Source organism: Drosophila elegans, unplaced genomic scaffold, assembly GCF_018152505.1.
Source record: "Drosophila elegans isolate 14027-0461.03 unplaced genomic scaffold, ASM1815250v1 contig_119, whole genome shotgun sequence".
In the NCBI taxonomy this organism is placed as follows: Eukaryota; Metazoa; Arthropoda; class Insecta; order Diptera; family Drosophilidae; genus Drosophila; species Drosophila elegans.
The window spans coordinates 464904-609082 of NW_024545483.1; the positions used below are offsets into that span (position 1 = coordinate 464904).

The 144179-nt window shown below is 33.8% G+C and overlaps 4 protein-coding genes and 1 long non-coding RNA gene across 19 annotated transcripts; 4 read left to right on the forward strand and 1 right to left on the reverse strand.

Moving 5' to 3' along the window:
* The first annotated feature begins 14162 nt into the window (after positions 1-14162).
* Positions 14163-15508, forward strand: LOC108150546. Of its 3 annotated transcripts, none has more exons than XR_001774680.2 (3): positions 14404-14418; positions 14470-14692; positions 15341-15508. It is a non-coding gene; the product is annotated as an uncharacterized LOC108150546 (long non-coding RNA). The 3 variants fall into 3 exon arrangements; XR_001774681.2 differs by having other exon boundaries at positions 14493-14692; XR_005977244.1 differs by having other exon boundaries at positions 14163-14692.
* Positions 15509-19798: 4290 nt separating this feature from the next.
* LOC108134985 (protein NipSnap) lies at positions 19799-29276 on the forward strand. 2 transcript variants are annotated; one of them, XM_041708146.1, is made up of 6 exons: positions 19799-19931; positions 20179-20282; positions 27854-28033; positions 28275-28568; positions 28624-28766; positions 28833-29276. In XM_041708146.1, the coding sequence occupies exons 2-6, from the start codon at positions 20227-20229 to the stop codon at positions 28979-28981; spliced, it is 822 nt and encodes a 273-aa protein (XP_041564080.1). In that variant the 5' UTR covers positions 19799-19931; positions 20179-20226; the 3' UTR covers positions 28982-29276. The 2 variants fall into 2 exon arrangements, with proteins under 2 accessions (XP_041564080.1, XP_041564089.1); XM_041708155.1 differs by lacking the exon at positions 19799-19931 and adding an exon at positions 20088-20106.
* A 259-nt stretch (positions 29277-29535) lies between these two features.
* On the reverse strand, positions 29536-105298 carry LOC108134983 (zwei Ig domain protein zig-8). 8 transcript variants are annotated; one of them, XM_041708071.1, is made up of 11 exons: positions 104986-105298; positions 103312-103604; positions 91370-91633; positions 91181-91306; positions 90941-91116; positions 85128-85499; positions 85000-85074; positions 38401-38614; positions 38011-38335; positions 30328-30452; positions 29536-30274 (listed from the first exon to the last, which is right to left on the reverse strand). In XM_041708071.1, the coding sequence occupies exons 2-11, from the start codon at positions 103457-103459 to the stop codon at positions 30147-30149; spliced, it is 1953 nt and encodes a 650-aa protein (XP_041564005.1). In that variant the 5' UTR covers positions 103460-103604; positions 104986-105298; the 3' UTR covers positions 29536-30146. The 8 variants fall into 8 exon arrangements, with proteins under 8 accessions (XP_041564005.1, XP_041563993.1, XP_041563984.1 ...); XM_041708059.1 differs by having other exon boundaries at positions 91184-91633; XM_041708050.1 differs by having other exon boundaries at positions 91181-91633.
* Positions 65544-69957, forward strand: LOC121467084. The gene is made up of 2 exons (XM_041708128.1): positions 65544-66948; positions 67026-69957. Exon 1 carries the CDS (start codon positions 65883-65885, stop codon positions 66942-66944), a length of 1062 nt encoding a protein of 353 aa, XP_041564062.1. The 5' UTR covers positions 65544-65882; the 3' UTR covers positions 66945-66948; positions 67026-69957.
* On the forward strand, positions 92030-108725 carry LOC108134806 (sperm flagellar protein 1). 5 transcript variants are annotated; one of them, XM_041708206.1, is made up of 4 exons: positions 101730-101931; positions 101997-102151; positions 107759-108214; positions 108289-108376. In XM_041708206.1, the coding sequence occupies exons 3-4, from the start codon at positions 107777-107779 to the stop codon at positions 108310-108312; spliced, it is 462 nt and encodes a 153-aa protein (XP_041564140.1). In that variant the 5' UTR covers positions 101730-101931; positions 101997-102151; positions 107759-107776; the 3' UTR covers positions 108313-108376. The 5 variants fall into 5 exon arrangements, with proteins under 5 accessions (XP_041564114.1, XP_041564140.1, XP_041564098.1 ...); XM_041708164.1 differs by having other exon boundaries at positions 107759-108725; XM_041708180.1 differs by lacking the exons at positions 101730-101931; positions 101997-102151 and adding an exon at positions 92030-92044 and having other exon boundaries at positions 107759-108725.
* The last annotated feature ends 35454 nt before the right edge of the window (positions 108726-144179 follow it).

Here is a 144179-nt window from a genome sequence, read left to right on the forward strand (position 1 = left end):
TAGAAAATTTAAGATATGTAAAATGTAGCCATAGGCACCTGTGTTTGCGACACATCACACGCAAGGCAAGGATAAGAGTAACAAACCCATAAGCAGCCAGAAATAATACCACAAATATATATAAATGGACAACTAGAATGTCTCAACTAACTGTTTTTACTTGTTATGCATATGGACATATATATATATATATATATATACATATAAATATATTTAATTATCCAACTATGGAGTAACTTTTACTTTAAGTTTTTAATTAGTTGTAAACCAAAGATAAGATCATTTTTGTAGATCAAGTTGCTTAAAAACCACATGCATATGTTTAAAAGTCAACGCTGTTGAATATAAATAGAGATGCAGTCCTGACCTGTGAAGAAAGTTTTTAACATCCAATTCTTTGTATTTTTATAAAATGTTATTTTGATTTTGTACTTATTTTAGAGCTACCTTTCAAACGAAAATTTCAAGCAATATTAACAACAATTTTTACTTTTACATACCGTCAAAAGGTGTTTCGAGCTCATCTGTCACTAAAATTTAAGTTTGCTCTAGTATAGGTACCGGTAGAAAGGAACTTTTATGAACATTAATAGTTTTATGATAAACATTCTGGTGAGTTATTAAAGCTGATTTTGTTGAATTTGCTTTTAAAACTTTAACAGAACAAAAACAAACAGAAACTTGTTTATTTCACTTTACTTTTTGTTTGTTTTACATTTCTGAAATTGATAGATTGAAAAGTTTAAGAAAACGATCGAAAAATCCCTTGTTTTTACTCAAACGATTAGACTGAATATGCAGTGTAGTCCTGTTATTGAAAGTAAACATCCAATTGCGTAACAGAAACCAAAACTTTGCCCCACACATGATCAAAATGAAATATTTCTAAAAATCAAGGACTAGCAAATAATGACTTTCCATTTTCTCAGTTTTGATTAATAACGTTAAAAATGTGACTTTGTCAAAACACTTTATAAAGAACAGTAGGCAAAAAAAAAAATTTTTTTGTCTGATATATAGGCATACACCTCTAGGTCTTAAGATATCCACTAATTTCGCCCTGCCCAAAACTTTATTTGTTCAATCACTTGACCTAATTGACAAGAACTCATGTACTAGGTAAATTGTAACAGGTATTTGTAATTCCTGTCTGATGGCTATTAATGTGTTATGATTTTAATGAAAGTGCCAAGGTTGTCGTGACACTGCTAGTGTTTTTACCCCTTGATACAAGTGTGCAAGCTGTAAAAAACTTTCGAGTAATCTAAACCCTAAAAAAATAACAATATTAAAGAAAATTTCTGTTTTCGTTGTCTGTTATATTGTATGTATTACCATTTGACTTTGTATGTTTTTGTATATATATATATATCTATTTTTATATAAACATTTGTAATTTTTATAAATCGAGTACAGTAAAAAAACATTTTATACTTTTTATATGGGCTTACGTAAAAATACCTTGCGCTATATGAATGCTTACTTTTATTAAAAAAATTAAACACAAGAAACCAAGAAAGCATTTTTGTTTCATTTATAACTAGTCCCCAATGTAACATATGACGTTAATGTAAATATGTAATTTTCTTTGTCCCAAAATGAATGCAAACACTTCCTAATATATGTTGGTTAATGGAAGTAATAAAAGAAAGAAAATAGGCGAAGCAACGGAATTCATTCTGTATTTGCCTTGTTAACAAACATTTGTAATGTGTGCAAACCTTTTATTTATTGCTTAGTAAAAAAATAAAACAATGTGAAAAATTTGAAGAAAAGAGAATTTTTCAGCTTTTTGAAAAATGTATTCGAATATGTACCTACACATCCTACAAATGATGTGTGTATCTAAACCTACCACTGAAAACAGAAATTTAATGAAACATTTAAGTACCTTAACGAAGCTTCTAATTACAGCTACTTTGACCACGAGCAAGAGCCGAATCAAGCCAAGCCAAAGGCAAAGGCAAAGGATGCGAAATACGGATTGATTGGGCCTCGCTTTTGTATTCTGATCATAGTGGCGCATAAGTATAAGTACCTACAGACATACATTCTACAGACACCATTTGACATGCACACATTAGGGATTAGGCACTTTTTTTCATAGATATATTAGAGCGTATTTAAATTACAAAAAGTTAAACGGAAAACAGAAAACAAGAATTTTGTACTTTTATATATATGATGAATATATATATATTCGTATACAAGTATACATGCCTCTTATGGGTCAACTCAACGGATTCTTAATGTATTTTTTGTATGTCTCAGAATAGCGTGCATGGAAATGAAACAAGCAAAAAACTTATATTCGTAATGTTAGAGTTGTATCACATATTTCTATAATTAAACATATGGCACAAAAGTAAAGCCCCAAAGCGAATGCGTCTTGGCCAACCTATTTTTACCTGAATCACGGAAGGAATGGAAAGATCAGTTCGGGGTGTTGTAGGAGAATACCGATTGTTTGCTTACAACCTATTCTAATGTGATTGTGATAACAATGTAAGGCACCGATACAGATACAGTACAGTAAGGATAGAGAAATCGTAGAAACCGATGCAGAAAATGAACATTTTCATATGTCTATGTACAGAAGTGGTAAATTCAAATAATATCTCCGCCTATCATCGATGTCCACCAAATTTAAATTTTAACTCGATCGAGATGAAATTGTATCCGACCGACCTAATTAGCAGAACGAACCATTATGGTAAATTCACAAATATACAAACAAATTATACAATATGCAGTAAATAAACCACACCAACCAACATTTTGGTACACACTTAAGTCGCTGATCCAAAGGGTTCCAGCCAGAACCCTTACGGAACACTTACTAAAGTAAAGAGCGATTTTGTCATGTATTTAGCTACGAGGAGGAAAACCAAAAATATAAATAATACAGCTTTTTATACCTCAGATATGTTTCTATATGTATGTTATGTCGAAAAGATATATCACGTAATGCGAACACGAAAACCAGAAAACCAAATTCGATTACATTAAGCCCACTTTTCGTCGATAAAGCTCATAAGTAAAGACATTTTGATAGGTAGTTAGACGAAAAACTCATTAACGAATGTAACTTTTATATATTTTTTAGGTAACTTGTTTATCTGATACACGATTTCCAACATAAATCTGAATGTGCATTACCAACCACCACGAGTGGCCCAGACTCTTGAATAGTATTTCGGTAACTTGGTTAGTGGACAACTCTGGATGTTAGAAAAATCCCATTGCATATACAATACAATATATATGTGTCGTAATATAACTGAAAAAGTATCAACATATAAGCACGAGTACTTTATATAATAAGTGTTACATTCTTCAAATTTTAAGATACAAGATATTATCTCATGTGGGTCTACATTTTTCATATGTATATATGTATGTACATATATGTATGTTTTGTGTTTCTAACTAACACCATAATGCGATATGAAATTTTATGTGAACTGGGTTCTACAGTTATGTATCTTCTGTTAAAAAAGGCATAAAAATGTACATCTGTGTGTATATAAAAACAACGTGAAATATACATAAGTGAAGGCTGAAGAGGCATATATAATACGTATTGTACATATTTTAATCTTAAATTTAAATAAGTTGTGGTACCGATCGATATATGTATGTGTGGCTTTCATTAACCATAAAATCAGAAAGAAAAAGTAATTAAATTAATGCATATCAGTGATTACAATAATGGTGTACATACATGCAAAACAATAGCAAATAATGTGTATGTATATCTATTTTAAGTACCGAAATATTCAATCAATTTAAAGCCCTTTACGTGTGGTCATAAGAATAGAGGTAAATAATATAAAATGTATGTACCATGTATAGTAACAAATATAACTTCCATATGAGTATTTTTCGTATTACCTTTAGTAGAATAAAGATTATCGTATGATTAAAACACATTGTTTGAACAACAAGTCAGTGATCAATTAAAGAATCTGCTCCGATCAGCGATTGCCCTTTTTAAGACAATTGGATATTAATACTAACGTTCGATGCTTTCTCCGCACTGTTGCATAAGTATTCAGCACTCTGAAAACAGATGACTCTTAAGAGATTTGTATTCACAGCAAATTGAAAGCTCAGGAGGGAAAATAGCTGACTTCTTTTACCTTACCTATGTAAAAAAAATAAACGAATATAGTTTACCTTCCCCAGGCACGAATTTTGATTGAAACTGCAAATACATTGCAATAGGTACTTGGGTACAAGAGTATCTTATGCCTGAATACCTTTAAACATATTAGAAAACTATTAATATTGTTTGGACTGCATTTTTATTTTTATTTCACAGAAATAGAAAACTTGTGACGAACCCAACACTGAAAAAGAATAAAAAAAAATAATGAACTACAATCTTTATAAATGCTTACATCTAAATCCTTGGACACTTTTGGCAAAATTAACACTAAAGTAATGCAGGCGACTTTTCTGTTTTTTTTTTAGTTTATCCGTCCATGATTTGTTCTGAGAAAATCCAGAGGCTGCTAAAAACGCTGTTGAATTGCTAAAGAGCCAGGGTAGTCGCTCTTCTTCTTAAACTGAGAAGGCAACACTGGTCCCTGCAAAGTAATCAAAAGATATACTCAAATAAAAAAGTTTGAACAGTCCATCGCTTGCTAATAAATCCAAAAGTTTGAGTTTTGGCTTTTTCTAGGAATTTTCCTCGAAGTAAAAGCTAAGACAAACAGTTCTATGAAAATTTAGGAACAGATTTAACGGCTATTTGATAAAAAAAAGCTAGCTTGACAGTTTAAGCACCAAAAATTTTGAGTCGTTCCCTCAATTGCAACTCAGAGCGTCACAATTATTATTATTTATTAATTTATTTTTTTTTATTTTTTAAAATACTGACGGAACATGTATAATACTTTTACATTACTGCGCTAATAATAAATTAAAATTTAATTAATTAAACCATAGATAAATATATAGGGATAACTTAATATTAACATTATTTAGATGACTTACTGTACTAAAAGTAATTTAAATTTATTTTTATTGAAACTGCTTTTAATTTGTATACCCTTGCAGAGGGTATTATAATTTCAGTCAGAAGTTTGCAACGCAGTGAAGGAGACATCTCCGACCCTATAAAGTATATATATTCTTGATCAGCATCACTAGGCGAGTCGATCTAGCCATGTCCGTCTGTCCGTCCGTCTGTCCGTCCGTTTATATGCAAACAAGTCACTCAGTTTTAAAGCTATCTGCATGAAACTTTCCCAAAAGATGTCTTTCTACTGCAGGTAGTATATAAGTCGGAACGAGTCGGATCGGACGACTATAGCATATAGCTCGCATAGGAACAATCGGAAAAATAAATGAAAAAAAATTATAACTTTGCTGTTTTTAAATTTTTTGTTTAGTTCTTCGACATTTAGTAATGGTTAAATATTTCCGATTTACGGTTTAAATTTCATCAAAATCGGACGACTATAGCATATAGCTCCCATAGGAACAATCGGAAAAATAAATGAAAAAAAATTATAACTTTGCTGTTTTTTAATTTTTTGTTTAGTTCTTCGACATTTAGTAATGGTTAAATATTTCAGAATTATGGTTTAAATTTTTTTAAAATCGGACGTCTATATCATAATAAACGTTAAGAAATAATAAAAATATATAAAATAACTATCAAATAATTGAGCTGCAAATCATCATAGCTTCAATGTTTTTAAACATATACGAAAGTAAATCATAATTTTAATGTTTTCAAAAATGTTTAATTCTTGCAATAGCTGCAAGGGTATATGAACTTCGGCTTGCCGAAGTTTGCTTTCTTTCTTGTTTTAGTTTAAGTTTGTTGTCGAATTGTAATGTGCCTCCAATTCATTTAATTTGGTCGGGTAAATGGTTCCAAAGTTTAGTGGCTTAAATGAATAACTATCTGTCAGAGCTTGCAAGTCTTGTACGTATACTAATATAATTTTATGAAGAAATATTAAGATTCCTAAATCGATCCTACCCTGGTATAACAACAGTTTTAGCATTTAAAATTTTAATAAACGTCGGAAGACAGAACGGTGTTGTGTATATTTGTCGTTACAACACATATGTTCGACCAGTTGTTATATTGACATGCTCACTCCAAGAAAGTGTCTCATTATAATAAAAGCCAAGATTACTAGCCTTTTTAACATATTCTTAATCTTTGTCACCTAATCGGAGCTTCTGTAGATAATCTGTTTGTATATTTTTCAGCTTGTGCAGACTACGAAACTAACTAAATAAATAAAAGTTAATTTTTTGTTAAAGTAAATGATAATCGTCACAATCAGAAGTTTTGTTTAAATTACAGTCTTGTTACTGCAAAGCTCCAAAACCTAGTCAAAATAAAAGAGAACCTCAATACCTCGATCATAAGTCATCCATGCATGACTTGGCTTTTGCAAAAACCAGAGCACACAGTTCTAACTTTTGATCTTAGCCGGCGTTCGCTGACATCGTTTGGGAGTATTCAGTATGAGGATTTTTGCCAATTAAGTATTATTCTCATCCTTTCAGAATAATTTCTCAAACTTAATTTTTTTAACTATTAACCGTAAGATTTAAAAATTACATCTCATAGAAAAGTATAGTATAGTATTAATTGTTGCGTCATCGGCTTTAAAAAGATTCCCTCTTATCATAAAATGGATGTATAATGACCTTGACCATGTTGAAATAGTGTACTTGATAAACTGTATCTTTTGTTTGCAATTCGAAGCTCATTATGTGAAGTGCTTTTTAAATAAAAGTTGGTTATTTTCATATAGGATTGATCGACTAAACAATTAGTGTCATTTTAAATTATACTTAATTATTTGGTGTGAAATTTCTTTCTTTCGAAATACAGTGGCGGACTAAAGTCTACAACAAAAACCAAAATGTCGTCTTTATTTAACAATAACTTTCGAAGCTAACAACAAATAACTGAAAAAAGGCACGGACAAAAGTGAACATACGATCTGTTACTAAGCGCTTCTAAGAAGTAATATTGATATTTATATTGAAATAAATATTTAGTTTGGCCACAACCTGCATCTATTACTGCTTGCAAGCGACTGGGCATTGAAAACGCTAAAATTTCCATCTCTGTTCCTGTTATTTTTTGCCACTCCTCTTGAAGTTTCTCTCGCATCATTGGAGCGCTACTTATAGGGTATTTTCGAATTTTTAGTCCGCCACTGTATATATTTTGGTAATGACATTCTCTGTTGTCTGACTAGGGGGTCTTTGGTTGCAGTTAGGGCATAGTTCCCTTGTTGGAAATAAGCATATTGTATGTGCTGGCAGCTTTTGAATGTATTTAATAACTTCGGAAAGACATATTTCAAATGTTTTTCCATTTAATTTAATTTCACTTTTCGATAATAACTGGTTTACAAATTTAAGTCGATGAAATCCTCCAGAGATCAAACCTTGATTTTTAGGTGCAAATGGACTCCCTGATTAAAAAAATGACTCTCAACATTTTTTGTATGGTACCATTTTTATTATAGTGTAAATAACTTTTTTCACCTGTTTTCATGTCAATTTTATTTTTTATCTCCAGTTCTAATTAACCGATTTCGATAGCTTATTTCACTAGAAATATATCGTTTTTAACTTTGCCTCACATTTTATAAGGATAGTTTTCCCAATTTATAAGCCAGAGCTCGACAAAGCACGACTGCTTCGGCGTTGTGGGAGGGCCGAGATACGCTACTGCTTACTTACAATGTGTCGGCGCTGCAGAGGACCGAGTTCTGCTTGATGCGGTAAGTCTGCGCTGTAGAAAGCCGAGCACCTCTTTCTTGTTGGCTATCGATATGTCCACCGCATTGGTGTGTCCAGGTGTTTTTTTGTGTTGGGCGGGCCTGTGAATAGTTGCGGGCTTGTTCTATTTTGTGGCGGCGGGGCCGTCACAGCATTCATATTTTCAGATCAAGATAAAAGAATTGCGAATATAGTATTCTCTTGATTATATAATAATTCTTAATTCTGTATTAGTTTATGAATGTATGTTTTCAAAAAGATGGTTCCTCTGGTACCGTGCTGCTTCCGGAAGAGAGATTACTGATTAAAGTCGCGTTTAGAACACCTCCTGCCTAATCCTTCATAATTTGCCTGACCAAGCTTATTACAAAGATAGCGGCGAAGCTGTTAATGTGTTATTATAAGAAATCTTTATACTCGTTACTCGTAGCGTAAAAGGGTGTATTGTAATTGTTCAAAAGTGTGTAACAGGTAGAAGAAAGCGTTTCCGACCCTATAAAGTATATATATCAGGATCAATTACCGAGTTGATCTAGCCATGTCTGTCTGTATGAGCGTGGAGATCTCGGACACTGACTGACATACTGACTATAGTCAGTTCCGAAGTTCATCACTGCTCAAAATCATCGGCAGAGCCGATCTCTCAGCTAACAATAGTAGCAAGCGCAGGAAAAAACCCCTATGGGAGCTATATGCTATAGTCGTCCGATCCGGCTCGTTCCGACTTATATACTACCTGCAATAGAAAAAAAACTTTTGGGAAAGTTTCATGCAGATAGCTTTAAAACTGAGTGACTAGTTTGCGTAGAAACGGACGGACGGACGGACAGACGGACATGGCTAGATCGACTCTCCTAGTGATGCTGATCAAGAATATATATACTTTATAGGGTCGGAGATGTCTCCTTCACTGCGTTGCAAACTTCTGACTAAAATTATAATACCCTCTGCAAGGGTATAAAAAAAAAATTAGAACTTTGCTGACCCTTAATTTTTTTATTAGTTCTTCGAGATATAGTAATGGTTAAATATTTCAGAATAACGGTTTAAATTTCATCAAAATCGGACGATTTCCGATTTTCCGATTTTGATGAAATTTTAACCATAATTCTGAAATATTTAACCATTGCTTTATGTCGAAGAACAAAACAAAAAATTAAATAACAGCAAAGTTATAATTTTTTTTCAATTATTTTTCCGATTGTTCCTATGGGAGCTATATGCTATAGTCGTCCGATTTTGATGAAATTTAAAACATAATTCTGAATTATTTAACCATTGCTATATGTCGAAGAACTAAACAAAAAATTAAAAAACAGCAAAATTATAATTTTTTTTCAATTATTTTTCCGATTGTTCCTATGGGAGCTATATGCTATAGTCGTCCGATCCGGCTTGTTCCGACTTATATACTACCTGCAATAGAAAGACAACTTTTGGGAAAGTTTCATGCAGATAGCTTTAAAACTGAGAGACTATTTTGCATATAAACGGACGGACAGACGGACGGACAGACGGACATGGCTAGATCGACTCTACTAGTGATGCTGATCAAGAATATATATACTTTATAGGGTCGGAAACGTCTCCTTCACTGCGTTGCAAACTTCTGACTGAAATTATAATACCCTCTGCAAGGGTATAAAAATTACTAATTAAAAAAGTTAAATTAAAATTTTTTTTTTTTTAATTTTTTTAATGTGACTGAAATTATAATACCCTCTGCAAGGGTATACAAATATACAAACAAAAAAATATACAAAATAAGCAAAAAACGCTTAAACAAAACTAAATAGTTATTCAACTCAAAAAAATCAATTATATAATTAAAAAAAATGCATAATTATTTTATAATAGTGTCACGCTAAAAAAGCTCAATGAGCGACGAACCAAATAAAGAGCGTCGAAGCTCAGCGATCAGAAGAGACGGGTACTTCTCGTATATATCAACTCGCGATAGCGAAGTGCAAAAAACGTCTACCAAGGGTATCTCGGCTCTACTCGACAGTCGATAGTCAAGATACAACCAGTTCAACCAGAACTAGGTCAAAAGATCCAACCGAAACCTAAGCCCCCACCAATTTACATTAGGGGGAAAATCTCGAACGCCCTGGTCAAGAAAATTTTTGCGCTGCTCGGGGACGGAAATTGTCATGTTGTTCCGCTTACTAAACCAAACTTCAGACCAAATCTGAATAACATTTCCGAGTTGTGTCCAAATTCCTTGAAAAAGCTAAGAAAAACTACTACACGTACCAACTTAAAAGCAGCAAGGGCTTGCAAGTTGTATTAAAAGGAATCGAGCCCGATGTAACCCCTAATGAAGTTATCGATGCCCTCAAACAAAACGGGTTTTCAGCAAAGAACGTTAGTAACATCATTAGCAAGAACAAAAAGTCGCAACCACTCTTCAAGCTAGAGCAAATGACTACTTTTTGTGACATTAATTAATAACTTAAAAACGAAGCAATTTTCACGGGGTTAATTTTTATAAAAAAAATGGGCGAGGTTAAGCCCTTTTTTTAGGTTTTTTTTTTGCTAAATACTAAACAAAAAAAATTTTTTTAATCAGAAGATAATGATAAAAAGAATACACGGTTGGGGGTGGTCTTACCTTTTTGTTAGGATATAACAGGTTTTTTCTTTTGGGAGAAGTTATTTTCAGAGCAAACGCAGTAATTGTATTGAAAAAAGTTTCAAAAACTCTGTAATAAAGAAATCTATAATTTCGTTTTAATAAAGCTTCATTTGCAGGTTGAATTAGTTATCTAGCATTGCCCGTCTGCAGGGATGCTATTTCTGTCGCTATGTTTCCTTAGCCAAGAAGAATGCCTTTGGCTGAAAAGATTTGAGTTTCTTTTGCACTTTGCACTCTTCTGTGTAACATTGTAGCAAAGACTTTGACTTTTTTTTTCAAACAAAATTGCCTCATCTTACTTGGAACAAGGGCAACGTTTTAACGCTTTAAAAAATTCGAAGATGGCAATCTCCTTTGCACTCTTTGTCGCCTCTGCTTTCCATATGTTAAAAAACTCGAAGTTTGCAAATTTGAGGTTAGAACCTTTAAAGTTTAATTTCAGAAAAAGTGCGCAAAAGTGTAATTTTATACTAACAGAATAGAAAAGTAGTTGAATAATCTATAATATGAAACAAGTAGCTGTATTCAAAAATAACTACACAATCGATAATTACAATTCGCGTTTACAAACACATATTACAAACCACTATTGTTGGACTGCATGCCAAAAAATTGCACTTGAATTGGTTTTTGCTTCTTATTTAGTGTTAAATTTGGAAGAAAAATTTACGACTTAACAGCGCTCCCTTCAAGTTGCACAAACAGCTGACTTTGACAGCTGATAGCTTAACTTAATGCGCTCTGTTAAAATTTTGTGCTTGCAACATTTAAGATTAGGATTATTTCTATCCATCGCGATTAAAAAAAAATATATTTAACGACTTTTAAAAAATGAGTTTTGGCCAAAAAATGTGGTGCGTCCTATCTCACAAGCAAATACAACCTCCAAATAAGAGGCTACACCTTCTACCGCACAGATCATTCAGATGGTAAAGCCCACGGCGGAACCGGCATCTTAATTAGGGAACGCATCAAGCACCATTTTCACCAAAGGTTTGAAACAAACTATCATAGTGCAGCCAGGTATCGGAAATCTTTTTATAGCCGCCGAATACTGCCCGCCTCGCTTTACAATCTCTGAAGGACAATTCATGGATTTTTACAACTTACTTGGATATCGATTCATAGCTGCAGGAGACTATAATGCTAAACATACGCACTGGGGATCACGACTCGTGACTCCCAAAGGAAGGCAATTGTATAATGCAATCATCAAACTGGCAACAAATTGGACTATGTTTCCCATATATATAGTCCCATATACTGGCCAGCAGACCCTAGAAAAGTCCCTGACTTAATTGATTTTGTGGTGACAAAGAACATTCCATGTAATATAATAAGCGCCAAAGAGTTTTCGGTCCTTTCATCTGACCATTCGCCAGTGCTAATAATTCTTCTTCAAAGTCCGGAAATCACAGACCACCCCCACAGGCTGACATCGCACAGAACCAAATGGCTCAAATATAAAAAGTTTGTAAGTTTGTAGAAGGGCTTATTCGAGCTCTCTTATAAAAAAAGAAAAAAAAATCCCAAAAAGTAGGCAGTGTAGCTTAGGTTTTATAGTCATAATGCTAGCCTGTACCAATTGCAACCCATCATGATCAGGTGGCGCCCTCTAACGCGGGAACCCGAACTCTGTCGTACTGGCAACGCAACAAATACAATCAGCTGAGTAGAAGTCAGTGGTCTGTGGTCAATATCAATTTTGACAGAGCTATATTTCCGTTTTGGGGTAATCTGCTAAACGCACGACTTTAGCTTATTCTTTTCGATTTCCACCGTCAACGATACCAGTTGTCAAGAATCAATTTTCTCCAATAAGCAGGCTGACCTCGTGGTTTGGCTACTTGGTTAAGAAATAAACTGGGAGTAACCACCATCCAAAAGAAAAAAAGCATTGAAAGCTTATTAGTGCTTCTATTTAATTTTTTTAAAGAAATTTATTCGTATAACGCAACACTCGTTCAACAGTGGCTGTATACAGTGAACTACCAGAGGCCAATTCGGATGCTGGCTTAGCACAACCATATTCCTCCTGAGACCGCTCCTAACCCTAACCGCACTGGCTTACAACACTACCTAGTGGCCATAACTAGTAGCGCTGCCTAACAGCCGTAGCACGATCAGCAGCTACACCGCAGCCTAAATAGGACCCAGCCAGTCCAGCAGAGCAGGTGCAGCAACACCAGGGCTACCCAGCAGCCCAAATAAGCCCCAATACCCAGTGAAAATAAAGCAGAGCAGGTACAGCAACCCCAAAGCTATCAAGCTGTCCATTGCAGAGCAGCAGCCGCAGCAGCATCAGCAGGAGCTGTTGCTACTGATCCTAACCCTACCTCATCATAAAACTAAAGCACGTTGTTGCTACATTTTTCTCAGTAATTTTATTAGAAAAAAAAGGTCTAAATAGTATAAATATAGATTTTCCATAAAAAAAATTAAATAATTATAATTAGAGTTCTTAATTTGCTGTGAATATAACAAAAATAAAAAAATTAAAACTTGGCGAAATGAATAATATGTGAATGTGCTAGTAAATGTGTAATCCCGTAGCTTAAACACGCAAATACAGTCAATAAATTTCATTCCTTAAATGTCAACGAGAAAACTTAACAATTTAGATACTTAAAATAAACCCGACGACCATATAACTAAATAAACATGTACAAGAAGTCGCCGCTGCCAAAGATTTTTCGCCGCCGGAGTTAATCGACTGTAAGTTATCTTTATCATACCTTGTTTCATTATTTCCTTTATTTAGTTATTTCGTCACTGTTCAAACCGCATAAAATTTACGATGTTTCTTTTTGTCTTGAATATATGTACATATTTGAGCTCTGTTTTAATTAAGGAGGGCCGATACAAAAGTTCCCTCAAGATTTACACGCGCAGTCACTTATAAATTTAAAAACTTGAAATCTTTAAAATGATCATATACTATTAACCTACATGATTTTTTTTTATAAATGTATATATATATAGCAATTATTATTTGTATATATATTAATCCCGTTCTCTTTCAGCAACTTTAAACTCTTTGCCATTTTCGACAAGGAAAAAAAATGAAATAAATTAGTTAGACAGTTTTTTTGTATGTATGCAAATAAACTGAAATTTTGTGAAGCTTTAATTTTCAAATTATTTTTTTGTAATACACCAGAATAAAGAAAAAAACATAAATAAATGATATAGAGCTTTTGCTAGAAATAAAATTGACCTATATTTAAAAATTCTTTATAGTATTGTTTAACAATTTAAAACCACAAATATGAAATTATATATGAATACCGTTTATTTTTCTAAAATTAAAATAATATAAAAATAAACAAATTTAATAGAGAATAAAACATAAAAAAAAAATATAAAACAACAACAAGAATATCACAGCCCATATGAAAGGGATAGTTCGTAATTATAATTTGTAATAAAAGAAATTAATTTTAACTAAGTTTCCCCTCATCCGGGGATCATGGAAGTCGAGTGTCATTTAAAAATGTGATTGGTAGTCACTCCAAGGGATCCTGGGGAGGTAATGCGAGACCATTAGGATCATAGTAAGGTGGGCCCTTCGCCTTCTTGGCGTAGTAAAAGGAGTGATGTTTTGGCAAGTGTATCTCTCTCGTTTTGTTTTGTTTTCGTATTCTTTCCTTTCTTCAACACTTTTTTCTAATTTTTGAAATGAATAGTACGCGAATTTTAATTTATTTCTACTAGCATACGAACCTTATAACCAGTGTTGGGGTGTATCTAGGTACTTGTACCTAGGTATGTACCTAGGTAATTTTTTCGGTATCTTTTACCTTACCTAGGTAAAAAAATATTTGGCTACCTTTTACCTTACCTAGGTACGAATTTTCGTTTACCTTAAGTTTTAGCTATGTAAGGTATTTAGGTACTTCCATACGTGTATGTAAATATTGCGCATATTAGAAATAGCCCTGCTTCACAGCAATGCAATCGAAAACTTAGAAATATGATAGTTCCACCACTTACTCACAGAGGTCTTTATGGTAAGAATGCAAAAATATTTTCCGTTGGAATTTGGTATAATGCTAAATTAGCAATGCCGTTGCTACCTAAACAGTGCACTTTTGTCGATGACATTGGTTCCTAGAAAACGTCACAACAAATCTTAAAATGAGCAAAGAAGACGCAGAAAAAAAGGAGCTACCATTAATTTTAAATGGTACTTTCTTTTTACCGGACGGGAAGTGCAAACTGTGTGTGAACAAAACTATCAAATTTGATGAAAAGTCAACCGGCAACTTGCATAAACATCTGAAGGTAAGTGAACTGTGAAGTGAATTGATAAATTAATTTTCGCGCGAAAAAATGCATGTGCGTAGACATGCACATGTGCTTTTAAACATATGTATATACATATGTGCTTATTCATACATTTATGTGGTGCAGTCATCAATGTGAATATGACCATATGTATGTATTTATGTATAGATTGTGCCTATTTCATTAAAACATTTAAACAACCATAGCATGAAGTAGCACGATTCCCGCAATTTTTTTAATGCACCTTCGAATTATTTGAGTATGTGAACAAGCACATATTTATGTATGCATCATATATGTATGAATATGTGCTTATTGGAGTGTATGTTTAAATGTAAATGTGCATATCTATGCACATGCATTTTTTCGCGCGAAAATTATTTTCCATAAGTTTAAATAATCTAAAAGTGCATTTTAATAAGAAATTGACGGATACATAAATACATACATATGGTCATAATTTTATGGACATTGATGGGGTGGTCATTCTTTATTTTTATTTTTTATTTTCCACCAAAAAATGTAAAACTATTTTTTTTTATTAAACCACATTTTTATAAATATATGTATGACTAAGCACATAATAATGTTTAAATTAAACAAGTATAATGAAGACATTAAAACATTATGAAACTTTTTTTTCAGAGGGTTCACCCGAACAGTTATTCTTCGTATGAAGCTTTGAAACCGAAAAATTCAAAAATAAAAGTGAAAATTTCCGGTGATCTCAAAAAAAGAAACCAATGTGACTTATGTTTATATCTTTGTATCTCAGAAAAAGAAACTGATAATAAAAATTTCAAATTTAAAAAATTTTTAAGTTGTATTTTTTACCTTTTACCTTTACCTAGGTACAGAAGAAATTGCATACCTTTTACCTTACCTAGGTACAAATATTTGCAACTACCTTTTACCTTACCTAGGTAAAAAAAATGGTACCTGTCTCAACACTGCTTATAACGTGGCGGTTTTCTTTTCTTTCGTTAGCCCACCCCATGCCGACAAGACATATGAAAAGCCTAGGATGTCGCGTACTCCGCAGCTCTTTCCACCAGCTCTTTCTTAATAGATCGTTATATGCTACAAGTTCCTACATTGAACTAAGCCCGCAGCTCCACATCGAAGCGGACATCGACTGTTCTACCTCGTGATAGATATACCTCGTCTAGATATACTCGTGGCAGAAGCCACTATTTCAACACCAAACGGGAAGGACGTGTAAACCAACCTTTCAAAACCAATCTACAATTGAACAGCTTGTACTGGAAAAGAGGCGACTGCGACGTGCTTGGCAAACCCACAGATAGAGAAGCCACACGCACACTAAACCGAGCCCTGAAGAAAGACGTTGAAGACGCACATCTAAGGTACTTCGAAAAAATTTCGCCAACCAATACAAAATATCCTCTGTGGAGGGCTCACCCAAACCTGAGCTCTCCAATCGAAACAGTCACTCCAATAATAAATTCATCAGGTAGCTGGGACCGCAGCGACGAAGATAGAGCCGAAACTGTTGCTTCACATCTCCGAAAAGTCTTTCAGCCGAACTCAGTCACTGATCCATTTGTGTTAACACAAACCGGATCTGAAACTAATTCCATACCAGCACTGTTTTTGCCAAAGGAGATCACGAAAGTCATAGGGGAACTGAAACCGAAAAAGGCCCCGGGCGGTGACCTTATAACCCCAAAACCATCGAGGTTATTTGTAAACTTTTCAATGGGATAATAAGTCTCGGCTACTATCCAAGAAAATGGAAAAAATCTACTATCATAATGATACCGAAACCCGGAAAAGACCACACAATTCCGTCGTCCTACAGTTCAGTTAGTTTATTATTGTGCCTGTCTAAACTGTTGGTAAAATGCATTTTAACACGCATATACCAAGCTAACAGAATAACATTAGAAATTCGCACAGCCCTCGAGCTTTGGGAATACTGCAGCGCAATATTCCTCGATGTATCTCATGCTTTCGATCGTGTCTGGCTCATACTTGCCTAAATACACTCACAACTACTTGAGTCGTATCTCTACAACAGTCTTCGCAATAAGGTGCAACACAACAAGATCTGACGACTACACTATCGAAGCTGGAGTCCCGCAAGGAATTTGACAATATCGACTTGTAGCTAATTTCTGTAGTGCAGCAAATACCCAATAAGTAAAATGGAATTTTAAATGAAAATTCACATCCTCCCGCCCTTGTTTACCAGCTCTTTCTGTTGTTATTTCCTGTCGTTAGTGGTAATAGTTCCCCACGATAGTATATCGATATGACAAATATCGAATAAACATCGGTTTAAATCAATATATCGCGTATTAAAACGCATTTAGCCTAATGCGCAGGGAATCCCATAAGGCTAGCTGCCGCATATAAAATAAATGCGATAAAGAATGGGATTAAAAATCATTCGTCCCGAACATTTTTAGAATTCATAACTGCTGGATCTCTGGCAGAAAAAACCTCCCACATATACAGGGATCCTTGTTGTTTATTAGAAACTGTGGTGGCCTCCTTTGCAAATCCGTCAAACAACACCATTAGCTCTCCTTCATCGTCATCCAAGTTGGCAAATGCCTTGGTCGCATTATCAATGACCTGCTGAACATTTTTCGTTTTGATTTGCGACAATTCAAAAGTAAACAAACCCAGATCAGCTGTTTGTGTTATTCACATGTCGGAGTAGCATTAGCTAAATGTTAAGCGCCAATGGAAGCAGGCACATTTAAAAAAATGGAAGGGTGATGGTGTCTATGTGGGAACACCAGTACACCATCCATTAAAAATCCCAACCGCTTGGATGGGCTCTGTGGGACTGGGTTATTAGCGACTAAAACGGAATGGTAGAATATGGAACACTGAAACGTTTTTATTTTTATATATTTTGGTTAATAGTAGGCCGATTTGAAAAAATATAATTGCAAGCATGTTAAGAAAAGTATAACTATTCAACCCATATTACTTCTTACAAGGTATAATACATTTTTTATTTAATTTATTTATTTACTATTGATTGATCACATTGAAATTTTGTTTGAGGACTTAAGATCTATATTATTCTAACATAATTGATATTATATTATATATATTTATTATTTATAGTTTATATTATTTCGCTGCCTTAATTTTTTTTATTTAACTTATTTTAATTTTTTATATATATAATTTAAAAATTTTGTTTGAAAACTTGGTCCACAACTTTTATCTCGTCTTGAACAACTTGTGCGCATAAACGCGTTTTACCACAAGATAGAGCCCTATTTCAAGACCAAAAACTTTAATAAAAAACCCTAAGTATTTGAGAAACGCCAACTTTTTTCTGAAAAATTACGTTTCCGTACTGGCGATTCTAGGCGGCCTGTGCTATCAATTTTCGTCGCAAATATTTTTTGAATTGTGCAACATATTGAGGTATCCAGCATTTAATTTTAGTAATTGTATGAAAAATAACCCTACGTTTATGAGAAAATCGCATATGGACTTATGACACTACATTGTTGGCCGCATTTATTGGTCTTTTTGTTTAACTACGATTTTACGAAAGTGCGAGCAAGACAAACGTATGACAATTCCAATGAGTAACGATTGAAGAAAATTTGCAGAACCCGATTTTGCGGGATCGAAATGCCAAAAACAATGTTAAAGCCTGATTCCATTGCCGCATTAGTGGACTTTTTAAATGTGCCTGATTGTATTGGTGCATTAGCATTTAGCTTATGCTACTCCGACATGTGAGTGGCAGCAACAGCTGATCTCGGTTTGTTTACTTTTGAATTTTGGTAAATCCAAAAGAAATTAATTAAAAATAATGAATATAAGTGAGTTTACTCGTCTCTTGAATGTTCAGCAGTACATCCATAATGCGACCGAGGCATTTGTCAACTTGGACGAAAAGGAAGAGAAGCTGATGGTGTTGTTTGACGGGTTTGCAATAAGGACCACCACAGTTTCTAAAAAGGCAAGGATACCCGTTTATGTGAGAGTTATTTTATGCCAGAGATCCAGCAATAATGCATTGTGGTGCCACGAGAAAAATTTGCAGCGGTACTTTTTATACAAAATATATATTATATTTAAAAGACATCAAAAATTGCGTCAGCCTTGCATATAGAAAACAGCTGTTGTAGTGGTGGCACGAACAGAATATCGTAAACCTCGGTATTTTCCGGTATTTTTTCTAAAAACTTTCGGGGCGAATGATTTTTTATCGCATTTAATTATCTCATTTATTTTAAATGCGGCATTTAACCTTATGGGATTTCCCTGTGTAAATAAATGCGCATTAGGCTAATTTCGTTTTAATGCGCCAATGGAATCAGGCTATTACATTCTCACATTTCTTTAAATTTTTTCGAAAAAAAGGAGTTAATTAAGGAATTGCGACAGAGATCAATCCACCTTCCACCATCCGGATGGTGAAGGGATGGTCCATAAGGTTTTGCCGTTCCAAAAACTTCCCAGTTAGTCCGCCGTTAAGATATGACGGACTTTGACGGACTAATTTATGCGATAGTTAGCCGATGTTTCTGCAGTGCATTCCTCTTTCCACGCAGTCCATCCCTGAAAAACCGTTGGGATTTTTGAAAAAAGTGAAACTCCGGTTTCCACAGAGCACATACACCTTCCACCTTCCGATTTCAGCTGAGCTGTAGCTGTAGCTCGTCAAAACATAAACAAAGATAGTTGACCCGTCGACTTTGTTTACGTTTTGACGAGGCACAGCTATTCAGATCAGTTGAAAACGAAGGGCATTACTCTACGAGTAACGGGTATAAAAATAGCTGAGTTTTGCCCATACCAATTCTTTTATAAGCGGGTCATATTAACAAAAATTAAATTAGACACTATTTTGGTCACAACCATTTGACGATCAACAAAGTTTGAATGTTTCCTCTTTCGAGAGAGCACTGTTTGTTTACATTTTCGCATCAATTCGGCTCTGTGTAAATAGGTCGCATCATGTACTTCACATCAACTCCGATTGCCGGCTGTGTTCAAAAGCTTTTAGGGAATACCCCTAATAAATTCTAAAATATGGTATCGATGTATCAAACACATGGATTTCAGAACATAAATATCGTGTACCATCAAGGCTGAGCAAAGTGTGTACTCGACATATCGATACTATCGTGAGTGGTTAACTTATTGGCCGCATTATTTTGTTTATTTTGCTGCGTTAACATTTCATTTATATTTCATTTTTGTTTTCCCAATTATCCGGAACAATTATAAAGTGAGTGCAAATGTGGACAACGTGTATCTGGGATTCCATTCGTTGTGTGAGGCAGTCATTTTGAAACGGGATGGGGACTGGTCGGAGTTGAAATGACAACCCTCTATTCTATTATCAATGCTAAATACAGTACCGGCGCACTTGTTAAAATGACTCTGACTTCACCTTGACTAAAGTACATTGCAATGGGAGACGGAGACTGGGAATGATAAGAGTAAAACCAACAAATGTCATTGATTTCTTCCAGTTTTTACCTTGAAGCGCCTGCATAGCATATCATCCACGTACATCGAAAATGTTAAAGCTACGTAACCTCTTGGCCGTCGGCAAAAACAACAACAACGCTGTCCGGTAAGACAAACAACATGCATATAGCAGATACAAATGCGGGCAGCTGGGTCTATATACATACATACACATGTACATATGTACGTATTCGCGAGTGCTGGGGAGTACCTAGGCTAATGTAACTTTGTGAAATGTGTTTCTACTTTTTGCCTAGATATTGATTTGTATTTATCTGAAAATATGCTGAACCAGACTTTTACCATTAAATACTGGAATATTTTAAAACACAATTAGTACATCAGAAATATTTTTTATATATAACAAATTGTTTTTAAGTATAGTATTTGGTTATTTAAGATGAAGATCTCTATAAATTTATTGGACATACATACATATGTAGATGATCAATGTTGTAGCCTACCATGAAACATTTTTACGTTAACTCATTTAAAGATCGTTTCGTTTTAAAATTAGTTACATCACAATTATATGAAAACAATTTTCGGCGTTGATTTTCGATGTGGACCCACGATTTTTATAGTATGTGTTGTCTCTGACGCTTTGTCTGTGTTAGTGTTTTTTGAACGCGCTCTTGCAAATCGAAATCCTAACATTATATCTTGTCGGCCGCCTCCTAGGTAGCATTGTGGTGTAGTGGTCAAAGTACACGTCTATTAGAAGGGACAGCGCCGTTTCGAATTTGGCTTCAAACAAGTTTTTGAATACTTATTTTCTATACTTACTTTTTTTGTTGCATTTTTTTTTGGTTTTATGTTTTTTTTGTGTGCTTTTCTTTTTATGATTTTGTTTGTTATACCCTTGCAGAGGATATTATAATTTTTCAGAAGTTTGCAACGCAGTGAAGGAGAAGTTTCCGACCGCATAAAGTATATTCTTGATCAGGATCAATAGGGGAGTCGATATAGCCATGTCCGTATGTCTGACCGTCTGCCGGTCTGTTTCAATACCGTTTGCCAGCTCAGTTAAAAAGTTAAAAGTCTGAAACTTTTACAGTCGCCCTTAATTATGTATGTGTATACAGATCAATTCTGACACGCGCCCCGATCGGACGTCTATATCCAGTAGCGTAGATAGGGGGGGGGATCAGGGGGATCAATCTCCCCCCTTGGGTCTGAGAATTATAAGATGATATAATCTCAAAATTGAAACACATTTTTACGCGATGGCTGTGCAGTACAGCATATTAAAGTTTCGAATGCCCGAGTTATGTTCAATACTGTTGACTTCTTGTCAACCGACAAATTCTTCCTGGAATATTTTAGCTTGCCAGCGGTCGCTGCGTTTCCCAGGATTTACGCAGTTTTGGCGTCTGCCTGCCGGTTTGTTGTTCATCAGGAGGGTTCGTGGAAAATATGATAACTCCAGCGCTTCTAACGGACCTCCAAGTGATACCTCAGTCAGTCACAGTGCCTCTCAGTTTACTGCGTGCTGCGGCGCTGCATCAGCTGCATATAATCACAGCAGATGAAGTCATTGATGAATTAGCAAAAAAATCTCGAAATCTTCGATAAGAGAATTTTTTTATAATGCAACTTATCAATGTGAAAAATGTGACCAATTTCTGTACACGACTGTGCAACGCGGATTATTATCGCAGTGTAAAATAAATCTTACAAAAAAACAGGATATTATTCTGAGTCATATCCCCCCCATATCAAAAAGCTATCTACGCCACTGTCTATATCCAATAGCTGACATAGGAACAATCGGATAGAACTTGCACGAATTGAAGATATTTCGCGCAGTGTAAAAGCTATTGACATGCATCTTTCCGAATCTTTTATGTATACCTTGATCAGGGAAAAAGCACGGGCCGATCGAACGTCTATATCCTATAGCTCCTATAGGAACACCCTAAATCTGTTAAAATTTTATGTTTTTAAGGATATTTCGCGCAGTATGTCTATATCCTATAGCTCTCTTAGAAACAATAGGGTGAGATCGCTTAAATTTGCATACGTTTCAGGATATTTCGCACAGTATGTAAGCTATTTCGGCAAAGTCTGCAAAGGTATAAAGACTTCGGTTTGCCGAAGTTAGCTCCCGTCCTCGCTTTTTATTTAATTTCTTTTTTAATTTAATTTTAATTTTTTTGTTCCTTTAATTTTTTGTTTTTCATTTTTTATTATTTTTTGTTACATGTATGTTTTTTTTGGTTATAATTAGCATATCTTAGCACAGAAAAATAACAATAATAATAACTTAAAAAATTAAATTAAAAAAAATATATCAAAAATAGTTAAATTTCGTTTATTTGTTGAAAACTAGAACATCTATTAATGACTATTATGAATTTAGGTTTATTTTTTTAAATACTTATAATAAATTATAACCAAAAACTATATACATATTTCTATTTTATGATCAACTAACAAAGCAAACTATAAAAAAAAACAAGAAAGGAAGCAAACTTCGGCAAGCCGAAGTTTATATTCCCTTGCAGCTATTGCAAAAATTAAATATTCTTGAAAACATTAAAATTATGATTTACTTGTGTATATGATTAAACAAATTAAAGCTATGATGATTAGCCGCTCAATTATTTGATAGTTCCTATGGCAGCTTTATGATACCGTTTTCCGTTTTTTAAAAAATTAAAAGCATAATTCTGAACTTTCAAATTATTAGGTAGTAAAAAAGAATTTCTAAAAAAAAATTACAAAATAAAAAAGTTAAATTTTTTTCTTTAATATTTTTATTGTTTCCATGGGAACTTCATGTTATAGTCGTCCGATTTCGATGAAATTTAAACCGTAATTCTGAAATATTTAACAATTACTATATGTCGAAGAATTAAAAAAAAATTAAAAACAGCAATGTTTTAATTTTTTTTCATTTACTTTTCCGATTGTTCCTATGGGAGCTATATGCTATAAACGTCCGATCCGTCTCGTTCCGACTTATATAATTCCTGCAATGCAAAGACAACTTTTGGGAAAGTTTCATGCAGATAGCTTTAAAACTGAGAGCTAGTTTGCGTAGAAACGGACGGACAGACGGACATGGCTAGATCGACTCGTCGAGTGATGCTGATCAAGAATATATATACTTTATATGGTCGGAGATGTCTCCTTCACTGCGTTGCAAACTTCTGACTGAAATTATAATACCCTCTGCAAGGGTATAAAAATATATATATGCAAATTGAAATATTGCATTCAAGCAGGATTCGCTCTCGGACCATTCTCGCCCAAGACCTATCCAACTTACGCCATGCGCTACTAACCGCTTGCATTTTATGTGCACAATGCGCCTCTTAGTTTAGTTCCTCTTTGTCAACATGATTCTTAAATCGAGTTGACAAAAATTAAAATCCAACAGGTAAATTGCCTTTCAAAAAACTCAAGCTCATCTGCAGGAATTTCTAAAAATAGAACCACTAACCATACAACATATAGACTGGTCATTTCATACTACGCATTTGGACACAAAAAAACGGACCGCGGAAGGTCCACCGTGCTCACAGCAGCAGGTCCATGCACTTCGTGTGCGTTCGGGTTTTTTGCTCTTTCATTCTTTTTCTCATTTTTATGCTCGCGCACTCATTGCTCGAGTTAAGTCGCAGAGAGGCGCTTTTTGAAGAAGGCTTCCCTGCGCTTGAATTCGTCTTTGTATGTATGCGTGATCATGCATTCTCATACACGGGAGCATGTGTGCGTTTATTTCATTTCGGCGCATCAAGAATATTTTGTCTTTTGCCATTTTTCAAACTTGGTACCCTAAGAATATAGTCGTATTTACTATTGGGTTATGATAAAAATATGAATATTATATGTTATAATATATTTATACCCTTGCAGAGGGTATTATAATTTCAGTCAGAAGTTTGTAACGCAGTGAAGGAGACGTCTCCGACCCTATAAAGTATATATATTCTTGATCAGCATCACTAGTAGAGTCGATCTAGCCATGTCCGTCTGTCCGTCCGTCTGTCCGTCTGTCAGTCTGTCCGTCTGTCAGTCTGTCCGTCTGTCAGTCCGTTTATATGCAAACTAGTCTCTCAGTTTTAAAGCTATCTGCATGAAACTTTCCCAAAAGTTGTCTTTCTATTGCAGGTAGTATATAAGTCGAAACGAGCCGGATCGGACGACTATAGCATATGGCTCCCATAGGAACAATCGGAAAAATAAATGAAAAAAAATTAAAACATTGCTGTTTTTAATTTTTTGTTTAGTTCTTCGACGTTTAGTAATGGTTAAATATTTCTGATTTACGGTTTAAATTTCATCAAAATCGGACGACTATAGCATAGCTCCCATAGGAACAATCGGAAAAATAAATGAAAAAAATTATAACTTTTTTGTTTTTTAATTTTTTGTTCAGTTCTTCGACATATAGCAATGGTTAAATATTTCAGAATTATGGTTTAGATTTTATCAAAATCGGACGTTCATATCATATAGCTCCCATAGAAATAATAAAAATATATAAAATAACTATCAAATAATTGAGTTGCTAATCATCATAGCTTCAATGTTTTTAAACATATACGCAAGTAAATCATAATTTTAATGTTTTTAAAAATTTAATTCTAGCAATAGCTGCAAGGGTATATGAACTTCGGCTTGCCGAAGTTTGCTTCCTTTCTGGTTTTGTTTTGCGTTACTCATCTTAGTGTCATATGTATATGTATGCATGCACATGTGTACATAGCAAGCAAAAACCTATGGAAAATCAAATGGAATCTGCGGTGCGAATTTTCGACACCCTTGATCAAACTATAAACATAAAAAAGTCACTTAACAAAAAATGTGTATTTCAAAAAGACATCAACTTTTGTTTGGATGTGTTTTTTGATGAAGGTCATATATTGACAGAAACGGCCAAAAAACAGAAATAACGGTTTTTACCGTTATTTTCCATGAAATCGATCTTGTCGCAAACTTTGACCTATTTTTTCGTTAACAGAACCCCAAATACATGGATCCTGAAAATTTGAAACTGAGCTGGCGTTTTGGCTTTTCGGAAGTTTATCCATATTTTTTTCAAAAGTTTCCTACAAACATTCTAAGCGACATTTTGTGTGGCATATAAATATGTATATACATACACTTTCTCACATAACTTTGCGTACACCATGAAATACAACAAAAAATATAGTTTTTCGTTTGAATTAAGGTACAGCAAGAGCTTGACGTTTTGTGCTGTATGCTTTGGAGCATTATCCTGTTAAAAACAAAACGACTCTTCAATGTCCAACTTTGTTATATTTTCCTATAGTCCATGTGGTTCATAGCACTGGGCAACACTTTTAAGGTCATCGATTTGGAACCAATTTTTAAAAATTGCTGCGTAAAGTACTTGATAAAACTAGAAATTCTGCGTTATAACTTTTGCCAAATATATTTGGTTTTGGATTTTATGCTATTATCCATGTAGTTGATTAAACTGACATTTGAAAGTCTTATTTGATATTTTGATACGGCTATATCTCGGGAACCGGGAGAAATATTTTTTTATTTCTTCAAAATGCAGAACTTACTCTTGCCAGAAAAAATAGCGATGTTCCAAATCACAATAAGCTTGTAAAGGTGCTGATAAGCAAACTCCATCAATTTCTTCCGATTTGCTTCCGATATGAAAGGGTTTTTACGTGCTACATTGCTTTGGCTTCCAACTGCAGCTCGTAGACAGTTGTACCAGGATTTTCTTAGACTAGTTGAACACATTTTTTTTATACCGTTGCAGAGTGTATTATAATTTCAGTCAGAAGTTTGCAACGCAGTGATGGAAACAACTCCGACCGTATAAAGTATAAAGTATATTCTTGATCAGCATCACTAGGAGAGTCGATCTAGCCATATCCGTCCGACTCTCCATTGTTAGCCATATACGTCCGTCGGTCCGCCCATTTCTACTGGTCTCTCAGTTCTAAAGCTATTTGCATAAAACTTTCTTAAAAGTTGTCTTTGTATCGCTATATAAGTCAGAACAATAAAAATATAAACAATCTAAAAAAAATTGAATAAAAGATACAACTTCTCCGTTTTTCAGTTTTTTTTGTTAAAGAAGTACGGTTTTAGTTTTGTTTAAATGGATAAACTATATCATATAGCACTGGTTAGAACTACCATGCAAATAAAAAATGAAAAAAAAATTGTTATTGAGATCAACAGGATTGTTTTATCTTCGTACAATGACAACAGCAGCCTCCTCTAAATTCGTTAGAAAACTGGAACAGGCTCGGCAGATTTTTAAAAGTGCAAAAGGTTAGAATAGAACCGATTCTAATATGCAACCACAAAATAAGTTTTATTAGGTCAAATATTTTTTTAAACCAAATTTGTAAAACAATAATGTTCTTAAAACATCAAAGAATAAGTTAAAAATTTAATCTGCACTTTAAATTATCGCTAAGTATTTTAAATCAGGTAATTTCTGTGCTTGCGGAATTGAATACGCCAGCCAATTGCTTGGCGGAAAGTTTCCGTGAATTTTTTTTCGCAAGGTAACAGAGAATTAACAGAGGAAATTTAGATTACGTGTGAATCTTTTGGAAGTGATTCTTTCGGAAGATTTTCGCACTTCGCAATTCTTTGTGTGCGTAATGTCGGCCTCTGCCGTTGTGCTGCTGCTTCTCTTCAGGTAAGACTTTCGCATATGGGCACGGAAGAGGAGCCGTGCCCAAAAAAATGATTAATTTGCCCATTAGAAAAAACGGGATATAAGAAAAAAATTATTACTTACAAGTCATAACTTTCAAAAAGTTATCGATTTTAAGGTCCCAGGAGCCAATGCTTTTTACACTTAAAAATGGGCGGGCCGTTAAAGGGGTTCTCTTAATGAGTCTGTTTTCATGTAAAATATTATTATTATTCGGCTTGCCAAAGTTTGCTTTCTCTCTTGTTAAGAGTATTAATCTTTTATTAAGATATAAATATATAAAATATCAATAATAAATTAAATGTTTATCCATCCGGTTTAAATTTCATCAAAATCACACGACTATGACTTAAAGCTTCCATAAAAACAATGAAAATATTTAAAAAAAAAATTCTATTTGAAATAATAATAAATAATGTGACAGTTCAGAATTACACTTTTAATTTTATTAAAATCGGAAAACGATATCATATAGTTGCCATATATAGTCATCATAGCTTCAATGTTTTTAAACATAAACGCAAGTTAATCATAATTTTAATGTTTTAAATAATATTTAATTTTTGCAATAACTGCAAGGGTATATGAACTTTGGCTTGCCGAAGTTTGCTTCCTTTCTTGTTTGATAATAATCCGATTATTATTAGGCAAATGATTTAAAAATCATAGTAAAAATTCCCCGCTCTGGTAACAAATTGAATGACTTCTGAGATGTTTTGAATATCTATACCCATTTTTAAAGGTTGCTTTTCAAAAAAACGTTAAAATTGGTGAATTCGTTATCTTATTTATCCCTATTTCCCAATAATTGGCTAAGGTAATTTGATAAGCAACCACCACACAGAAAACTTTATATCTTCGATCAGAATGAGACACTAATTAAAAACTTTATTGTTTATTATTTAGAGCTTGTCGTCTGCCTGGCTTTATATAAGGTTTTATCTTATTCAGTGCACATAGTGCAAACAAATAATTTAAGAAAATACAATTAAATAATTCTAAACTTTCAGCTCCCTATCCACCAGTGGAACCTCCCACGATTCAGAATCATGGATCTCAAAGCTGCTCGTTCGGAAAATAGAGCCTACCAAGGAGTCGCACAGTCGAATGCTTAGCGATAAGGAAATCATATATGCCTTACATACACACAACGTCAGACCCGATTCGATGAGCAATTACTTGAATAATTAGTGAGTGTCGATTAAGAAAACATAAATCATTTAAAGAAGTATCAAATGAGAATTCGCAGGTTTCTCAATGCAACAGTGGCCGTAAAGACCGAACACATGCCGTTTTTACTTACCAAGCCAATAAAATTTGAAATCAATAAGCGTATTTATTTATGCACTACCATCGACAAATCTTAGGAGAAAAACTCTACCGATGTTTCTTAAAATCACGTTTTGAAGAACTCCCTTACTTATTTTATAGCAAAACTACAGTGGCTTTGATTAATGACAAAAAGGCGAACCTTTCGTGCGATTTGGTGGCATCATGGACTGTGCAAGTGGGGGACATGGATCAATGTCTACACCTCTGGAAGTATACAGGAGGTTTTGAGAAAATAGACCAGGCTAAAGAAGACCTTTGGAACGATCCAGAGTACCTCAGCTTGATGCAAGAGCGTTCGAAGTTTTTGCGTTCCCGTCATCTTCAATATCTCTTGGCTTTCAGCTACTGGCCGCAGATTTCCAGTCGTACCGGCAAGAACATTTACGAAATGCGGTAAAATATGTCTTTTCTGTTTGAAGATGTGTCGATCATTATTTCGTGTCCTTAGCTCATACCGACTGACCCCTGGCACCATGATTGAGTGGGGAAACAACTGGGCCCGTGCCATCAACTATCGCAAGCATAACAACGAAGCCTTCGCCGGATTCTTTTCGCAGATCGGAAGACTGTACAACGTTCATCACATTTGGTGTAAGCATATAAACCGCACGCATCTTATGTCTTTTATATTTAGCTAATGTTTTCATCGTACAATAGGTTACAAATCCTTGCAGGACCGAAAAGAGACTAGGGAGGCGGCCTGGCGATCCCCCGGCTGGGATGAGTGTGTGGCCTACACGGTACCATTAATCCGAGATATGCACTGCCGCGTCCTTGCGCCAACTGAGTTCTCGCCCTCACAGTAATTAGCTGACGGCCCATGTTTTCGCGATCTGATAAAATGAAGCTTACCATCGCCTGATCAAAACTGCTGTGAAACTTCGAAAACTATACTTTGCCTCTTTTCCTGTTGAATAGTTATTGTAAAGTTATTGTAAATAATGCCAGCAATATGCAATCATTTTATTTTTTTTTTAGTTTAAGGTCAAAGTGAAAAGTTGTTCCCACATTTTTACAAGCCTCTATTTGTGTATCGCTTACGACCATTGAATTTAACAAAACCAATTATGTTTTTATAAAATAAAGCAATTATAAAACTGATGTGTTATTGTTCTTGAAACGAGATCGCGATCAGTTAGTTACATGAAAACATGTGTAATGCTTTAATAATCGTAGAAAGCATGATTATAGACTTTTTAAATTGTTGATCATTCGAAATGCTGTTAAGGCTTTTTTATTTAATTTTGTCGAAAATAAATCAATCTTACGGAAATAATTATTGTTAATTATTAATTTAAACTCCCCAAGTAAAACGTCAGAATATAAGAAGTGCCCAGGGCCAGAAATACAAACGGTTAAATAGGTGATGAAAAAGTAGTATACCGCAAAGGGTTTTAATCAGATAGTTTTCTTGAAAGATATTTTTATCCTGTGAATTAATGGAATAAAAAAGGAATAACGTATGGTACATTCAATTTTCCTGCAGAACTAAAAAAAAAATGTATGTAATGCATGTATGCAGATTTTAAACAGTTTTAAATAGTTGCGGAAGGGTAACTAAAATTTTTTCTTCTTAACTCTTTGAGAGGTATCATTAAAAACTAACAAGCTGTCAATATCATTACTAAATTAATCGGACTAAAAATTCTGCGAGTAATTTTAGGCCGTAGGTTTCTTTGAAATAATCTGGAATATTATTGATTCCGGTCTGTAGCTCGATTTTTATCAAGTACTAATTTTGAGTTTTAATTAAAAATATTTTTTTAAAACAAGGTTTAAGTATCCATTATTTATACAGCATAGGCACTATAACAAAAATATATATTAAAATACCTCTCTGATTCAAAACTTAAGAACTAAAATATAAAATAAGAACCAAAATAATGGGTTAACCTTAATATTATTGGTTAATTGTTTTTTGAAAATCGATTGGCTTCAGTTGCTGATGCCGACCACGGTATTGCCTCAGAATTATCGACGTTCAGTTTGCAGAAAATTGGAGAGAAAATGGAGTCCAATGAGAAGTGTCAAAGGAGCAAGAGAACATATATCATCGAGCCTTGATGCTATATTGTGCTGGACAGCCGCGGGTAGTTCCCCTTTAAAGATATGGGATCGGTGAATTAAAGAAAAAAATATGTTTAAGTCATACCTGTGAGCACTTGTACTTGGACAATTACGGTAAACAATCTGCCGAGGGAACAGGAATAGTTTCCACTATCGGAAAGCTTTGCTTCTCCAATCGAGATACGGCTCGTTAGCCACACATCGGAAACACTGAAAATTTTAGAGAATATGTAATATTATATTTTGTTATATTAGTGAATTTATACTATTATTTTTTTTGACGAATATATAAACCGTACAATGCCAAACAGATACAATTGTTGTACAATTGTTTACACGTAAAAGGGTATCTTGCATTCGTTGAAAGGTACGTAACAGGTGGAATGTGGCGTTGCCGAACCTATAAAGTGTATACATTCTTGATCAGATTTAATGGCCGAGTCAATCTAGCAATGTTCGTCTTTCTGTCCGTATAAACGTCGAGATCTCAGGTACTATAACAGCCAGATCGCTAAAGTCTGTTATGCCACTCTGAAACGTGGATGAAGCAATTTCTCAAGCTGTATATGCTATTTTGGTCAATATGAGCCGTTATTTTAGAAGTTATTTGATTAGACTCTGCAGTTCAGTTGGACGAGCCTTGCAGAGGGTATTATAACTTCAGTCAGAAGTTTGCAACGCAGTGAAGGAGACATTGGGTCGGACTATAAAGTATATATGTATGTATATTTAGCATCATTAGGAGAGTTGATCTAGCCATGTCCGTCTCTCCGTTTCACGCAAACTACTCCCTCAGTTTTAACGCTATCTGCGTGAACGAGCCGTATCGGACGACTATATCATATATGTACATACATAAAAAAAGGTATGTTTTAATATTGTTTTCTTTATTTCTTTCTTTCGACGGTACATGTAGTGACGATGCTCACCAAGAGCGTGTGCATAGGAGACTACTAGGTACATATGTGTTTAAAAAACTGCAGTCGAAGTAGCGGAAGTAGCAATATTTTTGCTTTTCACTGCTTCGACTGCTTCTGCTTCTGAAAAAACGGAGGCAGCACTCGAAGCAAAAGAAAAATGAAAAAGCGACCAAAATCAAACAGGAGCAACGGTCGTCGATTTTCGTTTTTTTTGCCTTCTGCTTTGCTGTGGCTTTCGATCGTGAGAGTAAATCGAAGCGCGGCAGCTACTGTCGGCATCCAAAAATCGATCAGCTCGACTTTTGGTTGTTTCTGATTTTTGTAGCTGTTGCTTTCAATCGTATATGTATGTATGTAAGTCGCTGGAAAAATTGGTTGCTTCTAATTTTTGTCGCTTTTGCTTTCGATCAGCAGGGTATTTCGCTGGCTGCAGATTCGTGGAAATCTGCTGTAATCGCAGTCTCCAAAAATTGTGTGTCGTTAGCTCCATTGCATTTTACTTTTAATGAGCTTGCCGATAGAGTCGCACGTATTCAGCTATGGCGCCAAGTGTAGTGTGTAAACATTTTGAAAACAACGCAACCGAAGGCATAGCCGTAAGCAATATAACATACATATGCCCAACTACTTTTAAAAATATTAGATTATCTAATTTAAAAACTCATTTGTTAAAGCAACATAACATTAACTAAAATGTATTAAGTCTGAGTAATATTGATTCGGCATCATCAAGTTCCTCGACTAAACCAATTCGGAAAAAGGAAATAAAGATTCAAGTGAACAAAAAACAGCTTATAAGGTCTTTTATCGGATTGGTTACAGAAGACAGTATTCCTTTTAATGTTTTTTATTCGCCAAATATGAGGAAAATTCTCGATCCAATTTGTGAAGGTCTCGAAACTGCAGATGGCAAAATAATGTCATTAAATGCATCATTAAAGCAAAAGCACATTAGAAAAAGTGGCAAATAATATTTGGGCTCACATAGCAGATGAAACGAACAATAAATGATTGTCTTTGAAAACTGACAGTGCAGCGCGAATGTTAAGAAACATTTTTGGAATTAGTGCACAATACAAAAGCGCGGTTGAAGTAAAATCCATAATTTTGGGAATGATCGAGCTTAAAGGCGCAGGATCAAGTGGAGCCTAAAATCTTGCCGCTGAAATGCTCAAAGTGCTGAAAAAATACCACATTAATATAAATCAAATCGTCTCCATAACGTCTGATAACAGTGCAAATATGCTTAAAGCAACCAAAATGTTATCGTTCGTTTCTGAGCAAAATATTGAAGAGGACGACGAAGAGTGCAGAAACAAAGATTATTTAAAGAAGATGGATGCAATAGAAAACGTGCCAAAGCTTTTAATAGGCAATATACAAGTGTGTCGTTGTGCTGCACATACAGCACAGCTGGTAGCCCTTGACGTATTTAAGTCACTGGACATACTCAAGTGCCTGTTCAATTGTCGAAATATGGCATAATATATAAGAAAATTCTCAAACGGCTATAGCCTAAGATATTTTAAATAAAATTGAATCTATTAAAAACAAATCCGACGAAGAAAATTTTGACATAGATTCCTCGTTTTGGGATTTAATTGAGATCTACTGCAATGTTTTCAACCCCTTCAAAAAACAATATAAAAATTTCAAGAGGAGGAATTGAACTACATCAATTTTTACGCCCGATGGCTTAAGCTTAAAATATCAAGAAAAATAATATGTAGTAATGAATTCAACTCAGCATCTGACAAAAACTATTGGTAATCAAATTTTAAACGCAATTGAAAACCGACAAAAATATTGTTAAATAACAAATTTGTAGTTTCGTGCCTGACATAGTAATGGAAAAACTTTTAGATAACACTTTGAAAAAACTAGGACAGAAACCTAGACTCCTAACAAAGTACGTTGATGATTTATTTCCAGTAGTAAAATAAGATAAATTACAAAACAGATTAAACGCTTTAAATTCTTTTAATAAAAATATTAAATTTACGCTGGAACAGGAAGACGATGGAAAGCCAGCATATTTGAACTCGATGGTTCACAGAACTTTAGTTTTAAAACTAAAGTGGCTTAAAAAGACAACAGCATCAGGACGAATAATTAATTTTAATTCAAGACACCCTAAATCAATGATCTTCAATACAGCAGTTAGTTGTATACAACGGATGCTAACCATTTCTGACCAAATAAATCATGAAGAAACAATGATTTTAAAAAACAATGACTTCCCAAATCACTTGACCAAAAAATTAATAAAAAGTCACAGTAACATTTAAGAAAAACAAAAATGTCGGAAGCCCACGCAATTTATGTCCGTAACGTATATACCAAGATTATCGGAATACCTAAAGAATTCAGAATTTTAAAACAAGGAAAAGGTAAAACCAGCACATAAACCTAACAACACCCTGCGACAAATGTTCAAGAAAACGAAATCCAAAATTCAAATGTCCGACTAAATCGATGTGATGTGACCGACTAAATCGATATGATATATAAAATACCATGAAATGGAGAGGAAAATGATAAATGTGAAAGCATATATGTAGGGACAACCAAATCTAAACTTATAACTCGATTATCACAACATAAATCGGATTTTAAAATGAGGCACCAAATCAGCATACACACAAAAAACCTTATGGCCCACTGAAGGACCAGCAGTCACTCACCAATTCTGGAGCAAGAAAGACATTACTGAAAACGCTTTAAAATATAAATGTTACATATAATAAACACGCCTACAAACTTGAGACTTAACTATAAAACAGACACTGAAGGTGCGCTTATATTTACAGACATCTTCTAAAAGAAAATTAGTATTAATCTCCAAGTCCCGCGGTGCAGTCGTGTAAATAATGTATGTTCTTATAATCAAAATCTAATGTTATTTCTCTATGTGTTTTCATGTGGTTATAGTTGTTCTGAAGACGGCTTCCGAAGTGCAGCCTAAATATATCGGAAACAATAAAAACATTTTGTTTTTAATTTTTCACCAAAAAACCCTAACCTCGAGCCGGCAAAACTTTAAATCAATGATTTTTATAGAATTTTTGGATTGGATAAGTCATTTGTCTACAAAAGCTCGACAAACACAAACTTTTTGAAAATTTTGTGGTGTTAAACAACTGTAAAACGGCTGCTATGCCCTTAAAAACTCGAGAAAAAAACCGTTGAAAAGTTGTTATAGGTCCTAACTTAATGTTGGTAGCCGACTGAATCGGACAAGCTAATCATTCCAGAAATTCATTTGAAATAAGATTTCTAGTGGGTTTTTAAAGTTAGGCGGCTTAGTTTTTTGCGGCCGTTAAGCACCAAATTTGAATTTAAAATTATCACCCATTTTCCAGTTTTCAATTCGGAAAAACCATGTTGGACTTACACCCGAAAGAACTTCTGTTAACTTTAAAAAAATCTCACAAAAATGTTTTGCATTTGGACTGGCCGAATCAGATCCGCAAATACATTATTTTTAAAGAAATACTTGTTACAGTTAAAATTAAAAATTTTTTTTTTCTTAGTGTACATTTATTTAAGAGTAAACACAGAAAATACATTTTTTAGTTCTTTTTTCTTTTTTACAGAGAAATATATTTTTTTACAAGCAAATTGTGGTCGAAATTGTGGGCGAAAATCCAATTTGTTTTTACGCAACCCCCATTTTGTCAAAAAAATGTATTTATTTTGCTTATTCCTTTGATTAATTACTAGGTTCAACATCAGTAAAAATAAAACTTATTTTTTGAGAGGATGTTCCTGTTCCATGTTCCTGGTTATTTTAGGAGCATTACTGCGTTAATCCAATTGAAAGAAAGAAGGAGCGACTAGACTATAATATACCCGTTACTCAGTTTATCGATTTCAAACACTATAAGCTAAGGGCGAGTAGCACCCCCACACACCGCTAACAGCCGCCCTATCTTATGCCACTAACCATACAACATATGTTGTATGGTTAGTGCTTAGCCAGAGCAGCGGCAGTCGGAACACAGACATTGAGAAGTTTCGTCTTGCAAATTACTCACACAAATGAAGTGCGATCAAGTCATAGCATGAGTGACAGTTGCTCTTCATGCACAAACTATGCAGTGACGACATAATAAAACATACATAATAAATAACATCCCAAATTTTAAATTGATTTGTGTCTGCCGATAGGTATGTATGGCGTGGTTCCCCTAACCCTGATCTCTCACACAACAACAAAAAACGTTGGACTCTCATGTCCTACGTTTCGCAATACTCTATGCTGCACCGTCATTTTTGAATTTAAATGTCAATTAACAAACAAACAAAAAAAAAATACACAAATATTAGTCTTTTTAAACCTACACACATTTGGCAATTCTCTGTGTTCCCCCTGCTGAACTGGAGGTCACCTGCTCAACCCTCCCGAGCATGAAGACTGCCTTGACCAACATACTTGCAGCTGCCCCAAATACATTTGTTTACCTTTATTTATTCCTTTTTCTTTTTTTTATTGCACCATTATATACCCCTTTTACTAATATCCCCCCCCCTCTCCCAGTAATTTATCTTCATGTTCATCTTTCTTATTTTCCTTTAATAATTCTTATTTACTAGTTTTTACAACATATTACCCTTTTGTGGACCCCAGTGTACGTTCTCGGGTTTCCCAAAATTTATATTCTCTCCTCGACCCTGACCTACCGTAAGAGCTCTTAAGGTTGTTTATTCTTTCTTTACCAGGGGGTAAAAAAAATGTAATTGTATACGCAAAGAAAATGAATTTATATTACTCCGGGCTCAAATCCTCACGCTCACTTGGGCCACTCATAGATTTATATAGATAAAAATATATAAAAAACAAGAAAGCAAGCAAACTTCGGCAAGCCGAAGTTCATATACCCTTGCAGCTATTTCAAAAACTAAATACTCTTAAAAACGTTAAAATTATGATTTACTTGCGTGTATGTTTAAAAACATTGAAGCTATAATCATTTGCAGCTTAATTATTCGATAGTTCCTATGGCGGCTATACGATTGTTCCTATGGGAGCTATATGATATAGTCGTCCGATTTTGATGAAATTTAAGCCGTAATTCTGAAATAGTTAACCATTACTATATCTCGAAGAACTAAAGAAAAAATTTAAAACACCAAAGTTATAATTTTTTTTATTTATTTTTTCGATTGTTCCTATGGTATAGTCGTCCGATCCGGCTCGTTCCGACTTATATACTACCTGCAATACAAAGACAACTTTTTGGAAAGTTTCATGCAGATAGCTTTAAAACTGAGAGGCTAGTTTGCGTAGAAACGGACAGACGGACATGGCTAGATGGACTCTCCTAGTGATGCTGATCAAGAATATATATACTTTATAGGGTCGGAGATGTCTCCTTCACTGCGTTGCAAACTTCTGACTGAAATTATAATACCCTCTGCAAGGGTATAAAAACATACAAATAAACCAAACAATTCGACAATATTTAAATATAAATAATATGGGTATAAGACGTTATTATACGTTTATGTGTAGATGTAAGTATAATGCATGTAGACAGTATGTATTCAAATGTAAATAAGAAAAATATTTGAAGAAGATGTAGATATTATGGCTTATGTGTAAATAAAAAAAAAAATTACCGAAAAAGATGTAAATAACCCTTATCATTAAATAAATAATCACACGAATTTACAACAAACACTACACGATAAAATAATTAATTATTCTTAAAATCTAATAACAATAATAATACAAAAAAATCTGACTGAAGTCGACTGGCTCCCGTTGCCGCTTCTTGGTAAGCGTACCGGTCCTCCACGCCGTAATAATTTTCTTCAAAAAAATCTCTGGCCGTCTTTCTTGTGCGGGCCTCACAAAAGGTGAAATCGCCAGGCAAACTTGGATGACCTGGCTGATTTTTTGTAAGTTTTTTCGCCGCTTCAGGCTTAGGCTTCCCAGTCCTGCTTTCCTTTACTTTAAGTTGTTGTTGCCTGTGGACACTGGCGCGCTGCTGCAGCTCAAAAAAAAATTATGTCGCACCAAGGTACCGGGATTATGTAATCCGCACGTGCACCACAAAAATAAACTTTACTTTGGCGAAGGGAGTGCAGCAGCCTTAACGCCTTGACCGTGACTTTTGTTATGGGCTCTCCTCTTCTGCTATCGCCTCTTCTGCTTCCGGCCCTCGTGTTTCAAATTTGCCGGGTCAACGGCCGTTTAACATTTGGGCTGACCATACAAACAACTTAGTATTCTTCAGTATAAAATCACCCCTGCGTCGACATTCGATATGGCTATCGATAGCCCGGCCACAACACCCCTTTTTCAAAGACAAATGTCGTTTTTGGTGAAATACCGCGTAATTTAATGTCAAAAAGTCCTGAGGAGTAATCATCTCTCATAAAAGACCTAGGACTATTCCATTCTGATTGGACATGGAATAAGCTGGACGTCAGGAACAAGGGCAGTGAGATCGGTACCCAGAATAAGAATTGAATATTAATTTCACCCAATTAGATGATGATTAAAAAACTGGTGGTGATTTGAAAGCTCAGACAAAGCAACGACCTTTGACAATTGGATGAAAGCTGTTTTATTTGGGAGTAAAAGTCTCAAAAGTCTTTCTTCCGATTAAAATTGTATATATGATCGGAACCGTCTTCTTTCCCACTTTGTAAACATTTGACTAAAATTAAAATACCCTCTGTTAATGTAAAAAATACCCAATACATTAAGGACATTTAGTATGTATAGTAAAAGGAAAATGCGTTCAATGTTAAAGAATCACCTTGGCCTGGTAAACATAAATATTATTAAACGGCTTTAAATGCAAGTTCCTTAAATATCTTCTATTTTATAGGCGTACCTTAGGCGCGTATTGGTCAATCCTTGGAGTGGTTCTTCATCCTTCGCCCAAGTAATAAACTTGAGGAAATATTTTTCCAGATCCTGTCCAGAGAATTTATGTTGGGTCCGACTTGTGTTCCCGATTAAATAAAGCTCGCTGGTCGTATCGTTAAATAGTTTCTGTAGAGAATCATTTACATAATCAGTTGACTTCAGAATCGTATGTCGTTCTTTTTGGAAGAAACTGCGTGATATTTGGCATTGCAGATCGACGGTGCTTCCAGACTTATAATAGCGGTCACCTACATCCCTCTCGTGTTCATCAATTATCCTTAGGGGGGGTTCTGAAAATCCAAAAGTTTTAAGAGAATTTTCGTCGTACGGCCTTTGAACGATATTTGAAAGCTACCCAAGATAGTGAGATTTGTAGTGAATACCCGGGGAGGATGTGTGGAAACCTGGCACATGTAAACTCCGGCATCTTCAGTCTGTGTTGGATTGATAAGCAACCGCCAATTATTCGGATACTGGAACTTTACCCGAATCCTCGGGTCTCCACTATAGGTGACGTTACCAACAGTCAGAAGTGATACCTTTTCTGCCGTTCGTCTGACCCACATGACCTGGAAGTAGGACGAATGAGATACATATGTCACTAGGTGTTAATATGGACGTTTGAAATTGATTTTGATTTTTTAAATAAAAGTTAATTATTGTGTTTTACACATTTGAACAAAAATTACGAGTAACTCCAATATCTGACTTTTTATACCCATGTAGAGGGTTTTATAATTATAATTAAAAGTTCACAACCTATTGCAAAAGACATTTCCGACCCTATAATGTATATATAGTTTTGATTACCATCACTAGAGTCGATCCGCCGGTCCGCCCGTCAGTTTTAACGCAACCTAATCTCTTAGTTTTAAAGCCTTCTGCATGAAACTTTCCCAAAAGATGTCTTTCTATTACAGGGAGTCTTAAGGTGAAACGAGCCGGATCAGACGACTATATCATCTAACTCCCATAGAAGCAATCGAAAAAATTACTGAAAAAAATGTAGTTCTGTTTTTAAATTTTTTTACTATTAGAGTCCTGCATTGTAAAAAATAGATTCGAGTATATCATGACAAAAATATTTTAGGTTAAGATGACTCAGCTCATTTTCAGTTTACATGATCTAAAATGGAAAAGCTCATGCGGCTCATGATTCCTATGACTCATGACTCATTTGGCTCATGACTCCAATGGCTCAAACAACAAATCAGCATTTACAATGTACCGAAGTGCAATGGACACGATTCACGCTAAAGTGACCAATATGTCCGGTTGGGATTAATGTCTATTTCGTAAGTCGAATCACAAACCGAAAATTCCTTAGAACGAGAGGATAACACTGTTTAGCGATGTAGCCCGAAATATTCTGTTCGACTAGTCTTTTCCGTTAAATCGCACCACAAATCGGGAATTCTAAAGAACAAGAGCATAACTTTATTTCGTGGTTAGAGCCCGAAGTATTCCGTTGCGACTAGTCTTTTCCGTTAATTTGAACCACAAAACGCCACTTTTTAAGAACAAGAGGCTAACATTACAATTTTTATTTTGACAATAAATCCCTTGAACCTCGGGTGAGTTGCACGTGTCACTTCATGAGCTACATAAGCTGTAATGACTTCTAAATAATCAAGTAGATCATGTTATAAGCTACGATTTATAGGAGTCATGAACACCATGAGCTATGACATGAAAAACATGAGTGGATCGAATGGCTCATGAAAACAAAGGGAACTATGACTCCAATTGTGCAGGGCTCTAGTATTAATGTTTTAATAATTCATAATTTCAGTTTAAATTTTATTAAAATTGGACGCCTTTAGGAACAATCTAAAAATAAAGCTTACTTTGGTAAGCCGAAGTTTATATATTATATTATATAATTAAGTATTCTTGAAACACTTAAATTTCGATTTATATGCGTATATCTCTAAAAACATTGAAGCTATGATGATTTTTAGCTCAAGTATTCAATCGTTCATATGACAGCTACATGATTAAATTAAAGTCGTAAATCTGAACTATTATATTATTACTATTTCCAAAAGAATTTTTGTGTCAATTTCAAAAATAAAGAAGTATAATTTAAAAAAATTTGTTTTTTTAATATTCCGATTGTATTTATGAAAGCTATATAATTAGTCGTCCGATTTAAATGAAGTTTAAACCATAATTCTGAAATACTTTAACCCTACTGCATTTTGAAGAACTAAAAAAATTAAAACACAGCAAAGTTATCCTTTTTATACCCTTGCAGAGGGTATTATAATTTCAGTAAGAAGTTTGCAACGCAGTGAAGGAGACATTTCCGACCCCATAAAGTCTATTTATTCTTGATCAGTATGACTAGGAGAGCCGATCTAGCCATGTCCGTCTGTCCGTCCGCTTCTACGCAAACTAGTCTTTCCCAAAAGCTGTTTTTCTATTGCAGGTAGTACCTTAGTCGGAACGAGTTGGATCGGACGACTAAAGCATATATGTAGCTCCCATAGGAACATACATAGGTACATATATAAAAGATATGTTAATTCATCTTTAAATCATAAGCCGTATACAACAAATGACTACAGTATAATAGCCGAATCCCTGTACGATTGAATTTGTAGGTAATCATTTTAAATAGTCTAAGCAATTCTTATCTAAACATAAAATCTTATTATATTATATGTACACTGATCATGTTAAATAATCTAGTCAATCGAACGACTTTTTCCTATAACTTCGATAAGCACGATCGGTTAAAACTTTGGTTCTTCTCAAGAAAGTTTTTACTATAGTTTTCACCAATGTCTTTATTTTCGTTGTTTTGTGTTCCTTGATACAGTATTTAAGCGACTCGTTTTTAAATTTAGCAGGAAACGACATGTCGGCGCGTCAAATTCTAGGGAATTTGGACGAGCGCAAAAGTTTGGCGTCGCAGATGGCTGTTTGAAAACGATTGCTCTCATTCAAGTCTCAAGTGATATGACACTATTGCTAGAATAAATGAAATGGATAAAGTTTCGCACTTGTTGCTCACACTGCCATCATCCTACAATGGAGTGATTACAGCTATTAACACATTGGCATTTGTGAAAAATAGATTGCTTGACCGTGAAATAAAAATTAAAAATGACGGCTTAGACACAAGTAGAAAAGTCATGAAAGCATTTGTTCCAAATAATAATAGTTATAATGCTAACTTTAAAAATAACTCATTTAAAAATATTGTGACTAAACCAAAAAAATATTTAAGGGAAAAGCTAAAAAATAAAATGTCATCACTGTCATAGGCAGGAACACATAAAAAAAGATTGTTATCATTATTTTTATTATTATTATTAAAGATAGAGAAGTTTACAAAACTAGACTAACTTAGTTGGTAAAGCGCTGGCAGCAAGGCCTTCGGCTTTTAAGGTTAACGATATTAGGTCTATTTAATTACATGTTGTTCGTTGCATTTAGGCTATTTAGTTGGTAAATTTTATTTATGTACATTTTGTGTATTTTTAAATTTTGTGGTATAGGTTTGAAGTTTTTAAGAAAATTAGGATTTTTTCTAAGTTATCAGGGTTGAGTTCGCTAAGGAGATTTAGTGGGTTTGCATTTTTGAAGATAGATAGTTTAGTAGGGAGGAGTGATGAGCATGAGTTTAATAGGTGGGGTATGGTATTGTCGCCTTGGCAGAAGGGGCAGGGTGAGGTTTGGTTTTGATTAAAGTAGTGCTCGTGTGTTAGTTTTGTGTGGCCTAGTCTAAGGCGTGTTATTTTAATTTGATCGAGTCTGCTCGATTTGGGATGGAAGGCTCTGCAATAATTGTCGATGTTTGACTTGTCTTTGTTAATGTTTTTGTACCATTGATTGCAGTGTTCTATGTTTAGTTTGTTTCTTGTTAGGAATTCTAGTTTTAGGTGTCTGTTTATGTCTGTTAAATTAATGTTTGGGGTGTAAATAAGGGGCATGTTGCTTGTCGATTTGGCTGTTTGGTCGGCTAGCTCGTTGCCTGCTATGCCTACATGACCAGGGATCCACAATATTTTAATTTTTGGGGCTAGTTTTGTAAGAATTGATCTGATTTTGTTGGAGTAAAAATTGTTGTTGTTTGGGTTTCTTATGGCGTCAATTGCTGAGAGAGAGTCAGAGCAGATCATGAACTTTCCCCTTGTGTTTTTGATTTGGTCGATTGCTACTAATATGGCTATTATTTCTGCGGAGAGTACTGATGAGTATGGGGGTAGGATACCATATTTAATAATATAAGTATCTGTTGTGATTGCATATGATATAGTGGAGTTCATTTTTGATCCGTCCGTAAATATGAATTTGTGTGTTTTATGGCTGTCTTTGGTGTGTTCGTATAGTTTCCTGTATGTATCTGGTGGTGTGGTTTGTTTCTTGTGCGCTCTAAATGTTGTGTCTATGAGGTTTGGGAGATCCCAAGGTGGCTGGTATTTGTGTAGTTTAACTGGTTCGTACGGTAGGTTTAGTGCTTGACAAAGGTTTATTGTGCGGTCTATGGTTGATGGGTTCTTTTTTGATTTTCTTTGTTTGACAAGTTTGTGTATTGGTGTATCTTTCGAGAAAATAAGGTTTTTGTAAGTTTGGCTGTTTGAAGGTCTCGTTTTTGCTCTAATGGGAGGATGTTGGCTTCGTATAGTAAGTTATTTATGGGCGTGGTTCGGTAGGCGCCAAGGGCTAGACGAATTGCAGTGTTAAAGGGTGTTTTTAATTTGTTTAGCACGCTTTTCGGAGCCTGTCCGTATAAGAACAGGCCATATTCCATTTTTGCTATGACTGTTGCTTTCGCGACGTGGAGTAGTGTTTGTGTGTTACAATTGAATTTGAGGTTGGAGAGGCATTTTATAATATTCAATTTTTGGTGTAGTGATGGAAGAAGTGATTTTATGTGTGTGTCCCATTTGTATTTACTGTTTATGGTTATCCCTAAGATTTTGAGTGCAGGTACTTGTTGTATTGGTGTGTTGCTACAGCTTATGGTGCTAGTGCAATTGTGTTTTTTGCAAATATGGAGGTGTTGGCATTTAGCTAAGGATAGAGATGCTCCTGAGTATGAGCACCAGCTGCTTATGTCATGTAATAAATTGTCTAGGTTGAAATTAAGGTTTTTGTTGTTTTTGAAATTTATTATCAGGAAAAAATCATCGGCGTATGCGCTAAATTTAATTTCTCTGTGTAAAGATATTACGTTTGAGAGCTTATTGTATGCGATGAGAAATAGGATTACCGATATAGGTGATCCTTGTGGGATACCATTGGATAATGGGAGTGAATTAGACATGTGCGGACCGACTCTGACAATTATTTTTCGTTTGAGCATGAAATTTTTTACATAATTGATTATTTTTGGGCCTGTTTTCCATTCCTGGAGTTGATCAATTATAGTGTGCACACCTACTCGATCAAAGGCTCTTGAAAAGTCCAGAGTGACGAGGGAGGTGTGCCTCTTCGACTTCGTTATAAGATGGTCTACGTATAGGAGACTATCCGAAGTCGATTTGCCTTTTTTAAAGCCGAATTGGTTTGTATTTAAAAGTTGGTTGTGGGTCACAAACCACCATAGTCTTTTCGCTATGATTTTGTCTAGTGTTTTTGCTAGACAGCAGTTGAGGGAAATGGGTCTGTATGACGAGATGTTCGTTTTGTCAGTTTTTGGTTTAAGAATCGGTATGACTAAGCTTATTTTGTAGGCTTGAGGTATGTGGCTGTCGAAAATTTGGTTAAAGAGGTTTTTTATTCTGTTTTTTGTGGTAAGCGAGCTGTTGCGAATCATTTCGTAAGAAATTCTGTTTAATCCTGGAGTGGATCCTCTAAGTGTTTGTAGTGCTGCAATTAGTTCAAGGTGAGTTATGTTTTCATCGATAGTTTTGGCTGTTGTGGTCGGTGTATAGTTGGTTGTGTTGATTTTATATTTGTTATTACGGAATTCGTCTGAGAAGTTTAGGTCGCTTGAGAGCTTTGAGAAGTGTTGCGAGAAGGAGTTGGCTATTTCGAGAGTATCTGTTGTTGTTATGTCGTTTTTGGGATTAAGTATGGCGTGTATTTGTTTGCTTGGGTTAAGACCGCAGAAGCGCCTTATGTTGCTCCATATTTTGGATGAAGGAGTTTCTGGTTGAATGGTGGATGTAAAGGAGATGGAAGCTTCGCTTTTTCTTTTTTAATTTCAAACCTGTACTTGGCGTTTAAGCGTCTGTAGTTTATAACATTTGTAAGGTTAATGTTGCGATTAAGTGCTTTCCAAGCTAATTGTTTTTCTTTTTTAAACTGTGCTAGTCTTTTGTTCCACCAGGGAACCTTGTAGGGCTTTGTGTTTACTGAGGTTTGTGGGATGGAAATGTTTGCGCTATGTAATATAATTTTGTTAAGTTGTGCGGCTTCTTTGTTGACGTTTAGTGAAGTGGGGAATAATTCGTTATTATTGTGTGTGAGAGTCTCGTATTGCTCCCAGTTGGCTTTTTTTAATATAAAAAATGGTTTTGAAAATTTGTTAATCGTGTTTGGAGGGAATATAGAGATAACTATCGGAAAATGGTCGCTGCCGTGGAGATCATGAAGTATTTCCCACTTGGCGTGTGGGGCAAGTGTTGCTGAGCAAAGAGAAAGGTCGAAATGCGTGTATGTGTTGTGTGTTGAGAAGTGTGTGGGGGATTTGTCATTTAGTAAGATTAGCTGTGTGTTGTCAATAAATTGTTGTATTGTTTTTCCTCGAGAATTAGTTTTCGGGGAACCCCAGGCAGGGTGCCATCCGTTAAAGTCTCCTAGAATTAGTGATGGTGTTTGGTTGTTGTACAAAGTGTCTTCAAGCATTTGGTTTGTGACGGTTCTGTTTGGGGCAATGTATGTTGTCTTTATGTGCATGTTCTTCTTAGATTTTATGTGTATTGCTAGAGCTTCAAGGTCGTTTGGAATGTTTACTATTGAATATTGAATTGACTTGTGTATTAATAGCGCTACGCCTCCAAATCTATTGGTGGCTATGTTTGTTAGTAGTGTGTAATTTATTGGAGTTGGAATATTTTTAGTGTATTGTATGTGTGTTTCTTGAAGTGTAATGATATGCGGGGAGTATTTTTTAATCAGGATTAGGAGATTATTATAGTTGTTTGAATATCCTTGGATATTCCATTGAATTAAAATTAGTGACATTCTAGTAGTGTAAGAAGTTCTAAGGTTGAACCTTAAAGTAGGGGAGATCTGTGGTTTTTAAACCGATTCGCTGTCGCTGTTAGTGGTATGTTTGTTTTTGTTAGAGGATTTGGCTTTTGATTTAGTTGGTTTAAAGTTAGTACATAGAGGGTTTGACTTATCTTTAGGGAAGAGTTTTAGTTTAAGGTCCTTTGTGAGTTGAGATCCGTATGCGGTTGTTATTTTGGTGGGGTTCATGTTGTCCGTTTCCATGTCTTCGGTGTCGTCTTGGTCGTGTTGGTTGTGGTTTTGGAGAGTTTTTTTCGGTGCCGGTGTTGTTTTGATTGATGCAGATGAGGTTGGTGTGTTTGCTTGGTTGTGATCGCAGGATGTGGATGTAGTTTGTGCATTTGAAGATGTTGATGTGAGTGTATTTGGGGATCGGGTTCCTATTGTGGTTGTGGTGTTTGTAAGTGTGTTTGCATAAGAGTTTCTTGTTTTGTATCCGTGTCGCTCAAAGTATATACCCAGAGCAGTTCTATGATCGACTTTTTCGGTGGTTTTTATGGCAGTGAGTTCTTGTTGTTTAAGGAATGTGGGGCATTTGCGGTCCAAAGGGCTGTGTTGTGAGTCAATTTCCGGATTGTTTGCGCAATTTAGGCATTTTTTGTCGTTTTTGCAAAGTTCTCCTTCGCTGGTGTGTTTTTCATCTGAGCAGTTTAAACATTTTTCGGTGCTCTTGCATATGGGTGCAGGGTGTCCGAAGCGGAGGCACTTTCTGCAACGCATTGGGAGAGGGATGTAGTTGCGTACGCGAACGGATTCATACCCGACTCGCAGTATTTCAGGGAGTTGATGGGTTTCAAACGTAATTATTATGAGTCCGGTTTCTGTTAGGTTGTTGTTGTTGTTGGTGTTGTTGTTGGTGTTGTTGTTGTTGTTGTTGGTGTTGCTGTAGTTGTTGGTGTTGGTGTTATTGTTGGTGTTTTGTCTCTTCATTATTTTTTTGACTTCAATTACTTTCTGTGGTTTTAGTTCGCGGATGATTGTTTCTTCGTCTATGTATCTAAGGTCATTACAGTAGATAACGCCTTTTGAAAAATTAAGTGTTTTGTGTTCGGTTGCTGTTATTTCCATATCTCCGATTTTGGTAAGTTTTAGTAGTTTTGTGGTTTGTGTGTTGTTTTTTGTTTTTATCAAAAGTCCGCCGTCTCTGGTTTTTTTCACAGAATCAACTCTTCCTCCGCAGGCAAAGTCCACAGATTTCTCAATGATGAAAGGTGAAACGGTTTTAAATGAGCATTCATTTTTACTTTTAATAACGATAAATTTGGGTTCTCCTAGTTGATACGATCTCGTAGTGTATTTTGCTATGTCTGGTGGCTCGTGCATGGTTGCTTGTAAAGGGCTTACGCCCGAGTGGTAAGAAATGGTGTGTTTTTTGTTTTTGTCTTTTTTTGTTTTGTTTTGTGCTTAATATTTGTTTTTCAAGTTTTGCTGATAAGCTCAATGGGTTTTTTGCAGACGCGGGATCGATGCTGTTCTAATACGACTTGTCTCTTCGGAGGTTGAAGTGGTACTGATTGTTATCATTATAAAAGTATTATAATTATATAATTATGTAAATAATAATGAAAATAAACAAGCTCAAGTCACCACGTCGCAGCTAGGTTAAAACAAATTCAAAAACGAATAAGTGTGGATTTATTCTCGATTTTGGAGAGCCTGAGCATCTGATAAACGATGAGTGCCTGTTTACTGACAGTGTGGATCTGGAGTATCCACTCAAGATCGCCAAACAAGGATCATTTATGTATCTACCCTACCAAGCGGGGAATTGTGGGCTTTTCAACGGACACGATATAACACTGGAAGATGTCATGTACTGCAAGGAGGCTGCAGGAAATCTTATATCTGTGAAGCGACTTTAAGAGGTACATATGTTAAAAAATATACCGATTATTGAGATTCAAGAATATACAGCAAATGTACAAAACAAAAACAGTTCTCGATTATGGCATGAGAGGATTGGACATATAAGCAATGGGAATTTATTGGAAACAAGAAGAAAGAAATTATTTTGTGACAGCAGTCTTATTAATAAACTTGAAATGTCCGATGAAATTTGTGAAGCCTGTTTAAATGGAAAACAAGCCAGGTTGCCATTTAACAAATTCTAAGATAAAGTCTATTAAAATGCCCCTTTTTTGTAGTTCATTCAGATGTTTGTCGTCCAATTACACCCTCAAAAATAAATGATAAAAATTACTATGTAATATTTGTAGACCAATTTATACATTATTGTGTATCCTTTTTAATCAAGCACAATTCAGATTAATATTATTATTAATATTTTCAACGATTTTGCAGCAAAATGGGGTTTCAGAACGAATGATAAGAACGCTTACTGAAAAAGCTCGTGTCCTGCTTAATGGGGCAAATTGAGATAAAAACTTCTGGGGTGAAGCTGTCCTAACTGCAACTTATCTATCCAATAGAATTCCAAATAGAGCCCTTAGTGAAAATGAAAAAACGACTTATGAAATGTGGCACAACAGAAAGCCTATTTTACTCTTAAAAGAAATTGGTTCAACTGTTTACGTACACAATAAAAATAGAAAAAGAAATTTCAATTAAAAATCTTACAAGAGCATTCTTGTTGGTTATGATCCAAATGGTTTTCAATAATGGGATTTTGATAATAAAAAATTTATTGTTGCACGATGTTGTTGATGAAACCAATATGTTTATTTTTAGAGCTGCTAAAGATGAAATTAAATTTCTGAAATATAGTAAGAAACATAAAGCATAAAGAATCCCCGAAAACAAGTAAGGAGTGTGATAAATTTCTCCTAACCCAGATGCAGCTACTGTCCTACATGTAGGACACCCGCGTCACGTCCGAAAATCCTAACCCACGCATGCCAACGCAGTAGACAAAAGTTATTTTTCGTTCAGTAACTAGTGCACAATGATGTGATTGAGCATTCATTCGGATTGTTGCATTCAAATAGTGTGTTTCCCCGCGTTGAATATTGTGAAATTCCGAAAATGCAAAATCAAGTGGTACGCTTCGAAAGGTAAGCAAATTCAATAGCCATAAAGTGCAAAAAACAATTCGTGTTTGTTTTTTAATTAAAGTTGAATGTGTCTTTTTCCAAATTAATATATTTATAATTATGATTTTTGTAAATTGTGGATAATTCAAGCGGGTGTAACTAGGTGTCCTACATATAGGACAACAGTAACTAACCTAACTACGATGTTTATTTTTTAAGAGGTTCAACGCTATTCTCGAAAAGAAGAGAAGATCGTGCAAGTTGAGCAACCACACCTTATTAACCTGTATAATGCAAATATGGGAGGCGTGGATAGATCGGACCAAAATATAAGCCTCTACAGATCGTCAGTCAGAGGAAAGAAAAGGTACTGCCCGCTTTTGGTACATTGTATTGACATGGCCCTTCAAAACAGTTGGCATTTACATCGGCAATGAGGAGGTAGTCTCGACCAGCTAGGTTTCAGGCCAGTCATAGCCACAATGCTTCCGCAACAAAACAAAAACTTTCAAAAAAGCCGTCCGGGACCTCTACAGGTACCTGATTTACGATATGATCGTATTGATCATCTTGTCATAGTTCAAGATCGGCAAACAAGATGTGCCGAATGTCATCAAAAAACCACTACACGATGGAAAAAATGCGATGTGGGACTACACACCAAGTGCTTTGTTGATTTTCACACTAAAGTGTACATTTTTATTATCATACCCTATGTACCCAGTGTCCTACATATAGGACGCCTTCAAAAGTCAACAATTTAATAATTTTTTTTGTTTTTGAGTTAAAGGATGTTTTTCTTACTTCATTTTAAGCTAAATAGACCACAAATTAAAATTATTTTTCCGCTGAGAGAGATATGGGTTTATCTGGGCTAAAGCACAGTAAGAAAAGAAAAAACAAAATATTCCCAAATGAATGTAAGGAATTTTCGAATGAAAGTAAGGAGTGTGAGAGTAAAACTTTCCCGAATGAAAGTACGGAGTTTAAAAATTCTAAGCAGCCTAGTACAATAATAATAATGGGATTAATCCAGTTATGATTGGTGATATTGATAACATCAGTAAGGATAGTGAAGATATAAATAGAAGAAGTGAGAGATTAAGGAGAAAGCAAAGATATCCTACAGTGAAGGCGATATAAATTTATGTAAAGTTTTTTTTCATAAAGTTTTTAATGAAAAGACCTTAAAATAAGAAGATATAATGAACTAGGAATTCCAATACAATATATAAAGAAAAACTTGTTACGCGATGGTTTACTTAAAGTGCAAAGTACCAAGTCGATTATGATGAAATATTTGCTTCTGTTGAAAGGATTTCAAGTTTAAGTTTTGTTAAACGTTATAAAATGTTGTTTTTGAGGGGGCGTGATGAATAGCCCTATTCTGTTGTCAAAAATAACATAAAACAACACTGAATTGAGTATTTGATCAGACCTATAATCTGGTCCCATATGTATCTGTCTCTTTCCGTTTCCAATATTCCTGTGCATGTGTAGTGTGTCGTTAAGAGATTATAAAATAATAATTCAAATCTAAAACTAATATTACTGTGTTTTTTGTCTTGGTGCTAAAGGATTAGAACATTTGTTAAATAGAAAACGCACCTAGCTTTTAGTGTTGGCTACGCAGTTTGACAGATGACGCCACCTAAACTTCGGAAATACTTAGGTTGGAGTTTGTTGGTTGAGTAACGGGAACTTGACTATAGCGTTCATTCTTGTTTGTCTTAGCTTCGAACTCTTTTACCACCTAAACTCGCCAGATCATATGACTACAAAGAGCTCGTTTGGGACAGTAATCTTGAAAGATGAAATGTCCCTAACGTATGAGTTGAACAGGTCAACAGGTCAACCTTCTTTGTTTTTTTTGATGAGTCACAGCTTTTCAGATTAAGCGAAATCGGAAAGTGGATGAGCTTAGTGAAAACCGAAGTTTCACTTTTTTCAGGTATGGACTGCGTAGAAAGAGGGTTGCACCGCAGAAACATCGCATAAATTAGTCCGCCAAAAGTCCGGCAAATTTCAACGGCGGACTAATTAGGAAATTTTTGAATGGCAAAACCTTATTGAAGGTCCATTCGTTCAACGAATAGTGAATGGATCTCTGTGGAAATAGGCTATAATGGTCTCCCCTTAGTTTAAATTTTTGGAATAGCAAAACCTTATGTACCTTCCGTTTAACGGATGGTGGATGGATCTCTGTGGAAATAGGTTTTAAGGGTCTCTCCTTAGTTTAAATTTTTGGAATGGCAAAATCTTATGGACCTTCCGTTCAACAGATGGTGGATGGATCTCTGTTGCAAACAGGGTCTCCCCTTAGTGTTAAATTTTTGAATTCTAGTAATAGTAGACAAAAACCATTTATCCATGACTAAAGATCCACCGCCGTTTCCTACACCACCACCTATAATTCAATTTAAGAACTATATACTACCTTAATACATATTGAGCTTCATTTAAAAAAAATATCGATGGTCGCCAAAAAACATCGATGCTCCCAAAATTTTTAAAAACATCGATGCATCGATGTTTTCATCGGTGTTTCTCCACCTCTAATCTAAGAAAGTTCCAAGTAAATATCGGTATAAAACAAGATTTTAGAGAATAAAGCACTTCGGCGCACTTTTTCCTCATCTCTATCTGCCTATACAAAACCTACGTAAAAAAGACTGCGTCTAGTCATAGACACAATGACGCAATGAAGCAACCCAAGTGTAACTAGGCCCTAAGAGAGCACATAAGAAGATGTGAAAGTCGAGAAACAAATTTTTCTTTCTTCAGTAGAAGAGCAGACCATAGAGTAGGAAACTATTACATTATTACTCTATGCAGAGAGAATTGTTGCCATTTTATCTTATTTCAAGCTAGATTTAGCATATTTTAAAATGAAATAGCTTGAAAAATACTTGAAATGCATATAGCTTAAAATCTGGCTTATTTCAAATTTCATTTAGCTTATTTCGGCTTAAAAAAATTTATAACAAAAAATTTTTTTTTTTTCGATTGTATTATAATTTTTGGTAGTTTTTATCGATAATTTGGACATTGAAGTACTAAAACAAATGGATATTTTCGCCGTTGGCAATATGCTACAAGCAAATATAACGCCAGATAAAATTATTTCGTTGTTGGAACATTTCAAATATGAAAATATTGATGAAATAGTATCCCAATTTGGAAAAATCCACCTTATTAATTGGGAAAAAAAGGAAATAACTATAGAGTTTTGGTCAGAAGTTTTGATGTATAAGGATGCTGGCCAAAACAAAGCTTTCGAGCAACTGGCGTTATTTGCTTTGCACATTCTTTCACTGCCATGGTCGAATGCTGCGGTTGAGAGGGTATTCAGCCAAATGAACATGGTCAAAACAAAGTTGCGCAACAAAATGAATTTAAAAAACTTGAACGCAATTTTAAGAATAAGGTTTGTTTTTGAAATTTTAAATTATTTAAAATATACAAAGTATTTTTTTTTTATGTTATAGATAGGGACTGCGACGTCATGGCAAATGTTGCCATGACTACATACTTCCAACGAAATACCTCGCTTTAGTCAGCTCATCCGCTAAATATATGGAATCGAATGATGAAGTCGATGAAATTATTTCTTTGCTCTAATAGCTATATAAATATAATATCAATAAAAGTAAAAAATCAACTATTTTAATGTTTTCCATGGTTAGCTTATTTTTAGCTTAATTTTTTTAATTTTTAGCTTATTTTAGCTTATTTTTTTCTTCAATCTAGCTTATTTTATCTCTCAAAATCTGGCAGCACTGGCAGAGAGGCGCTTTTTGAAGAAGGCTTCCCTGCGCTTGAATTCGTCTTTGTATGTATGCGTGATCATGCATTCTCATACACGGGAGCATGTGTGCGTTTATTTCATTTCGGCGCATCATAAATATTTTGTCTTTTGCCATTTTTCAAACTTGGTACCCTAAGAATATAGTCGTATTTACTATTGGGTTATGATAAAAATATGAATATTATATTTTATAATATATTATTTTAAAAATTCAGCATACATTTTATTTTTGTTTACAAATTCAAATCAGTGGTAGCAGTAAAATGTTTTACATATATGTATGTATTCGAATTTATAGAAATCAGTCCACTGAGATGGGAACAGGGCATATCGCAGTCGTGTCACTTGAAACACCGACTGCTCTTCAGTGGTTGAGAAAACTTCAAACTAAATCAGTTCTTGTCGATGTTTTGCGAGCGGTTGGTGCCTGCATACCCTACCGACGATTGCTTTTAAGGGGAGCGGGCTTTTAGGAAACTTGTTTTAAATGTTATGTTTAGTGATCTTTGGTTGATTTATTTTTTAATGGTTCGCAGTGTTATTTTAATTTTCTTTAACAATTGTAATTGTCTTTAAACAATTCGTTATAATCCAAGATATTGGTAAAATTAAAATTTAAAATTATTATACATAATTAAAATAACATTTAAACATAAAATGCGGATTTTTATATTTGTTCAATTTACCTTTACAAAAATATATAAAGTATTTTATTATTTATGACTTGTTTAAAATGTATGCTGAAATATTATAAAATATATTATAACACATAATATTCATATTTTTATCATAACCCAGTAAAGAACGAAAAACCCAAGAGGAAATTTGCTCTATTTAAGTATTTTCGCTTCTCACTTTTTCATTCTTGGAATTGAGAAGAAATTTTTTTAATTATTCGTGATTTTGTATTTTCAAAAAACATTTTGCTTATCTTTTCAAAATCCAGAAGAAATTAGTCTCAAAGTTAAAAAAAATTGAGTGAGATAAAAATTGGGAGAGTAGTATTCTTCGTACCTGCTAATTTCCTTTACCATTTTCTTCCGCGGCGCGAGGTTATGTTTTGTCTTTGATTGACGTTGTTGCAAGCATTTGCAGTTCGTAATTGAATAAGAATTAAAAAAAAACAAAAAAGAAAATTTTCGTTTTACTTAAGCACGAGTTAGAGAGTAAATTGAAATTTATTCATATATATATTTTTTTGTAGCAACGCTACGCTTCGCATAATTTTAGTCATATTTTATTGCTTATGAATATAAAATTTTTTAAAGTGTTTAATTATATTTTTTAGATGCCGGTGTTTATCTCGGCTGCCTTGAATTGCTGTTATGAAAGCTGATAATTACGAGTACTATTTCGTGAAAGACTGTTCTCTTGCAGAAAAACGCACAAGTGTAATTTAAAAAATTGATAAAAAACGATGAGGCTAAAATATAATTAAGTGATAACAATTGAAGTTAACTAACCAATGTAAAATGTGGTCAAAATAAAAAGAATGAACCATTCAAACAGTTTATGGGATCTGGTGTATTCACTGAGAAAAAAACCGTTCTCAGCAATCTTAATTTCAGTATTTCCGTGCTCAATATCAAGAAGAAATTTTGTCAGATCGAGAATGCTTTTTTGAGACTAAGCATTCTCAGTTTGAGAATATGTCTTCTCGGTTTCGAGAACAAGTAGGTTCTTGAATCAAAGCATGTTCTTTCGTTTCCAATTGAAAATTAGTTTTGATTTTAAGAAAGGGTTATTCTTGAAGCCGAGAAGACTTATTCTCAAATCGAGAATACTCTGTGTTAAATACAGCTTTCTCGATCTCAGAAAACTTTTCCTTGATTTTGTTAATTTCGCTCTCGGCCTACTATTGAGCACGGAAATACTGAAATCGAGACTGTTGAGAACAGTTTTTTTCTCAGTGGAGCTGCTGTTGTTTTGAAGCTGTGAAAGCTGCTGGTCTACTGTTGTATAATATTATAAATATTATTCCAGTTGCAATTATCGATAACGGTCATGAGCAAGTCATAGTCGATGTTCTTAAAGTCTCAAAATATTATCTTTTCGTCATTGTATTGCAGGTAAAAGTTGAAGGTCAAATATATTAGGTCATGTTTTGAGATCGAAGGCACAATAAGTTGGTCGTGCAAACATACTTTCTTAATGTCAGCAACAAAGAAGACATCTAACAAAGAGCATATGTTTTGCTGAAATGTGTTGGAAAACAAAGCTAAACAATTTTAATGATTCCATGTCACTTTTGTGACTAATACTATGTACTACAAACCACGTCACGGAAACACATATGATATCTACACCAGAGTTTACAAACATATAGCTAAGCTCTTCGATTTTTATTGGCAGACTATGAGCGTTAAGACTTTTAAGACTAGATTTCTGCTTTATGAGTATGCGCAGAAGGGTATGGCTATTTGAGACTTCGACGCTGTCTTTCATGGCAAGAATTTAAGCAAAATTATTAGTTGCGCACGCATTGTGGATGAAAACAAACATTGATAAGAACATTAAGTAAACAAAACGACCTACGTTTATTTTAAATATAACGAATACTAAAATATTGAATTTATGACAGTAGGAGAGTCAATCTAGCCATATCCGTCTGTCCATTTGCCCGTCCGTCCGTCCGTTTCTACGAAAACTAGTCTCTCAGCTTTAAAGCTATCTGCATGAAACTTTCCCAAAAGGTGTCTTCTATTACAGGTATATCATAACGAGCCGGATCGGACGACTTTAGCATATAGCTCCCATAGGAACCATCGAAAAAGAAATTAAAAAAATTATAACTTTGCTTTTTTTATACCCTTGCAGAGGGTATTATAATTTCAGTCAGAAGTTTGCAACGCAGTGAAGGAGACGTTTCCGACCCTATAAAGTATATATATTCTTGATCAGCATCACTAGTAGAGTCGATCTAGCCATGTCCGTCTGTCCGTCCGTCTGTCCGTCCGTCTGTCCGTCCGTCTGTCCGTCCGTCTGTCCGTCCGTCTGTCCGTCTGTCCGTCCGTTTATATGCAAACTAGTCTCTCAGTTTTAAAGCTATCTGCATGAAACTTTCCCAAAAGTTGTCTTTCTATTGCAGGTAGTATATAAGTCGGAACGAGCCGGATCGGAGGACTATAGCATATAGCTCCCATAGGAACAATCGGAAAAATAATTGAAAAAAAAAATTATAACTTTGCTGTTTTTTAATTTTTTGTTTAGTTCTTCGACATATAGCAATGGTTAAATATTTCAGAATTATGGTTTAAATTTCATCAAAATCGGTCGACTATAGCATATAGCTCCCATAGGAACAATCGGAAAAATAATTGAAAAAAAATTATAACTTTGCTGTTTTTCAATTTTTTGCTTTGTCCTTCGACATAAAGCAATGGTTAAATATTTCAGAATTATGGTTAAAATTTCATCAAAATCGGACGACTATAGCATATAGCTCCCATAGGAACAATCGGAAAAATAAATGAAAAAAAATTATAACTTTGCTGTTTTTTAATTATTTTTTTAGTTCTTCGACATATAGCAATGGTTAAATATTTCAGAATTATGGTTAAAATTTCATCAAAATCGGACGACTATATCATATAGCTCCCATACAAATGATAAAAATATATAAAAGAACAATCAAATAATTAAGCTGCAAATCGTCATAGCTTCAATGTTTTTAAACATATACGCAAGTAAATAATAATTTTAATGTTTTCAAAAATATTTAATTCTTGCGATAGCTGCAAGGGTATATGAACTTCGGCTGGCCGAAGTTTGCTTTCTTTCTTGTTTAGTATTATTTTATTATTCTAGAATTACGGTTTAAATATGATCAAAATCGGACGACTATATCATATAGCTCCCAAGGGAACAATTACGCTTTTAATTTTATTCATTTCGGAAAACTATATCAAATAGCTGCCATAGGAACGATCAAATAATTTAGCTGAAAATCATCATAGCTTCAATGTTTTTAAACATATATGAATATAAATCGAAATTTAGACATTTTAAAGAATATTTCGTTTTTGCAATAGCTGCAATGGTATATAAACATCGACTTGCCGAATTTTGCTTTTTTTCTTTTTTTTAAGATACTTAAATTAAAAATCACGAAAGTAGCCTTTTTAAGCTTATAAAACACTATCACAATTTTGTAACTTTTATTGAAAAATTACACAGGACAACAAAATAAAACTTTGTAAAAGGTGCGGGCTTATCTGCTCAAAATAATGTTAATAGAGATTTTATATCTCTACTGAACACTTAATTTTCGTTTGTAACGCGTTGTATTTGTGGTACAACATTAAATGTTTTGATTTAAGATATTTTAAAGAGTGGACATTCCATTTCATTAGTTTACATATATGTTTTTCTTTAGATTTGCATTTAGTTTTCCATCATTTTATGAATAAAACCAAACTTTTGTGTATTTATTCATTTATTTATTCATTTATTCGCCAATGGATACATCCTTATCTGGCTATCACCTAACTTAACTTAAAACTAAGTATTAATTAAAAAGTAATATTCTATAAGTAAAACAAAACTTATGGGTGCTTTGTTTCACGTCTTGACCTCTATTTCTACAGAATTTGAGCTGACGAACAGCTTTTAATGGCATTTATTTACCACATTTATTTCCGGATTAAACCTAATTTCTCGTTTTTATACCCTTGCAGAGGATATTATAATTTCAGTCAGAAGTTTGCAACGCAGTGAAGGAAGCATTTCCGACCCTATAAAGTATATATATTCTTGATCAGCATCACTAGGAGAGTCGATCTAGCCATGTCCATCCGTCCGTATTTCCGTCTGTCCGACCGTTTCTACGCAAACTAGTCTCTCAATTTTAAATCTATCTAAATAAATCTTTCCCAAAACGTATCTTTCGTTGCAGGTAGTATATCATTCAGAACGTGCCGGATCGAACGACTATAGCATAATAACTCCCATCGGAACAATTGAAATATTAAAAAAATAAATTAATCGAAATTGTATATTCTCTAATTTTAAATTTTTGTTTGTAATTCTTTTTGACATATAAATAGTTTAGTTGGGTGAAAATGATCATAGCTTCTATTCGTTTTAATGAGTACTCATTTAATTCGAAATTCAGATGCTTAAATTATGTTTTTTTTTATTTTTGCAATAGCTGCAAGGGTATATAAACTTCGGCTTGACATAGCTTGCTTTTTTCTTGTTGTTTTATATTTTAACAACCATACCAAATATAAATTTTGTGGTAAGGCTGAGGACTTAATTTAAAAAAAAACGTAAAAATAGTTAAACACATTATTGTAATTTAAAATAAAATGTAATTTTTTTTTAATATTCAGGGAGATGGTATCTCCACAAGGCTGCTTGAAAATGTAAGGAAAGAAAACCAAACAAAAGCTGGACACAATGGGAAAAAAGTTGCGACTTATAACTTGACAAGCCATGTCTCTAAAACCTTCCGATTTCCTTATAAAACACTAAAATATAAAAATGAAACCCCTAAAATTTACCTAAAAGAGCAAATTAGCCCCAAGCTAAATTTGAACAAAAATGTTTTGATAATGACTTACAAAGAATTATTAGGCACAAGCAAGAATGCATTGATGCTTTCTAATGATGAAAAATCGAAAGGACTCATTCAGGAGAATTACATTTTTAATAAGCGGCTTTTTTTAACAACTGATGAATTTCTCTCTACAAAAATCGTACAGGTAATACATTTAATATTTTAAGCATGGTATATGTAATAACTATTTATTTATAGCCTTTAGACTTGAATGTGCTGAACAAAATCAACAAAAGACTTAAGGATCTTAAAAAAAAGTATATTTTGCAAAAGGTAAATTCAACAAAAAATTCCGAATTTGAAGAAAACATCAAGATGTTAAATTTATCCTTATATTTGGGTAAACAGAAAGGTCATATTAAGGCCAATATTTATTCAAATTTTACAATTTATGACAAAACACGAATCGAACTGGAAAGCTATATATTTTTTAAGCTGAACAATATTTTAAAAAGCATAAGCGAAACAAATGTGTCTCCAGCATGTATTGAACATTATACCAATATTGCCCAAGATTTAATCTCAGGTTTGGCTAAGTCCAATACTGAAAAGTGGAAATTAATAAGAAAAAATTACCTCGCATGCCATATAAATCGAAATATTAATATCATATCAATCAATATCAATCAACCATCAATTAAGTCAACCTCACAAAAGATTATAAATGGAAGCAACGGATTACAATATTGTAATCAAGAGATTTTCAGTCCAATAGTTATAAGTAATATTAACTCATCTTTAAGCTCAAGCTATACACGGGTGGGTGTGTTTGCAGTCGATTTGTACCTTTTTTTTGTAACAGTCTCAAACTTCTTTTAATCGAATAGCATGCCCTTTTATTAACGATAAATTAAAACAAAGCGATCTTTGACCATTTAAAAAAAAAAATTTTGACTTATCGAACAAATATGTGAAAAACCTAAAAATTTTAGAAGCAGATAATGCAATATATATTTGTATACATATATATTTTTATTTGGTAATGATATTGTAAAAATATTTAAAAACGACATAACATGTGTTTTCTAAAAATTGTATTAAGCAAATATGGGCATTTTCAGAGTTTTGGGCTATATTTTGATATTATAAATAAGTGTCAATGAGTAAGAAAGTAAGTGTCAGCAAGTAGAAATTTTTTTTAAATAAAACATTTTCTTTATTTTCCTAAATTATATCAAACAAAAACACACCTTACAATATTTTGGATATCAAATTTGGTGACGAAAAATGATTTAATTTTCGACTAAATAATTATATTTAAATTTGCTCTCACTCGGCTGCACCAAATAATGTAACCTTGTTGCCCACACAGGCAGCGTGCAGCGTGTTTTATTTCCGACCCTGTAAAATATATACGTTCTTGACCAGCATCACGACGAGCGTTGATCTAGCCATGTCAATAAATCATTATAGCTTTCTTGGTTTTTAACTAGTACTCAAATAATTCGCATTTTTGTTAGCTGCAAGGGTATATAAACTTCAGCTTGCCGAAGTTAGCTTCTTTTCTTGTTTTAGATATTATTTCCTTTTTTGATGACTATTAAGGGGACCTTTCTTCACATTTTTTGAAAAATTGACTTTTTTTATGCGTGGAATGTGTGTTGAAGGATTTTTCGCTATGATACATATATCTCGTATTATTCCATTTTCGCATGATTTCTCGTTATAACTTGTCAAATAAGAATATTCTTGTATAGCTTTTAACGTAATTTACTCGAAAAAAAATTTTTTTTTCAAATGATTTTTTGTTTTTTTTTTTTTTTTTTTTTTGAATTTAGATAGATTTACAAATAAAACAGTATATTCCTATGTCATTTCAATATTAAAAAAAAATTCTCAAACTTTAATGTATTTTTGACCAAATCTGAATAAAGGTATTCTTGGTATTTACCAATTCTAGGTTTCATTTAACTAGAAATACTTTAACTTTAAAAAAAAAAATTGAAAATTAAAAATAAAACGTTTAAATAGGCCAAATTTAACAAAAATTCAACAAAATGTGTCTGAGGCAAATTGGTGTTGCTCCTGTTTCAATGCCATAATCTTAATGGAACAATCAAGATTGGAAGCAAATGTAATAATGTACACAACGACAACAATTTTCGCCCAAATTTTAATTTAAGCAGTTGAATTTTTCCTGAAAATGCCCATATACGATTCTTAACTAAGGTTACGATTCTTAACTACGTATACAACAAGTTGTTGCATGTCGAATAACTATAATATTTAGTTTGTTTTCGTGTTTCCCAAAAAAATAAAAAACTTCAATTACAGTTTAGGTGAAATATCAGAAATATCAGCTATTTGAATAAACTTCCATAACTTGAAATACCATTAGCAAACCAAAAAGTTTCAGAGATTTATATTTAGAAATGGGCTACTATACGTGTATCTATGATTTATTTTGTGTTATGTTTTCCGAGCTCACGGCATAAAAGTCAACATTTTTAATGGGCTGTCCATATATTAAGAAATCAAGTTTTCGATGTATGTATATCGACTTCAATATAGGGTTGCATTCGGAACATATTGGCGGTGTAATTGCCGCGAAATAAATTTTTGAATAATTGCTTTTAAGAAAAAAACTCTTTATAAAATGATAACGTAATCATTGTCCAAGACACCCTCCCTCCCCATATAATCAAACATAATCATTTCCTTGACACCCGCCAGCTTTCGAAAAAATCGAGTTATGGAAGTTCGATTTTAGGAGATACATTTTTTTGTTTGAGCAATCGAAATTCGAGTTAGCGAAGTTAGAGGCAACGGAGTTCGACTGTATTTATATACCCGTTACTTGTAGAGTAAAAGCGAATATTGTATTTGTTGAAAAGTATGTAACGGGCAGAAGAAAACTTTGTTTCTTACATATAGAAAAAAAATTGTTCCTACGTTAAAAAAATGCATAAAAAAAAAAAAAAATTTTTTTTGTGTCTTAAAAAATTTTTATAAAAAAAGAATTTTGAGAAAATATTTGTTAAACTATAGGAATTATTTTCAATTTTCTTAAATTTAAGGCGTTTTTTCTAAGCTGCATTTTCCGGATTTTCTATATTTATAAATACTAAAATTGAAAATAAATTCACTAGCCTCTTTTAAAATGGAGAAAAACGAGTTTAAGTTTAGATAAATTTGTACATATATTGAAATCTACTTTCTAAAATACGATATTTTTTTTTAACAGTTTCTATTATTAATGCTAAAATTAAGAAAAATACCCTTATAATTAGAAAAGAATTTTCTCAAATGTTTAGCCTAGGGGGTTAATGTCTTGGAACATCAAACATTGCGTAGCTATTCTGGACCTCAGTTCAAATCCTCTTGTTCTGGAATTGTTCTGTTATTTATTTGTTACTCGGCTGACTAGTTACAAAAGCAATTTTATTGCATATTTTTATACCCTTGCAGAGGGTATTATAATTTCAGTCAGAAGTTTGGAACGCAGTGAAGGAGTCATCTCCGACCCTATAAAGTATATGTATTCTTGATCAGCATCACTAGGAGAGTCTATCTAACCATGTCCGTCTGCCGTCCGTCTATCCTGTGTGTGCAGCTATTTCAAAAACTAAATACTCTTTAAAACGTTTAAATTATGATTTACTTGCGTGTATGTTTAAAAACATTGAAGCTATGATGATTTGCAGCTTAATTATTTGATAGTTCCTATGACAGCTATACGATTGTTCAAATCATCATAGTTTCAATGTTTTTAAACATACACGTAAGTAAATCATAATTTTAACGTTTTCAAGAGTATTTAGTTTTTGAAATAGCTGCAAGGGTATATGAACTTTGGCTTGCCGAAGTTTGCTTCCTTTCTTGTTCTCTTTGAATTCTTATACGGAATTTGCGCAAAGTTGAATGTGATGACACTGTGGCGCAACCGGCTTATGCGTCTACGAATCCTAAGATCCTAGTTCAAATCCCGGTTGAGACATCTTGGCCCAAAAAAGAAGAAGGTTTGTTTTTCCCTTTCCTGTCATAACATTGTTAGCAGTATTATTGGAAGCTGTATAGATCAAGTGGATATAAGATGTGACTATTTAATAATTTAATAATAATAACACGTATGTTCCATTCCGATGTTCCAATAATTTAGAATAAGTAGTAAGGACTATGTGAAGATCAGAATAGGTAACACTTGAATTGAGAGAGACAATTGGAAGCAGACGTGAAAAAGCTAAGCTGAACAGAAATTAAATAAAATAAAAAACTCCAAAATTGAAATAAATAATATAAACCTGCGTCAACAACTTCAGAAGTGGGATAGTCCCATTAATACATTCGCCTACATAGCCATACCTGAGAGCACACATTTTTTTCCGCTTTTATAATTACGACGCCATTCTGAAATGGACAAGACACAAATTGGTGAGTGGCTACAAGCCAACGAAATCGAGTTCCCTGCAAGTGCAACTTTAAGGCAATTGCGCAAGCTTGCTTTGGATGCTGGATACCAAGAAGTGGCTGAAATTCCAGAAAGCATATTGGAGGAGGAGAACTCCAAAATGGAAGTATTAAGCCAAGGAGCCGCTACCGAAGGCATCCAGACATTGGAAGAAGAAGAAGCACTGCTTGACGCCGCCATAAGGGTTGCTGAGAAGAAGAAATTATTAGCCGGATTGATGAAAAACGTCGACAAAACGACAGATGACCTCCAAATGGTGAAGCACCTCGTGAGCCCGTTTTCTGCCACTGAAAATGAGGAAGCCCTTAAGTGGATTTTGAATTTTGAGAGAGTCTGCAGAGATATCAACACATGTACAAATTTTCAACTGCGCTGCGTACGAATGTTGATAAAATCGGGTACAGATGCCGACTTGTTTGTGAGTGTTGATCGATCGAACACTTACGACGAATTTAAGACAAATTTCATAAAAACATTCGGTTGTGGAAGCTCAACTGCTGATATTGTATTGCTACTTAAGGAAACCATGTTCAACCCCGCGAAGAACACCGTTATGGGATACATACTTCTGATGGAGGAAATTGCTATGCGTGCAAATATTGACGAAAAATTGACAGTGCAGTTCGTCATTGATGGTTTTCGCGATCGTTCAGCCAATATCGCTATATTGTACACAGCAACAACAATCGCACAGTTGAAGGAATTGGCTTGGAAGTATGGCAATCTAAGGAAGAAGTCACACAATTTTCCTAAGCGCATGGAAAATGCTGGAGGAGATCGGAAAACAGTCCGGTGCTACAATTGCTCTGCTTATGGGCACTACGCTTGTTGCCCACACAGGCAGCGTGCAGCGTGTTTTATTTCCGACCCTGTAAAATATATACGTTCTTGACCAGCATCACGACGAGCGTTGATCTAGCCATGTCAATAAATCATTATAGCTTTCTTGGTTTTTAACTAGTACTCAAATAATTCGCATTTTTGTTAGCTGCAAGGGTATATAAACTTCAGCTTGCCGAAGTTAGCTTCTTTTCTTGTTTTAGATATTATTTCCTTTTTTGATGACTATTAAGGGGACCTTTCTTCACATTTTTTGAAAAATTGACTTTTTTTATGCGTGGAATGTGTGTTGAAGGATTTTTCGCTATGATACATATATCTCGTATTATTCCATTTTCGCATGATTTCTCGTTATAACTTGTCAAATAAGAATATTCTTGTATAGCTTTTAACGTAATTTACTCGAAAAAAAATTTTTTTTTCAAATGATTTTTTGTTTTTTTGTTTTTTGTTTTTTTTGAATTTAGATAGATTTACAAATAAAACAGTATATTCCTATGTCATTTCAATATTAAAAAAAAATTCTCAAACTTTAATGTATTTTTGACCAAATCTGAATAAAGGTATTCTTGGTATTTACCAATTCTAGGTTTCATTTAACTAGAAATACTTTAACTTTAAAAAAAAAAATTGAAAATTAAAAATAAAACGTTTAAATAGGCCAAATTTAACAAAAATTCAACAAAATGTGTCTGAGGCAAATTGGTGTTGCTCCTGTTTCAATGCCATAATCTTAATGGAACAATCAAGATTGGAAGCAAATGTAATAATGTACACAACGACAACAATTTTCGCCCAAATTTTAATTTAAGCAGTTGAATTTTTCCTGAAAATGCCCATATACGATTCTTAACTAAGGTTACGATTCTTAACTACGTATACAACAAGTTGTTGCATGTCGAATAACTATAATATTTAGTTTGTTTTCGTGTTTCCCAAAAAAATAAAAAACTTCAATTACAGTTTAGGTGAAATATCAGAAATATCAGCTATTTGAATAAACTTCCATAACTTGAAATACCATTAGCAAACCAAAAAGTTTCAGAGATTTATATTTAGAAATGGGCTACTATACGTGTATCTATGATTTATTTTGTGTTATGTTTTCCGAGCTCACGGCATAAAAGTCAACATTTTTAATGGGCTGTCCATATATTAAGAAATCAAGTTTTCGATGTATGTATATCGACTTCAATATAGGGTTGCATTCGGAACATATTGGCGGTGTAATTGCCGCGAAATAAATTTTTGAATAATTGCTTTTAAGAAAAAAACTCTTTATAAAATGATAACGTAATCATTGTCCAAGACACCCTCCCTCCCCATATAATCAAACATAATCATTTCCTTGACACCCGCCAGCTTTCGAAAAAATCAAGTTATGGAAGTTCGATTTTAGGAGATACATTTTTTTGTTTGAGCAATCGAAATTCGAGTTAGCGAAGTTAGAGGCAACGGAGTTCGACTGTATTTATATACCCGTTACTTGTAGAGTAAAAGCGAATATTGTATTTGTTGAAAAGTATGTAACGGGCAGAAGAAAACTTTGTTTCTTACATATAGAAAAAAAATTGTTCCTACGTTAAAAAAATGCATAAAAAAAAAAAAAATTTTTTTTGTGTCTTAAAAAATTTTATAAAAAAAGAATTTTGAGAAAATATTTGTTAAACTATAGGAATTATTTTCAATTTTCTTAAATTTAAGGCGTTTTTTCTAAGCTGCATTTTCCGGATTTTCTATATTTATAAATACTAAAATTGAAAATAAATTCACTAGCCTCTTTTAAAATGGAGAAAAACGAGTTTAAGTTTAGATAAATTTGTACATATATTGAAATCTACTTTCTAAAATACGATATTTTTTTTTAACAGTTTCTATTATTAATGCTAAAATTAAGAAAAATACCCTTATAATTAGAAAAGAATTTTCTCAAATGTTTAGCCTAGGGGGTTAATGTCTTGGAACATCAAACATTGCGTAGCTATTCTGGACCTCAGTTCAAATCCTCTTGTTCTGGAATTGTTCTGTTATTTATTTGTTACTCGGCTGACTAGTTACAAAAGCAATTTTATTGCATATTTTTATACCCTTGCAGAGGGTATTATAATTTCAGTCAGAAGTTTGGAACGCAGTGAAGGAGTCATCTCCGACCCTATAAAGTATATGTATTCTTGATCAGCATCACTAGGAGAGTCTATCTAACCATGTCCGTCTGCCGTCCGTCTATCCTGTGTGTGCAGCTATTTCAAAAAACTAAATACTCTTTAAAACGTTTAAATTATGATTTACTTGCGTGTATGTTTAAAAACATTGAAGCTATGATGATTTGCAGCTTAATTATTTGATAGTTCCTATGACAGCTATACGATTGTTCAAATCATCATAGTTTCAATGTTTTTAAACATACACGTAAGTAAATCATAATTTTAACGTTTTCAAGAGTATTTAGTTTTTGAAATAGCTGCAAGGGTATATGAACTTTGGCTTGCCGAAGTTTGCTTCCTTTCTTGTTCTCTTTGAATTCTTATACGGAATTTGCGCAAAGTTGAATGTGATGACACTGTGGCGCAACCGGCTTATGCGTCTACGAATCCTAAGATCCTAGTTCAAATCCCGGTTGAGACATCTTGGCCCAAAAAAGAAGAAGGTTTGTTTTTCCCTTTCCTGTCATAACATTGTTAGCAGTATTATTGGAAGCTGTATAGATCAAGTGGATATAAGATGTGACTATTTAATAATTTAATAATAATAACACGTATGTTCCATTCCGATGTTCCAATAATTTAGAATAAGTAGTAAGGACTATGTGAAGATCAGAATAGGTAACACTTGAATTGAGAGAGACAATTGGAAGCAGACGTGAAAAAGCTAAGCTGAACAGAAATTAAATAAAATAAAAAACTCCAAAATTGAAATAAATAATATAAACCTGCGTCAACAACTTCAGAAGTGGGATAGTCCCATTAATACATTCGCCTACATAGCCATACCTGAGAGCACACATTTTTTTCCGCTTTTATAATTACGACGCCATTCTGAAATGGACAAGACACAAATTGGTGAGTGGCTACAAGCCAACGAAATCGAGTTCCCTGCAAGTGCAACTTTAAGGCAATTGCGCAAGCTTGCTTTGGATGCTGGATACCAAGAAGTGGCTGAAATTCCAGAAAGCATATTGGAGGAGGAGAACTCCAAAATGGAAGTATTAAGCCAAGGAGCCGCTACCGAAGGCATCCAGACATTGGAAGAAGAAGAAGCACTGCTTGACGCCGCCATAAGGGTTGCTGAGAAGAAGAAATTATTAGCCGGGTTGATGAAAAACGTCGACAAAACGACAGATGACCTCCAAATGGTGAAGCACCTCGTGAGCCCGTTTTCTGCCACTGAAAATGAGGAAGCCCTTAAGTGGATTTTGAATTTTGAGAGAGTCTGCAGAGATATCAACACATGTACAAATTTTCAACTGCGCTGCGTACGAATGTTGATAAAATCGGGTACAGATGCCGACTTGTTTGTGAGTGTTGATCGATCGAACACTTACGACGAATTTAAGACAAATTTCATAAAAACATTCGGTTGTGGAAGCTCAACTGCTGATATTGTATTGCTACTTAAGGAAACCATGTTCAACCCCGCGAAGAACACCGTTATGGGATACATACTTCTGATGGAGGAAATTGCTATGCGTGCAAATATTGACGAAAAATTGACAGTGCAGTTCGTCATTGATGGTTTTCGCGATCGTTCAGCCAATATCGCTATATTGTACACAGCAACAACAATCGCACAGTTGAAGGAATTGGCTTGGAAGTATGGCAATCTAAGGAAGAAGTCACACAATTTTCCTAAGCGCATGGAAAATGCTGGAGGAGATCGGAAAACAGTCCGGTGCTACAATTGCTCTGCTTATGGGCACTACGCTTCGTCGTGCACTGCGCCGAAACGCGAGAAGGGATCTTGTTTCCGTTGTGGATCCCTCCAACATATGCTAAAGGATTGTCAGCAGAAGCCAGCAAGTGATCCTAAAGTGGTGGGAGCAGCCAACAACCAGCCGATACGAGATGACGAAGAGGAGCCTAATATTTATTATTCCGATTTTTAACCAGGTAGGAGTATATTTTTACACTGATTGCCAACATAAGCCTAACGTAACTCTTCTGTCTGCCATGTTCGATACGGGAAGCGCCATTAATTTAATTCAGCACTCTGCGATTCCTTATAAAAACTTTTGCGATATACTGGTCCCGACGAATTACTATGGAGTTAATGGATTTAAAATTAAAACATTCGGAAAATTTTTTGTCAGGCTCGTTTTTCAAAACATAGAAGAAGAAATTTCATTTTTTGTTGTACCCAATAATTATGTTTCAACTAATGTTCTGTTAGGCCGTAAGTTTTTTTTGAGAAATTTGGAATAAAATTGATTTCTAAGGATAAGGTAAAAGAAATTGTAGAAGTGAATTTATTTAAGGATAGTGAACCATTGAAAATAGTGAGTATTGACTTCAGAATAGTGAAACATATAGAGACAGTGACCATTTAGAAAGCAGTAGAGATTTTGAAGAGTTGTGTATAGAAAATGAAATAGTTAGTGACGACAGCATTCCGTATATATATAGTATTGATGTATTTCAGGATGATGAAAGTTTTGACATTGACCCGAAGTTAAGTGATGAAGATCGAAGCGAACTCAGTGAAATAATAAGATTGAATTACTTATATTTATCTAACATCCCAGCGATCCAACATAGTTATGAAATGAGGCTAAGACTTAAGTCTGAAGAACCGGTACGCACTGTACCAAGAAGACTTTCGTATCAGGAGAAGAAAGAAGTAGATTCAAAAATTGATGAGGTATTTGCAACCTTTGATTCGCGAAGGAAATGTAGTAGTTTATATAGACGATATTGCTATAGGCTCGAAAACATTGAACGAACATTTTAAGATTGTAGGAAGAGTATTACGAATTTTAGCAGAGTACCACCGATTGGAAATTAAAATAAATAAGTGCCAGTTCGCTTACAAAAGCATTGAATTTTTAGGGTATACACTGAGTGAAAAAGGAATAAGTCCGAATTATGAGCACACATCAACTATTAAACATCTTCCGATACCAAAAGATCGCCATGGAATGCAGAAATGTTTAGGACTATTTTCTTACTTTAGGAGGTTTATTCCGGCATACTCAAAAATAGCAAAGCCATTGCAAGAGCTCACAGAAGCAGGTGTTAAGTATGAACTTAGTGAGGATTGTATAAAAACTTTTGAATATCTTCGTGACAAATTAATTTCATCTCCCATATTATCCTTGTACAACCCAAATCGAGAGACTGAATTGCATTGCGACGCAAGTTGCGAGGGATTTGGAGGAATTTTGTTGCAAAAGCAGGATGATAATAAGTTTCACCCAATAGCCTATTTTTCACAAAGAGCAACAAAACTAGAAGCTAGATATGAAAGCTTTAAATTGGAAACATTAGCTGTAGTTTATTCATTACGAAAATTCAGAATATATTTAGAAGGAATTCCGTTTAACATAGCAACAGATTGTAATGCAGTAGTTTTGTGCCTAGGGATAGAACGCCTTAACTCGAGCATTGCCAGATGGGCTTTAGAATTGGCTAATTACAATTATACCCTTAAGCATCGTAGTGGAAAATATATGACTCATGTTGATTCATTAAGTAGATACCCTTCAGCCTTAAATGAGAGTTTTGAATATGAACCAGTAGTGAATATCCAAAATAGTGACAACAAAGATCAAATAGTTTCAGTAATTGACAGTGACGACATCAACCTTCAGCTTCAGATAACGCAAAATAGAGATAGTATTATAGTGAAATTGAAAGAACAATTAGAACAACGAAGTGTGAAGAACTTTATATTAAGCGATGGAATTGTTTATAGATTAGGTGAGAATGATATTGAATTGCTATATGTACCAGCTGAAATGGAATCCCATATAATTAGGAGGGTTCATGAAAATTTATGTCATTTAGGTTCCGAGAAGTGCTTAAAAGAAATAATGAGAACCTATTGGTTTCCGAACATGAAAGCTAAAATAGATGCATTTATTGGAAATTGCTTAAAGTGTATCATGTTTACGGTACCCACACATGCGAATAATCGAACACTTCATAATATACCTAAGCGACCAATTCCGTTTGATACATTACACATAGACCATTTTGGACCTTTACCTTCAGTTATATCGAAAAAGAAACATTTGCTAGTAATTATTGATGGATTTACCAAATTTGTTAAGTTGTATCCAGTGAATTCAACGAGTACAAAAGAATTCAACATGTGTTTTTCGAAATATTTTCAATACTATAGTCGACCACGTAGAGTTGTAAGTGATAGAGGTACATGTTTTACGTCATTAGAATTTGCCAAATTTTTATTAGAAAATAATATCGAACACGTTAAGGTAGCAACTGCGTCACCTCAAGCGAACGGACAGGTGGAGAGAGTAAATAGGACAATAAAAGCGATGCTGGCCAAGATAACTGAACCAACTAAGCATGAAGACTGGAGCAAACTTTTAGATAGGGCCGAATATGCCATTAATAATTCAATGCATTCAACTACAAAGGAATTACCCTCAGTATTATTATTTGGAGTTCAGCAGAGAGGTTGCAATATTGACGCATTAACAGAATACTTAGATGATAGAAATGATATACCACAGAGTGATTTAGAAAATGTGCGTAAGAATTCTTCAGATACAATAGAACAGTGCCAGAAAAGGAGCAAAGAATATTTTCAGAAGAATCATAAAGACCATATAGAATTTGAGGAAGGCGATTTTGTTGTAATGCGAAACATTGACACCACAATTGGTACAAACAAAAAGTTTGTACCAAAGTACAAAGGACCATATATCGTTAAAAAGATATTGCCAAACGATAGATATGTCATAAGTGATATTGAAAATTGTCAAATTAGTCAAATTCCCTATGAAGGAATTGTAGAAGCATGTCGGATACGAAAATAGGCAGATTGACGTAATCAGTGTGAAATTAACTCCTAATATATGCTAAATTAATTTAATTATATATCATAACTAGTCAAAATTATTACTAACTAAAACATATAATATTAAGAAAAACTTTTATAATATTAGAAACCCACGATCGAGGACGATCTAATGTCAGGATGGCCGAGCTGTTAGCAGTATATTGGAAGCTGTATAGATCAAGTGGATATAAGATGTGACTATTTAATAATTTAATAATAATAATAACACTTATGTTCCATTCCGATGTTCCAATAATGTAGAATAAGTAGTAAGGACTATGTGAAGATCAGAATAGGGTTACACTTGAATTGAGAGAGACAATTGGAAGCAGACGTGAAAAAGCTAAGCTGAACAGAAATTAAATAAAATAAAAAACTCAAGAATTGAAATAAATAATATAAACCTGCGTCAACAACATTAAAATTTCCTTTGTTATTTTCCAATTACAGAGAGCGGGTGCAAGAGGGTGGGCACATAAAAAACTTAATATATTATAAAATAACAGATACAGATATTCAAATAGATTTTAGCTCACTCCCCACCAACCCTTCAGGGTTAAGGGTATTTTTTTAGAAACTTTTTTTCTAAAATATAGAAAATAAATTCTATGTTTTTGAACAATTTCGTCCTATATTTAAAAACCTTCTTTCTGTAATATAGATAAAATCGCATATAAATCTAAATCGTGGGCGATTATCTAAAATCAAAGGCGAATTTTTATGTCTTAGAAAAAAAATTGTTTGAGTGTAAATATACATTTACTATATTAATAATGTTAATTGTAATAATTGTTAGCCGGCTCGAGGTTAGGATGTTGAAAAAATAACACCATTTTTTTTTAATTTTGGTTATTTGTCAATATATTTCAGATGCTCTTCGGCAACCGTCTTCAGGACAACTATAAAATAATTACAACGATTTTAATATTCTTAACAAACAGAAAACAATTTACATTTGACATATATATAACTTATACGTCTGCGTCCGGTGACGTGGAGTTGTTAACTAATTTTTCTTTCCCTAGTAAATGTCTATATAAATGAGCGCAATTGTCATTGTCCGTTTTTTAGTTCATCCGTATGTCTGTAGGTGTTTTTATGATATGTGGCATTTCTATGGTGAATCGTTTGGCATAGTGTTGTTCTTGTGATAAGATACTCGCCTCTTCGAAGTTCGGAGAGTGATTATTCTTGGCACAGTGGGACATGAGTGCTGTTTTTTGCGCGTTCGTATGGTGTCTAGCTTTGAAGTCCGATTTATTGTTTTGGGTGTTTGAAGTTAAAGTTGATGATTCGTCCGGACTCAATTGGTTTCTTATACCATTTTAATTTTAATCGGTTTCCACGTCTAATTATTACTGAGTCCAAATAAGCTAATTGATTGTTTTCCTCTGGTTCTATTGTAAATTTTATATTATTGGCGAAAAAGTTGAGCATGGTCAGTGTAGTTTTAATGTCATCCTCTTAAATGATTGCGAACAGGTCATCTATGTTACGTATTTGGTCAGTAATCTTGAAGGTCGTCTTAGTTTTTCTAACGTGTTGTCCAGGAGAGTTTCCATTACAATATCTGCAATAACCGGCGAGGCTGGCGATCCCATAGTCATTCCTTTTAATTGTGTGTAAAAATTGTTTCCAAATTTGAAATATCTGTTTTCTTGAATACAAAATTGTATTATGTCAATAATTATTGTTTGCGGTATTTTTCTGTGTTTTTGTATTGTCTATTTGTTTTTAATTATATCGAGGACTAGATCTGTCGGTATACTCGGAAATAATGAAATTACGTCAAATGAAATTAATCTTTCATCGTCGCCAATGTATGTGTTGTTGATTTTGTCTTTGAATTCTTCTGAATTTTTTATGTTATATTTGGAGTCTATTGTCATGTTTTTTAATATGTCAGGATGGTGATCCAATGGAGGAGCAGATTGGTCGTAGAGGGGTTCCTTCTTAATGAATTTTGGGTAGTCCATATATTCGTGATGGTAAAGCTGTGGTGGTTGTCAACTTATTTCTTTCGATCCTTGAGATACGTTCCATTTTTAATAGTTTCTCCCCAATTTCGTTATTTTTTGTTTGTAGTCTAGAGGTGGGGTCTGTCCTGTATGTGTTTATATCCTTTAATATGTCCTTCATTTTTTGGTTGTAGTCATCTTTGTTCATAGCTACCGTCTTGTTACCTTTGTCTGAGGTCAATATTAAAATATCGTCATTTTCTTTAATAAATCTCCTTGTTTGCCCCACTGTGTCTAATATTGCACGATCAAATGCACTTTCTTTGTTTGATGTTTTGTGGTCTTTGATAAGCAAAGAGAATTGGGTTCGCGCCTCTTCTTGTTTCTCTTTGTCAATAATAGTTTTGAGGATTTCCTCTCCGTCCGCAATGTATTTTAAGAGAGGGAATTTCTTCTTCTCTATTGTTTAGATAAGAGCTGTGGACTGGCGGTATAAACTTGAATTGTTCTCTGTTTGTCAACAAGCCAAACAGTGATACCGTGGCACACTACCAACACAAGAAAGAAGACTAAACTATTTTCGACTTGAGTACTAGGCTTTCACATGCAGATTATAGTTATTCCTACGCAACGAAAGTTTATTTAAAAACGTGGCCACGCGCACTCTAACTCCTAAAAAATCGCGAAATTTGTGGGTTTTCAAATTGGTTAACTGAGTAACGGGTGTCTAAAAGTCGAGGAACTCGACTATATCGTTTCTTCTTGTTTGATTTATATTATTTTTTCTTAGAAACAATGATTTACTGTAAATCACAAATGGTAATTATACCCTTGCAGAGGGTATTATAATTTCAGTCAGAAGTTTGCAACGCAGTTAAGGAGACATCTCCCTATAAAGTATATATATTCTTGATCAGCATCACTTGGAGAATCGATCTAGCCATGTCCGTCTGTCCGTCTGTCAGTCTGTCCGTTCGTCTGTCCGTCCGTTTCTACGCAAACTAGTCTCTCAGTTTTAAAGCTATCTGCATGAAACTTTCCCAAAAGTTGTCTTTCTATTGCAGGTAGTATATAAGTTGGAACGAGCCGGATCGGACGACTATAGCATATAGCTCCCATAGGAACAATCGGATATATAAATTTAAAAAATTATAACTTTGCTATTTTTTTTATTTTTTGTTTAGTTCTTCGGCATTTAGTAATGGTCAAATATTTCCGATTTACGGTTTAAATTTAATCAAAATCGTACAACTATAACATATAGTTCCCATAGGAACAATCGGAAAAATAAATGAAAAAAAATTATAACGTTTCTGTTTTTTAATTTTTTGTTTTGTTCTTCAACATATAGCAATGTTTAATTATTTCAGAATTATAGTTTAAATTTTATCAAAATCGGACGTCTATATCATATAGCTCCCATAGAAATGATAAAAATATATATAAAATAACTATCAAATAATTGAGCTGCAAATCATCATAGTTTTAATGTTTGTAAACATATACGCAAGTAAATCATAATTTTAATGTTTTCAAAAATATTTAATTCTTGCAATAGCTGCAAGGGTATATGAACTTCGGTTTGCCGAAGTTTGCTTTCATTCTTGTTTTATAGTTATTTATAGTAATTTAGCATGCCTAAAGTAAAATTAAACTACTTTTTAAGAGATAAAACCAAAAATATTGTAAAATGTAATCTATATTTATAGTTTATTTTACAGTTTAAAGCTAGGCAACTAAGTTTTATAAAATGTGCAACTGTGCTAAAGCACAGTGTGCAATTTGTGTTGCACACAGAATATGTTTGTACTAAAAAATGTTCACTTGCTTTTAACAATAAAATACATTTTTAAATAAACTTTTCTTAAAATTAAAATTATATATACAAATTTGATTCAACAATAATTTAATTTTATATTGGAATTTTTTTTCATACTAAATTTTTTAATACAGTTTATACTTGTTGTATTGTATTTAAATTATCAATTTGAAATAAATTCGAAATAAATAATTTAGTTTTCTGTGTGTACGTAAAATATAAAAGAAAAATTTTACGCTTATGATATCGCGTGTAATATAAGGCCAATAGCTTCCTTATATTTTTATGTCACGCAAGTTACTACTACTATTTGCAATTCTAAATCTCTCTTTGGAGTCATATAATATTATTGTATTTGCTTAAAAGTGCCTAACAATTAGATACCATTTTCTATAAAATAAATATCAGACCTTCTTCGGTATTCAATTCCGAACATTAAACTTGAATTTTATTAGAGTTTGGATCAGTTTTTTTGCAAATAAGCAAGCTTGTTGGCAATATCGTTACCATCTGTAAGGTTATGGGAAATACAAATATTTTTCTAAAATAAAGAAAATAAAATTTGTCTATATTTTATAAGTATTTCTAGAAAAACGAAAATATTTTTTGAATTTTAAAAAAGTTTTCTTAAAAAATACATTTTTAGAAATTATTTTCTAAGATGTAGAAATCCCTTATCCTTTTCTTGTTTCGTTCAGTTTTAATACGAATTTCGGCTCTCATTTGTTCAGTAAGGCAATGCTAGTGGTCTCTTTGGAATATCAAATCCGGGAAATAGCCTCCTGACACGCCTCGTTCTGCAGAGAAATGGTAGGCATTTTTACGGAGCTTCATATACATGTAAGCTAAATACATATCAACCTGCCAGCTGTGCGAACTTAGGTGACAGCGAGTAATGGTGTAATCAGTGTTGGGAATGGTAGTAGTTTTTTGGATCTAGATAACGTACAATGTATTTGAGATAATGAGTGCCTAGGTGAGGTGAAGGCCTCACAATTTGTCAAGTTTCTAGGTAAGAAACAAATTACAAAAACGGTAGAAAAAACATTTCTAATGCTATGTATAGGCTTTTAAGTCTGGTTGTATAAACATGTATAAAGAAACGTCTTGCGGAAATAACTTTTATTTTGCAGGGAAATTATGCTACTTTTTATAAGCATATTGGCGAAATAATACAAAATACAATTTAGTGGTAACAAGCTTATTTGACAACAACAAAACAACAAGTATTTCAGTGCCCAAATACCTAACATTTAACATTTTTTAAAGATAAATAAAAATCTTCAACCAGGTATGGTGAAATGTAATCTCACATTTTTTACCTAGATAAGGTAAAAGGTTTAAAAAAAATGTAAATAGATACGTACCCAGGATCTAGGTACACCCCAACACTAGACTAATAGAGTTAAGGGCAAAACTTCGTTTAATACTCGTTACTTAAAAAGTAAAAGTTTATATTGTATTCGTTGAAAATTATTTAACAAATAAACGGAACCGTTTCCGACCCTATAAAGATCATAACCAGCTTTGCTTTTTAGTTTTATTATATCAATTATATTGATTATGGTCCCTGCAAAAAGCTCTTGTCAATCATTACGCCAAAAACTTAATATTTGAGTTAAACTTCAAACATTGGCAATAGTGGCTTTAAACGCGGAAAAAAATAATTTTAAGTAATATTTTATAGGTATTTTATGGTAATTTCAAAAATTGTAAGGAAAATAGACAACAAACCTTTTTATTGTTTTTTAACATAGTAATGCAATACAAAACAGGAAGGAACGCTATAATCGAGTGCACGACGTATCGATATCCGTTACTCAGCTTACCACTTTCTAAATAATTATGCCCCAGAATGTAACCAAGCTTTGGGTGCCGCCATCTACCTCGAATTTTAAAAAATCCAACAATTTACATTCACGCTATTTCCTTCTAAAATAATGATTCGATTTTTGTGTGACTCAATATACAACCAAAAGTGGATGTGACCGCATTTCGAAATAAACTTGCCCTTCGTAAATTAACTAAAATGTGCATGTTAAATCCCAAATCTCTGGATTTTATAGTTTTCGAGATCTCCACGTTCAAACGGTCAGACCGAAAAACGAACTGACTTTCTGGACAGACGGACGGACATGGCTAGTTCGACTAGGGTCGGAAAGTTTTCCTTCTACCTGTTACATACTTTTCGACGAGTAACAGGTATAAAACGCAATAAAGCGTTTGCTCATGTTCCTCTTTTGTGGCTTAATTGCTCTGCTTATACGGGTATGACATTACATTGTTCGCCTCATTCATTGACGAATTATATGTACTGCTTGAGTTATTTGAGCTATTTTTGCTTATAAAATCACGGTCACACTGCCTTTTTAACGTTAAATTCAAACTTTATGGTTTTGCTTATTATATTGTGTTTATCGCGCTAATTTTAACGATTAAACAGGATCTGAAATCCTTTAAATGGTAAAAAGTATATCCTATACATTTAAGCCTCGCTTTTTTATTCCGCTTTGTCGTCAACTCCAATTAATAAGCAAAATTGTACTTTTTAAATACAATTTTGCTCATTGATGTATCGGCCCGGTGGTATTTCATGGAATGGTAATTTTATACCAAATCGGTATCGGTTCTGACAATTTTCCTCATTCATTGCTCATTGGAATCGTCATAGGTTGTCTTGCTCGCACTTTCGTAAAATCGTATAGTTAAAACAAAAAATGAGCAATAAATGAGGCTGATCAAACACCAAACCAATGCAATGAAACACAAATACATTGCTCTATGAGGCCAACGTTTGTTGGCCGAAACCAATTTTTAAAAGCAAGAAATGTTGTTTTGGGATGCATTAACCGAGGATCATTCTGCAATGTTAGATTTCGTTAAATGAATTCCAAGAATGGTAGTGTGTTGAAATCTATCCTGTTGTCCATGTAGTTATCGAAATGTTCGTCGTTGCCTGTAGTGTTCGCGCCCGAATTTCGTGGTCGACGTCTTGCTCGACAAAAATAGAAACGATTCTATCTTGGCTGTGTTCGCGCGAACATTCAGTTCATACAATTTTCGGACGAATTAATTTAATTAATTTTGGTCAGTATTTTTTAAAGCAGTGAAACATTCTTCTTCATATTCTTGATTAGGATCAATAAGGGAGTCGATATAGCCATTTCAATACCGTTTGCTAAAAAGCTAACGATCTGAAACTTTCACAGTCGTCCTAAAACATGTGTACGCAGATTAAATTTGAAAAGCGCCCCGATCGGAGGTCTATATCTGATAGCTCCCATAGGAACAATCGGATATATCTAACAAGAATTGAAAATATTTCGCGCAGTGTAAAAGCTATTGACATGCATCTTTCCAAAGCGTATTTTTTATGCATATCTTGATCAGGGTTAAAGCGCGTGCCGATCGGACGTTTATATCCTATAGCTTCCATACGAACATGAAACTTTCCCAAAAGTTGTCTTTCTATTGCAGGTATTATATACCTTCTGTCAAAAAAGTACCGGGACTGGGTTAATAAAACACACATTTTCCATTTAATGATTCAAATTTATTTTGTCGCCTTCAAAGTAGTCCCCATTAGAGGCAATACAGGCGATTCTGCCAGTCTTCAAAACATTTTTTATAGGCGTTTTCCGGGATAGCCTTCAACTCCCGTGCCGAATTTTGTTTGATGTCTTCAATGGTGCTAAAACGGGTTCCACGGAGCGGCAACTTGAGTCGAGGAAACAAAAAGAAGTCGCACGGGGCTAAATCTGGCGAATACGGAGGTTGTTCGATGGTATTTATGGAGTTTTTATACCCTTGCAGAGGGTATTATAATTTCAGTCAGAAGTTTGCAACGCAGTGAAGGAGACATCTCCGACCCTATAAAATATATATATTCTTGATCAGCATCACTAGGCGAGTCGATCTAGCCATGTCCGTCTGTCCGTCCGTTTCTACGCAAACTAGTCTCTCAGTTTTAAAGCTATCTGCATGAAACTTTCCCAAAAGTTGTCTTTCTATTGCAGGTAGCATATAAGTGGGAACGAGCCGGATCGGACGACTATAGCATATAGCTCCCATAGAAACAATCGAAAAAAAAATAAAAAAAAATTATAACTTTGCTGTTTTTTAATATTTTTTTAGTTCTTCGACATATAATAATGGTTGAATATTTCAGAATTTCGGTTTAAATTTCATCGAAATCGAATGACTATATCATATGGCTCCCATAGGAACAATAAAAATATATAAAATAACTATCTAATAATTGAGCTGCAAATCATCACAGCTTCAAGTTTTCAACACATACGCAAAGTAAATCATAATTTTAATATTTTTAAAAATATTTAATTCTTGCAATAGCTGCAAGGGTATATGAACTTCGGCTTGCCGAAGTTTGCTTTCTTTCTTGTTTACCTTGTATTCGTTCACAATCGTAGCTCGATGCGACGGCGCGTTCTTTGTTCAATATATTCGTTCATTATGAAATTCGACAAGCAACTAGAACATAGACTGACGTAACCAGCGACTGTAAACAAACTACTAGACAGATCGCGCACAAACTACACTTCTTCGTAATGCAGAACAGTGTTACCAACATAACAAAAAAAAATTCAAAAATCGGTTCAGCACAGGCTTTTTAATTAATCCAGTCCCGGTACTTTTTTGACAGAAGGTTAGTCGGAACGAGTCGGATCGGGATATAGTAATGGTTAAATATTTCAGAATTACGTTTTTAAATAAACTTTCGTTGCGTAGGAATAACTATAATCTGCATGTGAAAGCCTAGTACTCAAGTCGAAAATAGTTTAGTCTTCTTTCTTGTGTTGGTAGTGTGCCACGGTCTCACTGTTTGGCTTGTTGACAAACAGAGAACAATTCAAGTTTATACCGCCAGTCCACAACTCTTATCTAAACAATAGAGAAGAAGAAATTCCCTCTCTTAAAATACATTGCGGACGGAGAGGAAATCCTCAAAACTATTATTGACAAAGAGAAACAAGAAGAGGCGCGAACCCAATTCTCTTTGCTTATCAAAGACCACAAAACATCAAACAAAGAAAGTGCATTTGATCGTGCAATATTAGACGCAGTGGGACAAACAAGGAGATTTCTTAAAGAAAATCACGATATTTTAATATTGACCTCAGACAAAGGTAACAAGACGGTAGCTATGAACAAAGATGACTATAACCAAAAAATGAAGGACATATTAAAGTATATAAACACATACAGGACAGACCCCACCTCTAGACTACAAACAAAAAATAACGAAATTGGGGAGAAACTATTAAAAATGGAACGTATCTCAAGAATCGAAAGAAATAAGTTGACAACCACCACAGCTTTACCACCACGAATATATGGACTACCCAGAATTCAAAGACAAAATCAACAACACATACATTGGCGACGATGAAAGATTAATTTCATTTGACGTAATTTCATTATTTCCGAGTATACCGACAGATCTAGTCCTCGATATAATTAAAAACAAATAGACAATACAAAAACACAGAAAAATACCGCAAACAATAATTATTGACATAATACAATTTTGTATTCAAGAAAACAGATATTTCAAATTTGGAAACAATTTTTACACACAATTAAAAGGAATGCCTATGGGATCGCCAGCCTCGCCGGTTATTGCAGATATTGTAACGGAAACTCTCCTGGACAACACGTTAAAAAAACTAAGACGACCTTCAAGATTACTGACCAAATACGTAACATAGATGACCTGTTCGCAATCATTTAAGAGGATGACATTAAAACTACACTGACCATGCTCAACTTTTTCGCCAATAATATAAAATTTACAATAGAACCAGAAGAAAACAATCAATTAGCTTATTTGGACTCAGTAATAATTAGACGTGGAAACCGATTAAAATTAAAATGGTATAAGAAACCAATTGAGTCCGGACGAATCATCAACTTTAACTCCAAACACCCAAAACAATAAATCGGACTTCAAAGCTAGACACCATACGAACGCGCAAAAAACAGCACTCATGTCCCACTGTGCCAAGAATAATCACTCTCCGAACTTCGAAGAGGCGAGTATCTTATCACAAGAACAACACTATGCCAAACGATTCACCATAGAAATGCCACATATCATAAAAACACCTACAGACATACGGATGAACTAAAAAACGGACAATGACAATTGCGCTCATTTATATAGACATTTACTAGGGAAAGAAAAATTAGTTAACAACTCCACGTCACCGGACGCAGACGTATAAGTTATATATATGTCAAATGTAAATTGTTTTCTGTTTGTTAAGAATATTAAAATCGTTGTAATTATTTTATAGTTGTCCTGAAGACGGTTGCCGAAGAGCATCTGAAATATATTGACAAATAACCAAAATAAAAAAAAAATTGTGTTATTTTTTCAACATCCTAACCTCGAGCCGGCTAACAATTATTACAATTAACATTATTAATATAGTAAATGTATATTTACACTCAAACAATTTTTTTTCTAAGACATAAAAATTCGCCTTTGATTTTAGATAATCGCCCACGATTTAGATTTATATGCGATTTTATCTATATTACAGAAAGAAGGTTTTTAAATATAGGACGAAATTGTTCAAAAACATAGAATTTATTTTCTATATTTTAGAAAAAAAGTTTCTAAAAAAATACCCTTAATCCTAAAGGGTTGGTGGGGAGTGAGCTAAAATCTATTTGAATATCTGTATCTGTTATTTTATAATATATTAAGTTTTTTATGTGCCCACCCTCTTGCACCCGCTCTCTGTAATTGGAAAAAAGCAAAGGAAATTATAATGTTATGACAGGAAAGGGAAAAACAAACCTTCTTCTTTTTTGGGCCAAGATGTCTCAACCGGGATTTGAACTAGGATCTTAGGATTCGTAGACGCATAAGCCGGTTGCGCCACAATGTCATCACATTCAACTTTGCGCAAATCCCGTATAAGAATTCAAAGAGAACAAGAAAGGAAGCAAACTTCGGCAAGCCAAAGTTCATATACCCTTGCAGCTATTTCAAAAACTAAATACTCTTGAAAACGTTAAAATTATGATTTACTTACGTGTATGTTTAAAAACATTGAAACTATGATGATTTGCAGCTTAATTATTCGATAGTTCCTATGGCAGCTATACGATTGTTCCTATGGGAACTTTATGCTATAGTCGTCCGATTTTAATGAAATTTAAACCGTAATTTTGAAATATTTAACCATTACTATTAAAAAAATTAAAAAAAATTAAAAAACACCAAAGTTATAATTTTTTTTATTTATTTTTATGATTGTTCCTTTGGGAGCTATATTTAAATTAAATTTCATCAAAATCGGACGACTATGGCATATAGCTATAGGAACAATCATAAAAATAAATAAAAAAAATTATAACTTTGTTGTTTTTCAATTTTTTTTAGTTCTTGGAGATATATTAATGGTTAAATATTTCAGAATTACGTTTTAAATTTCATCAAAATCGGACGATTATAGCATAGGAACAATCGTATAGCTGTCATAGGAACTATCAAATAATTAAGCTGCAAATCATCATAGCTTCAATGTTTTTAAACATACACGCAAGTAAATCATAATTTAAACGTTTTAAAGAGTATTTAGTTTTTGAAATAGCTGCACACACAGGATAGACGGACGGCAGACGGACATGGCTAGATAGACTCTCCTAGTGATGCTGATCAAGAATATATATACTTTATAGGGTCGGAGATGTCTCCTTCACTGCGTTGAAAACTTCTGACTGAAATTATAATACCCTCTGCAAGGGTATAAAAATATGCAATAAAATTGCTTTTGTAACTAGTCAGCCGAGTAACAAATAAATAACAGAACAATTCCAAAAGAAGAGGATTTGAACTGAGGTCCAGAATAGCTACGCAATGTTTGATGTTCCAAGACATTAACCCCCTAGGCTAAACATTTGAGAAAATTCTTTTCTAATTATAAGGGTATTTTTCTTAATTTAAGCATTAATAATAGGAACTGTTAAAAAAATATATCGTATTTTAGAAAGTAGATTTCAATATATGTACAAATTTATCTAAACTTAAACTCGTTTTTCTCCATTTTAAAAGTGGCTAGTGAATTTATTTGCAATTTTAGTATTTATAAGTATAGAAAATCCGGAAGAGGCAGCTTAGAAAAAACGCCTTAAATTTAAGAAAATTGAAAATAATTCCTATAGTTTAACAAATATTTTCTCAAAATTCTTTTTTTATAAAAATTTTTGTTAAGACACAGAAAATATTTTTTTTTTTATTTTTATGCATTTTTTTAACGTAGGAACAATTTTTTTTCTATATGTAATAAACAAAGTTTTTGAGTGTAGTATTTATAATGTAAAATTATGAATTACAACCATTATAAATGTTTGCAGGTATATCCATCGAACAAATGGACAGACGAACATGACTAGAGCGACATGACTACTGATCCTGATCAAGGATGTATATACTTTATAATTCAAAAACGCTTTCTTCTACCCGTTACATACTTTTCAACAAATACAATATTCGCTTTTACTCTACAAGTAACGGGTATATAAATACAGTCGAACTCCGTTGCCTCTAACTTCGCTAACTCGAATTTCGATTGCTCAAACAAAAAAATGTATCTCCTAAAATCGAACTTCCATAACTCGATTTCTCGAAAGCTGGCGGGTGTCAAGGAAATGATTATGTTTGATTATATGGGGAGGGAGGGTGTCTTGGACAATGATTACGTTATCATTTTATAAAGAGTTTTTTTCTTAAAAGCAATTATTCAAAAATTTATTTCGCGGCAATTACACCGCCAATATGTTCCGAATGCAACCCTATATTGAAGTCGATATACATACATCGAAAACTTGATTTCTTAATATATGGACAGCCCATTAAAAATGTTGACTTTTATGCCGTGAGCTCGGAAAACATAACACAAAATAAATCATAGATACACGTATAGTAGCCCATTTCTAAATATAAATCTCTGAAACTTTTTGGTTTGCTAATGGTATTTCAAGTTATGGAAGTTTATTCAAATAGCTTGAAGCGTTTAAAAACGAGAGACAGACAGACGAACATTTTTTTATCGGCTCGCCTGGTGTTATGGTCGGATACGTCGCCTTGACTGCCTTTCGAGTATACAACTTGTTTACTGGGATAAAGCACAGTCTGATATTTCACCTAAACTGTAATTGATGTTTTTTATTTTTTTGGGAAACACGAAAACAAACTAAATATTATAGTTATTCGACATGCAACAACTTGTTGTATACGTAGTTAAGAATCGTAACCTTAGTTAAGAATGGTATATGGGCATTTTCAGGAAAAATTCAACTGCTTAAATTAAAATTTGGGCGAAAATTGTTGTCGTTGTGTACATTATTACATTTGCTTCCAATCTTGATTGTTCCATTAAGATTATGGCATTGAAACAGGAGCAACACCAATTTGCCTCAGACACATTTTGTTGAATTTTTGTTAAATTTGGCCTATTTAAACGTTTTATTTTTAATTTTCAATTTTTTTTTAAAGTTAAAGTATTTCTAGTTAAATGAAACCTAGAATTGGTAAAAATCGAGTAAAACTATTTAAGGGGACCTATACCTTTATTCAGATTTGGTCAAAAATACATTAAAGTTTGAGAATTTTTTTTAATATTGAAATGACATAGGAATATACTGTTTTATTTGTAAATCTATCTAAATTCAAAAAAAAAAAAAAAAAACAAAAAAACAAAAAATCATTTGAAAAAAAAATTTTTTTTCGAGTAAATTGCGTTAAAAGCTATACAAGAATATTCTTATTTGACAAGTTATAACGAGAAATCATGCGAAAATGGAATAATACGAGATATATTTATCATAGCGAAAAATCCTTCAACACACATTCCACGCATAAAAAAGTCAATTTTTCAAAAAATGTGAAGAAAGATCCCCTTAATAGTCATCAAAAAAGGAAATAATATCTAAAACAAGAAAAGAAGCTAACTTCGGCAAGCTGAAGTTTATATACCCTTGCAGCTAACAAAAATGCGAATTATTTGAGTACTAGTTAAAAACCACGAAAGCTATAATGATTTATTGACATGGCTAGATCAACGCTCGTCGTGATGCTGGTCAAGAATGTATATATTTTACAGGGTCGGAAATAAAACACGCCGCACGCTGCCTGTGTGGGCAACAAGGTTACATTATTTGGTGCAGCCGAGTGAGAGCAAATTTAAATATAATTATTTAGTCGAAAGTTAAATCATTTTTCGTCACCAAATTTGATATCCAAAATATTGTAAGGTGTGTTTTTGTTTGATATAATTTAGGAAAATAAAGAAAATGTTTTATTTAAAAAAAAATTTCTACTTGCTGACACTTACTTTCTTACTCATTGACACTTATTTATAATATCAAAATATAGCCCAAAACTCACAGTTTTCAAAGGGATCCTGTCAAATTGATCCCCATATAGTCAAGACGCAACCCAAAATAAATGACTCTTAGATGACGCTTTACGAGCTAAGCCGCGCATACTGAGACATAGAATGCGCTTTGGCCGTTTGGCGGGTTGCATATATCCTTACTCTCATTGTCGCTCCCTGGCGGCGAAAAAGTGAACTAATGTAAAATTCTGGAATGTAAAATAGTCGTTTGAACAGGTTAACCGCTGAAACTGTTTTTGATTCTGTTGAGATCAGGATCTGATTTTAAAATATGTTAAGTAACAGCCTGGATTTTTTGTTTTACATTACATAACATTTAATCCGGTAGCGCAGGCGCTGTATTTGTACCGGTTGAGCGCTGGAGTTGATTTAAAAATATGATAAATAACAAACAACATTTTTTCTTAATAATTTTAACTATGTAAGAATATGATAAAAATTTAAAATCGTCAGTTAATTTTTTTTATGAATAATATATATTTTAAAATTTTAATTAGACAGTTTAAATTGTTTAAGAATAATATTATTATAATATATAATTAAAATATATAGTTAATAAATATAATATATAATTACGGTCTTTTAATTTAAGGCGCTCTGACTTGAAATTATTAATATACATGTTATAAAATAATTTAGTATCTAGTTGAGCTAGTCAAATGTTTCTAAGAGAGATTTTCTCTCTTTCTCTGCCTCTCAGCCGTCAGGATAGTTTCTAGTTAAAATTAGAAATTCCGTTATCCTATCTATGTGTATACAAAGGTTATTTTTTAGGTATAGGGAAAAGTACCTGTGTTTTTGGTGACCGAAATCTTGGGATACAGAACCATGCACACTGAACATTTCGGTGAAACCCATGGCATTACTAAATCCCTTTTCAACCCCAATAAAATTAAAGGCCGAATGCATTAGTTGTAGCTACTAATTTACCTTTTGCAAAATATACTTTTTTTTAAGATCCTTAAGTCTTTTGTTGATTTTGTTCAGCACATTCAAGTCTAAAGGCTATAAATAAATAGTTATTACATATACCATGCTTAAAATATTAAATGTATTACCTGTACGATTTTTGTAGAGAGAAATTCATCAGTTATTAAAAAAAGCCGCTTATTAAAAATGTAATTCTCCTGAATGAGTCCTTTCGATTTTTCATCATTAGAAAGCATCAATGCATTCTTGCTTGTGCCTAATAATTCTTTGTAAGTCATTATCAAAACATTTTTGTTCAAATTTAGCTTGGGGCTAATTTGCTCTTTTAGGTATATTTTAGGGGTTTCATTTTTATATTTTAGTGTTTTATAAGGAAATCGGAAGGTTTTAGAGACATGGCTTGTCAAGTTATAAGTCGCAACTTTTTTCCCATTGTGTCCAGCTTTTGTTTGGTTTTCTTTCCTTACATTTTCAAGCAGCCTTGTGGAGATACCATCTCCCTGAATATTAAAAAATGGTACATTTTATTTTAAATTACAATAATGCGTTTAACTATTTTTACGTTTTTTTTTAAATTAAGTCCTCAGCCTTACCACAAAATTTATATTTGGTATGGTTGTTAAAATATAAAACAACAAGAAAAAAGCAAGCTATGTCAAGCCGAAGTTTATATACCCTTGCAGCTATTGCAAAAATAAAAAAAAACATAATTTAAGCATCTGAATTTCGAATTAAATGAGTACTCATTAAAACGAATAGAATGATCATTTTCACCCAACTAAACTATTTATATGTCAAAAAGAATTACAAACAAAAATTTAAAATTAGAGAATATACAATTTCGATTAATTTATTTTTTTAATATTCCAATTGTTCCGATGGGAGTTATTATGCTATAGTCGTTCGATCCGGCACGTTCTGAATGATATACTACCTGCAACGAAAGATACGTTTTGGGAAAGATTTATTTAGATAGATTTAAAATTGAGAGACTAGTTTGCGTAGAAACGGTCGGACAGACGGAAATACGGACGGATGGACATGGCTAGATCGACTCTCCTAGTGATGCTGATCAAGAATATATATACTTTATAGGGTCGGAAATGCTTCCTTCACTGCGTTGCAAACTTCTGACTGAAATTATAATATCCTCTGCAAGGGTATAAAAACGAGAATGCAGCTGTTAAAAAAAAATCCTTATGTCAGCTATAGTATCTAGTTGTGACTAAAGCGTTAATTTTGTTATAAATCGACAATATCATTAGCAAAGACAAGTAATGCTACTGAAATGGGTTCTTGTATATGATTAAATTAATAAGTTCTAAATTTTGAATTTCTTTTGCTAATAAAAATATTCGAATGAAATGAGAAAGATAGCTTACTTCGGCAAACTGAAGCTTTTACCCTAGTAGACACGTTGTTACTATATTACTACACATTTATCAACAAAACGAAGTGAACCCACGACGCAATACTGCGCTATGGATAACCGCTTGAAAAATTAATTTTGCTATTTTTTCCAAACCAATGGTTCAAAATAAATTCTACAAATGAACAAATTTGGTATCTTATAGTCTGATTCAATTGGCTCATTAAAACGCATTTAGCCTAATGCGCATTTATTTACACAGGGCCATTAGGTTTAATCCGGAATTTAAAATAAATGTGGTAAATAAATGTCATTAAAAGTACACATTTTGGTTCATATCCTTAAAAGCTGTTCGTCAGCTCAAATTCTGTAGAAATAGAGGTCAAGACGTGAAACAAAGCACCCATACGTTTTGTTTTACTTATAGAATACACAAAAGTTTGGTTTTATTCATAAAATGATGGAAAACTAAATGCAAATCTAAAGAAAAACATATATGTAAACTATTTAATTACTTGCAAAAAAAATTTGTTGATTTTAGGAAAAATTCCCTAATTTAAGTAATAAGGGACCAAACATGGCCCTAAAGCTAAGCCTGCCATATAAATTTAGAAAAACATGACCTCAATAATACCTTAAAGCTCTATTTAATTTTCTAGGTAATTTTTACTTAAGACTTATTTTTAAGACTATGTTTGGAAATTTTCGGAGTTTACATGCCTCTTAATGAAATGAAATGTCCACTCTCTAAGATATCTTAAATCAAAACATTTAATGTTGTACCACAAATACAACGCGTTACAAACGAAAATCAAGTGTTCAGTAGTAGTAGTATTAACATTATTTTGAGCAGATAAGCCTGCACCTTTTACAAAGTTTTATTTTGTTGTCCTGTGTAATTTTTCAATAAAAGTTACAAAATTGTGATAGTGTCTTATAAGCTTTAAGCTTTAAGGCTACTTTCGTGATTTTTAATTTAAGCATCTTAAAAAAAAGAAAAAAAACAAAATTCGGCAAGTCGATGTTTATACCATTGCAGCTATTGCAAAAACGAAATATTCTTTAAAATGTCTAAATTTCGATTTATATTCATATATGTTTAAAAACATTGAAGCTATGATGATTTTCAGCTAAATTATTTGATCGTTCCTATGGCAGCTATTTGATATAGTTTTCCGAAATGAATAAAATTAAAAGCGTAATTGTTCCCTTGGGAGCTATATGATATAGTCGTCCGATTTTGATCATATTTAAACCGTAATTCTAGAATAATAAAATAATACTAAAAAAGACAAAGCTATGATTTTTTAAATTTCTTTTTCGATGGTTCCTATGGGAGCTATATGCTAAAGTCGTCCGATCCGGCTCGTTATGTTATACCTGTAATAGAAGACACCTTTTGGGAAAGTTTCATGCAGATAGCTTTAAAGCTGAGAGACTAGTTTTCGTAGAAACGGACGGACGGACGGACAAATGGACAGACGGATATGGCTAGATTGACTCTCCTACTGTCATAAATTCAATATTTTAGTATTCGTTATATTTAAAATAAACGTAGGTCGTTTTGTTTACTTAATGTTCTTATCAATGTTTGTTTTCATCCACAATGCGTGCGCAACTAATAATTTTGCTTAAATTCTTGCCATGAAAGACAGCGTCGAAGTCTCAAATAGCCATACCCTTCTGCGCATACTCATAAAGCAGAAATCTAGTCTTAAAAGTCTTAACGCTCATAGTCTGCCAATAAAAATCGAAGAGCTTAGCTATATGTTTGTAAACTCTGGTGTAGATATCATATGTGTTTCCGTGACGTGGTTTGTAGTACATAGTATTAGCACTAACCATACAACATATAGACTGGTCATTTCATACGACGCATTTGGACACAAAAATTCGGACCGCGGAAGGTCCACCGCTCTCACAGCAGCAGGTCCATGCACTTCGTGTGCGTTCGGGTTTTTTACTCTCTCATTCTTATTCTCATTTTTATGCTCGCGCACTCATTGCACGAGTTCAGTCGTTCAGTCGCAGAGAGGCGCTTTTGAAGAAGGCTGCCCTGCGCTTGAATTCGTCTTTGTATGTATGCGTGATCATGCATTCTCATACACGGGAGCATGTGTGCGTTTATTTCATTTCGGCGCATCAAGAATATTTTGTCTTTTGCCACTTTTCAAACTTGGTACCCTAAGAATATGGGCGTATTTACTATTGGGTTATGATTTAAATATTAATATTATATGTTAAAATATATTTTTTAATATTTCAGCATACATTTTATTTTTGTTTACAAATTCAAATCAGTGGTAGCAGTAAAATGTTTTACATATATGTATGTATTCGAATTTATAGAAATCAGTCCACTGAGATCGGAACAGGGCATATCGCAGTCGTGTCACTTGAAACACCGACTGCTCTTCAGTGGTTGAGAAAACTTCAAACTAAATCAATTCTTGTCGATGTTTTGCGAGCGGTTGGTGCCTGCATACCCTACCGACGATTGCTTTTAAGGGGAGCGGGCTTTTAGGACACTTGTTTTAAATGTTATGTTTAGTGATCTTTGGTTGATTTATTTTTTAATTGTCTTTAAACAATTCGTTAAAATTCAAGATATTGGTACAATTAAAATCTAAAATTATAATCATTAAAATAAATTATTATCATTAAAAAAATGTAGATTTTTATATTTGTTCCATTTAAATTTTCAAAAATATAAAAAGTATTTTATTATTTATTACTTGTTTATATTAAATTAAAATAACACTGCGAATCATTAAAAAATAAATCAACCAAAGATCACTAAACATAACATTTAAAACAAGTGTCCTAAAAGCCCGCTCCCCTTAAAAGCAATCGTCGGTAGGGTATGCAGGCACCAACCGCTCGCAAAACATCGACAAGAATTGATTTAGTTTGAAGTTTTCTCAACCACTGAAGAGCAGTCGGTGTTTCAAGTGACACGACTGCGATATGCCCTGTTCCGATCTCAGTGGACTGATTTCTATAAATTCGAATACATACATATATGTAAAACATTTTACTGCTACCACTGATTTGAATTTGTAAACAAAAATAAAATGTATGCTGAAATATTAAAAAAATATATTTTAACATATAATATTAATATTTAAATCATAACCCAATAGTAAATACGCCCATATTCTTAGGGTACCAAGTTTGAAAAGTGGCAAAAGACAAAATATTCTTGATGCGCCGAAATGAAATAAACGCACACATGCTCCCGTGTATGAGAATGCATGATCACGCATACATACAAAGACGAATTCAAGCGCAGGGCAGCCTTCTTCAAAAAGCGCCTCTCTGCGACTGAACGACTGAACTCGTGCAATGAGTGCGCGAGCATAAAAATGAGAATAAGAATGAGAGAGTAAAAAACCCGAACGCACACGAAGTGCATGGACCTGCTGCTGTGAGAGCGGTGGACCTTCCGCGGTCCGAATTTTTGTGTCCAAATGCGTCGTATGAAATGACCAGTCTATATGTTGTATGGTTAGTGGCACGGGAGACCTCCCGAGGTACGTTTTTTTGTGTCCAAATGCGTCGTATGAAATGACCAGTCTATATGTTGTATGGTTAGTGATCGTGAGCAGAAAACGCCCAAAGGAAACCCCGCAATATCACAAAAACACAGAAAAGAAACACAAATGTTTAAAAAGTTTTGTTAGTTTTTATAACTAAACAGATATTTTTAACTCGCGAAGTAAACGAAATATTATAGTTGGTATATTAAGAAACCGATCAACATCAATTATGATAAATCCCACCGTGGGTTTATTACTAAAAGAAATAAAAATTCGGAGCAGTCTGAAGAAACTCTGGGAAAAGATTAAAAAAATAAATCTTATGAAGTTGATCTAAAAATTAAGGGAAATAACTTCAAAACACCTCAGAAAAATCGGCACCAACAAAAGATTTACGATCCATTTTAATGTGTATTTTTATTAAAAGAGTACAACATCTTTTGATTTTGCTATCTCGAATTAATTTGTTTGTCAACAAGCCCAGCTGATTGACGTATGACCGAAGCACACGAGCTCGGGTGAACCCTGAAAACATCGGTCTCATTAGAAAAAATAAAGTTTTTTCGCTGGCGAAACTGTTCGTCGATCTTAGTATGAGGCTTTAAGAACACATACAGTTTAGATGAGTTCCCAAAACTTCAGTCACTCTATAAAAAATAAATTTCGCAATCTGAGTATTAAATAAATAAAATATATTGAAATCTGAAATTAAAAAAAGTAGATAGAATAAATCCATTCAAGCGGTTTTTGTTAGTTTCCCTGTTCGTTTTTGACGATTGAAATGTATAATTGTACCTTGTTCATCTTGTTTGATTACTTAAAAGCAGCTGACTTTAACACGACTTGCTTATCTGCTCATATCATTTTATGAATTTCATTCAAATGTACACACAGTGGGCAAAATAAGTTTAAGTTCTCTTTGCACTGAAATTTCATACAAAATCTTCGCAAACTTTTTTGCCCACTGTACATATAAAAATTCTTACAAAAGCGATATCTTGCAGGGATATGCTTCAAAATAAAGCTTACTTACTGTCTTGTCCTTGAGCATACCAACACGGCAATTAAGCACTGCCTCCGTAAACAAATGCACGGCGGAAATAAGGTTGTCGCCCGAGGCTGCCGAGCTGAGGGGCTCCTCGAAGAAAGGTCCCCAGTGGTGCTCGTGGTGGTGCTTAGTCCGTGGTCGTTCTGTAACACGGGCGAATCCTGTGAAAAGTTTTCATAAGGTTTTCAAAAACTGTCACTGTTTTTGGTTTTTATTCAGTCGTACCACCTGCTGTCCAATGATTTCTCGTTCGCGTGGAATCGATAGGCTGCTTTATGGTGCTCCTATCGACTTTCAGGGATGCAAATGATGTTGTTGGCATTGTCACTGTCGGTAGCTGATCTGTGGTTCCTGAGCGCCAAGTAATGTCTGTTAATTTTTTGATTAAAGGGCTACTGCTAGTGTCAAAGCCACCTGGTGTTTCCATCGGTTTTTTGTCGCGACTTTTTTTCGTTGGGATAGCGCTAAGGGACGAGCTCGACGCTTTTACTGGCATTTGGGAATGGTCCTGGCTTTGCGACGAAAACGCGTATAGAGTTGCTCTTGTGGCTGACAGGTATTCGGCAGTTGATAATGTTGTTTTAGTTTTATTATAGTCATCAAAAAGGAAAGTACTATTCTCGCCGATTTTAAGATTTGTACTTGCCGAAGCTGCTTTTTGTTCGACGGATTCCGTGCCTGTGGATGTTAAGGTTTAACAATGCAATAGCCGAGTGAACAACAAATGCGTGTGCATAACATTCTCATCAGTTTAAGCCAAGCAGTTGTTATAATAACATTAAGGATAAACTTTCTTGAAATACAGTAATAGCCGTAAAATGTTCATTTTCGATAGTATTTTTGTACCCCTGCTTATGACACTACATTGTTGGCCTTAATCTTTGCTAATTTTTTTAACTATACAATTTTACGTAAGTGCGAGCAAGAAAAACGTATGACGATTCCAATGAGCCCGACGAAGAATGAAGAAAACTGACGGAACCCGAAACCCGATAGTAAAATACTAGACGGGATTGGGTAAAAAAAAAAAACATTCAGAAAACATACCGCCGGGGCCGATACAAAAATAAGCAAAATTGTTTTTAAAAGGTAAAATGTTGCTCATTTATTGCAGTTGACTTCAAAACGGAATGAAAAAGTGACGCTTAAATAAATAATAATAATAAATATACAAAATATTTTTTACCATTTAAAGTTAAAATTGAAAACCTTTAAACGTTAAAATTAGCGGGATAAACAACAACATAATAAACAAAACAATTAAGTTTGAATTTAACGTTAAAAAGGCAGTGTTACCGTGAACTTATTACGAAAACAAGAAAGAAAGCAAACTTCGGCAAGCCGAAGTTCATATACGCTTGCAGCTATTTCAAGAATTAAATCATTTTGAAAACATTAAAATTATGATTTACTTGCGTATATATTTAAAAACATTGAAGATATGATGATATGCAGCTCAATTATTTGATAGTTATTTTATATATTTTTATTATTTCTATGGGAGCTATATGATATAGTCGTCCGATTTTAATAAAATTTAAACCATAATTCTGAAATAATTACCCAAGACTATATGTCGAAGAACTAAGAAAAAACTTAAAAAACAGCTAAGTTATTATTTTTTTCATTTTTTTCCGATTGTTCCTATGGGAGCTATATGATATAGTCGTCCGATTTTGATGAAATTTGAACCATTATTCTGAAATATTTAACCATTACTATATGTCAAAGAAATAAAAAAAAAAATTAAAAAACAGCAAAGTTATACTTTTTTTTATTTATTTTTTCGATTGTTCCTATGGGAGCTATATGCTATAGTCGTCCGATCCGGCTCGTTCCGACTTATATACTACCTGCAATAGAAATACAACTTTTGGTAAAGTTTCATGCAGATAGCTTTAAAACTGAGAGACTAGTTTGCATATAAACGGACGGACAGACGGACAGACGGACGGACAGACGGATATGGCTAGACGACCCGCTGATCAAGAATAAATATACTTTATAGGGTTGGAGATGTCTCCTTCACTGCGTTGCAAACTTCTGACTGAAATTATAATACCCTCTGCAAGGGTATAAAAATCACAAGAAGTAACCATATAGTTGTCTCTGTCTCTGAGCTTCAATGAATCCATACAATTAATGAGGCAAACAATGTAGTGTCATACCCGTATGAGGATATTTAATTTCATGCTAAGCACATTTACGATCCAATAAAGTATATTTTCTTGATCAGCAGTACAAGACCAGTTTTTATAGGCATGGACGTCTGTCCTTCTGTCAACCCGTTTCCACGCAAGCTAGTCAGTTTTAAAGCTATCTGGATCGGATGTCTATATCATATAGCGGATATAGGTACAATAAGAAAAAATAATTAAAAACAAGAAAGGAAGCAAACTTCGGAAAATCGAAGCTTGCAACTATTGCAAAAATTAAATATTCTTGAAAATATTAAAATTATGATTTACTTGCGTTTATGTTTAACAAGAAAGAAAGCAAACTTCGGCAAGCCGAAGTTCATATACCCTTGCAGCTATCGCAAGAATTAAATATTTTTGAAAACATTAAAATTATGATTTACTTGCGTATATGTTTAAAAACATTGAAGCTATGACGATTTGCAGCTTAATTATTTGATTGTTCTTTTATATATTTTTATTATTTGTATGGGAGCTATATGATATAGTCGTCCGATTTTGATGAAATTTAAACCATAATTCTGAAATATTTAACCATTGCTATATGTCGAAGAACAAAACAAAAAATTAAAAAACAGCAAAGTTATAATTTTTTTCAATTATTTTTCCGATTGTTCCTATGGGAGCTATATGCTATAGTCGTCCGATTTTGATGAAATTTAAACCATAATTCTGAATTATTTAACCATTGCTATATGTTGAAGAACTAAACAAAAAATTAAAAAACAACAAAGTTATAATTTTTTTTCAATTATTTTTCCGATTGTTCCTATGGGAGCTATATGCTATAGTCGTCCGATCCGGCTCATTACGACTTATATACTACCTGCAATAGAAAGACAACTTTTGGGAAAGTTTCATGCAGATAGCTTTAAAACTGAGAGACTAGTTTGCATATAAACGGACGGACAGACGGACGGACAGACGGACATGGCTAGATCGACTCTACTAGTGATGCTGATCAAGAATATACATACTTTATAGGGTCGGAAACGTTTCCTTCACTGCGTTGCAAACTTCTGACTGAAATTATAATACCCTCTGCAAGGGTATAAAAACATGGAAGCTATGATGATTTGCAGCTCAATTATTCGATAGTTTGCAGCTATATGATATCGTTTTCGATTTTAATTCTGAACTGTCAAATTATTAATAAGTCAAAAGAATTAAAAAAAAAAATTACAAAATAAAATAGTTAAATTTTTTCTTTTTTAATATTTTTATTGTTCCCATGGAGCTTAATGTTATAGTCGTCCGATTTTGTGAAAATGTAAGCCACATGTAAGCCAATGTAATCATTACTAAATGTCGAAGAACTAAAATAAAATTAAAAAATAGCAAAGTTATATTTTTTTTTCATTTTTTTTTCCGATTGTTCCTATGGGAGCTATATGCTATAGTCGCCCGATCCGGCTCATTACGACTAATGTACTACAGGCAAAAGGAAGACAACTTTTGGGAAACTTTCATGCAGATAGCTTTAAAACTGAGAGTCTAGATTGCGTAGAAACTGACGGACAAACGGACAGACGGACGGACAGACCGACGGACAGACGAACAGACGGACATGGCTAGATTGACTCTCCTAGTGATGCTGATCAAGAATATTTATACTTTATAGATCGGGAATGTCTTTTTCACTGCGTTGCAAACTTCTGACTGAAATTGTAATACCCTCTGCAAGGATATAATTAAAACCGTAACCTTGAAATAATATATTTAAGTATGTTTAAATAAATTGAAATACAAAGTTATTATTTTGCTTCATTTATTTTTCCGGGTTTTCCAATGGGAGCTATATCGTATAACCGACCGATCCAACCCATTCCGACTTATATACTACCTGGAATATGTAGAGGGGTGGGAAAGTTTCATCCATATAGCTTTAAAGATGAGCGACGAGTTTGCGTAGAAACGGACGGACAGACGGACATGACTAGATCGACACACCTAGTGAGGCTGATCAATAATATATATACTAATTGGGGTCGGAAATGTCTCCCTTAGGAATACATTCTGCATTTGTGTAAAATGTATAACAAAGTGGTATTATTTTAAACAAACACAGTCATTTTTTTAATTTTCAGAAATTCGTTATTCATTTTACAAAAATCATATAGATGTTTGAGGAAACATCCGGAAATTAATAAGAAAACAATAATGAACGCTACAGTCGTGATCCCCGATAATTAGACGCCCGTTACTCGGATAACAAATTTTAAACTAAATATTCCCTAACAAAATCGGAGTTTAGTTGGCGCCATATGTCGAACTGCATAGCCAACACTAGAAGCTAAAAGCGTACAGCACCCCCAACACGTCTGTCAGGGTTTAGTGTATCGCGATTTGTGTGCGTGGCTCCGTTTTGAAATAAACTTGCGCTGAGTAAGAAATACTATTATCTGGATTTCAAATCACAAATCTCTAGCTTTTATAGTTTCCAAAATCTCGCACAGACGGACAGACAGACAGATGGACAGACATACGAACATGGCTAGGTCGAGTCGGCTATTGATCCTGATCAAGAACATATATACCTTATAGGGTTGGAAACGTTTCCTTCTTCCTGTTGCTTATTTTTCACCGATTAAAATATACCCTTTTACTCTACGAATAACGGGTATTATAACATATGCAAGTGACTAACATAATAATTGGCAAAGTTGACATGTCTGACTTTAACATAGCTTTTCTCCACTAAAAAATAAGACATTTAAATAAAACAAATTTTATTCATATATATCGACAAATTTACAACAACATTAACTTTACTTCATTCTGATATGACTTTTCTAGTAATTATAAAAATTAACCAAAAATGATAAAAATAATCATAAAGAATTGGTTCATTTAATGGAGTTCCGTATTAGGCCATCAGATTGAAAAATGGTAAGTTTACTTTTATCGGGGAAGATGACATTGTTTTAAAAGTCTGTTGGCTTAGTCAAATGTTCTTTTACATAGGCTAAACGCTTCTGCTGCTTGACTTTGGAAATAAGTGGTTTTCTTCTAGCCACGCGGCTTTTGTAGTTAGCTTCGTGCCGAATAAGGTGAATATCTTTTCCAAATTCATTTTTAACTTCAGCTGCAATCTGTGTTGAGGAGATTTCCACCTTCACTTTCCTGGGTTGACCAATGTGCATAGCACTCTACAACGATGGGACTCCTTTAAATTGCTGGACAATGCTTCGAATGGTAAAACGGCTTCTATCCATCATTTGATTATGCACTGCGTGGTCTTTAGCTTGAAAATGTATAGCCACGCGATTCCGAAAATTAAGAAAACGGAGCTTTTTTAGAAAAATGTAGCCATATCGATGAATTGTCGAAAAAATAGTTCACTATTACCTAGTGTGGCAATAATTTTGTTCAAAGAAAATCAGGTGTTTTTTTATAATTCTTATTTTCCTAATTACTAGAAAAGTAATACAAAAATGAAGTAAATTTAGTTTTTTATCGATATATATGAATAAAATTTGTTTTAATTATATACCGTAGTTTTTAGTGAAGAAAAGCTATGTTAAAGTCAGACTTGCCAACTGTGTCGATAGTTAAGTTCGTCGTTGTAGCTCGAGATATAGATGTTTTTCAAAAATACATTTTAAATTATATTAAAAGAATAAAGGAAGTTCAACTTACTCTGTTTACTCATAAAATAAAAGTCTCAAGCTTTTAAGCTGAATTTAAACTCTATTTCGACTGGCTTGAACACATTGCACTGAAACTTCATATTAAATGTTCGTAAATTTGTATTGCCTATTATTTTCATATTTATATACTTTTTATATTCTTTTTTATACTTTTTAGTTTCGGAAATTATTTTTAGGGCGTTTCAAACATCAGACCAAAATATAATTCCTTCTGCGTCTAAGGATCTGGTGAAATAGTTGTATTGAGTTAAATGTGTTGATTATGGTTTCACGGGTATGGAAACATATGAAGGTAGTACAAAAAAAATCACGATAACAAGCTGGATTTTAGACAAAATGGTATTAGAAGTGGGTCAAGATTGATTTGACGTAAAAAAAAATGGTCTTGAAAATTAATTTTTTTGTTGAATTAAGAACTTTTCAAATGGATTTTATGTTAAAACAAGAAGGGAAGCAATTTTCGGCAAGCCGAAGTTTATATACCCTTGCAGCTATGGCAAAAATTAAATATTCTTGAAAACATTAAAATTATCAATTACTTGCGTATATGTTTAAAAACATTGAAGATATGATGATTTTCAGCTTAATTATTCGGTAGTTTCTATGGCAATTATATGATATTGTTCTCCGATTTTAATATAATTAAAAGCGTAATTCTGAACTGTCAAATTATTAATAAGTCAAAAAGAATTTTTAATAAATATTAGGAAATAGTAAAGTTACATGAAAAAAAATTGTATTTTATTTTTTATTGTTTCCATGGGAGCTATATGATACAGTCGTCTGATTTTGATGATATTTAACCCGTTGTTCTGAAATATTTAACCATTACTATATGTCGAAGCACTAAAAAATTAAAAAACAGCAAAGGTATAATTTTTTTGTTTATTTATCTGATTGTTCCTATGGGAGCTATATGCTATATTTGTCCGATCCGGCTTATGTACTACCTACAATAGAAAGACAACTTTTCAGAAAGTTTCATGCAGATAGCTTTAAAACTGAGAAACTAGTTTGCGTAGAAACGGACGGACAGACGGACATGGCTAGATGTGATGCTAATCACGAATATACATTCTTTATAGGGACGGAGATGTCTCCTTCACTGCGTTGCAAACTTCTGACTGAAATTATAATACCCTCTGCAAGGGTATAAAAATGCTTGTTTACCAACATAATCCTAAGATGCAATAGTACATTTTTTACACAACGGATAACTATAAAAATGCCAAAACACTTTGTTGTTCAGAACTGGGGATGTGGAAAATATATCAAAAGTTAATATTATTGCCGCGATATTTTTAGACAGAAATATACTATTGGGTATAAATAAGATCGTGCTGTTTTTTTTTACGAAAGTTAAAGCTTTATTTTGAAAATTGGGGTCATATTTACGTTTTAAAATATTGTCCATAGCTAGACACTACTTGTTGCCATCTTTTTGGCTGATTCTGCGCCGAAAGAAGTCTGGGATTTTATCTAATATCCATGAGTCCATCCATTCTTTGACTTCATCATAGTTGGAGATGTGCTGGTTTGGCAGGCCATAAGCCATCTATCGGACATATGGTAATCGGAAGGAACAATGTCTGGACTATACAGCGGGTGGGGTAGGACTTTCTATCGAAGTGTTTCCAAGTACCTCCGTTTTAACTTCATGTGATCGAAATTACGGAGTTCGGCGGCTCTTGGCTTCAGATAATATGGCACCAAATTTCCTGCATTTCGGACCATTCCCATCGCTTCTAAACGACAGGAAATGCCTGGTTGGGTGACTCCCAGCGGTTCCGCAAGTATTGCTGGCGTTTATGATGAATCTTGATTATGCAATGTCTCCGATTCCATGTCCTCAAATTTTGGTGGAGCTCCGGGTCCACAAGCTTCACTTCTGACACGTTCGTTTAGCTCACCATAAACTTCAGCTTAAATACGGCGGCTTTCAGAAGCCTTTTTATTCATATTGTAGTAATAACGTAAAACTCCCCGAAAAAACACTCCAAAATGCGAGTATTGCCAGACCAAGTACCGGCCTTCTAAACAAGCAGGGACGTTGAAATGGAAACGGCACGAACTTATTTATACACCTAATGATTTGGAATGATTTTTCTAATATTCTCTATTGAGCTACTCTTAAATAAATGTGTAAATGTGTTTAGAAAAAAAAGTAACTCTTGGATTTTTTGGCTTCCCGAGAATTACAAAACAGACAATTTAAACGTTTTTGAAAAATTTAAGATAAAACGAGAGATGAACTTTTGAATGCTAACTATATTTTCATTAAATTTCAAAATTTTGTTTATATTTAAAATATGAACAATTTAAAAAAAAAATATTTCCCCAGCTGGCGCTTTTTGCCGAAATGCATTAATACACACAAACAAAGAGCGAACAGCACCCAACCCCCCGCTACAGCGACCCTTTGTTATGCAGAGCTGCGATAGAGCACAGACGACCCAGCAAGCAAAGTTAGGAGCACTCTTAATTGTGTGTCTGAAAAGAGCCTCGTTTCAGACTGTTTTCTGAGTCGGCACATAAATAAGAGCGTTTTCGGAGCACATTTGGTGCTCTCTAAGCTTAGGCTCATAAAACGCTCTTATGTCCGAGTATATTCTGAACGATGGTAAGTAAAATCACAGTAAAAATCGCGATTAAAATAACGGAATGCAGATTCTTGTGATAAGAAAGATGATTTAAAGTGCACAAAATGACTCAGTTAGTGCAATACGCAAGTGAAAGTCTGACGTGTTCAGTGAGTACAAAAAAAATGTGTGCAAACTTCATTTTAAATTTGATAAATTATAAATTATGAGTGTGCAAAGATCAAGTCGTAATGAATGTAAGAAAATATTAAGTGCCCTGAAGACCAGTAATCTACGTTGCTGTGAGTCTCTGCCACCGGAGCACGGCGAAGTGAATGAACCAACATTGGATTCAGGGCCTTATTTGGAGCAAAACCATATTAAAACGATGGATATTTAAGTGATGAAAGTAACCTTTCTGAAGACTCCGAAGAGCATGAGATCAAATCCCTGCGCGAGGAATTGTCAAACTGGGCAGTTGCATTCAATATATCGTGCTCTGCTTTAAATGAGCTTCTGCACATCCTGCGCCGTGTTCCACCTGATTTGCCATGCGATTCCAGAACTTTAAAGAGAACACCTAAAGATGGTTACTGTGTCTCAATGGATGGCGGCATTATAGTTATATACATTATGGAATCGCTAATTGCCTGACAGATTTTTTTGAAAAATATACTTTTAAAGAAAAGACAATATTTATCAATATAAATATTGATGGCCTGCCACTATTTAAAATATATTAATAAATATTTATAAAACTTCCCCTGTATTGTTAGCTGCCGTTTTTTATGGAGACAGCAAACCGAAAGATGTTAACGAATATCTTAATTTTTTTATTTCTGAGCTTCGTTCTCTTATTTCCACTGGTTATTTGTATAAATCGAATCATTTTGATATAAAAGTTAGAGCCTTTATTTGCGACTCGTCTGCAAGAGCTTTTGTTCTTGGAATTAAAATTCACAGCGCCTATTTTGGTTGCATAAAGTGCCATCACGCGGTGAGAACTTGGAAAGAAGAATAATATACAAACTTCAAGACAGTTTACCAAGAACAGATCAATTTAGAAATAGAGCACAGGTCGAGCATCACAATATTCTTTCTCCAATAAAAATTGAAGAGCTTCCATTAGATATAGTGCTTCAATTCCCATTTGATTATATGCATAAGAGTTATGAAAAGTTTGCTGAAAGGATGGATTAAAATAAGAGGAAAGGATTACTCCCTATCAAGAGAAAAAATTGATTATTTAAACAACAAGTTTATGTCCTTAAAGGCAGATATTTTTAAGGAGTTTGCCAGAAAACCGAGGAGTATTTTTGATACTGTATACAGGACCAGTAGTTTTGAGAGGAGTTTTAACAGAAAGCAGATATGAACACTTTATTCAACTTAGCGTTGCAATTAGAATTCTCCTAAGTAACAAATATTGCTTGACTAAAAATGTATGTGCTAAAGAAATAATTTGTAGTTTTATAAGTCAATTACCAGAGCTTTGTGACGAAACATTTCTGAAATATAGTTTTCATTGCCTGTCGCATTATGGAGAAGAATGTATACTTTACCAAGATAATCTACATTCCATTAGTGATTTTAAATATGAAAGTTATTTATACAAAGTAAAGCAAATGGTAAAAAAAGGATCTCAAGTTGCTACGCAAGTATATAATCGCCTTGTTGAGCAAACCATAATACAATATCAATTGGAGAGAGCGCTACAAAAATTGTAAAAAGATGTCAAAAAGGAAACATTCTGTCAATAAGAAATAAATACATATGTATGTCCATAAATGCTCCTGACCATATTTACATTGTGGATTACAGAGTTTATAAAATTGATCGATTTTCTGAAGAAAATAATGAAGTGATTGGAAATCAAATGAAATTTTATTCAACGAAAATCTGTTCACTTTGCCTTTTAGGCATAAAATATTCTTCTTCTTAACGACATACCGACAGTTCATAAAGTAACAGACGTTACCCAAAAGTCCATTATTTTTAATATTTCGTCTACAGCTTGTATAGTTGTCATTCCCATCATACACAATGAATAACTTTACCGAGCAATTTTGAAACGGAAACGAAACGGAATCGACAACTTCGACAAATACAGTCGATATGTCCAACGTTTCCTACGCCAACGTTTCCTTAACTTCTAACTTTGAATATCCTTCTACCTCATATAAGTATAATTATAAAAAGTTATTTTCAAAGACTATAAAGTAAATTTGTATTTTTTCAGCTATGTTGCAATTAATTTTCAACCAGATGCAAATATTGAATAAAAATGTAGAAGGTAGATAATAATTACTTTGCAATTTACGAGCAACACCAATTTATATTTTTATAGATCTTAAGGAAAGCTTAGTTAAATTGGAAGCTAAAACACAAAGATTCAAACTCGCCTACAAACGGAAGTGATAGCACAACGAAAGCTTGTACAAGGAAATAAGACTCGAATGCTGCTACTACCTAAGTCCTTTGATAAATTAGAAGACCTTAAACAATTTAAAGAGGACCTAAACAATTCAGCTGAATTGTGTGAACAACTGGTAAGACTAATTAAAATTGTGGTTAAATTTTCAATAAAATAATACAATCTATTTTTATTTTGTAGGAGACAAAAATGATAAACTATAACATTTCCGATCCTGCTAAATTTCTGCGCACTATTTGGAAAAAAATGTTTACGGATGATGATGTTACCAAGTATTCGTGGGACCAACACCAAAATCTGTGTCCTAAGCTTGGCAATTACACCAGCAGTTAGAAGTAAATATTACATTTTAGAATTTTGACTTTAATCGATTTTAATATTTTTTATTGAATTCTTTATTTTATTACTCCTTTTTAGATGCTTTCAATAAAAAATTTTCTGTCGACGAGAAGCAATTCTCATTAATATGCAGCAAATGGTTCCAAACTGCCAATGACAGAAATTAATATTATAACAAAACAGACAAAAAAGTAAAACAAAATATATGCAAATTTAAGAATTAATGTTTAAGTTTCTACTATTTCATAATTTATATTTAAAAATCAATGTTTAAGTTTCCTATATTTCATAATTCAAATTCATAATTATAAAAAATGTAAAAATGTATATATTTCAATTTTTGTTCAAACGAAAAAGAGTCTGAAAAGAGTCTTTTTCGTAGAAATTTAAGTGCCTAAAAATGGTACTTTTTTGTGCCTTTTCTGAGGGTTTTCTATGCTTCCATCGGAGAGTGAAAGCACTTATTTCTGTGTCAGAAAAGAGTCAGATCGGACTCAGAAATCTGCCTCTTAAAGTGCGACCGTTTCAAAGAGAGATTGTGCGATTTGTGGGTATTACAGTAGAAGTGGCCACTTTTTGAAATTAACTTGAGCTGCGTTAGAATTACTAGGATCTTTTATAGTATCCGAGATCCCGACGTTCATACGGACTGGCAGACGGACAGAAAGACAGGCACACAGACAAACAGGCAGACAACAAACAAACGGACAGATACGGACCTGGCTAGATCGACTCTCCTAATGATGTTAATCAAGAATATATATACTTAATACACAGTGTAATAGCTTCTGCAAATAAAGGTTGATTATTATAAGCATCATACTCAAAAAAAAGGGGGGACTAGTCCAAAGTCACCTGCTGTGATTTGTCTTACTCAGGTTGCCGAATTTAACGCATTCAAAGACAATCCTGCCTTCGAAGGCCAGGAGTCACACCAAGATTTATTATTCAAGATTTTTCTTGAAAAAATTTATTAATATCAAAATGTATCGGTTCATCGATATTTTAAAACGATATTTCCAAATACATATAAACGTAATATCATCGATACGATATTTTAAAAATGCCAAAAATATTTATAAAACAAAGTTAAGCCACCCTGTAGTCAGGTATTAACATTTTTTAAAACTTTCAAACAACTTATTGCTGCACTTACATAGAACATGAGCTTGCGTTCCAATAAACAAGACAATCGCGAGCAGCCGAAGGAGGCTCAGACTAGTTTCTGAGTTGTAGGAGAGTGTCGGCGTCTGGGCAGCGTTCGATGCTGGTGATAATGTCCTATATCCTTTTGAAAGCCTCATCCTTTGCACGGGGTGACGTGACTTGCGGAATGTGCTCGAGAGAAATCAGTAACCTTCATCATAGTTTCGAAAAACTCCGCTGCTTTCTGGCACTGAATCTTGTTGATAGTTGTGCAAATCTTTGCCTTTTTTATCATTTGAAATACTGAAATATGAGACAATAAAGAATTTAAGATAGAATTATAGAATGGTTTGCCTGACGCATTGAAACGATGATATAGAAAATTTGAACTCATTTAAAAACTCTATTACCCTAGTATATTCGCGAGGCAATTCTGGAACCTACAGATTGAACTTATAAACTATACAGCGTGTTCTGGCTTTCACTTTTCGAAAAGGAACAAAAAATGAGCCGGTTTACGCAAAACGCCAATTATGTAAACGGTCAGAGTTGTCTCCTGGTTTTGAAAATAAGGGTCTTCTTTAACATTACATTTGATTTTATCATCAGGGTAAAAAAAAATTATGTCTCCTTAAGTTATAAGCTTTTGCTTGTATTGTATTGTTTGAGACCTGTTTTTTGGTGGTGGATCTGGAATTTTAGCAACTTTTTCAGGATAAACAGGTTAAACGTAAAATAAAAAAAAAATGGTACCATCAAAAAATATAAATTTTCTTAACCATGTTAGGATTTGGTCGATTTAAATTTGTTAACCCGTTTTATTAACAGTTTTAATTTTTTTTAAAAAAATTAAAATAAAATAGAAGGTTTTAAGATCTCACATGTTTAGTGGCAATTAAGCATGCTGACCATATATGTTGACCCATTTTTACAATTTAAAAAGTATATTACAAATTCGGTCAGAGGATTGTAACGAATTGATTTCTGTATGGGCCTCGGAAACGCTTAAATCAAATAAATATATAAAACTACAACATCTTGAGTAAGATAATACCATAAGTAATAATTAAATAATTGGCCAGTGCGATATGACCCGTCTAGGGTATATAATATTAATATTTTTCGAGATACATCAACTATATAAAGTCCGATATTTAGCCTAGCTCCTTCCGTTCAAAAGATATTTTAATTTAATTTTAATTTTCAATTTTTATCAAATAAATTTTAAAGTAATTTTTTTAGTTTTATAATGAAAATTGAAAATAAAAAAAAATTTTATATGAAAATTTAAATTTTATAATTATACTTGATTTTTATTATTTAAATGAATTTTAACAACTAAAAATGATTTTAAAAAAATTTAAATAATAATTTTTTAAAATTTTATCTTTAACTTTTTAAATAAATTAAAATGGTTACGGTTCCTGGTTGAAATTTAAAAATGATATATTTATGGTAAACAAGTATAGCTAAGGAGCTAGGAGCCCAGAATGAACGCTATTGTCGAATTTCCAACGTTGGGTTCTTCTTTATTAATTATTTTTGCTAGCTTCCATAGTGCAAACTTGGATAAAGGTAAAGCATATTTCGCAAAATGGATTTATTAGAAATGTTAAGTACCATTAAGCTAAAACTATTAATTTAATTTAAAAACGTATTTTTATGACTCAATATTTCAACTTACCATGCTGAGCTTTGTGTTGTGCCTACGGTTCAGGATACCAGGAACTGTCGCAAATATATAATCACTTCCTTTGTTAACACACGACACATTAAAATCAAGACACTTACACTTTTGTATTAAGTTTGGAAAAAAAATATAATTTTATTAATTAGTTTTTATTTTGCGACCCTTGTCGACTCAAAACCAACACAATTTTACACAAAAAAAAATAACTTGCTGGGACTGTTCCAGAAAAGACAGAAAGAAATACGAAGTCTGGTGCGTTTTATTCATGCGCTCTATCCGGCGAGCACGTAGGTATCGCTTATCCTTGCAAACCGAAATGAACTGTCGTTCGCAAAAACTCTTGTCTCTGTTCTAAGCATCCAAATAAAAAGCTCAGGAGGTTTGAGTGAAAGCTTGGCTGCACACTCAACACCTGGTTGATTTACAAGCAGCTTTTGCAGAAACTTACCACAGCTTATCCCATTTCTCCTTTTGTCCCAAAGCTTTCCCCAGTATAATGCTAAAACTGGGAATTTTTTTGTCTGGGCGGGGTGGGTTGGAGTAATTGTAAGCCTAGTTAGTTAAAAACATTCATACATCATTCAATTTGTGTCCCTATTTAGCGGATAATGAATTTCTTTGTGGTTTGTTAAATTGATAATCATAAGAAACCCCGTATTTTTCATGTTAATGTTAATTTTTGTTAATACGATTTCTTGTTAAAATTAATAAAATGTTTGTAGCCGTTACAGTTTTAAGTTGTAGTGATTATTTTTTATTAAAAGAATTTGTTCTCAGGCTAAAACAACTGACTCTTATAGCATTTATAGCGATAAAAATTGTTTTTATTAAACTAACACTTAGCGTTAGCACTTCACAACGAGCAGTTACGATAAAAGATGTTTTTAGTCTACTTACAGAAAAAAAAAGCTAAGCCAAATATTGACAGAGCTTTCAAATAGGGCTGGAACCCGACTTTTTGTTATTTACCTAGTATTTTATCTACAATTTTAGATAACTTTTTATAAACAAGAAGAATAGGTTTTTGAGGTCATAAGTTTTATATAAAATAGGCTTAGGTACTTTACCTTTTATGGTCAAATGTTGGTTTATTATATTTGTGCTTGAACAGTGATCTAAATTTTTATTTAAAACCCTATGAGTATATTAAAAAGTGTGGGTGGAGTCTGCAGTCATGTGAAGAAAAGCGCTATATGAAGCTTTAGAACTCAAGCTAATAATATTGTGTTATATTTTTGATGCTTAACTCTGGTAAAACGGGAAGGAAAAAAAATCGATAAAATTCGAAAGCGATTAAATAGGAACTTTCATAGTTGGTTCTAAAAATGTTGGTATAAACGGTATAATTTTTGTCCAGAATTTTTATACCCTTGCAGAGGGTATTATAATTTCAGTCAGAAGTTTGCAACGCAGTCAAGGAGACATCTCCGACCCTATAAAGTATATATATTCTTGATCAGTATCACTAGGAAAAAAATGTTTAATTCTTGCAATAGCTGCAAGGGTATATGAACTTCGGCTTGCCGAAGTTTGCTTTCTTTCTTGTTTTTAATTAATTTTTCCGATTGTTCCTATGGTAGCTATATGCTATAAGCGTCCGATCTGGCTCGTTCCGACTTATTTACTACCTGCAATAGAAAGACAACTTTTGGGAAAGTTTCATGCAGATAGCTTTAAAACTGAGAGAATAGTTTGCGTAGGACGGACAGACGGACATGGCTAGATCGACTCGCCTAGTGATGCTGATCAAGAATATATATACTTTATAGCGTTGCAAACTTCTGACTGAAATTATAATACCCTCGGCAAGGGTATAAAAATTGTAACCTTGGTGTTTTTTTAATTTTGTTGTTAGTTCTTCGAGATATAGTAATGGTTAAATATTTCAGAATTACGTTTTAAATTTCACAAAAATCGGACGACTATAGCATATAGCTCCCATTAGAACAATCGGAAGAATAAAGGAAAAAAATTATAACTTATGTATTTTTTTAATTTTTTTGTTAGTTCTTCGAGATATAGTAATGATTAAATATTTCAGAATTACGTTTTAAATTTCATCAAAATCGGACGACTATAGCATATAGCTCCCATAGGAACAATCATAAAAAGAAATTTTTAATTTTTTAATTTTTTTGTTAGTTCTTCGAGATATAGTAATAGTTAAATATTTCAGAATTACGTTTTAAATTTCACAAAAATCGGACGACTATTGCATATAGCTCCCATAGGAACAATCGGATGAATAAAGGAAATAAATTATAACTTTGGTGTTTTTTAATTTTTTTGTTAGTTCTTCGAGATATAGTAATGGTTAAATATTTCAGAATTACGTTTTAAATTTCATCAAAATCGGACGACTATAGCATAAAGCTCCCATAGGAACAATCGTATAGCTGCCATAGGAACTATCGAATAATTAAGCTGCAAATCATTATAGCTTCAATGTATTTAAACATACACGCAAGTAAATCATAATTTTAACGTTTTCAAGAGTATTTAGTTATTGAAATAGCTGCAAGGGTATATGAACTTCGGCTTGCCGAAGTTTGCGTCCTTTCTTGTTATAAGTCATGATGACCAATTTGACACCACCTTTAATGAAATGTTAAATTAAAAAGGAACCTTTGATTTTGCATTTAAATAAGTAGAATATATTTGTGAAGCCTCCCTATACCCAACTCCAGACACGTCGGATATCTCAATGTGTGTTTAAAACACAGAAGTAAACCCAAAAATAATTAAAATATTGTATTTGTCTTTCAAGATATCCTATTTCCGAAGGATGCATACCGTGAGTGGCAAGAACCTAAGCATCGAAGAGGTAGAGGATGTGCAAAAATGGCTGCGTCAGAATAGTATCAGTACACACAGGTTGCGTCGCGAGTTTTCCGATGTTTTGCCACTCGCCGAGGTACTAAAACGCGACTATCCACGTCTGATCGACCTGCATAACTACCCGAAAAAGAGTAGCGTGCAGCTTAAATTGGCCAATTGGGAGACGTTTAACTTCAAGGTGTTATCAAAGTTTAACATGACGCTGAGCAGGGATTTCATGGACCAACTGGCCAACGGCGTTAACGGTGCCGCTGAGGTATTGTTGCACGAAGTGATTCGATTGGAGAAGCGACAGCGCGTGGCAGAGGAACGCAATGCGTCTCTGCGGCAGGAACAAGCTTGGGAGGAAAACGACGAGGTGAAGACTGTTGTGGTTAACAAGCAGGTGGGAGATGGCATCGTTCAAGTTCCACAAAAAATGATTCTTTACTCACTTTACGAAAAAATGGCACGTGACAGCCAGGCCAAGGAAATTATTATTGAAGCATACCAACAGAGACTGGCTCACATGGAGAATATAATAAAAATAAAAACAGAGCGAATCGACGAGCTTCTGATGCAGATGGGGAAAATACAACAAAAGGGAGCTGCTGGCGAGGCATCCAGTTGCTTTCTCGCATTTGAGGCAAAGGACAATGCACGCAAGCGTCCAAGTCTTGCTCCAATTTCATCGGCCGACCCGGACAGTACCAACTAAATACGCATGTATTTATTTTAAAAATGTTGCGGTTTTATCACTATGTAGTTAAAAATATTTTTAGATAAAGGAACTAAATTATCGATAACTTATATAATGATTTACAAAACAGATTCAGTTTGTGTAATCAGGGGCAATATATTTAGTAATTGGCAATCGATAAACGCTGTTGATATTTAAATGTATGGTTATTTTAATAAAAACTTGTGCCTAATAAAATAATTTTCCTGCTAAGGTAGCGATGAACTAGCCATCACAGTCTATACATATAAAAGTATTGCTAATTTTATGTTTTTTTTTAAATATACCGATCGATCGGAATAATATATTTCGGAAAATACATAGTTATTAAACACAAACAATTTTAGGGTAAACTTTTTCCACGCTACTCAAAAATTGTTTTATTAATGGAGTTACAGCCCTAAAATATCGAATTTTCAATGTTTGTTTCTTTAACGTTGGTAAAAAAATCATAAAGAAAGAAAACTTATGCAGGCTGGAATTTTTAGACCTTTACAGCTATTCCTAATATTTAATATCCTTTAAAATGACTACTTTCAATGTTTGTCCATATTTGTAAAGCTTTGTGATATCGTTATCTGATATTAATACAATTAAAACCGTAATTCTGAAATTAACCTTACTATATCTCGAAAAATAAATTTAAATAAATTGAAAAACGCCACATTTTTATAAATTTTATTTTTTCGTTTGTCTTCTTACTGCATTGCAATTTTTTGGCTGATATAATAATACCCTCTGCAAGGGTATAAAAAGAGATTGCTAAGTCATGTTAATGTGTTGTACTGTGCAATAAAATATTTATGTATATTAAACCATTTTTTCGCAAATATTGAAATACACATACGAACAAATTTAATACCTGATATGTCTGAAACTCGTGCAATAGATATTTGAATTGTGTTGTGTTGGTCTCTTGATCGTAGTATGGGCGTCAAGGTTCGAAGGTAAAAGAAGTTACATTTTCATTTACAGTTTTTTTTTCAGGTTTTAAGCAAATTTATTTGTTTTACGTTTATAAATTATATGTTCAAACACCGGTCTCACTGCACACCATAGATATGTTTCCTATTAAATACTGTTTTTTAACATTTGATTCTTGCATTGCTTTATTAAACATTACTTTAAGTTTTGTGTAGTAGTGCCAACACTTTCTACTTTTAACTATTGCGAGTCGCATATCGCATTCGTCAATCTTACCCAACAAAATATGATCCAGATATCTACGTAATTTTTCGTAATCCAAAAACTCCTGTATTAACAGCGATTTCTTTTCGTTACTCCAATTATCTTTGATTGCCACTCTTATCTTACGAATGAGGTGCTCAAACTCAATACTATGATTGTTGTTATTTTGATGATATGCTTCTAAGATGCTCATAAGTTTAATGGTACACAGATCATTGGTTGAATTGTTAATCTAAAGAAAGGATAAACATAAGAGGAAAACATTAGAGCATAAACAATGGTATTTACTCCGACTGTGACATTTAATACTTTTTAAACCCGATATTCGAAGAGTAAAAGGGGATATTGTCTTCGTTGAAAAGTATGTAAAATGTAGAAGGAAGCGTTTCCGATCCTATAAAGCAGGGGTGCTCACGCCAATGCACAATGAGCACAATTGTTTTTTTGGATGGCTGAGTCAAATGAAATTTGTTTTTATCTTTTCCTCGGCTCTACACTGACTTCCTTACTTGTATTTGTGATCTTTTTAAATGTGTTTTTAAATGTACTGTCATAAGGCAGTTTTGAGCTCCCCTGAATGGCAAAATAAAAACATATCAACCAAATAGATTTCTCAGTGCTGAATATCTCATACATTACGATCATAAATAAAATACAAATATTAAATATCTGGGCTTAAGCGCAGGGGAACCTTATTAATTATAAACTTATTTAAATAATTTTATTGGCAACGAAACTATCTCATAAAATTATTGGCATTTAATTCAGCCCTTTTGTGTCGTTGTATTTTTTGCTAATTCCTAAAATTCTTTGTATTAACTTCGCAACAATCTTTGGGTTTTTTTATTGCTTCCCCACTCCATGCCGGTACTCAAGCCCAACACCGCCACGTTTATATTCCAATTCTGCTTAGCTTCGCTTCTTTTTATACCGTAGCGGCAGCTCAGCCGCCACGATTCCTTGGCTATAGCAATTTTGTTTATATAAGGCTGCTTAGGCATGCAACTGTTTCTTGGTGGAATTTGGCATAGATATCCATGAGCTCCCCATTTCTGGTTTATAGGAACAATATACAAGATAGCGACTCAGAGGAGGACAGTGAGGGGCTTCATATTGCTTCCACACCAATACGAGCAGCCACTAGTGCCCATACACTCATAGAAAAAAATCCAGAATTTTGATGTCAAATCAAGAACGAACGATGTCAAAAGTAGGGTAAATTCGAATTTTTTTTGATTCAAGAACGAAAGGCTATATTCAAGTACGAATTATTCAATCCCGAAGTTCTACATTTGAGAATGAACGTCATCAGTCCAAGTACTCAAAAGTGCTTGAAGAAAGAGCGAAAGATATTAATTTGAGTACGAAAAATTCTTAATGCAAGTATGAAAGTTTCTTATCTTAAGTTTTTTTTAAAAAAAATGTTTCTCTTTCTCTTTTTTTTCTTTTCTCTTTGACTCCATATGAACCGAGGCCTTTGGATTCGTAGACGCATTAGCCGGTTGCGCCACACTGGCATCACAATTTACTGTGTACTATGTCCGTAAATGAATTCGAAGTAATTTGTTTGCAATCAAATAGTTTTTATTTGCTGTACTTTTGAGGTCAACTATATAAAAAGTTAAATCAAAGCAGAACGTTTGAAAAAAAAAAACATAAAAACCAAAAAAAAAAAATTGATAACTTTGTCTGGGATTTGGGTTCGGGTTCTTAATACCCCCAGGCCAATCATTTTAAAAACGAAATGTTCCTGTTTTAAATTAATAGTTCTTGTTTTTTTTTGTTAAATTAATAGTTTTTAATAGAGTTTACTGTTTTTAATAATTCTGATATTATTTACAAACACTATAAGTAGGGATAAAGCGAAAAATATCGTTTTCTCTACGTATTAAGAAAAACCTTTTCAAATATTATTATCAAGTATGACCCGTACTTATTCTGTACACGTTCGTCCTAAATATTTTAAGAATTATTCGGCCGATTTTCAAGAACGTTCGTGCTAAAATTATTCGTTCTACTTTTTTCTGGGTGTAAAAATACAAATATGGCCATAAGCGCAGAATAGCTCAATGCTGTCATTCAGGCTGCCATCCGAATTCGAAAATCAAACGGTGGAACGCCGCATCGACGAGTCCGGCGGTAAAATGTTTTATAGGCCCGGCAAAGAGAATCTCGTTGCGGATGCCCTCTCCAGACAGCAATTTAATGTTGTGGAGCAGGAGGAAGCTTATTCGTGTGAGGCCACTACACACAGCGAAGTGTCACTTACACACACCATTCCCAGCCACCAAATTCTGGCACTGCAAAAACCGTGTTACGAATATTTTCGTAGTCGCTGAGTCCTCACCACTGAGCATAATAGGGCTCACAGATCTGCACAGGAGAATGTCTAGCAGGTACTACTCGAATAAAATCGTACTAACTGTAAGACCTGCGCTAAAGCAAAATATGACAGGCATCCTAAAAAACACAAACTCGGCGAAACGCTATAGAAATGTTCTCCACAGATAGGAAATACTTCCTCACATGCATTGAAAAATTTTCAAAATGGTAATCACCAATTTCCTCTAGAATCATAGAGCATCGTAAACCGCCTCTGCTATAACTCCTGAACGTCTTCCCCAAAGCCAGGGTCATCTACTGCGACAATGAAACCCCATTGAAATCGCACACCATTTTGACCATGCTGGAAAATCACTTCGGAGTTAGCATTTCGAATGCACCGCCGCTCCACAGCGTCTCAAACGGACAAGTGGAGCGCTTCCACAGCACTCTGGTGGAGCTTGCCAAATGCCTTAAAATCGACAAAGGCATTAGCGACACTGTAGAGTTGATCTTACTGGCCACGGCTAAATACAAAAAGTCTATCCATTCGGTCATCGATAACGGGCCAGCCGACGTAGCAGTCACACAAATTAGTGACCCACAATGCGAAATACGGGATAGAATATGGCATGCCCAAAATAAGCTGATAATCAGGGAAAATGCCTCCCGACAAAACAATCAATGTCGGCGACAAAGTGCTAGTAAAATCCAACAGGAGACTAGGCAACAAGCTTTCACCGTTATGCGAGGAGAAAACTGTGGAAGTGGACATGGGGAGCACAGTCCTCATTAATGGGAGGGTGGTCCACCAGTACAACCTTAGGTAGGCGAAGCACAATCATGTTGCCGTTCGTCTGATAATTTTTCCCTAAAATTTCAATTTTTTTTTATTTCTACACTCATAGAAAAAAATTCCCAAAATTTAGAAATCTCGCCTTTAAATCGACTAGTCTGTGAATCAATGACAAAAATTTCTTGATTCAAGAAAAAATTTTAATTAAAAATGGAAAAAAAACTTTTTTAAAAATAGGAAAAAGACTTCATTTGGTTTTTTTTTCGGACGACAACAGCAACAAAAATTGTTTAGTTTTTAAAGGTGAATTTGCCTTTGAGTTGCATAGAACAATATCCCTCAAAAATAGAAAACCAACCTTTGACCTACAAAAGCAATTTGAAAGAAAAAGAACGGTAAAATACGAAGTCAACGATGTCAGTCGGATGACTTTGCCGAGAGCTCAAAGGGCGTTCGGCTCAGCAACGTCATTCATTAGGTTTTTAAAGGAGAAATCGCCTTTGAGAGCAAGAAAGAAGTATCCTTCAAATATAGAAAAGCAGCATTTAACTGAACCGATTAATGGCAGCCTAGCGGATAAGATGCCTGACCAGAAATCTGAGCAGTTAATCTGAGCAGCACGATTTCGAATCTCCCATCTAGAGATTCTTCTTTTTATACCCTTGCAGAGGGTATTATAATTTCAGTCAGAAGTTTGCAACGCAGTGAAAGAGACATCTCCGACCCTATAAAGTATATATATACTTGATCAGCATCACTAGTAGAGTCGATCTAGCCATGTCCGTCTGTCCGTCCGTCTGTCCGTCTGTCCGTCTGTCAGTCTGTCCGTCCGTTTATATGCAAACTAGTCTCTCAGTTTTAAAGCTATCTGCATGAAACTTTCCCAAAAGTTGTCTTTCTATTGCAGGTAGTATATAAGTCGGAACGAGCCGGATCGGACGACTAAAGTATATAGCTCCCATAGGAACAATCGGAAAAATAAATGAAAAAAAATTATAACTTTGCTGTTTTTTAATTTTTTGTTTAGTTCTTCGACACTTAGTAATGGTTAAATATTGCAGAATTACGGTTTAAATTTCATCAAAATCGGACGACAATATCATATAGCTCCCATAGGAACAATCGGAAAAATAAATGAAAAAAAATATAACTTTTCTGTTTTTTAATGTTCAGTTCTTCGAAATATAGCAATGGTTAAATTTTTCAGAATTATGGTTTAGATTTTATCAAAATCGGACGTCTATATCATATAGCTCCCATAGAAATAATAAAAATATATAAAATAACTATCAAATAATTGAGCTGCTAATCATCATAGCTTCAATGTTTTTAAACATATACGCAGTAAATCATAATTTTAATGTTTTCAAAAATGTTAAATTCTTGCAGTAGCTGCAAGGGTATATGAACTTCGGCTTGCCGAAGTTTGCTTTCTTTCTTGTTTTTTTTGTATTTGATAAAAAAGGAAAATCACTCACGTGTCCTAATGTGCTTAGCTAAGTTAATGCGGACAAAAAACTTAAGAAAATGATCTAAAATGATAACAACTTTTATTGCTAATACATAAAATTAAACAATTTCTGAATATATAGTATCAGATTCTAAACCAACTCTGATGATTGTGTGGATTTTTTTAACATGACTCGTCCAAGCTGACGAAACAGTCATTACTTTTGACGTTCATTCTTTGAGTGCGAACATAGCCTAGTGTTACATTGCCTAACTCCCGCGCGGAACGCCTGGGGTCGATTCTCTCCGGCGACCGAATAAAAATGTGAGTTTTTATACCCTTGCAGAGGGTATTATAATTTCAGTCAGAAGTTTGCAACGCAGTGAAGGAGACATCTCCGACCCTATAAAGTATATATATGTAATATACATATTCTTAATCAGCATCACTAGGCGAGTCGATCTAGCCATGTCCGTCTGTCCGTCCGTCTGTCCGTCCGTTTATATGCAAACTAGTCTCTCAGTTTTAAAGCTATCTGCATGAAACTTTCCCAAAAGTTGTCTTTCTATTGCAGATAGTATATAAGTCGGAACGAGCCGGATCGGACGACTATAGCATATAAGCTCCCATAGGAACAATCGGAAAAATAAATGAAAAAAAATTATAACTTTTCTGTTTTTTAATTTTCTTGTTTAGTTTTTCGACATATAGCAATGGTTAAATATTTCAGAATTATGGTTTAAATTTTATCAAAATCGGACGTCTATATCATATAGCTCCCATAGAAATAATAAAAATATATAAAGTAACTATCAAATAATTGAGCTGCTAATCATCATAGCTTCAATGTTTTTAAACATATACGCAGTAAATCATAATTTTAATGTTTTCAAAAATGTTTAATTCTTGCAATAGCTGCAAGGGTATATGAACTTCGGCTTGCCGAAGTTTGCTTTCTATCTTGTTTTCAATATTTTTGGTATTATTTGTGCATTACAATGTTCTAATGTGAATTTTAAAAATCATGTTTATCTTTATCATCTTCTCTCCTCCCATAGTTAAAGTTTAAATTAAATTGCATGTGTGTTACATATCGGGGTTTTCTTCTCGTCGCGCGCTTCATTTGCGTGAGTAGTTTGTACGTCGAAACTGGTCAGTGTGTGTATGTCGCCGACCGCAATTTCATACAAATACTGTTCGTGTCGCGACGCGTCCTCTGCCAGAACTCTGACAAGTTATCTTATTTTTAAGAAATATATTTTTTTCTTTAAGAAATATTTTTCTTGTTTCAAGAAATATTTATTCTAATTTTAAGAAATATTTTTTCAGGATTTAAGAAATAATATTTCTAGACTTGAGAAATTTTATTTCTTGGTTTAAGAGCTGGATTTCTTGTTTGAAGAAAGGAATCTTCATTTAAGAAAGAAATTTTCTTCAAATGAAGGCGACTCGCCATTGGCGAAAATTCAAAGGCGATTTTACTAGATTTTAAGAAGAAATTTCTATGAGTGTAGACAATTTAAAACTGTAAGAGTCAAAAGAAGCCATTATTAGAGAATAGGACAAATTACTAACTTACTCCTTACCAGGTCGAATCATTTAGGTCTTGAGCACGTAAAAATGTTCAGTTTAAAATAAAATAAAAGTCTTATAAGCGAAATATTGATTTAATATGCCATATCTAGGACTTCAATTTGTCCCATGTAATTAATTCGTTTCAAAATATTTTTTTTGTTCCAGTTTTTTAAAGTTTAATTTGAATTTGGTACATTTTTTGTTAGCAACCACAGCCGATCAGCTGTTTTTACACCATCGAGTTCCTGTTTGAATGTGTCTCTTCAACTTTTTTTGCAAAAACTCTTTAAAGCGGCTGCGTGCAGATGCTATAAGACATAGCTGAAGGATCTATTTGGAAAAGGGTATGGTCTGCGCATTGGATTTAACGTTTATTACTCATACGTACTGTTGCCATTGATTAAGGGGGCAGGGTTTTAAAGGCGAAAAATATGCATATTTTTGAGTTTTTTTTTGTGGCGACATCCAAAATATTATTGTTTTAAATTTAATTACATGTTATTACACAACTTTCAAAGAATGTAAGAACAGCGGGGTTTTCTTCTCGTCAAGCCCTTCATTGGTATGAGTAGTTTGCACGTCGAAACTTGTCAGTGTGTGTATGTCGCCGACTGCAATTCCATACAAATACTGTTCGTGTCGCCGACGCTTCGTCTGGCAGAACTCTGAGAAACTACATATCTTATTTTTAAGAAATATATTTTTTTCTTTAAGAAATATTTTTCTTGTTTCAAGCAATATTTTTTCTAATTTTAAGAAATATTTTTTCTTGATTTAAGAAATAATTTTTTCTTGATTTAAGAAATAATATTTCTAAACTTGAGAAATTTTATTTCTTGGCTTAAGAGCTGTATTTCTTGTTTGAAGAAATGAATAACCATTAATTTAAAAAAGAAATTTTCTTCAAATGAAGGCGACTCTCCTTTGGCGAAAATTCAAAGGCGATTTTACTAGATTTTAAGAAGAAATTTCTATGAGTGTAGCCACTTCACTGCCTTAACTTAGCTAAAATAAATACAAACAAGAAAGAAAGCAAACTTCGGCAAGCTGAAGTTCATATACCCTTGCAGCTACTGCAAGAATTTAACATTTTGAAAACATTAAAATTATGATTTACTGCGTATATGTTTAAAAACATTGAAGCTATGATGATTAGCAGCTCAATTATTTGATAGTTATTTTATATATTTTTATTATTTCTATGGGAGCTATATGATATAGACGTCCGATTTTGATAAAATCTAAACCATTATTCTGAAAAATTTAACCATTGCTATATGTCGAAGAACTGAACAAAAAATTAAAAAACAGAAAAGTTATAATTTTTTCATTTATTTTTCCGATTGTTCCTATGGGAGCTATATGCTATAGTCGTCCGATTTTGATATAATTTAAGCCGTTAATCGAAAATATTTAACCATTACTAAGTGTCGAAGGACTAAACAAAAAATTAAAAAACAGCAAAGTTATAATTTTTTTCATTTATTTTTCCGATTGTTCCTATGGGAGCTATATGCTATAGTCGTCCGATTTTGATGAAATTTAAACCGTAAATCGGAAATTTTTAACCATTACTAAGTGTCGAAGAACTAAACAAAAAATTAAAAAACAGCAAAGTTATAATAATAAAATTAGCAGCTCAATTATTTGATAGTTATTTTATATATTTTTATTATTTCTATGGGAGCTATATGATATAGACGTCCGATTTTGATAAAATCTAAACCATTATTCTGAAAAATTTAACCATTGCTATATGTCGAAGAACTGAACAAAAAATTAAAAACAGAAAAGTTATAATTTTTTCATTTATTTTTCCGATTGTTCCTATGGGAGCTATATGCTATAGTCGTCCGATTTTGATATAATTTAAGCCGTTAATCGAAAATATTTAACCATTACTAAGTGTCGAAGGACTAAACAAAAAATTAAAAAACAGCAAAGTTATAATTTTTATACCCTTGCAGAGGGTATTATAATTTCAGTCAGAAGTTTGCAACGCAGTGAAGGAGACATCTCCGACCCTATAAAGTATATATATTCTTGATCAGCATCACTAGGCGAGTCGATCTAGCCATGTCCGTCTGTCCATCCGTCTGTCCGTCTGTCCGTCTGTCCGTCCGTTTATATGCAAACTAGTCTCTCAGTTTTAAAGCTATCTGCTTGAAACTTTCCCAAAAGTTGTCTTTCTATTGCAGGTAGTATATAAGTCGGAACGAGCCGGATCGGACGACTAAAGCATATAGCTCCCATAGGAACAATCGGAAAAATAAATGAAAAACAAGAAAGAAAGCAAACTTCGGTAAGCCGAAGTTCATATACCCTTGCAGCTATCGCAAGAATTAAATATTTTTGAAAACATTAAAATTATGATTTACTTGCGTATATGTTTAAAAACATTGAAGCTATGAAGATTTGCAGCTTAATTATTTGATTGTTCTTTTATATATTTTCATTATTTGTATAGGAGCTATATGATATAGTCGTCCGATTTTGATGAAATTTAAACCATAATTCTGAAATATTTAACCATTGCTATATGTCGAAGAACTAAAAAACAAATTAAAAAACAGCAAAGTTATAATTTTTTTCAATTATTTTTCCGATTGTTCCTATGGGAGCTATATGCTATAGTCGTTCGATTTTGATGAAATTTTAATCATAATTCTGAAATATTTAACCATTGCTATATGTCGAAGAACTAAACAAAAAATTAAAAAGCAGCAAAGTTATAATTTTTTTCAATTATTTTTCCGATTGTTCCTATGGGAGCTATATGCTATAGTCGTCCGATTTTGATGAAATTTTAACCATAACTCTGAAATATTTAACCATTGCTTTATGTCGAAGAACAAAACAAAAAATTAAAAAACAGCAAAGTTATAATTTTTTTCAATTATTTTTCCGATTGTTCCTATGGGAGCTATATGCTATAGTCGACCTATTTTAATGAAATTTAAACCGTAAATCGGATATATTTAACCATTATTATATGTCGAAGAACTAAACAAAAAATTAAAAAACAGCAAAGTTATAATTTTTTTTCATTTATTTTTCCGATTGTTCCTATGGGAGCTATATGCTATAGTCGTCCGATCCGGCTCGTTCCGACTTATATACTACCTGCAATAGAAAGACAACTTTTGGAAAAGTTTCATGCAGATAGCTTTAAAACTGAGAGACTAGTTTGCATATAAACGGACGGACAGACGGACAGACGGACAGACGGACGGACAGACGGACAGACGGACAGACGGACGGACAGACGGACATGGCTAGATCGACTCTACTAGTGATGCTGATCAAGAATATATATACTTTATAGGGTCGGAAACGTCTCCTTCACTGCGTTGCAAACTTCTGACTGAAATTATAATACCCTCTGCAAGGGTATAAAAATTATAACTTTGCTGTTTCTTAATTTTTTGTGTAGTTCTTCGACATTTAGTAATGGTTAAACATTTCCGATTTGCGGTTTAAATTTCATCAAAATCGGACGACTATAGCATATAGCTCCCATAGGAACAATCGGAAAAATAAATGAAAAAAAATTATAACTTTTCTGTTTTTTATTTTTTTGTTTAGTTCTTCGACATTTAGTAATGGTTAAATATTTCCGATTTACGGTTTAAATTTCATCAAAGTCGGACGACTATATCATATAGATCTCATAGGAACAATCGGAAAAATAAATGAAAAAAATTATAACTTTTCTGTTTTTTAATTTTTTGTGTAGTTCTTCGACATATAGCAATGGTTAAATATTTCAGAATTATGGTTTAAATTTTATCAAAATCGGACGTCTATATCATATAGCTCCCTCAGAAATAATAAAAATATATAAAATAACTATCAAATAATTGAGCTGCAAATCATCATAGCTTCAATGTTTTTAAACATATACGAAAGTAAATCATAATTTTAATGTTTTCAAAAATGTTTAATTCTTGCAATAGCTGCAAGGGTATATGAACTTCGGCTTGCCGAAGTTTGCTTTCTTTCTTGTTAATTAAAATTTTTTCTTGAATTAAGAAATTTTTGTCATAGATTCAAAGACTAGCCGATTTAAAGGCGAGATTTCTAAATTTTGGGAATATTTTTCTATGAGTGTTGGCAAAAGTTTTTGTCATTAACAGTTTAATTTTAATTTTTCTTACTCATTACTCATTTATGCGCATTTTGCTTAATTACGCTTATCTTATATGTTTTGGTGGTGGGCTACCCAAATTTTATAAAACAAAACGATTAACATGTTTCCCCAGTCATAGATGTCGCTCACCTGCGTGGCCTGCTCGAAACATTGAGCATCTACCATAGGGTAGCTATGAGTTTAGACTTCTTGGGAGCGGCGTTAAAAGTAGTGGCGGGAACGCCAGACGCGGAGGACCTTGTAAAAATCAAACTTAACGAATTCCAACTTATCAATGCAAACAATACACAGATAAATATTAACAACAAAGTACAAGAACAAATCAATAGTATATCCGACACTGTCAATCAAATTCTGAGGCAATAGCTCTTGCTAAAATCAATATCGTTAGCCCTAGCGTATTAGATCATGCAGACCTGGAAAGTGTGTGGATCGAGAGTCCACAGATACCCCATTTAAAGATATATTGTCCGTTGCGTTCGTTAAAATATTACAATCCGTTAACATTTTGTATAAAATCATTAAATTTCCCAAAAGTAAGTCAGCCTGCGTCAAAATCACCGTTTTTCCCGTGTCACACAACAACACAATACTCAGACTGGAGAACAAGGTCATAGGGGATTGCAACGGAAAGATCCACACAGTAAATAACTGCTTCGTGTCACCTGATGCCACATTTAGTTGGCAAAATGGCTGAGAAGATCATATTCCAACACAGCAATTTGCATCCCGTCATCATCATAAACGTTCGCCTGACTCGTGTGAGTGTGGACAATGGCACTTACGTACACTTACGAGGAACTTACCTCATCACCTTCAGTGAGAGTTAACGGTTAACGAGACGCAGTACGTCAATCACTACACGGCCCAGAAAAGGGCATCAGGAGTAGCTAGCTCGCTCCCTGAACATCACCTTGGAACACGACATACTTGTACTTAGCCTTCCACACCTTCACCGCTTGAGTGAGCGTAACCTGGAGCATATTGTGAGGAGTTGAATAACTCCCCACAAGTTAAGAAGCAAGCAGAGTAAGCGCATGCAAGCAGTGGCCTACCAGTTACCAGTTACGCGGCGAATTCGCCCGTAGTAACGGTAGTGCGGAGAGAGAGAGTGGTGAACTGAGCACCAGACAAAGCCAAGGAGAGTCCGAGAGGGACAGCAGTACAAGAGAGCGGCGAAGGGCCGTGGGCAGAAGGAAGTAACGGGACGGCACCGGACTTTGGACCCTGATATTGGTGCCGGGCGCAGAGGGCGAAAGGTCGAACGGTAAAACCGTGGACTTTGGACCAGGAGGCAAGGAGACGCCGATAACTAGCGGTAAATGGAGGCCTATATAAACCGGCCGAGCATAGGAAGCTGGGGCAGTCGATTTCTATCAAGTCAACAAGTAACAGTCATCAAGTGAACAAGTAACCAGTGAAACATTGTGAAGGAGCAAGTAAAGCCGTGCGGAGTCATCAAGGAAACAAGATCGCTACGTCGAGACGTTCGGGACTTAGAGCTAAAGTCTCCGAATTGAGACACAGGTAGCTGAGGTCCTTACGGCATCACACGGCTAAGTCCAGGCGCTTTGTTACAACTTCTGTCGCGATTTGAGCTTGGCATCCCACCCGGCGTGTCCGACAAAGTGAACAAATAGAGTCCTTCGACGAAGAACCGTGGGCTCAGAAGCAAAGTGTCCAGAACTAGCTACCTGCCTACAAGGACTGCATTGGCGAACTCCGGCGTATGCCTGATCGTCCTGCAGGAACTGTACAAGGTCCTGGTGCGACTAGCCCGGAAGGACGCGCGTTTGTTCAGCTGGTGTCTCGAAAGGCGTATGCGTTGAGAGCACAGCGGTCCACCGCTAGAGTCCCAAAACGGCAGCTTACCGAGTCGCCAACAAGGAGCGGAGCTGGTCGAGATAGCTGGAGGCGGACAAGGACAACGAGGACCCCAGGACGACGAAAACGAGCGTCGAGCGAGCAGCCCACACTTCGAATTCTTAAGCCTGCGGCAGAGAGGTTAGGGTGGAAGCGTTCGTCTAGAACCTGACGTTTGACCCAGGGACTGCGTTGGCGGCTTCCGGCGTACGCATGAACCGTCAGGTAGAAACTGAGCCGACGTCCGGTGCGACCGGCCGGGACAGAGCAAGGGACAGGAGGCTGCGGCTGCGAAAGGCGTACGCCTTGAGAGCACAGTGCCTGTTCACCCTAGTCTGGGAACGGTGACGCATCCCTAGTCCCTGTAAACCCGCCGAGCCAAGGGTGGCAGAAGACATCGCAAGCAACACCGGCGAGGAAGACACCACTTCGCAGCCGGCACGATCCAGAGAGGCGTTCAACGTGGGAAGGAGACGACGGCAGGACGTGATTCTACATAACCAGTACACCACCCCGGCCGAGGGTCAAGTCGGCGAATAAAAGATCACTGCATACTCCCAATCTTTCTGTGTGTTTTCACTGGTCAAAAGGGCGGTCACGTATATATAAATTTGGTGGGACGAACACTTACATCTTCTGAGCTAGCCGCACGACATTCGTAGCGAGCAGATAATAAAGAAAATCAGTTCGTTACAATATTAAGAAATTCGCGGAGGATATCAATGTCTAACGCTCACACCAAATAGTGCTAATTGCGGGAGCAATTTGCTGCGCGTTGATCTGCGTCGGCCTCACTTATCGGCGAGTCACCCAAGCCAGGAGATCCACGGCCCAACTAAGGGAGGTGACTGCCCAAATAGGGTCGGCCGAGGGCGGCTGTAATCCTGAGGGGTGAGTAGTTAACTAAGTTAACCAGGCGACGGCAATGACCGATCGTCCGACAGCTCGCTCCGGCCAAATTGCTGACACAGCTTCTGGCCGGAAGCCCGGGCATAGCCTGCAAGCACTACTCATTGGAGTGGCGGCAATGAGTTTCATTTATGTTAGCTTTAGGTTAAGTTCTGATTTGGCATTCAAAGAATAAAGAGTCACTGCTCATATAAACTTAACTCCGACAATCTGTCGTTAAAACCTTAATATTGAATAACTGTCTAAGTCCCTAGGCCAGCTGGTAAAAAAGGGCAGTCACCTTTTCAACATAAACTTCCTAATTCATCTGTGGGAACTCTTCGGCCAGCCGGCAAGCAGCATGCAGTGGACCCGTCATCCACCCCCATCGAATTATCTTCAACTGCGAGGGATCACCCGAAAAGACAAGAGAAGCCGCCGTTTGCCGACGGCAATTCGCTTATGCACTTGACCTTATTGTTCTATTAATTTATGTTTCTGGTCAGAATTATTGGCAAAGCCGATCTAGCCATGTCCGTATGTCTGCCTGTTCGTCTGTATGAACGTCGAGATGTTGGAAACTATTAAAGCTGTAAATTTGGGATTTTAAATCTAGATTCTAGTAATTCCTACGCAGCGTAAGTTTATTTTAAAACGGGGACATGCCAACTCTAATGCCCACAAATCGCGTTTCGGTCATATCTATCGGTAGACAGGGTGGTGGTGATCGCTGGTGTAGAGAGACAGAACGAAAGAACTACTGTTAGCCGGGGGTGGGGTTTCAGCACGCTTTTAGCATATTGTTTTGGCAATTCAGTTCGACAGATGGCGCCATTGGAATTGGAATAATTAATTTATTTGTGATCTGAGTTACGGATAAACTAAAAGACTGGAAACTCGATTAGTGTTTACTTTCTTGTTGATTCTTGAGTTTTTGATTAAATTTATAGTGGTAAACATTTTCACAGGAAAAATCTTTATTTTATCTCGCGAAAACCCTTCGATAGGACATCACTAAGGAGAGAGAAGGAATGACTTTAAAAGGAAAGAATGATGGAGTATAAGTAGTTTAAGGGACACTGTTGACAAACATAAATTTAATTTCCCAAGACCGCACCAATACTTTGTTTTCAATTTCTATATATTTTTATTTATCTTTTTTTGTAATTATCGGAAGTTTTTAAGCAGTTCATTATAACGTTTAGCAGTTACATTAAATAATCAGTAGGGATTGTTAATGTTTTACATTAATGTACTTTTTTTGGGCTTTACAAAAAGTATAACCTTAATTTAAGTTTAAACGGGTTTAAGTTCAGTTAAGAAACACGATAAGCCCATGGCATTGTAATTGTAAGTGGAATTTAACTAAAGAATCAATTATAGCTAATTTAGCAAAGAAAAACATAATGCAAATTGTTAATTGACCAAGTTTTAAGATTGTCTATGAGAAACCTTTGATTGATAATAACAAAAATAGTTTAATGCAAAACCAAGAATCTGAACAAAACTTTTTTTAATAATTAATTTTACGATTTTGTTTAGTTTTTTAGAGTACAGTACTGAACCAATCGGACTCATTTTATAGGTAAGTAAGTTTTTAACCAAAAAACACACAAACAAATAGATAAAATATAACAATAAAACAACAAGCAAAAAACATTCCCAAAGCCTTCGGTCGCCGGGACCGGTCCACACATAATTGGTCCTGTGTTTTTTCATATTATCCGAATTATTGAGAACTTTTTTTACCGTATAAAGGATATATAACGTTAAAAAAAGATAAGAAATGAAACAAGCTTCGACAAGCCCAAGTTAATTTAATGTTCTAATGTTCTTTAAAACATATAAATTTCGATTTACTTATAATATGTGCGATTATGTTTAAAAACATAAAGCTACATATAATGATTTTCTGCTCAATTATCGATTATTCCTATGGAAGCTATTTGAAATCGTTTTTCGATTTAAAGCAGCAAAGTTCACATTTTTTTCCCCCGATTGTTCCTATGTAAGCTATATGCTATAGTCGTCCGATCCGGCTCGACTTATATACTACCTGCAATAGAAAGCCAACTTTTGGGAAAGCAGATAGCCGTAAAACGGAGAGACTAGTTTGCGTAGAAACGAACAGACAGATGGACAGACGGTCGGACAGACGAACATGACTAAATCGACTCAAATAGTGGTGCTGCTCGAAAAAATAAACTTAATAGGACCAGAAATGTTTCCTTAACTTCTGACTGGTATTATAATACTTTCTGCCATGGTGCAACTATATAAGATGGTCCTGTCAGCTCTGCTGAGGACGATACATTTTTCAGAGACAAGGGCCAGAAAGAGATAGCAACCGTTTTCTTTCGCACTTTTGACAAAATGTACCAGCCGTGGTTTGTGGCTCTGTGGGAAGTGAACCAGTGTACCATCCATCAGAATTCCCAACCGTTTCACTTAGATGGGCTCTGTGAGACTGGTCTATAAAAATGATGAAGAATTATGGATATGCTTGAAAAGAATTCTTAGATAGGGAGTATTGACATGAAATAGGAATATAAGAAAAATTCGAGTTTTGAAAATATTTTGTTAGGATACGTAGAATACTAGGTAAAAAATTGAAATTGAAAGAGTACAACTGGGTTTCTATTTAAAATGTATAACTAAAATCTTATATGCTGGAATACAAAAAGGCAGAATTTAATAGCAGCACAGAGAAAATTAATCAAGTATATTGCACTCAATCTGAGAATATTCGAACTGAAAAGAAATCCATGATAATTCTCAGTTTGAGTTCAATTTACTCAATTTGGTAAAAACTTAACATTTTCTTTCAATTTTATTGTTTGTTTTGCATACATATGTATGCATAGAAATTTAATTTGAAAACAAATGTCGGTCTTTTTTGTCCACTTGTGGAGCATTAATTGATTTTTTATAAACATAATAATTCATAATTCATTGTTATGTTATTAATTTACGTGTTAAATGAAATCATTTTATTTACGAAATATTTTTATGTATAGCACATGCCTCGACCGAGAATTGACCCAGGACCTTTCGCGCTCTAGATTTAAGCCTTAACCACTCGTCCACTCTCGTTTTAACTTGTTAGTAAGCAAAATCAGCACAAATATTTTCTTTGAAAAGTATTTTTTTAGAAATGATAAAGACTTACATAAATAGGCATTAATAAAATAAATAAATAAATAAAAAAAAACAAGAAAGAAAGCAAAATTCGGCAAGCCGAAGTTCATATACCCTTGCAGCTATTGCAAGAATTAAACATTTTTGAAAACATTAAAATTATGATTTACTTTCGTATATGTTTAAAAACATTGAAGCTATGATGATTTGCAGCTCAATTATTTGATAGTTATTTTATATATTTTTATTATTACTGAGGGAGCTATATGATATAGACGTCCGATTTTGATAAAATTTAAACCATAATTCTGAAATATTTAACCATTGCTATATGTCGAAGAACTACACAAAAAATTAAAAAACAGAAAAGTTATAATTTTTTTCATTTATTTTTCCGATTGTTCCTATGAGAGCTATAGGATATAGTCGTCCGACTTTGATGAAATTTAAACCGTAAATCGGAAATATTTAACCATTACTAAATGTCGAAGAACTAAACAAAAAAATAAAAAACAGAAAAGTTATAATTTTTTTCATTTATTTTTCCGATTGTTCCTATGGGAGCTATATGCTATAGTCGTCCGATTTTGATGAAATTTAAACCGCAAATCGGAAATGTTTAACCATTACTAAATGTCGAAGAACTAAACAAAAAATTAAAAAACAGCAAAGTTATAATTTTTTTTCATTTATTTTTCCGATTGTTCCTATGGGAGCTATATGCTATAGTCGTCCGATCCGGCTCGTTCCGACTTATATACTACCTGCAATAGAAAGACAACTTTTGGGAAAGTTTCAAGCAGATAGCTTTAAAACTGAGAGACTAGTTTGCATATAAACGGACGGACAGACGGACAGACGGACAGACTGACAGACGGACGGACAGACGGACAGACGGACAGACGGACATGGCTAGATCGACTCGCCTAGTGATGCTGATCAAGAATATATATACTTTATAGGGTCGGAGATGTCTCCTTCACTGCGTTGCAAACTTCTGACTGAAATTATAATACCCTCTGCAAGGGTATAAAAATGGAAAAAAATCCGAAAAACCTTTTTCGGACGACAACAGCAACAAAAATTGTTTAGTTTTTAAAGGAGAATTTGCCTTTGAGTTCCATAGAGCAATATCCCTCAAAAATAGAAAACCAACCTTTGACTTAAAAAAGCAATTCGAAAGAAAAAGAACGGTAAAATACGAAATCAACGATCTCAGTCGGATGACTTTGCCGAATGCTCAAAGGGCGTTCGGCTCAGCAACGTCATTCATTAGGTTTTTAAAGGAGAAATCGCCTTTGAGATCAAGAAAGAAATATCCCTCAAATATAGAAAAGCGTCATTTAACTGAGCCGATTAATGGTAGCCTAGTGGCTAAGTTGCCTGACCAGAAATCTGAGCAGTTAATCTGAGCAGCACGAGTTCGAATCTCCCATCTAGGGATTACCCTTGCAGAGGGTATTATAATTTCAGTCAGAAGTTTGCAACGCAGTGAAAGAGACATCTCCGACCCTATAAAGTATATATATTCTTGATCAGCATCACTAGTAGAGTCGATCTAGCCATGTCCGTCTGTCCGTCCGTCTGTCCGTCTGTCCGTCCGTTTATATGCAAACTAGTCTCTCAGTTTTAAAGCTATCTGCATGAAACTTTCCCAAAATTTGTCTTTCTATTGCAGGTAGTATATAAGTCGGAACGAGCCGGATCGGACGACTATAGTATATAGCTCCCATAGGAACAATCGGAAAAATAAATGAAAAAAAATTATAACTTTGCTGTTTTTTAATTTTTTGTTTAGTTCTTCGACACTTAGTAATGGTTAAAAATTTCCGATTTACGGTTTAAATTTCATCAAAATCGGACGACTATAGCATATAGCTCCCATAGGAACAATCGGAAAAATAAATGAAAACAAGAAAGCAAACTTCGGCAAGCCGAAGTTCATATACCCTTGCAGCTATAAATATATATATATATATATATAATCACACAACTCGAAGTGAACTTGGAACCTCAAAACCTTGGGTGTTGGCTTATTGGTTCGAACATCTCAGACTGCTAGACCACGGATTTTGAGTGTATTTTTCCTCATTATTATAAAATTTTTCTCAAAATCAGAACATATCCTCAGTTTAAGTATTTTTTCTTAAAATGAGTACAAATATCCTTAATGTGAGTTCTTGGGCAAAATCTGTTCTCAAAATGAGTTATTGCTCAGGTTGAGAACTTAAATTCTCAATTTCTGAACATCTGAATTTTCTCTGTGTGCTTCATCGATTGAGGCAGAATATATGGTCTTGATCGAAGCTGTAAGAGAAGCCCTGTGGTTGAAATCCTTTTTAGAAGGTGTTCATATCCAATTTGAAAAACCTAAAAAATTATATGAAGATAACCAGGGATGTATTAGTATAACTACCCAGAAAAAAGTAGAACGAATCATTTTAGCACGAACGTTCTTGAAAATCGGCCGAATAATTCTTAAAATTTTTAGGACGAACGTGTACAGAATAAGTACTGGTCATACTTGATAATAATATTTTAAAATGTTTTTTTAATACATAGAGAAAACGATTTTTTTCGCTTTATCTCTGCTTATAGTGTTTGTAAATAATATCGGAATTATTAAAAACAGTAAACTCTATTAAAAACTATTAATTTAACAAAAAAAAAAACTATTAATTTAAAACAAGAACATTTCGTTCTTAAAATAATTGGCCTAGGAGGTAAGTGTCTTGGAACATCAAACATTGGGTAAGCTACTTAGAACCCGAGCTCAAATCCCAGACAAAGTAATCAATTTTTATACCCTTGCAGAGGGTATTATAATTTCAGTCAGAAGTTTGCAACGCAGTGAAGGAGACATTTCCGACCCTATAAAGTATATATATTCTTGATCAGCATGAGAGAGTCGATCTAGCCATGTCCGTCTGTCTGTCCGTCCGTCTGTCCGTCCGTCCGTCTGTCCGTCCGTTTCTACGCAAACTAGTCTCTCAGTTTTAAAGCTATCTGCATGAAACTTTCCCAAAAGTTGTCTTTCTATTGCAGGTAGTATATAAGTCGGAACGATCCGGATCGGACGACTATAGCATATAGCTCCCATAGGAGCAATCGGAAAAATTAATTTAAAAAAATTAGAACTTTGGTGTTTTTTAATTTTTTTGTTAGTTCTTCGAGATAGTAATGTTAAATATTTAAAAATTACGGTTTAAATTTCATCAAAATCATAAAACTCCCATAGAAACAATCGCTTAGCTGCCATAGGAACTATCGAATAATTAAGCTGCAAATCAACTAGCTTTAATTTTTTTTAACATACACGCAAGTATATCATAATTTTAACGTTTTCAAGAGTATTTAGTTTTTGAAATAGCTGCAAGGGTATATGAACTTCGGCTTGCCGAAGTTTGCTTCCTTTCTTGTTTTTTACAGCTCTAGAATTAATTATATTTGTTTCGTCTAAATACGTTACGAGTCGTCAATTGAAACAGGTGTAATTGACCCGCATACATCAGAATAAATTACAAACAGGGGTCTAATTCTGTATTGTATAAATTTATGTTTTTCAAAACGCATTCTAGCTTGTTTACCATTTTAGCATGCATTACATAACTCTTCAACTGGGATAACGTTATCTAGATGACTAATGTTACTAATTAAATTATTTTTTTTTATTTTCCAGGGATTTCCCTTAATCTTTCCCTAATCCCTAATCTCTCATGCCATAACCGATATTCATTATATTAATTTTCCACATTTGATGTATAGGCTTTAAATTCAAGATTTGGTATATTGGGTTCGTTAACAACAGACTCATTCTTGAATATTTTTACACTGTTACTACCAAACACAGCAGTCATACCAGCTTCCTGCAGTCGCTTGACAGAAATTTAATTTTCTGCATCATCCTGGCAATAGAGCACATCCTCAAGCGTTTATAAAAGAATTCGCCATGCTTGGCAACAGCAATTTTATTGGAGAAGTCAAGTCTCAAAATTCCAAGAAAAGTTTCTCATCATTTGACGGGCTGGTCTGTTGCACCAGAACCCAAGATGAAGTTTACTTTTTTTGGTCACCAGTTTTGGGCTTATTTTTATCAAAACGATTTAACGCACAGCCGGGTTGAGTCGTATCTTTTTGTGCTACTTTTAATCATCTAAAATTCTTTTAAACACATAAAAATAATTTTTAATATGGGCTTCTTTGACACAGTGATGACACTTATTATTAAATTTACTCTTACTCTTAAATGGATTGTTATTGAAAGATTTATTTCACATTCAATTTCATTTTGTGAAATTTTCAAAAAAAAAAATTAAAAACTCGGCTATTACGGCTCAATTTCGGGCAGTCCCTTGGACAGCAGAACTTTTTGCAAGATCACCATAAACTAGATATTGGACGAAGGAAAAAAAGTGAAATTTGAATTGTTGACCGATATTTTTACAAAAATGCTAATTTTGATAAAAATGTCTCGATTTTTTTTTTAAATTTAATTGCTAAAAAAAGACCTTGTAAATTATATCTCGAATACCTATGCAAAGTTCCAATACGATCGGCTGAAAAGTTCGCGAGAAATCTTGACAGCCGACTTTGAAAACACAGTTTCGAAATAAACGCGTATAAAGTTAAAATTGACAATAAAAGTGCTATGCAATCGCACAACTTTTTAAAGCAGTATCTCCAAAACTATCATTCGGATCAATTTGAAAATTTAGGACAATATTTCAAAGATGTTATAAATTTTAATAAACAAAAAGAAAATGGGATTTTTGAAACCGTGAAACTCTTGTAGCACCTTAAGGAAAAGCAATATTTTCTGAACATCTAACTGCGACGCGAGACTCTTGCGTTCATAAATGGCGGTCATCCCAAATTTAAGAAAGAGTCACTGAGGTATTCTATCCGTGCGCTTTTTACACAACGCTCTGCCTTTTACCGGCAATAGTCAACCTCGTCAGGTTGGTATTCTTGAATACTTTTCCCCGTCAAAAAGCATAATGTTGCGTTTTCCCTTTTCCATAGTAATTTACACAGCCACACTCAGCTAATTAAGCCAAAGCGATTGCACAAATTAACAAAAATGTCACAGATCTAAACATATTAAGCGTAGCCTGGCCCAGAACCAGTTGGGTTTCCTCGTTAAAATAACTAAATCAGCGTTATTATGTTTTCAATAGTATTATTATATATTTAGCACAGCACAACCAACCACAGCTTACAAGATCAAAAAAAAAGAGAGGAATTAACCGCGACGTTCACGCTTAAGTGTTCAAGGGATCAAGAATGTTATATTGCTGTTTTAAGTATATTAAAAACTAATATTGGGACTATTCTAGTGTATATTTAATTGGTTTCAAGCCAATTTGCATAATCTTTTTGGAACAACTTCAAATTTTCTTTGCGTACATAATTGATGTAGGCGTTAGCTTTATTTTCTGCTTACCGTTATCAAAGTCTACTCCCACTTGCGGTTTAAAAAAAAAATTTAGAATATTATCTTCTTTGTCCCTTTTTAGTTGCCATTTTATTGCATATAAAAAGCAAGAAAGGAAGCAAACTTCGGCAAGCCGAAGTTCATATACCCTTGCAGCTATTTCAAAAACTAAATACTCTTGAAAACGTTAAAATTATGATTTACTTGCGTGTATGTTTAAAAACATTGAAGCTATGATGATTTGCAGCTTAATTATTCGATAGTTCCTATGGCAGCTATACGATTGTTCCTATGGGAACTTTATGCTATAGTCGTCCGATTTTGATGAAATTTAAACCGTAATTTTAAAATATTTGACGATTACTATATCTCTAAGAACTAAAAAAAAAATTAAAAAACACCAAAGTTATAATTTTTTTATTTTTTTTACGTTTGTTCCTATGGGAGCTGTATGCTATAGTCGTCCGATTTTTATGAAATTTAAAACGTAATTCTGAAATATTTAACCATTACTATATCTCGAAGAACTAACAAAAATATTATAAAAACACCAAAGTTATAATTTTTTTAAATGAATTTTTCCGATTGTTCCTATGGGAGCTATATGCTATAGTCGTCCGATCCGGCTCGTTCCGACTTACCTTCTGTCAAAAAAGTACCGGGACTGGATTAATTAAAAAGCCTGTGCTGAAACGATTTTTGAATTTTTTTTGTTATGTTGGTAACACTGTTCTGCATTACGAAGAAGTGAAGTTTGTGCGCGATCTGTCTAGTAGTTTGTTTACAGTCGCTGGTTACGTCAGTCTATGTTCTAGTTGCTTGCCGAATTTCATAATGAACGAATATATTGAACAAAGAACGCGCCGTCGCATCGAGCTACGATTGTGAACGAATACAAGAAAGAAAGCAAACTTCGGCAAGCCGAAGTTCATATACCCTTGCAGCTATTGCAAGAATTAAATATTTTTAAAAACATTAAAATTATGATTTACTTGCGTATGTGTTAAAAAATTGAAGCTGTGATGATTTGCAGCTCAATTATTAGATAGTTATTTTATATATTTTTATTGTTCCTATGGGAGCTATATGATATAGTCGACCGATTTTGATGAAATTTAAACCGTAATTCTGAAATATTTATCCATTACTATATGTCAAAGAAAAAAAAAATTTAAAAACAGCAAAGTTATAATTTTTTTGTATTTGTTTTGCGATTGTTCCTATGGGAGCTATATGATATAGTCGTTCGATTTCGATGAAATTTAAACCGAAATTCTAAAATATTCAACCATTACTATATGTCGAAGAACTAAAAAAAAATTAAAAAACAGCAAAGTTATTTTTTTTATTTATTTTTTCGATTGTTACTATGGGAGCTTTATGCTATAGTCGTCCGATCCGGCTCGTTCCGACTTATATACTACCTGCAATAGAAAGACAACTTTTGGGAAAGTTTCATGCAGATAGCTTTAAAACTGAGAGACTAGTTTGCGTAGAAACGGACGGACAGACGGACATGGCTAAATCGACTCGCCTAGTGATGCTGATCAAGAATATATATACTTTATAGGGTCGGAGATGTCTCCTTCACTGCGTTGCAAACTTCTGACTGAAATTATAATACCCTCTGCAAGGGTATAAAAACTCCATAAATACCATCGAACAACCTCCGTATTCGCCAGATTTAGCCCCGTGCGACTTCTTTTTGTTTCCTCGACTCAAGTTGCCGCTCCGTGGAACCCGTTTTAGCACCATTGAAGACATCAAACAAAATTCGGCACGGGAGTTGAAGGCTATCCCGGAAAACGCCTATAAAAAATGTTTTGAAGACTGGCAGAATCGCCTGTATTGCCTCTAATGGGGACTACTTTGAAGGCGACAAAATAAATTTGAATCATTAAATGGAAAATGTGTGTTTTATTAACCCAGTCCCGGTACTTTTTTAACAGAAGGTATATAATACCTGCAATAGAAAGACAACTTTTGGGAAAGTTTCATGTTCGTATGGAAGCTATAGGATATAAACGTCCGATCGGCACGCGCTTTAACCCTGATCAAGATATGCATAAAAAATACGCTTTGGAAAGATGCATGTCAATAGCTTTTACACTGCGCGAAATATTTTCAATTCTTGTTAGATATATCCGATTGTTCCTATGGGAGCTATCAGATATAGACCTCCGATCGGGGCGCTTTTCAAATTTAATCTGCGTACACATGTTTTAGGACGACTGTGAAAGTTTCAGATCGTTAGCTTTTTAGCAAACGGTATTGAAATGGCTATATCGACTCCCTTATTGATCCTAATCAATAATATGAAGAAGAATGTTTCACTGCTTTAAAAAATACTGACCAAAATTAATTAAATTAATTCGTCCGAAAATTGTATGAACTGAATGTTCGCGCGAACACAGCCAAGATAGAATCGTTTCTATTTTTGTCGAGCAAGACGTCGACCACGAAATTCGGGCGCGAACACTACAGGCAACGACGAACATTTCGATAACTACATGGACAACAGGATAGATTTCAACACACTACCATTCTTGGAATTCATTTAACGAAATCTAACATTGCAGAATGATCCTCGGTTAATGCATCCCAAAACAACATTTCTTGCTTTTAAAAATTGGTTTCGGCCAACAAACGTTGGCCTCATAGAGCAATGTATTTGTGTTTCATTGCATTGGTTTGGTGTTTGATCAGCCTCATTTATTGCTCATTTTTTGTTTTAACTATACGATTTTACGAAAGTGCGAGCAAGACAACCTATGACGATTCCAATGAGCAATGAATGAGGAAAATTGTCAGAACCGATACCGATTTGGTATAAAATTACCATTCCATGAAATACCACCGGGCCGATACATCAATGAGCAAAATTGTATTTAAAAAGTACAATTTTGCTTATTAATTGGAGTTGACGACAAAGCGGAATAAAAAAGCGAGGCTTAAATGTATAGGATATACTTTTTACCATTTAAAGGATTTCAGATCCTGTTTAATCGTTAAAATTAGCGCGATAAACACAATATAATAAGCAAAACCATAAAGTTTGAATTTAACGTTAAAAAGGCAGTGTGACCGTGATTTTATAAGCAAAAATAGCTCAAATAACTCAAGCAGTACATATAATTCGTCAATGAATGAGGCGAACAATGTAATGTCATACCCGTATAAGCAGAGCAATTAAGCCACAAAAGAGGAACATGAGCAAACGCTTTATTGCGTTTTATACCTGTTACTCGTCGAAAAGTATGTAACAGGTAGAAGAAAAACTTTCCGACCCTAGTCGAACTAGCCATGTCCGTCCGTCTGTCCAGAAAGTCAGTTCGTTTTTGAACCGTTTGAACGTGGAGATCTCGAAAACTATAAAATCCAGAGATTTGGGATTTAACATGCACATTTTAGTTATATTTACGAAGGGCAAGTTTATTTCGAAATGCGGTCACATCCACTTTTGGTTGTATATTGAGTCACACAAAAATCGAATCATTATTTTAGAAGGAAATAGCGTGAATGTAAATTGTTGGATTTTTTAAAATTCGAGGTAGATGGCGGCACCCAAAGCTTGGTTACATTCTGGGGCATAATTATTTAGAAAGTGGTAAGCTGAGTAACGGATATCGATACGTCGTGCACTCGATTATAGCGTTCCTTCCTGTTTTGTATTGCATTACTATGTTAAAAAACAATAAAAAGGTTTGTTGTCTATTTTCCTTACAATTTTTGAAATTACCATAAAATACCTATAAAATATTACTTAAAATTATTTTTTTCCGCGTTTAAAGCCACTATTGCCAATGTTTGAAGTTTAACTCAAATATTAAGTTTTTGGCGTAATGATTGACAAGAGCTTTTTGCAGGGACCATAATCAATATAATTGATATAATAAAACTAAAAAGCAAAGCTGGTTATGATCTTTATAGGGTCGGAAACGGTTCCGTTTATTTGTTAAATAATTTTCAACGAATACAATATAAACTTTTACTTTTTAAGTAACGAGTATTAAACGAAGTTTTGCCCTTAACTCTATTAGTCTAGTGTTGGGGTGTACCTAGATCCTGGGTACGTATCTATTTACATTTTTTTTAAACCTTTTACCTTATCTAGGTAAAAAATGTGAGATTACATTTCACCATACCTGGTTGAAGATTTTTATTTATCTTTAAAAAATGTTAAATGTTAGGTATTTGGGCACTGAAATACTTGTTGTTTTGTTGTTGTCAAATAAGCTTGTTACCACTAAATTGTATTTTGTATTATTTCGCCAATATGCTTATAAAAAGTAGCATAATTTCCCTGCAAAATAAAAGTTATTTCCGCAAGACGTTTCTTTATACATGTTTATACAACCAGACTTAAAAGCCTATACATAGCATTAGAAATGTTTTTGTAATTTGTTTCTTACCTAGAAACTTGACAAATTGTGAGGCCTTCACCTCACCTAGGCACTCATTATCTCAAATACATTGTACGTTATCTAGATCCAAAAAACTACTACCATTCCCAACACTGATTACACCATTACTCGCTGTCACCTAAGTTCGCACTCCGTAAAAATGCCTACCATTTCTCTGCAGAACGAGGCGTGTCAGGAGGCTATTTCCCGGATTTGATATTCCAAAGAGACCACTAGCATTGCCTTACTGAACAAATGAGAGCCGAAATTCGTATTAAAACTGAACGAAACAAGAAAAAGATAAGGGATTTCTACATCTTAGAAAATAATTTCTAAAAATGTATTTTTTAAGAAAACTTTTTAAAATTCAAAAAATATTTTCGTTTTTCTAGAAATACTTATAAAATATAGACAAATTTTATTTTCTTTATTTTAGAAAAATATTTGTATTTCCCATAACCTTACAGATGGTAACGATATTGCCAACAAGCTTGCTTATTTGCAAAAAAACTGATCCAAACTCTAATAAAATTCAAGTTTAATGTTCGGAATTGAATACCGAAAAAGGTCTGATATTTATTTTATAGAAAATGGTGTCTAATTGTTAGGCACTTTTAAGCAAATACAATAATATTATATGACTCCAAAGAGTAACGGGAGATTTAGAATTGCAAATAGTAGTAGTAACTTGCGTGACATAAAAATATATGGATGCTATTGGCCTTATATTACACGCGATATCATAAGCGTGATATTTTTCTTTTATATTTTACGTACACACAGAAAACTAAATTATTTATTTCGAATTAATTTCAAATTGATAATTTAAATACAATACAACAAGTATAAATTGTATTAAAAATTTAGTATGAAAAATATAAAATATAATTAATATAAAATTAAATTATTGTTGAATCAAATTTGTATATATAATTTTAATTTTAAGAAAAGTTTATTTAAAAATGTATTTTATTGTTAAAAGCAAGTGAACATTTTTTAGTACAAACATATTCTGTGTGCAAAATAAATTTTATTGCTTTAGCACAGTTGCACATTTTATAAAACTTAGTTGCCTAGCTTTCAACTGTAAAATAAACTATAAATATAGATTACATTTTACAATATTTTCGGTTTTATCTCTTAAAAAGTAGTTTAATTATACTTTAGGCATGCTAAATTACTATAAATTACTATAAAACAAGTTCATATACCCTTGCAGCTATTGCAAGAATTAAACATTTTTGAAAACATTAAAATTATGATTTACTTGCGTATATGTTTAAAAACATTGAAACTATGATGATTTGCAGCTCAATTATTTGATAGTTATTTTATATATTTTTATCATTTCTATGGGAGCTATATGATATAGACGTTCGATTTTGATAAAATTTAAAACATAATTCTGAAATAATTAAACATTGCTATATGTTGAAGAACAAAACAAAAAATTAAAAAACAGAAACGTTATAATTTTTTTTCATTTATTTTTCCGATTGTTCCTATGGGAACTATATGCTATAGTCGTCCGATTTTGAAGAAATTTCAACCGTAATATCGGAAATATTTTACCATCACTAAATGGCGTAGAAACGGACGGACAGACGGACGGACAGACGGATGGACAGACGGACAGACTGACAGACGGACAGACGGACATGGCTAGATCGATTCTCCTAGTGATGCTGATCAAGAATATATATACTTTATAGGGAGATGTCTCCTTAACTGCGTTGCAAACTTCTGACTGAAATTATAATACCCTCTGCAAGGGTATAATTACCATTTGTGATTTACAGTAAATCATTGTTGCAAAGAAAAAATAATATAAATCAAACAAGAAGAAACGATATAGTCGAGTTCCTCGACTTTTAGACACCCGTTACTCAGTTAACCAATTTGAAAACCCAGAAATTTCGCGATTTTTTAGGAGTTAGAGTGGGCGTGGCCACGTTTTTAAATAAACTTTCGTTGCGTAGGAATAACTATAATCTGCATGTGAAAGCCTAGTACTCAAGTCGAAAATAGTTTAGTCTTCTTTCTTGTGTTGGTAGTGTGCCACGGTATCACTGTTTGGCTTGTTGACAAACAGAGAACAATTCAAGTTTATACCGCCAGCCCACAACTCTTATCTAAACAATAGAGAAGAAGAAATTCCCTCTCTTAAAATACATTGCGGACGGAGAGGAAATCCTCAAAACTATTATTGACAAAGAGAAACAAGAAGAGGCGCGAACCCAATTCTCTTTGCTTATCAAAGACCACAAAACATCAAACAAAGAAAGTGCATTTGATCGTGCAATATTAGACACAGTGGGACAAACAATGAGATTTTTTAAAGAAAATGATGATATTTTAATATTGACCACAGACAAAGGTAACAAGACGGTAGCTATGAACAAAGATGACTACAACCAAAAAAGAAGGACATATTTAAGGATATAAACACATACAGGACATTAAGGAAAGACCCCACCTCTAGACTACAAACAAAAAATAACGAAATTGTGGAGAAACTATTAAAAATGGAACTTATCTCAAGGATAATACAAAAACACAGAAAAATACCGAAAACAATAATTATTGACATAATATAATTTTGTATTCAAGAAAACAGATATTTCAAATTTGGAAACAATTTTTACACACAATTAAAAGGAATGCCTATGGGATCGCCAGCCTCGCCGGTTATTGCAGATATTGTAACGGAAACTCTCCTGGACAACACGTTAAAAAAACTAAGACGACCTTCAAGATTACTGACCAAATACGTAACATAGATGACCTGTTCGCAATCATTTAAGAGGATGACATTAAAACTACACTGACCATGCTCAACTTTTTCGCCAATAATATAAAATTTACAATAGAACCAGAAGAAAACAATCAATTAGCTTATTTGGACTCAGTAATAATTAGACGTGGAAACCGATTAAAATTAAAATGGTATAAGAAACCAATTGAGTCCGGACGAATCATCAACTTTAACTCCAAACACCCAAAACAATAAATCGGACTTCAAAGCTAGACACCATACGAACGCGCAAAAAACAGCACTCATGTCCCACTGTGCCAAGAATAATCACTCTCCGAACTTCGAAGAGGCGAGTATCTTATCACAAGAACAATACTATGCCAAACGATTCACCATAGAAATGCTACATATCATAAAAACACCTACAGACATACGGATGAACTAAAAAACGGACAATGACAATTGCGCTCATTTATATAGACATTTACTAGGGAAAGAAAAATTAGTTAACAACTCCACGTCACCGAACGCAGACGTATAAGTTATATATATGTCAAATGTAAATTGTTTTCTGTTTGTTAAGAATATTAAAATCGTTGTAATTATTTTATAGTTGTCCTGAAGACGCTTGCCGAAGAGCATCTGAAATATATTGACAAATAACCAAAATTAAAAAAAATGGTGTTATTTTTTCAAACATCGTGATCTCGAGCCGGCTAACAATTATTACAATTAACATTATTAATATGGTAAATGTATATTTACACTCAAACAATTTTTTTTCTAAGACATAAAAATTTGCCTTTGATTTAAGATAATCGCCCACGATTTAGATTTATATGTATTACAGAAAGAAGGTTTTTAAATATAGGACGAAATATTTCAGAATTACGTTTTAAATTTCATCAAAATCGGACGACTATAGCATAAAGTTCCCATAGGAACAATCGTATAGCTGCCATAGGAACTATCGAATAATTAATTAATTAAACATACACGCAAGTCAATCATAATTTTAACGTTTTCAAGAGTATTTAGTTTTTGAAATAGCTGCACACACAGGATAGACGGACGGCAGACGGGCATGGCTCGATCGACTCTCCTAGTGATGCTGATCAAGAATATATATACTTTATAGGGTCGGAGATGTCTCCTTCACTGCGTTGCAAACTTCTGACTGAAATTATAATACCCTCTGCAAGGGTATAAAAATATGCAATAAAATTGCTTTTGTAACTAGTCAGTCGAGTAACAAATAAATAACAGAACAATTCCAAAAGAAGAGGATTTGAACTGAGGTCCAGAATAGCTACGCAATGTTTGATGTTCCAAGACATTAACGCCCTAGGCTAAACATTTGAGAAAATTCTTTTCTGATTACAAGGGTATTTTTCTTAATTTTAGCATTAATAATAGGAACTGTTAAAAAAAAAATATCGTATTTTAGAAAGTAGATTTCAATATATGTACAAATTTATCTAAACTTAAACTCGTTTTTCTCCATTTTAAAAGAGGCTAGTGAATTTATTTTCAATTTTAGTATTTATAAATATAGAAAATCCGGAAAATGCAGCTTAGAAAAAACGCCTTAAATTTAAGAAAATTGAAAATAATTCCTATAGTTTAACAAATATTTTCTCAAAATTCTTTTTTTATAAAAATTTTTTAAGACACAAAAAAATTTTTTTTTTATTTTTATGCATTTTTTTAACGTAGGAACAATTTTTTTTCTATATGTAAGAAACAAAGTTTTCTTCTACCCGTTACATACTTTTCAACAAATACAATATTCGCTTTTACTCTACAAGTAACGGGTATAAAAATACAGTCGAACTCCGTTGCCTCTAACTTCGCTAACTCGAATTTCGATTGCTCAAACAAAAAAATGTATCTCCTAAAATCGAACTTCCATAACTCGATTTTTCGAAAGCTGGCGGGTGTCAAGGAAATGATTATGTTTGATTATATGGGGAGGGAGGGTGTCTTGGACAATGATTACGTTATCATTTTATAAAGAGTTTTTTTCTTAAAAGCAATTATTCAAAAATTTATTTCGCGGCAATTACACCGCCAATATGTTCCGAATGCAACCCTATATTGAAGTCGATATACATACATCGAAAACTTGATTTCTTAATATATGGACAGCCCATTAAAAATGTTGACTTTTATGCCGTGAGCTCGGAAAACATAACACAAAATAAATCATAGATACACGTATAGTAGCCCATTTCTAAATATAAATCTCTGAAACTTTTTGGTTTGCTAATGGTATTTCAAGTTATGGAAGTTTATTCAAATAGCTTGAAGCGTTTAAAAACGAGAGACAGACAGACGAACATTTTTTTATCGGCTCGCCTGGTGTTATGGTCGGATACGTCGCCTTGACTGCCTTTCGAGTATACAACTTGTTTACTGGGATAAAGCACAGTCTGATATTTCACCTAAACTGTAATTGATGTTTTTTATTTTTTTGGGAAACACGAAAACAAACTAAATATTATAGTTATTCGACATGCAACAACTTGTTGTATACGTAGTTAAGAATCGTAACCTTAGTTAAGAATCGTATATGGGCATTTTCAGGAAAAATTCAACTGCTTAAATTAAAATTTGGGCGAAAATTGTTGTCGTTGTGTACATTATTACATTTGCTTCCAATCTTGATTGTTCCATTAAGATTATGGCATTGAAACAGGAGCAACACCAATTTGCCTCAGACACATTTTGTTGAATTTTTGTTAAATTTGGCCTATTTAAACGTTTTATTTTTAATTTTCAATTTTTTTTTAAAGTTAAAGTATTTCTAGTTAAATGAAACCTAGAATTGGTAAAAATCGAGTAAAACTATTTAAGGGGACCTATACCTTTATTCAGATTTGGTCAAAAATACATTAAAGTTTGAGAATTTTTTTTTAATATTGAAATGACATAGGAATATACTGTTTTATTTGTAAATCTATCTAAATCCAAAAAAAACAAAAAACAAAAAAACAAAAAATCACTTGAAAAACAAATTTTTTTTCGAGTAAATTACGTTAAAAGCTATACAAGAATATTCTTATTTGACAAGTTATAACGAGAAATCATGCGAAAATGGAATAATACGAGATATATGTATCATAGCGAAAAATCCTTCAACACACATTCCACGCATAAAAAAAGTCAATTTTTCAAAAAATGTGAAGAAAGGTCCCCTTAATAGTCATCAAAAAAGGAAATAATATCTAAAACAAGAAAAGAAGCTAACTTCGGCAAGCTGAAGTTTATATACCCTTGCAGCTAAAAAAATGCGAATTATTTGAGTACTAGTTAAAAACCACGAAAGCTATAATGATTTATTGACATGGCTAGATCAACGCTCGTCATGATGCTGGTCAAGAATGTATATATTTTACAGGGTCGGAAATAAAACACGCTGCACGCTGCCTGTGTGGGCAACAAGGTTACATTATTTGGTGCAGCCGAGTGAGAGCAAATTTAAATATAATTATTTAGTCGAAAGTTAAATCATTTTTCGTCACCAAATTTGATATCCAAAATATTGTAAGGTGTGTTTTTGTTTGATATAATTTAGGAAAATAAAGAAAATGTTTTATTTAAAAAAAATTTCTACTTGCTGACACTTACTTTCTTACTCATTGACACTTATTTATAATATCAAAATATAGCCCAAAACTCTGAAAATGCCCATATTTGCTTAATACAATTTTTAGAAAACACATGTTATGTCGTTTTTAAATATTTTTACAATATCATTACCAAATAAAAATATATATGTATACAAATATATATTGCATTATCTGCTTCTAAAATTTTTAGGTTTTTCACATATTTATTCGATAAGTCAAAATTTTTTTTTTTAAATGGTCAAAGATCGCTTTGTTTTAATTTATCGTTAATAAAAGGGCATGCTATTCGATTTAAAGAAGTTTGAGACTGTTACAAAAAAAAGGTACAAATCGACTGCAAACACACCCACCCGTGTATAGCTTGAGCTTAAAGATGAGTTAATATTACTTATAACTATTGGACTGAAAATCTCTTGATTACAATATTGTAATCCGTTGCTTCCATTTATAATCTTTTGTGAGGTTGACTTAATTGATGGTTGATTGATATTGATTGATATGATATTAATATTTCGATTTATATGGCATGCGAGGTAATTTTTTCTTATTAATTTCCACTTTTCAGTATTGGACTTAGCCAAACCTGAGATTAAATCTTGGGCAATATTGGTATAATGTTCAATACATGCTGGAGACACATTTGTTTCGCTTATGCTTTTTAAAATATTGTTCAGCTTAAAAAATATATAGCTTTCCAGTTCGATTCGTGTTTTGTCATAAATTGTAAAATTTGAATAAATATTGGCCTTAATATGACCTTTCTGTTTACCCAAATATAAGGATAAATTTAACATCTTGATGTTTTCTTCAAATTCGGAATTTTTTGTTGAATTTACCTTTTGCAAAATATACTTTTTTTTAAGATCCTTAAGTCTTTTGTTGATTTTGTTCAGCACATTCAAGTCTAAAGGCTATAAATAAATAGTTATTACATATACCATGCTTAAAATATTAAATGTATTACCTGTACGATTTTTGTAGAGAGAAATTCATCAGTTGTTAAAAAAAGCCGCTTATTAAAAATGTAATTCTCCTGAATGAGTCCTTTCGATTTTTCATCATTAGAAAGCGTCAATGCATTCTTGTTTGTGCCTAATAATTCTTTGTAAGTCATTATCAAAACATTTTTGTTCAAATTTAGCTTGGGGCTAATTTGCTCTTTTAGGTATATTTTAGGGGTTTCATTTTTATATTTTAGTGTTTTATAAGGAAATCGGAAGGTTTTAGAGACATGGCTTGTCAAGTTATAAGTCGCAACTTTTTTCCCATTGTGTCCAGCTTTTGTTTGGTTTTCTTTCCTTACATTTTCAAGCAGCCTTGTGGAGATACCATCTCCCTGAATATTAAAAAAAAGTACATTTTATTTTAAATTACAATAATGTGTTTAACTATTTTTACGTTTTTTTTTAAATTAAGTCCTCAGCCTTACCACAAAATTTATATTTGGTATGGTTGTTAAAATATAAAACAACAAGAAAAAGCAAGCTATGTCAAGCCGAAGTTTATATACCCTTGCAGCTATTGCAAAAATAAAAAAAAACATAATTTAAGCATCTGAATTTCGAATTAAATGAGTACTCATTAAAACGAATAGAATGATCATTTTCACCCAACTAAACTATTTATATGTCAAAAAGAATTACAAACAAAAATTTAAAATTAGAGAATATACAATTTCGATTAATTTATTTTTTTAATATTCCAATTGTTCCGATGGGAGTTATTATGCTATAGTCGTTCGATCCGGCACGTTCTGAATGATATACTACCTGCAACGAAAGATACGTTTTGGGAAAGATTTATTTAGATAGATTTAAAATTGAGAGACTAGTTTGCGTAGAAACGGTCGGACAGACGGAAATACGGACGGATGGACATGGCTAGATCGACTCTCCTAGTGATGCTGATCAAGAATATATATACTTTATAGGGTCGGAAATGCTTCCTTCACTGCGTTGCAAACTTCTGACTGAAATTATAATATCCTCTGCAAGGGTATAAAAACGAGAATGCAGCTGTTAAAAAAAAATCCTTATGT

Excerpts from the sequence above, each read along its gene's own strand:
- LOC121467084 (XM_041708128.1), top strand. The coding sequence starts at position 65,883 with ATGGACAAGACACAAATTGGTGAGTGGCTACAAGCCAACGAAATCGAG.
- LOC108134985 (XM_041708146.1), top strand. The coding sequence starts at position 20,227 with ATGTTAAAGCTACGTAACCTCTTGGCCGTCGGCAAAAACAACAACAAC. Across the intron at positions 20,283-27,853 it reads AACAACAACAACGCTGTCCG|CTCCCTATCCACCAGTGGAA; the intron begins GTAAGACAAACA and ends CTAAACTTTCAG. Across the intron at positions 28,767-28,832 it reads CAACGTTCATCACATTTGGT|GTTACAAATCCTTGCAGGAC; the intron begins GTAAGCATATAA and ends ATCGTACAATAG.
- LOC108134806 (XM_041708180.1), top strand. The coding sequence starts at position 107,777 with ATGCATACCGTGAGTGGCAAGAACCTAAGCATCGAAGAGGTAGAGGAT.
- LOC108134983 (XM_041708050.1), bottom strand. The coding sequence starts at position 103,459 with ATGAGGCTTTCAAAAGGATATAGGACATTATCACCAGCATCGAACGCT. Across the intron at positions 91,634-103,311 it reads AACGCAAGCTCATGTTCTAT|GCACGGAATCCGTCGAACAA; the intron begins GTAAGTGCAGCA and ends TAACATCCACAG. Across the intron at positions 91,117-91,180 it reads AAATCATTGGACAGCAGGTG|GATTCGCCCGTGTTACAGAA; the intron begins GTACGACTGAAT and ends AACTTTTCACAG.